This window comes from Melospiza georgiana, chromosome 13, assembly GCF_028018845.1.
Source record: "Melospiza georgiana isolate bMelGeo1 chromosome 13, bMelGeo1.pri, whole genome shotgun sequence".
Classification (NCBI taxonomy): domain Eukaryota; kingdom Metazoa; phylum Chordata; class Aves; order Passeriformes; family Passerellidae; genus Melospiza; species Melospiza georgiana.
The window spans coordinates 16737344-16881522 of NC_080442.1; the positions used below are offsets into that span (position 1 = coordinate 16737344).

The 144179-nt window shown below is 44.6% G+C and overlaps 1 protein-coding gene across 1 annotated transcript; it reads left to right on the plus strand.

Moving 5' to 3' along the window:
- Window positions 1–26451: 26451 nt before the first annotated feature.
- ARRDC4 (arrestin domain containing 4) lies at window positions 26452–69978 on the plus strand. Its single transcript, XM_058033647.1, has 11 exons — window positions 26452–26464; window positions 26768–26832; window positions 60751–60995; window positions 61043–61428; window positions 62513–62579; window positions 62854–63001; window positions 64789–64891; window positions 65590–65846; window positions 66506–66668; window positions 67128–67282; window positions 67397–69978. Exons 1-11 carry the CDS (start codon window positions 26452–26454, stop codon window positions 67451–67453), a joined length of 1659 nt encoding a protein of 552 aa, XP_057889630.1. The 3' UTR covers window positions 67454–69978.
- Window positions 69979–144179: the final 74201 nt, after the last annotated feature.

Here is a 144179-nt window from a genome sequence, read left to right on the forward strand (position 1 = left end):
GCCAGAATGATTTAAGACCTGGCATTTAAGAGTTCCTGTTGTAGTTGTTCTTTTGACATCTCCTAATTTGCTCCCATCTTGAAGACACTCGCTGCTTTAAGACTTAAACAATCTTCATCTGGGAAAGGAGCTCAGCAGCAGGAACAGGGGGGCCTTATCCAAGGGAAAGGTTGCACAAGGGCAGACGAACCTCCTGACGTGTGCGTCATCAGCAAACAGAGATGTGCCTGTAGGAATGCTGCTCTATTGGCTTGGCCTCTCACGAGGGAGGAGGAGGCAAAAAGCAATATGCATTATTGATCAGAATGTGCAGGTGAACTAAGATGGACAAGGATAGGTCACAACTTTATTAACTCCATGTAGGCAGCACTTGCACAGATCCAGGGCTGAGTTATGCTGCCTGATATCCTGGATCTCATGGAATATCTGTGATGCACAGACCCACCTCCTCCTCTGAATCTTTCACCATCACTGGCAGATGTGGTACCACAGGCACAGACCCCAGCAGCAGCATCCAGGGCTGTGCTGTGGGAGCTGCTCTCTCCATCCTCAGCCATAAAACAAGAGCCATGACTGAGCTGAAGGGCTGGAGGTGCAAGCTTGTCCCTCATGAGCACAGGGATGGAGCAGCCACCAGCTGTCCCTTATCCGTCCCACACACAGAAAAGCAGCAGAACCTGCTGTAACCCACCCTGTCCCATCACCATCTTTGGTTTACTCCTGTCCTGAACATCCTCTCTGTGCTCTCCTGTGACAGCCATTCACCATAGTAACAGGAAAGTCAAGAAACACAAAAGGTGAATACAACCAAGTTGGATGAGTGCTGTTTGGGCAGAGTGCGGCAGAGAAGTCACAAAAACCCCTCCCAGCACAGCTCTGGATTGGCAGAATAACCAAGCCTGTGAATCCCCTCCATGGGATTTGATTGCCTCTAAATAGATTGGAGCTTTCTGGGATTCATTTGCTCCTCACTGTGAATCACTGGAACATTTTCATGGTCACAAATGTTCACAGCAGAGCTGTTCAGGGAAGTGTGTGATGGGCAGGAATCCAAGGGAGTTGTTTGATTTTCATTCTGGTGAGATCCACTGGTCACAGGTTGCAAAAGGTTTTCTTCTCTATTGCAGGATGTTTCTCTCTCTCACATTAGCCTGACTTTATGACATTATCTGTGCTGTTCTCACAGGTTTTCTATTCAGATTGGTACCAGCAGCAACCTTGAAGGCTTGCACAGAAAATCAGACTTGGATACATGGTTAGAGTACAATATTACTTAAAATAGGTAAGTTACACCTCAGACTAATATTTAAATGTATTTATATGTATGTGTACACATCTTGGTGCATGACCTTTTGGACCTTTTGGACCTCAAGTACATGGCCTGTTTTCCAGAGTTATTTGTTCCAGTATATAATTTTTCATGGAATATTTCATGGTTAGGTGGGCAATAGGAGTCAATTTTTTGAGTGAGAATGCATATGCAATGGCATCTGCTTTACCATGAATTTCCTCCTGCATTTGCTCAGAATTTTGTTGAGCTTGTTTTTTGAGTATTCCCACGGTTGACTATGTTCAACACAGTAGATGTAGAAAGCAAATAAAAAGGGAATGGGAATGCTCTCATGGAAATTGTTGGGCTGTGTCTGCTCAGCTCTTCCCAGCACTCAGCATCTGAAAATTACTGCTAAATTTTGAGTAGATTTGATATGCCATCATTGCTAGCAAATAAATTTGGAGCACAGCACCCCAAAAATATGTAAATTGAAGTACTAGATTTAGAGCCTGTGTTTTCTCTTTCCAAGTAACACAACTTGAATGGATGTAGGGGGAAAAAGCATTGTCTGTTTGGATGTAAGGTAAAGGAGAATATATGGAGAAAAACCACAGCCTGGCCATGCCTGATGTGGCTCAGTGCTCTGGCTTCAAAGATCTCTGATAATGACTTTATAAAAGAGTGATCTGTGCTTTGGTGAAGTTTTTTCTTCCCAAGCCAGCCAGCAGTAACCTTGTCCTAGAAAATGTGAGGATATGCCACTGTTGTAAAGATCCACTCTTCCTTTTTGATGCATTTTTAAGTGAGGAAAGTGCTACTCAAATGCCCTTGAAAATCTTTAAAAGTGGCTCTTGGAACATTTTTTTTCTTACTTCATTCTTTCTTTCATTCCGTATCCATGCATATGATTCCATCTGTTGGTCCAAAAGGCTCAATATGACACTGACAACAGACCAAGTTTCTTTCAAAATTTCTCCTTTAATTGAAGCCATTTTTTCCTAGGAAAGCATGAAACCCAAGAAATCCTTTCTCCAAGCCCATTTGAAAGGTTAATAGAACTAATGGGGAAATGGTTTGTATTTACTTTTAAAACAACCCCCTGAGTATCAGATGCTGTCGAAGCTAAGTGAAACATTGCAAGTGTCAAGTTTGTGTCTGTACCCAGCCGTGATGGCTGAGCAGGTTTCAAGGTCTCAGCCTGCCAAACACTGACACACACACACTCACTCTTAACTTTCCCTGACTTTAATGCAGGATCAAGGCTGGGACTCATGCAGGCACGTCAGCTGTCCCTCGTGCATCTCTCTCACGTCAGCCAGGTCTGCTTCTGTTGTGCTGGTTTTTATTAATTGGCTACCAGGGAAGCACAGTGAGACTCTATCCATAAAGAGTATAGGAATAAATGAGATATGGAAGTGATGGGAGAGCAAAGAAAGAGAAAGGACAGATTCCATCTTGAGGTGGAGACTGAATCCATTTGCCTTAGAATCAGTGACAGGACAGCTCCACCAACACTCTCCTCTCTGGACAAAGCTGACTTGCTTCTCACCATGTGCCAGCAAATTCCTGCTACACATCACTTCTCTTCCTTTACCTGCCTCCTGATAGCCACATTACGTGTCACAAAAACACCCACAAACAAATACAAAAACACATCACCAAGCCAAAGCTCTTTCCGCGCAATAGGTTAATCCCAGGATGTATCAGTGTCAGCTCCAGAGCAGAAATTTACAGCCAGTTAGAGGTGCTATCAGCGTGCCAGGACTGAAAAGGGACCAAATGAGGCACGGTGTGAGGGAGAAGATGTCAGCCCAGACACAGCACACCATATTCCTGGGATAAAGGAACAATGCAGAAAGCAGCAGTGGGTAACAGATGAGGTATTAGGCCTAGCGGGGAGAAGACAAGAGCTTAAATCAAAAAGACATCCTGATGAGACTGGATGTAAGCTGAGCACACAGGCCTTCAAGGAGGGATATGAGAGGTGGTTAGACAAAACACTGCAGGAATTCATCCACAGTGAGCGGGGCAGGAGTTGGAGCAACAGGATGGGAGAGGTGGATGCAAAGGGAATTTTCAGCGCTGTCAAGGAAGTTGGCCAAACTCCCTCCCTGAGGCAGTGTCACCAGGGCAGCATATGGCAAAAGGGAAGGGAAAAAACCAAAAAGAAAAGGAAAGTAATGGAAAAAAGAGACAGGAATATTTTAAGAATCTCAGCTTTTGCTAAGTTGCAGAAAGAGTCTGTGGACAATCTGGGATTTCAAGCCTAATCTTTGGAGTTGGTGCAGGCCATAAGCTCATCTCCCACACTCATATATTTGCAATTTCTTCCAATGGTGTAATGTGGGAAGACTCTTATATTTAAAATATTTAATATATTTATCCTATTAACATGATGCAAAATAGTCAATAATTTACATATATTTACATCTAATGTTCATTTATAGGCAGACAAATATAAATTTACCAGTGTGTGTGCATATGGCTGTAACATATGATTAATACACTGTCAGCATAATCTAACAGCTCAGAACCATCAGTTGTGCAAATAGTCCTTTCTAGCCATGTTTTCTGCTGCTATTTAACCTTTCTCCTTCCCTTCCTCCCCCCTTTCACAGTCTGTCTCACTCACCCTTGCTTCACTAGCCTGCCTTAAAATAGCAGGCAAGGTCTGTGCAGTGGTGACTCTTTTTATACATATTTCACAATGCCTAAAACATTGTGGGATCTCTTCTCTGAAGCTTTTGGGTATGAGAGGAGTAGAAATTAACAAAAAAATATTCCTTTCTCCCAGAAATCTTAACTCATAAGTCAAACCTCCAGAGTAACGCTCTTGATTCACTGTCCAGCCTTAGGTAATGAATAGTTTAATGCCCCATTCCCGGCACACCAAAAGTCATTTTTGGTCTAGGGCAAAATTTTGGTCTAGGCTCTTGTTCTGTCACATATTCCTGCTGTCTGCCATGTGCTGATGACAGGCACAGCCCTGCCATGGCCAGAGCAGATTGAGCCATCACACGTGGGAGGACACATGGGAGCCTGGCCACAGCAGCTATCCCAAATAACCTCCCAGATCTCTCAGGTGGAAAGAAGCTAAGCTGTCCCAGCCCAGCCCCAAGTATCCTTCACAGGGGTTCTGTTTTCAATAATCTTCCCCAAGCATGGAAGATTTGTTTGTTCCTAGAGCAGGGATGTCCAGCACACACATGAGTAATGGCTGCATCATCGCTGCACTGACTTGCATTTCATGATACAATATATTTTGCATGCTTTATGGCCCAATCCTGAATTTTTTATTTGATGTGGGTGATTCCTCATCCTCAAAACAGTCCTGTTGACTTCACAGGACTCTTCAGACTCCCCATGAAAGTGAAGTTTATGGTCTCACTCATGTTTCTCCTTTATGGCCCAAAGCACCAGGCTGACCTTCCAGGAGGTTCTGGGAGCGGAGCAGTTGTTTTCCCTCTGCTTTTCTCCCAGGATAGCTGCTCCTATCCCAGCAGCTCTCTGAAGCACACGAGGCAACACTTATGGAACGCACTGAACACTTCCAGACCGCCTCGGTCAGGGACAGGCACCTGTCTTATTTCACACATCCTGCTTCCTGAAACCCCTGCTTGGATTTACGCCCTGGGAAATTGCTGGATGTGTGGAGGCTTAATTTCCCTGCCTTTTGGAGTGTTTTGTCCAGTGCATAGAACTGAAGTACTACAGCAGTGTTTCTGTCAGCCACTGAGGTGTTGGTGGCCAGGTAACAAAGCCACCACCAGCAAATGCCCAGACCATGCTTTGGTTCACTCCTGCTTAAGAATTCCTTCCACATCACCATACTGAGACCCCATGGACCTCTCTAGATCTGGCCTCTCTGTCTAAGGAATTCAAATATCAAACTAAGAATTTGTAAGGAACTTTCAGAGGGCTGCCAGCTTCCCATCCTCTCACTTCACTTCATGTTTCCATTTGTTGTCACTCTCAGTATGGCTTTGTCTTTTGAATCCATAGATAGTTTTGTTCCAGTGACATATCAAATGATTGGACTTATTTTCTTTCCTTCCTTCCTTCCTTCCTTCCTTCCTTCCTTCCTTCCTTCCTTCCTTCCTTCCTTCCTTCCTTCCTTCCTTCCTTCCTTCCTTCCTTCCTTCCTTCCTTCCTTCCTTCCTTCCTTCCTTCCTTCCTTCCTTCCTTCCTTCCTTCCTTCCTTCCTTCCTTCCTTCCTTCCTTCCTTCCTTCCTTCCTTCCTTCCTTCCTTCCTTCCTTCCTTCCTTCCTTCCTTCCTTCCTCCCTCCCTCCCTCCCTCCCTCCCTCCCTCCCTCCCTCCCTCCCTCCCTCTTTCCTTCTTTCCTCAAAAAACAATCCTGACTTTATATTAAAAAAAATCCTAAATAATTCAACATTTCAGCAGAAAAATATTTGATAAAAATAAGGTGTTGGGTTGTTGGTTTTTTTTTTTTTTTTTTTTTTTTTTTTCTGTGAAACACACTACTCACTAAACTTTTCTTTATTTGAAAAATCAGGTTTCCATCAGAAATGTTTCCATCAGAGGGTTTTTCTCCCGGGCTTTTATTCAGTGTGCAGCCCTGCTAACAGTTACTGAGGTGCAACATCTGTTGACTTCAGTCGAAGCTGCACCCCAGTAATTGAAAGCAGAATTGGGTCTGTTCTTTGTGAGGTGTGTTGAATGGACAGAATCCTGCATTGACTGAAGTGTTAGTCTTAGCAGTAAGTGATCCTCTAATTTAATCCTCCACTCTATTCACATCTCAGATTCAAAGTGTTTAATAAACTGCAGCTCAGTGGTAAGAGAGTGAGGTACCCATCAGTGCATTGCTCAGCCAAAATTGTAGAGTAAACTACTCTCAATAGTAGGTTTATGTTACCATTTACATTACTGGGTAAAACCTAAATTGGAGTTTTTATGTATTATGTGTTACTTATATAATGCACTATATAAGGAGGTTTATTTTCTCAGCTTCCTCAGATTTCACGTTGGATGTTACTTGATTGTACATTTTAGTGGTAAATTACCAGTGCAATTCTTTTCTTTTATACACTTCTTATATCCATGCAAACAGATTTTCCATCCAGTCTGTAGTTTCCTGGGATGTGAAAAAGAATCTCCCCAAACCTATAATTTGGGAGGGTTGGGGGTGAGATGACCTGGCACAGCTTCATTTAAATACCAGATACATTTTTTCATTCCCTGACCCAAACTTGCCTTTTTTACATATTGTACCACACAGAACAAGCCATACTTTTACATTTGTATGTTGTTCACACCAAAATGGGGGAAATGTATATTTTGTACACATGAGGACTTTTAAAAATATGTGTGTATACTGTTTAATGATACATTGAGATTTAAATTACTCTATTTTTGTGCTAATGACTTTATCTTTTCTTTGTGATTCTTTTAGTCTTAAATACTTTAATGCTTGGTACAGCAAATTGCTGATCACTAGAGTTGCAGCTCCTAATCTACCTTTTTTTCTACTGAGAAAATCCATATTTAAAATGTTCATCTTACTTGAAAGGTAAGTTTTATAAATTTATTTCCTCTGAGAAATACTTGGAAACAAATTTGATTAATCACCTGCACCACATTTGCATCCAGCACCTGATAGACCAAGTGTCTGCAAGTGAAGAAAACCCACTGAATTACTTTTGCAGAACAATTCATTACAATTTGAATAAAATAGAAAAATGCATCTATATACCCATTTCTTAAAAATATTCTGTGTTCTTGTTTTTTGAAACTTTTGGCATGAATAGAAAAGTTCTCGAAGATTTGCAAATTTATTAGATGTTTCAATAGCTTCTGTTTAAATCTAACTACTTTATTTGGAAGTTATAAAGATCTCCTGACTGTTAGAAACATTTAAATAAAAGCAAAGTTTTGGTCTCATTACACACCAAAAATATTTATGTGTAGTCATTAAGCCAAATTAGTGGTGTTATTGGGGAGAATTAAGTTTTATAAGCACCTGAAATGTGAAGCCTTTGTGTTTTGTATTTAGATTTTTGCCAACAGCAGTTTTGTGCTACTCCAATGAGAGACCTCACTCACCATTAATGACATTTGAAATAAAGCAAGCAAAATATTTATTATCTAAATAATTATAAATTTTAATAGCCATCTGTAATAGCATAGACATTCACAGGTGTTTTTAAACATCTTGACTTGTTTTAAATCAGTGATAAAAAATACTCCTGTCATTAGAAGGATCTTTGATTTTAATTCTTCCATCTACATAATGAGTTATTTCTATGAGCAGTTGATTTCCAAAATCTCTGTAAAATCTTCTGGACCCCAGTGTCTTAGCCCAAGAATGATTTGGTCTTTTAAAGTCTTGCATCACTAGGCAAACACAGAAGTCTAATAAGCAGAATTCATGTTGTGGTGTTAAATGAAAATATAAAACAATGTAGGTGGTACAGTAGCATGGAACAATTCTCTGAGTCATTTAAAGCTGATTAAATTGTGTTGATCAATCATTCTAAATAAGTGAGGAGGAACAAAACTGAGCATTGTGAGGAATGAGGATGGGGCATGATTTCTCAGCAAGAAAAGCTTTCCTGGCTTAGCATGAAAATATAATGTGTTAAGAGAGTCTTAAAATCAATATACCATGAATTAGCAGTCAGCAGAAAACAGCCAGATGACAGGGGGAATATGATTCATTTCTCAGAATGACTAAGATCTCAGGCAGCTCGTGGAGCAGAATATTTGGAGATTGTGAATAGAGTTAAAAGAAATTCCTTTAATTTGATCTGGAAGTGTGTTTATGACAGACATAAAGCACTTGAATTCTGCTGAGGATTTCCTCTGGTGCTGCAGTTGTCCTGACTCTGCTCTTTACAGCTGTTCTTTAAGTGCTGGCTGCTGAGCCAGACACGCCAGCCCTCTCACACCCCAGTGCATGGAAATGAAGTTTCCAGCTCTAGATGAGTAATTAGATAACCCAGCACTGAGGGTGTAATGATAATGAAGTGAAGAGGAAAGGATCCCTCAATAATCAGATCTTTTTCAGGAATTGAAAAGAAAATGCATTTTGATGTTTTTTTCAGAAGACACTCAGCTGCCTTATTCCACCTCTTTCCTTTCCTTCATTTCAGCTTAAAAATTACAGTTTTTTCATTAGAAAAACAACATCCATAGGTGCTCTAGATGCAAACGAATGTGGATTGCCTTAATATGGGAAGTGACAGCCCCTGGCATTTGTCTGAATATTAATGCTGAATCAGATGGAGAAATCATTATGGCTGATGGTTTTGGTTATTAAGTTTAAAATGTCAGAAGCCTGAGTTTAAGTTTTCGTGACAGCAACAAATGTTTTGTAATTTTTTTAATGCTTAAGTTTCAATTTAAATTCAAATTTCCACTTCTTTTTTTTTGTCTTGTCTTTTGGGCTTTCAGAGTCCAGGAACTTTTATTTTTGGTGGATTGGGAGAAGTCTGAAATCTAGTTTGAACTGGGAGAAAACTGCTATCTGTAGTTGCAGCACCTTTGCTTTTTGTGCCATTGGCCTCTCTCTTTTTCTCCTGGGATCATGTAGGACATTTTCATAGCAGAGGGCATTTCATAGCATTTTCAGAGAGGCTCATGGCCAGTTTTTTGAGCAGTCCCAGCCTGGGCCAGATTTCCAGAGCTGCCTCCTGCAGTTCTCACTGTTGTGTTTACAGACAGACGTTCAACAAAGCCCTCAAGCTGTTGAGTTCTTTAGAAAACCTGGCCACATTTTTCTGTGTTGGCTTTGGATAGAAACCCTGGGCACTGATGCTCTGTGCTTGAGCTCTTCTGCCATTTCTGACCTCACGGGACATGTCTGGATGTGCTGGTGATGCTTCTTGAGGACTGTGAGCTGGCAGAGAGGTCTGGAATCTCATCTGGAATGAAAGTTTGTCTTGGAAGACACTAAAAGACTTGGTCCTCATCAGTGAAAGGTGTGTTTGTGTCTCCCATGAAGTTCTGGCCACACAGCCAGCCCAAATGTGGGGTCTGTTAAGCTCTGGATCCAAAGAGCCTCTCCCTTTTTTCCAAGGGACGTATTGCTCTTCTTTATCAAAATCCACCTCTTAGTGACCTCCTGACTCTGCAAGTTCTGCAGAAAACCTCACTGAGCCCTGCAACAAAACAGGTGTGAATGTCAGATTTAAAGGGAGAAATGAACTCAGGCTCAGAGGGAAACCCTCCTGATGGAACAGAGAATGAACAACTCCCTTGCAGAGTCCTGGAGACGCCCATGCTCCGCAAGAGAAGGGAGCTCGGGGAGGAGAATCAATCTGCTGAGCAGGAGAGGGCAATTCTGCTCTCTGCCCAAGATTAATAGCTCAGCAACCTCTGTGGGAAGCCTGACAGGTACAACCACAGCAGCAGGAAACCCCAGCACAGGCACTGTGCTTTTGAGCATTATTCTCTCATCCCTCAGCCTTCCCGCCTTCCAAACTGGAGTTGCTGTGCTTGGAGTGAGATCCAGCTCTGGATCCAGCCCCAGCCACTCCCACACCAGCCCCTCCAGCCCCACAGCTTTTGCTGGGAGTGGTAGCAGGTCCTCAGCCTGCAAATCCCCCAAGGCAGAGTGCCAGATGTGCTTTTGGGTAACACACTCAGAAGCACCAGAGTGACTTAGAAGCTGAAGTCCCCAGCAATCCTGACTGCTGTGCATTCTCTAAATTGCTTTGACTTTTCAGAGAGACCGGGGCCATTCAGATGTTTATTTCCTTCTGAAAACATTCCTGCTGGTGTTTAACAAATACAGTATATTCCCTCTTTGGGATGTTGGAGTGAGTTAACAGCCCAGTTCCCTCGAGTAAGGCAGAGGAGAACTGAAGACTCATCTCTTGCCCACATCTTTTGTTTTGGCAGAAAATGTGAAACTTCTCTGTTCAGGTGCCTGTTTCCTATTTTAGTTTTGTTTTACTCCTCACCCTTCTAACACTTTTAATTTGGTTGTTGAAGAGAGGAGAATGTCTTTTACTTTCCCACTTATTGTGGTAGAAAATGGGGGAGGGAGAGCAGCTTTCTTGAACTCTTATATTCAAAATAGCTATAAATAATTAGTTACAGGGACCTAGCTTCCCCCTCCTTTTAAGGGCTAATTTAAGTTCTTTATCAAAATGATTTAAAATGCCTTTCCCAGTGGGAAACTATATTTCAGAGCTTTTATTTATTAGACTTCTCAAAAAGTGTGTTTTTAATGCACATCCTGACTTTGTGCCAAAACTCTCCACTGTAACATTGGGATTGGAGCAACCCTTTGTATAGGGAGTTATATTTATTGGATTTTTACATATTGATACAGAGCAATTAATCTAAATAAATCACACACAGAATTGGCACATAAATCTCCCAGTCTTCACTGCTCACAGTACTATATTACTGTCCTGACAACCTTCCCTCAAATACAGAAAAACTTTCCTCTTGGTGTACTTTTTTCTAGGCCTTCTAAAGTGTCAGTAATTTTCTGGGGCTGGTTGCTTGGTTGCTGTTGTTGTGAGCTGTAGAATTTGGGCTGTGGATTTGGTTTTAGGATGTAGGGACAGGACAACATCACTGTGTTTCAAAGGAGGGAAAAGCCTTGAAATTTGTAAGATGTGTGAGGAGCAGGTTTCATGGTAGATGGCTGAATATCTAATTTTAGCATTATGAGCCCCTTGTGGCGCTGAGAGGAGATTTCTTTCTGTTGGTTTAAAAAGGTACAATGTCTCTTGCGCTGTGTCACAGACACATTTTATGAAAAATCATTTCCTCAAGATTTTTTTCTCCTGAGAAGCTGAGAGGTCTCAGAAAAAAATGTAAACATTGATTATCTGCTGTTTTGGAATGCAACAGGTGAATCTGTGATTGGTCTCATGTGTTATTTCTAATTAATGGCCAATCACAGTCAGCTGTCCAGACTATCTCAGTCAGTCACAAGCCTTTGTTATGATTCCTTTTCTAGTCTTAGACAACCTTCTGATGAAATCCTTTCTTCTATTCTTTTAGTATAGTTTTAATATAGTATACATCATAAAATAATAAATCAATAAATAAATCTCTTCCCTCATCCTAAGGCCCCTGAGAACACCACCACAGTGCTGCATGGCTGCTTTGAGGAGTGCAGTTTGCTCCAGCGTTTCAGGGCTCCCAGGCTAAGTGTGTGAGTGTGTTTGTAGGTTGGACTACTCCTTTCTGGGACACCCTCTTCCCCCTCCCAAATTGTTTCCTGCTTTCTGAGCAGAAGCTGCACGTGAGACAGTCTGGGCATCATTATTTTAAGCAAATACAAAACCATAAGCCAGGTCAAGGCTGGGTACAATTCAGTGTGACCCTCAGGCAGTTCACACCAGGGAAGATCTGCCTGGCTCTCTTTTGAGTGCCTGCCATTACAAATCCCAGGGATGTGACAGCCTTCTCAAAAAACTCCACTTCAGGCTTTCCCAGGGAAGGGTTAAGAGCTGTGGCTTTCCAAAGGGATTCTGCAGTACTGGGCCCATCACTGCAGAAGGCTCTGGTCTTTCTGACAAAAGGGCTCTGACATCCAGGCAGTACTCCTGAAAGTTCAGAGTTGGGAAAGTCGGAGCTCTGTAAGGAATCATTACAATGAAAGGTAGAACAGATTCCAGCAAGTGTTCAATCACCCAGCGTGGTGCCACTTAGAGGCACAAGACCTTAAAACAGCCAGCAAGATGCCAGCAGAAGAGGCCTCTGTGCCAGCTCTGGCACTCTGTGCCTGTCATTCCACTCTGAGCCTGTCGTTCCATGCCTTTCATCCCAGGTAAGTTTGGTGGAGGGGCTGGGGACAGGTTGGGTCAGCTCAGCCTGGGCACTGCTGGTCATCATTTTATTCACTGGAAGAAAACACAAAGAATACAAGCTAAGATAATATTCCTGATTGAAAAATAAATATCTTATTTGAGGATGCTTCATGTAGCAATAGGGGAAAGGGCACAGAGGCACCTGCAGGAGGCCATCAGTGCCACTGCTGCCAGCATTCACCTCTGGCTGGGGTCCAGCTGTGGCCATCTCCAGGATCTGTCATTCCAAGCATGTCTGGAAAGAAAATAAACAGAGAGACACTCCTTTCTCAAAAATCATTCTTAAAATGCCCAGCTAGTACTGTTCCTATGTGAAAAGGGGTACTCCAGCCCTTCCCACTCTCACAGTGTCTGATGTCATACCAGCAGCCCATGGATTCATGGGTCAGGCCTTCCTCTGCCTACCCTGTTTGTAAAAGGGGGACAGAATTAGAGGTTTCAGCCAGAGACAGGGAGTAGGTTTAGATTACATATTGGGAAGAATTTATTCCCTGTGAGGGTGTGAGGCCCTGGCACAGGGTGCCCAGAGAAGCTGTGGCTGCTCTGGAAGTGTCCAAGGCCAGGTTGGATGGGGCTTGGAGCAAGCTGGGACAATCTGGAAGGGGTCCCTGCCCATGGCAGGAGGTTGGAAATAGATGATCTTTAAGGTTCCTTCCAACACAAACCATCCCATGATTCTTTCACCACTGGTAATTTTAATGAATGATGGTTCTGTCACTTTCTATATAACATTCAAGCATATTGTTTACAACCTACCTTAAAAAAATCATAAAAAAGCAGAATTTTTTAAATGCATGCAGATTTGCCTCAGAAGAACAAATTTGTTTGGATCGTAAACAAAAATTCTGGGTTTATTTCCCTTTTCTTTTTTTTTTACTTGAAATCTGTGTGCATGTCATAAAATATTCCTGTGTACTTTCAAGAATAATTGAAGCATATGTACCCAAAATGTAATACTTTTCATAATGGTTTCAGACTAAATTATCCATTATATGGGACTAACACATAAAAGCCTTCCTCTACATCAAGTGATAGATCAAAGGGAGGCACGATGGCTTGTCCACATGCACAAACCACACCTCTCAGATTCTGAGAACAAGGATATGCTGTCTGCATTTTAACTACATCTCCATGACATGAAACACTATTCCTGCGTCTCCTACTGCGGAAGAGTCAGGTACTCCTGGCTACAAAGATTTCCTTTTACATTTCTCCCCTCTTTTTTTTTTTTTTTTTTTTTTTTTTTTTTTTTTTTTTTCAGTTCCGTAATACAGATGAGATTTCAGTGACTAGTCCTGGGTGAGTCTAATTTGAAAATGAAACTCCTCACTGTTCCCCTCAGGGCAGTGTGGGAACCTCCTGGGAGGAAGTGTGGATCCCAGTCCTTGGGTGGGAAATCCGTGATCCCAAACCCCAGCCCTGCATCCTGGGGGTGGGTGCTGGTGGAGATGTGCTGCTGCACAAATCCCAGAGGGCACAGCATGAGGATTGATGTGTTCCTGTTCCCTGGGTCCCTGTCTTCCTGCTTTGGAGCACAGCATCGTGCCTCAGACCCTTCTCCTCTTTACTGCCTCGCTTGTTGAACTCAGATGTATTTAAAACTTTCTGTGCCTCATTTTTCTATCTGCACAATTAATTAATCTATTAATATTTCCACCCTTGTAAGGATCCTTAATTACTTTGTCTGCCTAAAATCCTTTCCTTCAAGTGGATGATGTGAGGGAGACAAATTCTGAGTGTTACTGCTGGTGAGCATTAATGGATCACTCTCAGATAGGGATCCAACTGTCCCAGCTTTTGGAGTGTTTTGCTGTGAGTTTTTCTCACTGTCTCATCATAAGTAATAAGAAATGCAAACTTACTGGCTTAGTGGCATGATTAAAGATGTTTGTGTTTGGAATTTGACTGCAGTAAGAGACTGAAGATGTATAGTTTAATTTAAGTGCATGTCTAGATCCAGTCTCCCAGCCAGCAGATTGGATGTAAGCCCAATTATTCCCATTAGCATCTGGTTTCTGAGCACTTATGTACTACCATGATCAGGGAATAAAATTCCTTAAAATAACCTCCCCTAGCTGAAATGTTGAGGTACCTTTTATTGTTGTCGTGGCTGCTAAAAATGTGGAGTGCACTGGGGAAGTGCTGAGTTGAGGCACCAGAAGAAGAGGCTGTGATCATGGAAAGGCTGAAACTTCTGCTCTGATCATTTCTGACAGCTCAGAGTGGTTCTTCCACAATTGGAACCACTTGTGCTGCTTATTAATATAATGAAACTTATCCTCCAGCAAAAACAGAACCAACGACTGACACAGGAGTGGAGGGAGAGGCTGAAACCTGATCTGCTTAGGGGTCTCTTAAAGATGATGGAAGACTAATAAAATCCAGCCTGCTTCCTACCTCCATTACAACTCCCACTCCCAGCCTGTCCTCACGAGCCCAAGTGGAATAATGGCTCCTTCCAGAGCCAAGACATCCATCCCCAGCACAGCTGAGTGGCCTCTAATGGTGTTTGGCACCAGGGCCTGCTTTGGTACCTTCCCCAATCTAGGAAATTCTTTACTTTGATTCCACTGGATGTTATGTGAAGCCTCTAAAATGTTTCTTAATTCTTATTCTTTCTTATTTCATCAGGAGTAGACTTCTTTGGTCATTTGTTTTAGGTTTTTTGGGGTTTTTTGGAGTTTTTTTATAATTATTTTTCAGGTTAAAAGATGTTTCCACAGTGCCTCAGGAAAGCTCAGTGTTTGGTACATCTTCATCGTGGGGATAACCATAAGAACAGAAAAACATTCATTTTTCCCATTGGCAGTGGATTAGAGAAACAGTCGTAACTCTGCATTAAATGGGATTTCTCAACACCAGGAGGGTGATCATGAGATGTGGAGTGAAAAAAAGTACTAAAATGATTAAAAAAAATCAAAAAAGTGCCAAACCTGAGGTCTTCTGGCTTTTCAAGAAGTGGATAGGAAAGCAGCTAAACAGAACTGTAAGGGTAAGCAGGGCAAGATGTCAGAGTTGATTTAACTCATTACATTTAAGTGGAAAATAAGGGATGAAAGTTTAGTTTAAGAAAAATTAAGGAAATACCCAAGAATGAGTTTACAAAGTGCAATATTTTCTCTCAAAGCTGTAGGGTTAGCAGGTTGGTATCCAGCATCTGTGACTGATTAGGGGCATTTGAGATGGCAGGTGGCTTTAGGAAATGGAAACCTTACAGAGCTTTACAAATACTTTCTGTAGTTAGGCAAAGTTATTTGATTTATTCTCGCTGGTTCTCATTGAATAGCCTGGTTTAAAATCTATCAACTTGTCTTAATCCATGTTAATATTTTCTTATAGACACAGTCCTGTGAAAATTCTCCAATTGGATTCAGTAGAGTTGCCCTGGAGAATAATAGAGTTACTCAGTTTACACCACCGAGGGCTGTGTTAAGGTGAAGAACATAAATCATGGCATTTAAAAATGCCAGCCAAATCTTTTAGACAGTAATGAGATCAAGAACCAGATCTGATCATATTTGCTCCTGACAATTTTAAAGAGGCCTGTAATTCCACGTGCTTCCCCTCTGTGTGGTCATGTTGAAATTGCCTGTCTGCATCAAGAAACCAAAGCCCCAAAAAAACCCTCAGCAGGGTAAAGGGTGGAATGGGGTGGATCTGCTGCTCACACTGTTGGAAAAGGAGCAGGAAAAGGCAACTCTGCATCTCTTCTTTGCTCTGGTCCCCAGGCCATGCAAGGGCAGGCCCATGGGAGAGCCTAAGGTTCTCCTCTCCAGGCTTGGATGGGAACCAAAACTCATTCTGAAGAAATATTTGGAAGAGACACTGAAAACAAAAAAGTAAACCCTGTGTCTGGAGCTACTCCACAAGTCACAGCAACACACAAAAACTGGCTCCTTAAAAAAAGGCAACAATAGGTAAAACAGGATTTGCAGCTGCAGGAAGTGCGGCCATAACGTGGCTCGGGGCAAGGGGAGTTAAAACTCTCAATTATCTTTCCCAAATAGCATTCCTGAGGAATAACTCAAGGAGAAAATACTGCAGAAGCCCCAGCACAGGTTTGTTATTACTAGAGAAGAAAAATCAGCATTTGGCCAAACCTTTCCATTTTCTGATATTGTAAAACCAGTCCTGCAGTGCTGTCTGGGATGTTCTAACCTCGGCACTGGTCCAGATCCATTTCCAGCTATGGATTGTGTGTCTCTCTCTGTTTGTGTGTTCTTCTGCAGATTTATTTTAAAACACCCTTCCTGAAGCTGACCAGCATCCTGATTTATAGGATTTTACTAAGCTTCCCATAGCCTTTTCTTTTCTTTACTAAGTATGTTTTATTACTTTGTATTTTTTTCCAAAAAAAATGAATTTTATTGGACAAGGGTTCAAACATAGCTGCATAATGTTTGTTTTACAGATCCTGTATTAAACCACTTTAACACATTTGTAGACCTGAGGAACTCAGCAAATACTGTGAAGGAAATGCCCTGAGCTTCATCTTGCTGCTTTGAACTGAGCAGGGTGAACTTTGCCTGGTTGCTGAGCTGACACGTGAACAACCCATTTGCAATTCATACAGAGAGACAGAGAGCAAGGGGGCCTGATCCTGCTTTTACCAAAGCCAAAGGAAATCCTACTGCTGACTGCAGCAAAACCAGCAGCAAAATCATAATGACTATTTAAGATGAAATTCCACAAGTACAGTAATGTGACAATCATGATAAAGTGCTGTTTTTTCCAGAGGCACCATCTGAATTAATAGGGTCTTTCCAACTAGCTCTCCTTGGAATGGGTTGCAAGAAGTAAAATACATTTTAAAAAATTTATTTTAAAAAGTCTCTAGGATACTTTGCCATTCACCAGATTTTTATTCATTTAATAAATAGCTGTTATATTTTGAAGCTGGTTTGGGGCTTTTTTTCCTCTATCATTGTCATCTCCTCCTTCTTTATTGTAGCATGAGTAATCTAATTTTTCTGCATAGCATGTTGCAGTTTGATAGACAGGTCTCTGAGGGAAGCCTTATGTGTCAGCATCAGTGAAAATGACTTCTGAGGTTGGCTCACACCCCCACGCGAGCTCGGAATCCAAATCACCCCAGAGTTCCGCATCCGCCTGCCCCACGCCTCGCTGCTGCCTAATGTATTCATTTGCCTCTGGCAAAAAAAATACAAGTGAGATCCTCCACTGCATACTGATGTCATGTGCAAGGAGCCATAATTGGGGCTGGTCACGTGTGGCAGGCACCGGGAGCTGCTGATTTTTGCCGTCTGTGGGGATAAAGTTCAGCTCTCTGCATCCATCGTGTGTTGGTGGACACCCAGCAGTTCAGGCACGTATTTTCCCCCCAAAAAAGGAAATGAAAATAGGATGCAGGCACCCAGGTCTGTGGTTTTTTTCCAGAATTCCACTGTAGTGGCAGGAGATTTTTGTTTGGCTCCATCACTACTTCAGTTTATCAGTAATAATTAATGACTTGTGCAATTGCATTTCCCACTTTAATCAAGGACAGATATTTCCAATTCAGAGTTGCAGCAAGAAAACATCCACAAATGGGCTGCCTTTTCTTTTTCCTTTTCACAGGCAGATGCTGACAGAGAAATAAAAAGACTTTTTGCTTCAGGTACGTATAAAGCTTTACAGCTTCACTTCCAAAAGGACTCTCCAGGACTGAGCTTCCCAAGTTACATGCCTCGTTCCCTCCTCCCAGCAGTGCACCCTAAATAATTTGGGTCTTGACTATTAGAAATCATCATGTGAAACCCTCTGAATGGACAGGAAGATTTCCAGTGATTCATCCGTTTTCAATTATGCCCCTAAGAGCACTCCTGCCCTTTCTTCCTGCTTGTAATAGCTGGAGAAGTTATTGGAGAAGTGGGGCTCTGGATGGTCTGCCGCTGGTTTCCGAGGAGTTGGATCAATGCTCTTTGACTCAGTTTCCCTGTCTGTAAACAAGACCTTTAATATGGGCAAGGAGTCTCCAGGGTATGGAAGTTTTTCACCTGAGATGGAAGCTGCTGCTCCCTGGTAACAGCACAACTGCTGGCAATGATGGTAGAGCTGAATTGTAGATGTGAAATACAGCTGTCATTGCTGATTTCCATGTCATCCCACCTCCAGGTAAGGAAATAGAGCTCATTTTGGGACAAACCCACCTCATTCAGTCTTCTTAACCTTCAGTCTGGATAACTGCAAAGATGAACAGAAGAATTTCATGCATAACATTTTAACTTGGCTTGATGAGCTTCCCAGTAGCATGTAAATAAACTGCCTGATTTGGAGCACTCTGTTCCTGACATATAACCCACTGCTCATTTAGCAGATTTAATTTTGCAGGCTTTGTGCATTTTTTATGTGACAATGATGATGTGAGGAGGCATGTCTTTATCACAGAAAGCCAACAGCACAGACTCTTTTTTTACAGAAGTCCCTTCTTGCTGCTTCTTTGGAGCAAGAGCCCGAGATAATTCTATCACAGGGTGTGCCATCTGTGACATGGGGCAGGTTTTTACTTGCAAACTTTATAACCCTTGATTGCTGCTGCATTTCAGTAATAATGTCAGTGGATATCAAACCTTGAGTACATAGGGCTCAATTATGATCTTGCAGAACACAGAGGCTGCTCAAATCCAGTCCAGACTGTGAACTCACAATCTGCTGTTTACTTAAAGTATAGAGAAAGCACTTGACCTCTTCTCAGTGGCATCCATGTGGAAACACTCGACAATAGAGGCCTTCCTTGGTTTTCTCAGGAATCATGTTTCGACATTTTCATCTCCCCTAATTAAGGTCAATGGTCACACACTCCCACTCCTCTCCCCACTCTTCCCAAACTGCCGGCACTTACCCAGCTCCAGTTACCCTGGGTGGAACAAACTGGGCCCAGTTTGTGCTCACACATTTCCGTGGGGAATGAAGGGAATCCTGGAGGTTTGAGGCTCTGCTGAACCAGGAGCTGTGCCTGAGCTCTGCTGTCCACGTGTCCATCACCACCACCACGAGCTGCAGCAGAGCCTGATAGCCAGAGGCGAGCAGGCGGCGGGGGGTAGGATTGCTGCGAATGTGATTCCACGATGAGAACGTTTCCTAACCCGCAGCACATGTTCCCACCCGGTGGGGAAGGTGTGAGCGAGCTCTGAGGGAGGACAGCGAGAGAATCTCATCTCCCTTTGCGGCGCTGCAAGTGCTAATTGCAGGCGGGAGGAAGGGTGGAGCTGGTAGACGGCTCTGAGAGCCTGGGCAGCACAGCCCAAGGGCTCCTGCTGGAACCCAGGGAGCCCAGGAGTGCTTCACAGCCCTGGCAAGATTCACTGGGGCACTGCTGTGCTCTGTCTGCCTCTCCTTGAAAACCCTCACTGTTCTCAGCAGGGCCCTTCCCAGGAATGGGAATGTGCCAGCCAAGGCCGCTGTGTCAGGATGCAAAGGATACCTGAACAAGCACATCCCACCGAATCAGGGGCTTGTGGGGACTGGATTTATCATCAGAAAACCTCTTCGGAGCAGTATACATCCTGCTTAGTAATTACCTTTTCTCTACTAAAAGGATATTTTCCTTTCATCATTTTTGTTGAGTAGGTGGCAGCCATGAATGGTTAACAATGGAAGGCAGAAGTTGGTGAAATAATAAAACTCCGTGCTTCCAGAAGTCATTTTACATAGGTAAAAACAAAAGTGGGCCAGCCAGCTGCAGACCCTGGCATTACTTAGGCTTGTGCCTGATGCATTGCACCCTTTCCCTTTAAACTGGCTTCCTCTCATTTCTCACACAGAGCAGAATATCACTTCCAGAAAAGAGCTAATGCTGTCCTTTTCCTTTTATATTAAAAAAAAAAAAAAAAAAAAAAAGAAAGAAAACGAGAACAAAACTAACAGAGTTGTGCCCTAAGTGAGATTGTCTTGACCCTTTGCAAAGCCAGATCCTCAGAGCCTCTGCCAGCACACGCTTCCAGCACAGCTCCTTTGCTCATGCTGAGCTCAGCCGTGGGTGCAGGATCAGGGCACCTGCTCTCTGGAGAGAATAACTACCCAAAAATATGATTTTTTTTTTTCTCCTTTCTATACTGTTTTTTTTTAAGCTGAAAAATGTGTGTTTGGCGCTAAGGGCAGGCTGTGGTGTTGAGCAGCGCCGTGGGTTCCTCACCCCAGTGGTGTGGGGACTGCATCCACAGTTTCCAGGTGTCAGGGAGATGTGTCAGAGCCATCTGACATCCCAGAGAGATGGATTTTTCATGTAAAAGTAGAAAGTTATTAGCTCCAAAAACGTTCTCTTGGCAGCAGCAGGGCAGCAAGTGCTGCTACAGGGAAGGCAGGTTCTGGGCCAGCATAGTCCTGCAAAAGGTTTTCTGTTGTCACATATTGCAGAATAATGTAATAAAAACCCAAGGACTTTTATTCCTGAAAGAGCTCAGTCACTCATGCCACAAGGAAGATTATGTTTAATTAAATATTGAACCCCTTTATATATCTGTACCAGGCTCTGAATCACACTCCCTCTCCTTACAGCCAGAGGACATTCCCACATCTTCAAAGATTTTACAAATGAAGGTAGTTGAGAGTTTCATTTCACCTGAAACTAAATTGAGCTACTTTGGAGATGGAAACAGCAACTCTTGAAAATCCCTCTTTCAGCAGAGCAGGCCAGGAAGAGAAAAAATATACAGTATTCCAAAAGTGAGCCACAGGATGACTTTTTAATAGCAGAAAAACTATAATACTAATTAGTATCCGTGCTTTGTTGTTGTGTTTGGGGGCAGGTTACACCTCTTCCACTGAGCTCAGTAATGGGCCCTTGCACTTCAGTTACTCCTTGTTTGATTCCTGCAACACTTTCCTGACTCCTTTTCAGGGAAATTTTCATATTCCTGCTAAAATTTAGTCACTGGGGACTGCTTATACATCCTCAGACCCCCCTCCTTGGATTTAAACTCCATCTTTTTTGCGAGTGTGCTGTGAGTTTTCTCCATTGCTGGGATATGTGTTATCTTGCTCGATTGCATTTAATTCGGTCTCCATTTGCATATTCGCGTCCTGGGCTGAATCCGTCAAGATTTTTCCCATGACACATTTTGCCTCTGCTGTTCCCATGACACATGTTCCTTCTGCTGTGGCAAGATCTACTCTGTGGATTCCTTCTGAGGAAAGTGAGGCTGTTTTCTTCCCCAAGTTCAGGTCAGGATTTTCCGTGCCTTCCCCGATGTGCAGCGGTGTCAGCTCACACACAATCTCCCCCACCTCAGCAGCAATGAAACTCTAAATCCTTCCTCACTTCAGTCTCTCAGCTGCCTTTTGAGCCAAAGGTTGTGGTTTGTGCCCTGTCATCTGGCTTGCTGTTGGGTGTTTGGGGCTTGCTTGAAGCCGTTTCTGCAATCAAAAGGCTCAGTTTTAAATACCAGCCAAAGACTGGGCACGTGTGTACAGCATCAGGGCTCCTTTTCAAAGAGCACCTTTGGGTGAATCACTTGACCTGGCTGTGCCTCAGTTCTCCATACAGAACAGAGGAAAATAATATTAATGCAAGTCTAACTTTCTTCAGATACTGCGAGGCTCAGTGCACGACCAGAGGTGATGTTCTCGGGTATTACAGTAATAGGGGTCACAGGAGCTAGATGGAAAAGTAAAGCAGAAGCTAGTTAAGACTTTCTCAGCTGCAAAGGATTAGTGTTCATTTTAAAATCTCTGGCTCTTGGCAAATTGGGACACTTACTAACCTGTAGCTCAGAAAAAAAAAAAAAAAAAAAAAAAAAAAAAAAAAAAAAAGAAAGGCAAAGCAGCTGAAACAAGGGTGTTAGCAAGTCTGGCAGCACAGCAGCGCTGTGCACCTTATCTCTATCCTGGTGGAAAATCAAAGGCACATTTCCAGCTGTGCCCGTGAGCACTGTTTGGTCACTGAACAAAGCAACTGGCACCTCGTATCCAACCCACAGAGTGATCACAGCCTGCTTCAGGTGCACAAACAAGTGCAGAAATGAGCTCCATGCACAGAACTCATTGTTATTCAATCAAGCCTTTAATTGTAAATGTTTTAAGCAAGGAATTCTCCGTTTTATGAAAGTGTGCTCAGCATTACTCCGCCGCAGACATCTGTCATTCAGCAGGCGCCACCCAATAAAAGTGCTTAAAATGTTCTGTTCCTCAATTAAAATATAAACCAGAGCTGTTTAAGGGCTTTTACGAGGTGATTTCTATTTACCTGACAGATTTCCACACTGGAGGAGCACAAAGCAGGATTTCAGTTTCTGATCAGAGTGATGGCTCTGCAAAATAGTAAAGTTGCAATTGTTTTAATTTATTTCTTTTTGGGGTTTGGGGGTTTTTTTGTTTGTTTGTTTAATTTCAGGAATAATAAAAATCTGTTAAGAAGAAAGGAATTCCTATGCCAGATAAAAATGAGGAAGAACTTGGAAGGGTGATCATTGCTGATCACACATGCTGGAGGAACTGGGATCCAGGATGAACTCCTGGAGCCTGTGCCAGCACCTGCTAACCCTTCCTTCCAAATGTCATCAAACAAAAGCCAGGGAAAAGTACTCTGCTCTGGTTAGAAGCAGCCTCTTATGAAGAGAAACAAGACTATGGCCAGACAAAATCTCCCATTTTCCCCAAAGAAACACTGCTTGAATGCTGTCATGGCTATTCCACTGCAGATGGATATTTCATCTCCCATCCTGCCTTACTATGACTCTCAAAAAAAAAAGAAACTTTCTTTTTACCTTCCTGCTACTCAAGCAGGAGTGGATGTTACATGGAAAACAAGCATTTTCACTAAAACCCCCTCTACTTTCTGTTCCAGAGCCTCAGGAACTCACCTTCAGTGGCATGAGAGGTGCAGAAAAGGCTTCGCCGTGTGCTGTTATGCTTTTACAACGTGCTGATCCCTGGTCTCCTGTGCCCCACCCTCTGGCAGCTCATCACTCCAGTGCACCTGGTCAGCATCAGGAGAAGATTGTACTCCTGCAAGACAAAGCTTTCAGCACCTTAAACCTTCTGGTTTTAGGTAACAATATTTTTGGACCAGTTTGCCCTGTCCTGCACGGCCATTAAGCCATTGACCACACCATGGTCACAGCTGATTTCTGTCAGCATGGGCAAGCCAAGGATGGGGCCTGTGGGGAGGGAAGGAGGGTGGGTTTGCCCCATCTCCTCCATGGCTGGGTGCCACCCTGCTGCTTTTGGGCACCTGCAGGCCCACAGAGCCTCCACAGCGAGGCAAACTGAGATTCCACATGGCACCAACCTAGCCCAGGCAAAGCAGGCATCTCCCAGGAGCTTCAGGGATCCAGTGTTCATCCTGCCAAAGCTGCCTGTGCCAGAGGTACCAATAACTGCTGAGGCTCAGCCCCAAGCTGGTGAGTCTCTGCTGGGCTGCCTCAATTGGATTCTTCCAGGGGAGATGTTAATTCCCTTTAAAATTAAAGAAAGGAAAAGCAAACAGCAACTAAACCAAATAACAGGTAGACAAGCAGCTCCTGGATTTTGCACCACAGGTATTCAGAGTGCCTTGAACCACACTGCTTGAAAAATGCCGAAAAATCTGATGTTAGCCCTTAACTCAATGTGGTATGTGTTTTTGTCCTCTGCAGCAGCAGCATGAGTTAAGGATGAGGCATTAGCCCTCACTGTGATCCCTGCAGTGTCAGTTCAAGTCAGATTCTTCCCGTTATTTATATGTTCCCTTTTGTGAGTGTATCGATTATACAAGTGAGATCTCAAGTGCCTGGGCACTCAACACAGCCACACAATGGAGGAGAGTGGCCAGGTTAGCCTGGAATTGCACATGAGCTGAGCATGCCAGGGGACAGGAGTAAATAGTGACATGTACAATTCAGAGCCACCTCTTCAGAGCTTTCTGTTTTGCTGCACACTGACTAAAAAAACCTGCATTTCAATTTCCAAGGTGTAGCAGCCAAAGATTGTCATAGTTATTCTTAGCCATGGTGGAATTGCCACCTTCAGGCCATTTCTGAACACACGAGATTATTCCATGATAATCCAAAATCCAGCACAAGCTCCTCCCTCCCCTCTATTTGTTTTACCCTCTGCATTATGAATGCTGTGGGTAAGGGCTGTCTGTTTCACAGGGGGCTTGGTATCACAGAAAGCTGGTTGTTGATCTCTGGATGCCTGCAGGCCAGCAATCTGTGCTACAAGTTACCCCTCTTAAATAAAAAAAAAAAAAAAAAAAAAAAAAAGAACCAAAAAAAAAAAAAGACAAGTGGATAAAACTGATACAAGCATCTGTAACAAGCTAATTGGACCCTTGTGGGCAACACAGCAGATACAAAATTAAAACAAACAAAACATCTCATTGTACAACTGCACTTCCAGGACCGCTATCACAAAGGGACCCGTCTGGATTTTTATTTTAGTTTCATTTTGTCTAAAAAGACCTAATTACGGCCAGAGCTGGAGTATCACAAGTCTGTTTTCATCTATAAAGAAAGGATATTTTGCCTCTGAACCTGAGAAATTGTTAGAAGTTGGTAATTAGTATGACTTGTTAATAGAGTTTGGCTGTGATTAAGCTGTGATTGAGTGTGAGTTTGGTTCTTGTCAATGTGAATGCCTGTAAGGTTGAGAGATGTTTAATGAGACACCTGTTGTCAGCAGCACCCCGTGGGCTTTGTTGCTCCTGATTGGAATTTGTACCACAGAGCAGGAGCAGCAGCACCAAAACACAGCAGCAGCAGCAGCAGGCACAGCTGGAGCATCACTGGCAACAGCAAAAGCTCCAAGAGAAATGGAGGCTTGGATCCTCTGCACTGGAAAGCTCCAGGGATGCTCCAAATCCCACAGGTCACAGTGCCTGGGGTGATCCATCATCCAAACCACGCAATTGCAGCTGACTTGGGCAGTGCAACAGGCAAAAACATTGACATTTTATCTGCTCACCAGGGAAGGGTGGCCTGGGCTGCTGTGGGATGCTGGGGAGATGGAAAGAGAGGGGATGCAACTGAGCAGGTTTAAACATCTCTGCCCCCCAAAATGTCCAGCCCTTGGGTAGCTGGTAATAGAGGGGCTCTTTAAAGTGTGACATTGATGGAGAAAGGTTCTGCCCAGCTCATCCCTTGATCATCCTTCCCCTGGGGTATTTTCATCAAGGGAAAATGTCCCACTGAGTGACTCAGTACCTCTTGGCCTTTGAGCAGAGATAGTTTCATTCATTTATGATATTTTTGTCTCAAAAATCAGCATCATTTTCCACATGACTCCATTTAATCACTCCCCACACCAAAACCTGGGCCTGATGACAAATTTGTGTACTTGGGGCTACATATGTAAAATATTATTTCCCCCTGAATGTCTATCAAACATTTTCGAGCCGCTGCAACTTAAAACATACCTGGGTTTTACACGCAGAAAGCCAAAGAAGCTGGAAGCAATCACGATGCAGCTGCAGCGTTTTCATGTGAAATGCCCGAGCTGGGAACCACGGGAGCAGAGGCATTCCTGCGGCGGGAATGTGCCCGGGGAAGGAGCCGCTGGCTCTGTGATGGATCGCAGCAGCCACTGGATGGCATCGCTCCACACGAATGGACCTGGAGCCGAGCTCGGCACGGATGCTGTGCCCGGGAGATCCATCCAGCCCCGAGAGGCTCCGGCCACCGTGACCTCACCAATCCTTTAAATAACATTCGGAGTTCTCCTGGCTGCCCGGCCGGGAGCTCCGGGCGCAGAGCTTGGTCAGAGCGAACAAAGCCGACACCCTGAAGCAAACCTGTTTCCAGGCTGAGCGTGTTTGTCTTTCATTTTAGGTGAGATCAAATATTCAGCCAGGTTTCCTTCTCATGAGATGGGAAAAAGAGTAGTTTGTAATTTGTGGCTGTATCAAACCAGCACAGGGCAGGGAGCAATGGCCTGACTGAAGCCCTGTTGCTGCCCAGGCAGCTCAGCTGCCCAGGGCTCAGGCAGCTTAGGCTGAGCTGAGCAGGTTATTGATGAAAAACCAAAGAAAAAGGAAAAGCAATTGTTGTCTGGCCTGTTGTGCCTTGCTGTGGGCTCCAGAGCACCGAGCTGCGTTGTCACCCGCGTGTGGCGCCGCCCCGAGCGGCAGCAGCATCCCAGCACGGGTTAATGCAGCTCTGCTTTCTGAAAGCCACATCACTGTTGATAAGGGATCAGCTGGGGGCCAAACAACCTGATGTTCATATTTTCCCTGGGGTTCTTTCATTACTTACACCCTGTGTTGGCCTTGCTCGTCCAGTGACTCCGTGTGGCCAAGCCAGCTTGAGAATGTCACTGGCCAAGTTCATGCTCAAAAGAAATCTGCTGGTGGCTTTGGTGCAGCAGGACATTTGGGACTGCAGCCCCACAGAAGGTGTATCTGAAGGGGAATACACTATTTGTGGGGTCAGCTGGCAGTCACAGCCAGCAGATTTATCTTCAGCTAGGACATGACACCATCAGGTGAGTGCTTGTACATGGGCCAGTAGGTACAGCTGTTCTGGGCACAGAACTTCCTGCTGGTACTGCCCCAGTTTTGGCCAGGTTAATAAATTTAATTATCATATTCAATTATATAATTCCAGTTACATTGGTATTAAAATCATATCATCAGTTTAAGTCCTGCAAAAGCCCCTTCACTCCCAGTTCTCAGTTCTGTACTCAAACCCCTTCTGCCTTTTTAATACTGGAAAGGTATGATGAAAAAATTGCAGCATAAAATAAACGCTACATTTGTTTTATGACCCCATTTGTCTCCTTTTTCAGGACTTACCTCCCAATCCAAACAGCAAGAGAACTGTATCCATCTTGATGTGCTCAGCAGTCCGCTGGTAAATGCTTTCAGCTGTCAGAAATACTCAGGCTTGGTGGGAAATTGAGGTTATATCAGCAGGAGGCTGCTCAGGTCCTTCTGGTGGCCACAGCTCTGCTGCAGTGGCTGTAAGAGATCAGAACAACTGGCAGTGATTTTCTGTTTCACATCTCCCGTTTGGTACCACTGCTTGAGGTCTTGTGTCACCCATGGGAAGGCTTCTATGAGGTGACACCAGAGAGCTCAGTGGGTTTGATCTCTTTCCATTGACTTTTGGGGAAATGGCAATTTCTCCCCAACTTCAGCACTTTCAGGGCTGTGTTTGAAAACAGGAAGGATAAATCTGAATATCTTCCTCTATTTAATAGTCAGGAGTGTAAAGACTAAAAGAAGGGTGTTTCATACAGCTCCTACACTGCATGGCAGGCTGTGTTTGGAAAAGATCCCCTTGGACCCAGCATTTATGGGATGGCAGAAATCCCAACCAGGGTACCCACTTCTGTGCTGGCTGTTTTAAGAGAGATTTGTTTTAATGCAATCACCTCAGCACACAAATGTGCCCAGGATCTTTCTAGACTCAGGGCAACACTCCAGATCTCCAAAAAGTCAAGGTGACCTTGGAAGCTGCAAGGCAGCCCATAAAGGGAATTCAGGAAAAAAAATCAAATTCTAGACTAATTCCAGACTATTAAAAAACTATCAGAAAAACTGAAGTGTCTTGTTGTGTTTGGTGGCACAATGTAGCAGGGGATCTGTCACTGTCAGCACTGCTCTTGTCTCACTGAAAGCTGTGGTGCCTTTCACCACCACGACATAAAAATTCAAGCCAGCTGTCCCACCTGCCTGAGCAGCTTCTATTCTGGGCTCCCATGTGCCATAGGTATTGTGCTTATTGATAAGCTGGGGCTCTTTGTCCCTTGACATTGTTAGGGAATATTCTGCTGGTTAAAATCACTGGAACTGATACAGAACATTCCCAGCCCTGGCCGTGCCCGGCCGTGGTTACACGTCCAGGTGAGACTGCGGTGGGATTGTACAAAATGAAAAAAAAAGCTTAAAAGAAGGGAGACTTCTCAAAAAAATCTAAGTCAGAAAAGACTGGGGGCCTCCATGACTCTGGCTGTCAATAAGGTGTTAGGTAGGGGAAGATTAACACCCTTTAGCAATGACACAGCTGTTCCATTGAAGGTGATAACATGCAATCAGGGGAGGGAAGAGTCTAGCACAGAATAATGAACAGAGCAAGCAAAGATCAGTAAAAGGGAAGGTTTTAGCCCAAAAAGCTGAAAAAGCCTCTTAAAGCTGATTATTTTAGTGGTTATAAATAAGTATAAAAAGACCCAGAGCCTCACTTTAGGTCTGCACAACGAGCTCAAATATTTACCCCATCTTTCTAAAATCAGTCTGGCTCCTAGGAAGAAGAAAAATAGTGATAATGTAGAGAATAAAGTCTCTTATCTGCCTTGGCAGTGAGCGTGCAGATAAACACAAAAATCCTTACCCCAAAGACAGCATGTAGCACTGAATCTCTTCCTCTGAAAGCACAGCAAATTGTGATAAGAGTAGGGTTGGGAAGACAATAGATTTAATAGTGGAAAGAACCTAGTATTTTGTCGACTCTTGTCTTCCTTGGAAAGGAATCAGGACAATGAAATTTCTCCCCCTACTGCTGATGGCTAAAGGTAGAAATTAGTGGTTTGATACACCCACAGCTTTGCTGCTCACCTGAGCTTCTCCACTGCATCAGGAACCACCAGGTCAGTAGATTTCCCCAGGGAATTAAACATCAGGATGTTTAATGCAGAGTTAGTGGTGATAATGCCAGTCAGGGGTGAGGCCACCCTCACAATCTCTGCTCCCCTGTGGAAGAACAGCAGGAACATGGCCTGTTCCATGATTAGATTTTGGCTGGGCTTGAGGAGGATAGGGGGGTTTAGCTGAGAGATGGAGCAGGAAAAGGATCACCCCTTTAAAATGCAGCTGGGGTTGAAGCTGCTCATGAGCCATGCTGTGAAGAAAGCTCAGCCTTCAGTGCTGGGGGGCTCAGCTAACATACACATGCAGAGAAAACCTAAATCCCATGGCTCTCACTGAGACACCACTACCAAATCCTTCAGAGCCCTTAATTCCTGCTGGGTAGGAGCTGAGAATTGCCTGTCCATTCCCACTGGTCCTTTCCCACCTCATTTTGCACTCCCATCTCATGGATCTCACACACACACTGAAGAGTGACTGCTCTCGGTTCCCAGCCCAAAGGTGGAAGGTTCTGTTCCCCCTGCTGGGCACAGACCAGTCCCCCACCTCTGCCAGACCTGCCCATGTCCCTCTCACCCCCAGCTGCCCCACAGCCATCCCACAAAGGCCGTTTGAAGGAATGAAGTGAGACAGGCCGTGCCACCAGGGATGCGGCAAGAGCCGCGTCTGCTCTCTCAGGAGCTGTGACATTGCTGTGGCACAGCCTGAAACAGAGCAGGCAGGAGCTCCAGGGAAGAGCAGAGGGTCTGCATGGGAACAGTGACAGCCACAGGGACACCACCAGCACCAGCAGGAGCAAAAACGTTGCTGTACCACTTGTGAGAGCAGCAGAGCATATGGCCAGTCTGGGACTGTTGTCAGCAGCCCAGAATGGGGTAGCTCTGTTCTGGCAAACTCCATTTTTTGTCTTTATGACCAAAGAATGGTTGCATGTTGGAAGCTCTGTAGTTGCTAGGGGAAGAGCCATTAATATGCTGGTGACTGAGAAGTCAGCCAAAGCGAGTGCTGAGATAAAATTACTTTTTCTCACTTGTGTTTCACCCTGAGTGTGTTATTCAGTGTGTTTTCTCTGCTCAGGGTACCTCACACACACTGTGCTGGGCTAACTTCTTTGTCCTTTCTGATTTTATTTTTCACCTTTCCTAACCATGATTCCAAAGAATAATACTAATCTGACAGACTAGAAAGAGTTTTTACATCATAAATCCCTACTTACTGGCAGAGTAAGACTGCAGACTGTTTCTCTCCCATAAAAAACCCCTTTTCTCTATTAGCCTGAAAATTAAGAATAGAAAATAAAATAATAGTGATGGAGGTGGTGCTAAATCAGTGCATGAGACTGGGGATACATCCAAAGGAGGGTGATCCTACAGAATAATGAATAATTTGGAGATGGGGCTCAAGGGTGCTACCTGGATCCCAGCACACAAGAAGTTAATGTGCTTCTCCCTGCCCAGCTCCTGGGGTGAATGTGCATAATGTCATTCCAGAATAACAATATTTTCTCCCCCTGTAGTTTGACTCTGCAGGGGCAAGCAGTGCCTTCCCAGGCAAGGCTCTCCCCTCCCACACTTGCAGCCTGTTTCTCCATACAGGTCAGTGCAGCCCTCAAATCTCATCTGCACAAGGTGTCAAGTCCAGCTCTGGAGACATTTATTCCAAACCAGAAATGAGTATTCTTATTCCAAAATAAATACATCTGTAAATCTCCTGATTTCATGATAATGTTCACACAGTGGTGGGGAGAATGCAAGGTGAGCACCCCCTGATCAGCCTCCCTCCCTCCAGCTCAGTCCCATCATGAATAACAGTGGAGCTGAACCATACAGAGAAGATGATTTTTTTTCCCCCAAAGCCTTCATTTTAAAGGAACTGTTCCCAATTCTCTCCAGTAATTCCCCAGACACGTCCCCTTTCCCCTGCTACACAGGAGTGTTGCTCCAAACCACCCTTGAATGAAGTCAGCTCTGCTTTGCCTCTTGTTTGCTCTAACCCACACCACTTACAGACATTTTCAAAACTGGGAAACAATACAAAGCCACACTTTGTGTGATCATGCAGTACCCTGCAAACACAACTATTCATTAAAAAAAAAATAGACTAGGCACTAGGACTGCCAGCTCCTGACTCTGCTGTGACACAGACACAATTTTTTTTCACCAGAGGATTTTTTTTTGCCACCAGACGCCGAACAAAAGTCACGAGCAGTTCCTGTGATCAAAAGAAATCCCTGTGAGAGTCTGTGGCAGCTTCACCCCGTCCCTTCATGCCAGCCACTGCTCATTTCCCTGAGCCCTCGCTCTGCTCTGCACTCCTGAGGAAGTCAGAGCAGATCCAGCACTGCACAGTAATGCACTGAGAACAAACGTCTTGTTTCTATCAGTGGAAAAGCAGTTTAACTATTCCTAGGCCACAGAAAGCTCAAATGCAATGCCAGGATTTGTTAATGCTTTGCCAATACCATCAGTGTGGATGTACCTGGCCTTGCTCTGGTGCTGATCAGTGGTGTAAATAAAAATGTTATTAATTTATAAAATGCCTTGCCTTTATTTAACAGATCAATTTAAGTCTGAATAAAATTAGAACCATTAAAATAACCCGTATGTCATAAACTGTATGGAAACCTTCTCAGTCTTAAGTTTGATTTTCTCTACAGGTCCTCATTTAATCACAGGGTCAGGGCAGGATTTCAGATGCAGAGCTGGGCCCCCTGTATCTGCTCCCTGGCACTGTCAGCACCTCCAAACACACCAAGTGTCTTCAGTCTGCTCCACATGCAGATACTGTGCAATAAATAATGAGCCACATAATTATAGTTTGAGTATTGAATCAGGCTGTGAAAGCTAGAAGTGTAGGAGGTGAGTCTTGTGAGGACAGGAACAGCATTTGCTGAATGTACTTGGGATAATTTCAGTCAAACCATGAACAAGAGGGCTTTGGGTAGAAAGATCTACAGAAAAATGCATTGCTGTTCTCTATGAGACTTGGCTATTTTTTCCACTAATTTGGGGCAAAACCACACTGACCTTTTCCATTAAAGAAAACAAAAGTGCATCTCCAAAGCAGTGGGAACCATGAAATCAGGAGCTGGAATACAACATTGTGGCTTCTTTTTAGAAAGCCAAAGAGCAGCTAGGAACCTCAAAGCCCCAGAAGAGCCAGGAGTCCTGGACCACCATCCATATAGCTTGCTGATTTCCAGTGTAGGGATGTGGAAGGAAAAAGCCCTGATGTGGCAATCCCTGATGAGTGTTCCCTGCTGTTGTAAGCGCCCAGCTGACCTGCACCAAAGCCATAATTCTTGTAACACCAACTGCCCACTTCAGCCTCTCCTCTGCAGGAAACAAAGAGGCAGCTTGGGATCCAGTGCTCCCAACTTCTGGCTTCTCCCTGCCCTGGCAGATGCATAGCAAAGGAGGCAGGAGCCAAGGAGACCAGTGGCTCCGAGAGCCTCCCCAGGCAGCTGTGATAAAATCAGATAATTGGTAGGGAAAGGCAGATTCTCTTGTAACTTGGACAGCATCTGATCCATCAGTTTTCTTTAATGGAAAACTGTCCCTTGAGGGATTTGCATTGGCTCCAGTCATGAAAGCCACAGGGGTAACCATGAGCTTTACATCATGTTTGGGCAAATACTCCATCTCCGTGTCTTTCACCAGAGAAGAAATAAATCATTATTCAAATTTCACACATGGTGAAACTGAGGCACCAGGAGGTGCAGCACCCTGACCAGTATTTACAAATGCACTGGTCCAGCTGGGGCTGGCTGCCAGCTCTGCTGACCTCTGCTCTTTTAGCACAGGCTTCCATGTCATCACTGCACACAGTGGCAAAAGATCACGGATTCATCTTTCTCACCTCTTGAATCTGCAGCATCACTGTTCAAATATGGCTTCTATGAATATATGTGGCTTCTGTTCATAGATAGGAATATTAAATATTCTGAACTTTTTATCTAAATGAAAGGATGCATTGCAAGGTGAGAGAAGAGTGAGCTTGATTCTTTGTCTGGAAAAGAATACAATTGTCTCAAGAAAATAGCCCTCATTGACTCACATGGAACAACTGGGAAGCCATTAATAGCTATTAGTTTGGTGATGAGAAGGCCCTGTTTAGTGAGGCTAAAGGATTAAAGAGGAAACAATTTGAATTCTGTCTCTCACAGCACACCCCCTCCAAAACCTCCTCCGCAGCCCGACCGCTGCCCGGCTGACTTTAAACTGCCAGCACTGACAAAAAGGGGATGTTGCATCTTTTACAAACAGCCTTTTGTTTGCCGCTCTGACACCTGCGAAAAGCAAAATTGTTATTTTCTTGCTGCTTGTTGCTGGTTTGATGCCCGCTCTGGGGCCCTACATCAGAGGCAGCGCTCAGAACAGGTTGCAGGGGTCCGCTTGCGCGCTGTCTGCCGATGGTGCTGCCTGGAGGAAAACCATGGAAACGGAGTTTGACAGGCTCGAGGGGACCCGAGCTGCCAGAGCCGCTGCCTTTGAGCGCCTGATGAAGACATCACAGAGCAAACACAACATTCAAACGCTGCCGGCTGCTTTGCATCACTTAGAATGCAAATCTCTTTGTTCTGCTCGGCCTTTGCGTTCGGTACGCCGAGGAATCTGCGCCGCGGCCGAAACACGGATTTGAGGACCTTTTTTTCCCCTCCCAGAAAAAATAATAAATCATTTGTTTTGCGGTAGGGAGGTTTGTGTGGAGATGTACGTGTGAAGCAGCCCTGGCTTTCTGCAGTTCCTGGGATTTCTGTGCACAAATTAAATGCCCACATTACAGAGGAGAGCAGGCTGGGCTGCTTTGTTGCTCCCTGTGCATGATTTGATTTGGATTCATTTACATGGCAACTCGCAGGGGTACGTTTTATGTCATCTTTATGTCATGGATCAAAAGGCAAAAGCGATCCTTGATTTGAGCAGCATGTCCCTTCCAACCCCTTCAAGCCACACAGATGGGGAAAACCCCAAACCCTCCCACCTCCTGAATTCCAGTCTTATAACTTTTAATGCTAAATTTGAGGAGCTGTGCGGTCAATAATTCCCCCTTCCCTTTACAAGCAGACTCTGTTTTAGCTGCAATTTCCGACTGCCTTGGTTAAGGTCAACATTTCTGCACAATCTTTGCCTTGGTGCTCGGATGTGCCACGGGGCAGCCTGGAAGCCTTTGGTGCTGATTGGAGAAACCCTGGCGAACATCTGCAGAAGGACATAGCTGGTAGGGGACAGCAGACAAACTGATCATCCCCTCAGAAGCAGTAATTTCTCATTTTGTTCTCCCTGTGCTGCCTAACTCACCCAACACTCACACTGAGAGGGGGGATCCTCACCCAGCTGGCAGAAATACCCAGCTGGAGGGTATTGAGCTCATGAGTGGGAAATTATTTAAGCACAACATACAAATCCGCCTCAACCAAGAGTCAGTAAGACTTAAATGGGGATTTGGGTTAAGATCTTTCTGAAAATACAGCTGGAGGCCTTTTCTGGGCAGCTTCTCAGTAAGTTTTAGGGAGCTGGCCCCAGAAAGGAGCTCATGACTGGTCCCTGCCCAGGCAGGACTTGCCATTTTCATGGCCATACCCTGGGGTAGCCCCAGAATGAAGCTACTGGTTCCTGCCCAGATGTTCCTAATAGAGCTGGTGGCCATTGGGAATAATCCATAGAAAAGCCACAGCTTTGGCACCCTCATTTTTAATGGGATCAGTTCTACAACTGGGAAGAGAGGATGGACACAAGGATAAAGACATTTCCAAGTCATGGCAAAGTTCCTTTTTCCTTCCTTGCCACTGCCACAGTGGATATTGGTCTATGTCACCTGCTGGTCCATCAAAGTTAGGATCTTTCTACAAAGCTGGAGAAGAATGATCTGCCTAGGCAAGGTTTTCCTGCTTCTAGTACTGCTCCCAAGCTGCTCTGAGCCTCTTTTCCAGCCACAGCCTGGGAAGGACCCACTTTACAGCACAGTCAGCTGTGCCTGCAGAAACTGTTATTTGTGGGTGAAATTAGTATGCAGTTATTGGAAAAATATGGCTTCAAATCTCCATAGCAATGTTGAGGAGATGTCACACTGTATTTTGGCAGTCACCAAGGAGATCCAGGTGCTCTCATTTCTCTCTGATTCCTATGCTCCTTTGGATTATGCAAGTCTTTCTCCTTCTACACTCTTTTCCAACCTTTTTATTTTTTTTTCAGGCTGACTCCTGGAAAGACCTTTCATTTTCCTATGGACTCATTGACTGAACTTTCCTGACTCAAATCCCTCTGCAGGACTTTGCAGAAATGACATCAAAATGTCCCCATTTTGAGGCCACATGCTTTTCCTGCCCACTGATGTCCTTTGAGTTTGAATTACAGTGTTCACTTTTGACTGTGAGGCAAAGCTGGTGGTTTCCTGACTAACCCAAAGTCAGAAAAGAAGAATGAAAACCAGAAAAGCACCCCAGAATGTCTGAGCAGAAGACAATCAAATTTCTGTGTCAAAAAGATAGCAAAACTAAGGATGTGGGACTTGCATGAAAAATCTTCTAGATAGTTTTTTTTTCTTCCTTTCCTTTCTCTCACAGTGGGACAAATTCCACTTTTATTTCAGTTCATCTGTAAAACATGAGGAACCAGCTGAGCATAGTGTTGGTTCAGAATGAGGGCAGCTGACAAGGGAAAGGTAAAAGGAACTTGTAACTGCTGCAGTTCTCTCCAAGAAATTATTGCAACATGAAAAAGAACCCCTCAAACTTCCAAAAGATAAAGAAAGGCATTAGGACATCATCTAACACTCCCTGACACAGAAGACTCCAAGGTATAATTATTAATGCATTAAGTCATTTAAATATAGGCCAGAACCTCCTGTTGTCTCAGGGTTTCTAGAGCTCATTGTCCTCTGGTGCTGGCTTAGGATGGGCTGCAAACAGGGAGGAGGCAGCTCCAAGAGTCAGGGAGCTGAGTTACTGATCAGAGCCTGGGTAAGGGTGGAAAAGGAGGACATGAAAGGGCAGAAAAAGGTTGAGACCAACTGCTTTAGCACACACATTAGATGTCTGGGGTATTCTGGGGTGAATTTTAAGTTCCATATCTCATGTTAGGGACCACTGTGTGTTATCTCAATTCAGGGACTGTAATACCAAAAGAATAAAGGCTGCATTTTGTACCCAAGGTACTTTCCAAACTCTCCTCCATCCTCAAAGGGCTTGGAAATTATTCACCGATGCAAGCTGTAAAACCTGGCTCGCCTACAGCACACTGTCACTTCCCCAGGAGCATGAGAGGTGTGATGGCACCAGGCACTTCCTAGGGAACTGTCCCCACTCTGTGACACTGCTCAGGTGGAGCCTGAGTCCCACCAGTGGGACAGAGCCCTCCCCTCAGACAGCAGCCCTGATCAGAGAGTTTGGGACTCCCAGTGTGTTACAATTTGCAAGTCCACAGCCATTAGGCAGAGAGGGAGATTCAGAAACAGCCTAATTAGTTGCGTTTTCTTTGCTAACCCCAGTCAAAAACCAGTCAGACTGTGCTTTAGATTTGACATCCTATTAAATGCAGAACACAGGCCAATAGCTTTCATTTTCCCTTGTGATGCCACAGACTGTTGTTTTTATAGCTTGACAGAGAGACGTAATTAGGCCTCAAAAAGGACAAGTCTAGACTATTAGTTCCCCACAGAGGCTCCCTGGAAAATCAGAACCCACAATTATTCTCCACTTTCCCACTGAGGCAAATTTGCGGATATCTGCTCTCCTGCCTCAGATTTTCTGCTCACAGCCTTTAAGCCTGGAACTTCACTGTCCTTTCACTTGAAGGGCACAAGGGAAGACACAGGAAAGGATGGTGCTGTGCTGGATTTTCCAAAGGGACAAGAACAAGTTAAGGACAATACATGGCCCTGCTAATGCTGTAGGTGTGGGTGCTTCTCAGTGCTGCAGCCAGAGTGGCAGAGAAATTTATTGCCATATTTCTCAACTTGCCTCACTGCCCAACAAGATTTGGCTTCAGAAAAATGCATTTTACAACTTTTTACTTCAATTACATGTCAAATGAACCAGACACAAAGCAGCAATCTGTCTGTGATTCCTTTCCTAGTGTCAGAGCAGCTGTCATCAGAGCAAGGCTTTTAGTGACACTTCCCACTGAGACCCTTGCTCATTCTCCTCTCTGCTTCTGAGTTACCTGCAGCTTCAGTTTATTTTCTCAACCACCAGGAAGCAGATTCAGGCTCTGGCTACCACAGTCTCTCCCTCACAAGCAATTCCTGAGTGCTTTGGCAAGTGGTACACACCAGTTCCCCCTTGTTTAGTTTCCAGGGGCTTGGATGGTCCCGTTGAGCTGCAACCTTGGACACACTTTGATTCAAAGGAGCTCTCAGCCTCAATGTGAGCATGGGACACTGGTCCTTTGTTTTGGCAACAGCATCATATTTCAGTTGTATCTTGAGTGTATAATCCCCAGTAATCCTCAGTTCCTGGTCTGCCTAGCCAGCAGTCCCTGATTCTGTGTAAACCATCCTACACTGTCTTTACTGTATCACATATTACTGTTTTCAAGCCATTTCCTCAATATATCAGCGTTGCGTTGAATTCTATCTTCCAAAGTCTTACTCAACACATTTTCTGGGAATTTGACTCACAAGGAGCATCCTGTTCCCTCTTGCCACCTGTTTCCCACTGCAAACCTTGGTGCACAAACTGTTCCTGCCCCAGGGAAGTGCAGTGCAGGTTCCTTTCTGTTGTGCATTGCAGCATTTCCCTTTCCTCTGTGAGCTGCCAAACTTACTTAAGACTACTTTGCTCTATGAATTCATGGAATCATAGGATCACAGAATTGTTTGGGTTGAAATAGACCTTAAAGATGACCTTGTTCCAACTGCCCTGCCATGGACACCTTCCACTAGACCAAGGCTGTTCCAAGCCCTGTCCAACCTGGCCTCCAGCACTTCCAGGAATGGGACATCCAAAGCTTCTCTGGGCAAATCCCATACCACAGAAATAAGCAGAAATTTTGGGCAAAGCTTTTCTGCCTCTCAACAAATGCAGGAAAAGGTTTTCCATTTCTAATAATGCAGGTTCATTCTTACTTTAGCCATAGGTTCTCACACCCTTACTAGGCAGCAACAGAAACCTCAGCACTCCAGGGGTGTGCAGCTGCCAAATGTCCCTATTTTGGTGACACTGGCACCTTTCCTGGGCTGAAAGGGTCACAGAGAGCTGTGCAGATGCCAACTGCAGACCAGGGCCCTGTAAGCACTCAATTAGCCTGGCTGTGTAGGCTCAGCCTCTCGAGCACTCGGTGGAAGTAAAATGCTTACACAATCCCTCTGCCTACAAGGCCTTGAAATCTTTAGGGGGCCTGGCTTTGCTGCCTGGTTTTCCATTGACAGGCTGATAGAGACATCACAAATCTCTCCAAAGGCCAGTCACTAGGCTTCTTTCAACATCAAAGGGTGTCAATGTTCACTCTGCCTCAGAGCCTGAGGCGATATAAATCACACATGGATATGTGAACTGAGTGTTTGAGGTTAAATTCTCTCTGTATACACAAAAATTTCACCTTGGGTAAACTGATACCCTGGTGTTGTCTCCCCATCAACATCAAATATTTTCTGTAAATCGTAATATCCCAATGGAAAACAAAGTTTATAGGTGAAAGAAAAAATGAGAAAAGGCAGGATGAACTAGGGTGTTGTGGGAAGAGATGATTGACTCATTTTAAACATACATTGTAATTATATTGGGAAAAAAGTCAGTAAACTGATGGGGTTTTGTTGGGCTCTTTCAATGCTCAGTGACATTCATTTTCCCTTGAACTGAGCCAAGCCTTTAGTCACAGGGATGCACAACCTTCCCTGGATCATCTCTGGGCTGTTCCTTCCTAAAAGCTCTTGACCAGCTCAGGACTTCCCGTGGAGCAGCAGCTCCTCCCTCTCTCACTGATAACCCGTGGCAGGAGCTGGACAAGGCAGAGCCCCCAGGAGGTGCCTTTGGGAGAGCAGATTCGCCCTGACTGGCACAGTTGTGCCACCTCTGTGGGGAGCTTGTGCTATTATTATCAAAGCCTAATGTCAGGCTAAAAATGATTTACTACTCAGATAAACATCAGCCTCAAAGGTTGTGAGATTTTACAGGAGTAAGAGGTCAGCCATAGCTCAAGGCAGTCACAAGTTTCTTCATTATGAGGCAATATATAACACTCTAATCCAATAGAAAGTTGCCACAAAGTTTACTTTGTTTTTCTGACCTTTACTTAATTCTGCTGCACTGCATATGCTTTTATCCAATGGGCTACTATTACACATATACACTTCTATTATCACATTTGGACTCTTAGCTTACTCTATACAATTATATTACTACACTATAAAACCCTTCACTATCTTACTCAAAAGTTTCTTAATTACTTAAGAGACATTCTCATTTACAACCATAGAATCATAAATTTGTATTTTTTTCTGCTTAATGTCTGTATACTTTTATTTTCACATCAATCCAAGCTTCTTCCAAGGCTGCAAATCAAACTCTCTAGTATCTGTGGAAGTTTCTATCTTCCCATTTCCTACACTCTGCCACTTGCAAACAGGGGACAGGACAGCTGGGGCTGTCAGTAAAGGACACTCTCAAGGAGAGCTCTGGTTTCTGTCTGGCTCCCTGGCAGAGCCCTGGCAGGAGCCTGGTGGCACTGCCACATCAGCACATTGGCACCGCTGCCACCTGGCCCTGCCTGCTCCCTGCAGCACCTGGAGGAGCCGCGCCAGCCTCTTGCAGAACGCCCAACAAATCCCCCTGTGCCACGTCCCCCAGGAAAGCAATGGCCATTAAACTCAGGCTGCTGGCTACTCCACAGCCTTGCTGGGCTCCCTGCAGCTCATCTGAGCTCTCCACAGCCGGTTCCATCCTGGCTGGGCAGGGCAGGAGCAGATGGAGCTCGGCAGCCTCTGCCTCTTCCTCCGCGCACCAGAGAGGGATTCCTCCCTTGGGCAGCCACCCAGGCAGCCCCCGAGGCTTTGCACTAAGCACAAACTACCTGCCTTAAACGGTGTGGGTTTAATGAGATTTTTTTATGACCTCTGCAGTAAATTGCCTGTGCAGGGTATTGTGCTGGAGCGAGCAACACCCGGCAGAATCCGCGGTAATTGCGGAGTGGCTGCCTCAGATCTCCGTGCCATCAGGCAGGGGTTTTCGTTTCATACATTAGCCACAATTTGCATATAATCATAGTCATAGTTGCATATAATCAGTACATCCCTTTGAATGTGAAGGGAAAAGGGGTGAGAGCTGCCCAGCACTGAGGAAATGCACGGAGTCGCTGTGGGTTTTATGGAGCTCCCCATCACTCCCAGCCTGCCAGGGGCTGCATTGCTACTCAAGTCACACACCCCTTAGCACAACCTCTGGATTAAGGCAGGGAAAATGTGTTTGCTTGTCCATTTCTGGAAGGTTTTAGTGAGCATTGGGTGGATTATACATCAGATTTTCCATTATTGCCATTGCCCAAGATGCAACAACAGCATATTCCCAGCCATCCTAAAATGAATCCTAAAATCTTTTTTTCTGGAAAGCCATTTCATAGAGATAATGACTCATCAAAGGGATGGGGGGAGCATCTCCCTGCTTTATCCACTGAAGCCCAAGCACATGCACCTCAGCATTACAGGTACCTCAGGAACAGTCATTTTTGCTCCTGGCTTCCTTCCTTCTCCCACCAAAACATCCTCCAGCTCCTCAGGACCATGTTTGTGTTCTGAGTGATGCCAAATGCACCCAGCAGTTTCCCTGTCTTCAGAAAGATTATACAGAAAGCATATCAAAAAGTCAGAGGTGATGGTCAGAAAAATATCCCTTTCACCTTATTTGAGGAGATACTCATCACCTCAACCCTCCAAAGCCAGCAACCACAGCCAGGGAAAAACTACATTCTGGCACACAGAATCCTTTTTTGGCACAACACTCTTAGAGGCAATATTTCAAGCTGTAGCTGGGTGGAATTGTGGTTCACCAGCAGCCTGAGTATTTACACCTCTGTGGTCTGTGCTCTTGGATGGTCACTCCACACCTCAGTCCTGCCTTCAGCTTCTCACCCAGCAGAAGAGCAAGGCTTTCCCTGGGATTTAAAAAAAGCCCTCAAAGACCATCATGGGAATTTTAACTCATTTCTGCCCGCTATTGTAAAATAATGACATGAAAAATCTTTACGTTTCAAATAGCATTTCTCTCTTTCTGGTTCTTTTTTTAGCTGCAGTCTGCTGGGCTGCAGTCAGGGGATGATTATCTTGCAGAAGTTGTACCTTGCCCATTGATTCACTGGGCCCATCTCATGTCTAGCTGAAAATCTGCATAATGAGAAGAAAGCCATTTTCCTTGCGATCCGCTCTCCTTTTCAAAGCCCCTCACGTGCCAGGTTGTTGTTTTTTAATCACACAAAATGGTATATATTAATGAGCTCTGAAGTTACATAAAGATAGATCTAAAGCATAAAAACACTAATATGCCCTGTAGCGTTCAGTGCTTTGAACACGGAATGGCATCTGTGTGAGAGTGTGATTGCAGGCAGCTATGGAAACCAGTGCCAAAAAATGAGGAAATGCTGAACAAGACGTGCAAGATTGGGAAAAAAAAACCTGGGAATGAAGATATTCAATTTGCATTAAAAGGCCTAGCTCGCTAGCAGCCCAAATTGTGCAACTTTCTGCCTTTAAATGATTATTTTCTGGCATTCTGCTGGCAATGTGGAGATTGTCTTTTCCCTGGAAGAAAATTTCCTTCCCCCTGCAGCCCCCAACAGAAACAAAGGCCAAGCCAGTCCCAGGTCAGTTGTGGCTATTCCAAATAGGACAAGTTTTGCAACTGTGGAAAAGTGCAAGGTCTTCCCTCATCTTTGCATTAATCCTGAGCAATTTCCTTCTCATTTCCAGATGGTGCCAATTAAGAGTAAGAACCCCTGCCCTGACGGTTGTTAGCAAAACAAGCACAATCTGAAACTTTAATGAGTAAAACTAGAGCCACATCTTAGGCCCAAGAGAAGCCAAAATGAAAAGAACGACCACAGTTGGCAAACACTTGGGTGGCTGCATCTGAAATTCTAAAATGCTGGAGGTTTTCTTACCACGTTTTAAAATCATAAAATGCTGGATTTTATTTTTCATACTCAGGACTGCCTTCTAGTGCTCGGTTCAGTGGGATTATTTTGAGTCTTAAAGATAATCATTTGGATAAACTATTCTAATCAGTGACTGGGGCAGGAACATTGGGGCATGGGTAATTCATATTAGAAGGCATATTTTTCTAATATATTTTTCTAATATATTTTTGAGATAATTTTATTAATCAGTAGGTAATTAGAATAGCATTCATGCTTTCAAAAAAAAAAAAAAACATATCAGAGAGTCCTGGTTAGAAGAGATCACCATTGAGACATGGCTAAAACTACCAGCTGGAAATGGAAGCTACCTGAACTGACTGCAAACCAGATTCACAGGGTTTATGTCACGGGGAGGAAATTAACAATTTTCACCAATTACCTGGGGATATAATTGATGATCTGTCACTTGAAAACCTCACCTTGAGTGTGAGCATCACCACAGAGCATCCTCTACCACAGCTGTGCCCAACTTTTCTCAATTCACAGATTTCTGTGCTCTGGGTGGTGGAACAGGGATGGGAGCTCCTACAGCAAATCAAGGGAGGTAAATGGGAAAGATCCTTTGGCTTAGGAGAAACCCTGGGTTTTTGTCCAGACACCAGGAAAGTCCCTGCCTTTCAGTTCAGAAAGCAGATTAACACCATACACAGGGATTTCTGAGCCAGCAAGCTGAGCTGTGCTTCATACTGCAATCAAAAAAATTAGAGGCAGCAAAAGGTTACATCATCCAGGTCTTAATCCAGAGATACACGTACTAAAAACGTGGCACACAGTTAAATGCTTTGCTAGGTCAGAGACCTAATTTGCTCCCTGTCAGCAGGGCTGCTCTCTATCAGGGAGCTCTATGGATGGTGTTTGGGCTAATTACACTCTGCTCCTGGCCACTGCAAGAGCAAAACCCAAGGCATGAATCCTCTGGCACTTCCAAGTGCTGTCAGCACTTTGCAGATAACAACAGATGATAATAGCCACGTTTGTGCTTGAGGTCTGTGCTCAGGGTGGCTTCAGGGGTGATCAGATGTGGCAGAGAGATATCCAAGCCAGTCAGGACAGAAAGATGCCCCAGATACAAATCTGGACACAGAGTTATTTTTGTGCACTTTCTTACTTTGCCTACATTTTCAATTCAAATGTTCAATTCAAACATTTCTGTGGACCATACCTCCTCAAACATTGCACTTTAGATGCTGAACTGTGCCATTGCTGGGTCTGATTTTAGGCTGGCAAAGTACCTTTGCCCTTGCACAATCAACTTGCATTAACAATTAGCTCATTTGCATGCGCCTACACAGTGAATGATGATCTTTTAGGTGCTGTCCTGCCCCTGGATTCACCCACTTCTTTCAGGTGACTTGTGAGAAGGTGACTGTCTTGCCCCTCTGTGTGCAGTGCCCAATTCCACTCCCCTCACAAATAACATCAATAATGACCCAATGCTCATTGCACCTGAAAACCTGACACATCCCTGGGCATATATTTTGGGCATGGAATACCCCAACTGGTTTCCTGACAGTACTGCCACTTTGTTTTCTGAGATTCAGGCTCATTTTTAAACTCAGTTGAAACATGCCCTATTCCACCATGCAAGGAAGAAACTTCACTCACCTAAGTTATTGTAATATCTTAAAGACCAGTAGCATCTGGTTGGGATCAATGACAGTTTGGTGGCTCATCTGCATTTCCTTCAGTCTCTCTGAGCTGTTCACAGCCTGTCACGGTGCTGCCTGGCTGGGCCAGGGCTGCAAACACTAGATGGCACTTTGCAGCAAGGAAGGTTAGGAGTTTATAGCAAGTAAATGCAGACCTCATTTACTGCCCTCATTCACAGGGCAAGGTATTTTGCTCAGTGTCCTCACCATCTCCTAGTTCCAATCCACTGAGAAAAAACTGATCAGTTCCCAGAGAAATTCTCAGTTTCATCAAAGGATCGCTCTTTGCTGGTGAGGTAATTTTTTAATGATGAGCTCTAGCTTATATTAATGTCAAACTTTGCATTTTGTCTCAAGTTGGAGCATGTGCAAGGAGCATCTCTATGATAATGGCCTGGCCAGATACTCCAAAAGTTCCAAATCTTCCTGCTGATGAAAAGACAAAACCAGCCCCAGTAATGACCTTGTTGCCATTTACCAAATGCATCAGTAGGAAATGAAGACACTGCTTCAGGTTTAGGAATTCCTCCTGCCTGTCATACCATGTCTGGCACCTCTTGGATCATTTCAAGGGTCGGATGTTACCCTTGGATTGTGCCTGGAATTTTCTGGCCCAAGGGGAGCTGAGTGACTCTGTGTTACAGCCACGCTGCAACAGAGCAGAGAGAAAATGCTCCAGCGTGGCAGAATGGGCTCCTCCTGGAACAGTGCCAGGGAGGCATGCAGGTACCTCAGCCTCTCCTCTGGGTTGCCTGAGGACAAGGAGCTGCCCTTTCCCTGCTGCCACCTGGGCCAGCATCCATGTCAGCGTGGCTCCTTTTATTTACCCCTGTGGCTACACTGGAATAGAAACCCAGAGCAGCCTCAGCCTGCCTTGCAGAGCAGGTACGTGAGCGTGCTCTGGGCCATCCTCCTCCTCTCCTGGAAGCTGAGGTTTCACCCCAGCCTCCCCCAAGCCTGGCCTCCAGGCTGTGCCCAGCCCAGCAGGGCAGCAAAGTGGGCAGAGGCCACAGTAAACAACTCACTGCTCATTCACTGCAAGGGTAAAGGGACACCCATTCCGTGGCAAACACGATGTGTGGAAGGTTTAAGGCTGCCCTCAAGACATATGAGGAGCTGTAAATGCCCACTCTGCCAGCTCTGCAGGGCCAGGCTGCAGTGCCACAGCAGTGGCAGGGCAGAGGTGGCAGCGCTGGCCCGGCAGCCAGAGGGCAGAGAGGCTCTGTGTGTCCATGTGCAGGGTACAAACAGCGCACCGTGGAGCCAGCGCTGCTCTTCACCTCCTCCAGACACCTCCCACTAGTGCCACTTCACCTGCTCTGGAAATCTTCTTGGTTCCTTTTATAGCTATTATTCCTTCATCCTTTTGACTGTCAACTGTTGCTACTCCCTTAGAGGAGCAGTGCTCCTGCCCAGCCTGATCTTTCCCAAGGTCTTTCTCAGCTACTTTCAAAACAGACAATGCACTTCCCACCTTTTGTAGCTTTATCCCTCTCTTTCAAATTAAAGATTTCTACACGTTTGAAGTCATCACCTGGATTATTTTTTTTTTTTTTGTCCTCTCATCCTTTACTATCTCCCCACCAAGGGCAGTGTTTCATTGCTTGGAAGTATTTCTTCCTCCTTTAGGTCACTCTACTAGATCCTCTTTTTTCCCCACAACCAGCCAGAAAAGCAACTTGCTTTTCCCCAAAGTCTCAGCTATGTGGTTCCTGAACTAACCAAGCTGCTGGAAGAGCTGATGATGCATCTGCATAGTTTCCCTTATTCCAAAAGGAACTGGATGATTCTCAAAACCAGTTCAAATTTCCCATGCTACCACAAATATTGTCTTTTCCTAACTCAGCTGAAGTCACATTACTCTCTCTCTTGCTTTGGCCTGCTTTGACATCAGTTTCCATCTCTGCAGACAAATTCCAGGCACATTCAATAGGATTTTTGTCTAAGGACTGAATAGACATCTTGAAGTTGTACCTCAGCCCCACAGCCATGGTTAAACAGCACCAGTAACTACCAACACTGCTGCTGGGTGGCTCCACCAGCAACAACAGCAGAGACAATGAAACAGAGAGAGAGAGCAACAGAAGGGCACTGGCCTGGAGCCCACTGGGGCCAGACAGCAGCAGGACCAGACCAGCACGGACCAGCCTGGACAATCAACTGGGACAGAGCAGAACTCCCACTCTTGGTCCCTCCTTGGGAGCGTGCCACAGAGCTGGAGGCTGCTCCAGGGCCTCCTGGCTCTTGCTGACACTTAATGCTCATCACCCCCATCCCACGCCGAGCCTCATCCTCCCCAGCCCCAGCTTAAAAAACCCTCCAAGCCAACCGATCAACCAGCCAAACAACAACATATCGTAGCATTCTCCTCCACTCTTTCTCATCAGACTACAAGCCCTACTAATCTAATAAAGATGCTTCAGTCTCCTTTCAGTTCAGGAGAATTCCCCCCATTGTTCCCACAGAAATCTCTCGGGATGTACTGCCAAGAGCGCGCGTTTGCTGTCGCGTTCCAAGTTGCTCGAAATAACAAAGAATTATCCTCACAATTAAGATCAGGCTGTACAGTTTAGATACGTGCCTTAAAAGAGTTATTATTCTCTGCCAGAGATGTATTGTTCTTCCCCATTTAATTTTATTTACTTTTATAGTGGATGCAACAGTTATGCTGTCATTTATCGGAGGAGAAGGAAGCAGCAGCTGCAGAGCTGTGTATGTAAAATAAACACAATGTGTATGAAACTATCAGAAGCTCAGACTTCAAGGAGGAGAGGGGGAGGATTGCTTTTAATAAGATCTCATGTCAGTAAAGTTGTGAGATGGAACGGCAGGGTCACACCCTATTAAAAATAAGAGTGGGAACAAATTCTCTTATTTAATGGAACAGCAGTGCGAGCTGCGTGCGTACAGACAGAGGCCTTAATTTAAAAAGTAAAAAGCAATTTGGTCATTCATGTTCAGACTTCGGGCACTCCGCAGAGCATGCTGAAAGCACTCCTTTCTTTTTAACCCTTTGGCTGCAAGACCTGTACAGCATGGGGGAGACAAAGCCAGGCTGTATTTATGCTTTGAACAGGACTTTTTTTCTCGCCATGGTGCTGTGCAGGCAGCTGGCTGAGCCCAGGAAAGGCAGGTGGGAGGCACGAGTCCTGCTCCCAGCTCTGATGCTGCTGGCTGTGCTAGCCTGGGTGAATCATTTCACCCCCCCCACCAGCACAAACACAGATGCTGATGCTATCAAAGGCTGCTACTTGTTTGTTTATTTGTCTGTATCAAGCCAGTGGCTGGGAAGCCCCAAGCATGAGAACACCAGGAGCAGAGTGAGCCAAGTGCAGTTGTATTCACCAACACGACGTTGCGACTCAAATCTGCCCCATTCCTCACACACAAGATGCCTGAAGTGCTCCAAGGAAATATTGGCACAGTGAGATAAAGGCCAATTCTAAGGCCAGCAGAGGCAAGCACAGACTGAGATTTGGTGGTCAGACTCCCACAGAAAAAGGAGGCAGTGGCTCATAAGTGCACAAGTGCACCTCACACCGTGCGTCAGAACCGGCAGCACCAGGACCACAAAATCAAGTTAGATCATCCTTAAATCTCAGGAGTTTTATAATAAAGCTGAACATATTTTTTAATAGAGCTAGATCACCCAGAGGTGATAACAGCAATCCCACAGTCACTCCTGTGGTGTAACAGTCTGCTCCAGCAGCACACAGAGCTGCACGAGCTCTGGATGACTCCAAAACAACCAGCCCTGGTGGTATTTCCCAAACATGCTTGCACACACACACAGCTCTATTGCAGGCATTATTTCAGTAATAGCATAATTGTGCAAAATATGTAAGTATTTTCTGTAATTGTATAATCAGTATGTAATTACATAGAGGAGAAAACATAAACATTTATTAAACAGGTGAATGCATTTATTATTCAAATATAAATTTCAGTGGTAACTGAAACTGAGCCAGTCTGTACCTGTGTGTGTAATTAATAGAGGATTGGAATTAAATACTTGGTGTTTGTATAAATACCTGATACACCTGAGGCCACCTTTGGAGAAAGGCTAAGGGATCACAGTGACAGCACATGATCATCAGAAGATGGCAGAGGTGCAGCTGCATGAGAAGCTTGGCTCGAGGGAGTTTGAGGGATCTCTCTCTCCTCTGCTGAGAAATGAGCAGCAGTAACAAAAGGAAATAGCTGGAGCTTCTGTGGTGCAGCTGCAGGCTGAGCCCTCCTGGTGCAAAGAGACCACAATGTCTGACTCTAGAGATTATGAAATCTCTGTCTGGACCTCTTAGACCCAACAACCTGACCTGATAAAAAGCAGTACAGAAATTCTGAAGGAAATGCTGTTAGATCTTTGACCTCCTTTCGCTCCTGCTTCTCCTGACGTCAGCTCCAGTTGGCCACTGGAGGCAGAATTAGGCCTCTAGGGTTTTCTGTCTCATCTAGAAGAGCCATATTCCACAAAAACAAACCCATCAGCCCAAGCACCTTCAAAAAGAAGTATTTTATTATATGGAACAGCTCAGGGATTCAGCCTTCACCGAGGACTGTGCTTCGATCACAGATGGGTTCTTGGGAACTGCACTAAATCACAGATGGTATATTTCTTCCTATAATTCACAAAATGGGCTATTTCCACTGCTTGCTGGGTTTTTTTTCCCTTCTCTGATTTTTATATTTTGCACATGGCAATTGCAAACATGGCTACAATTTTTTAAAAGGGCCCTTGAAAACATTTTATTTTAATGATGCCTGTAATCTTTTCCTGTTCAGTAAATTTAACACAAAAATATCAATCTTTTCAGAAATTAAAACATACTTAATTTTAATAGGATTGCATTTATGCTTTATATGCCTTGCTTATTTATCTTCTGTGTCATTTCAGTTTTCTTGGATAAGCTCAACATTCCCTTGTTATCTCCTGAAATACTGCACCAGGCACAAGTTACTGCCTAGACTGAGGCAGAGCAGCTCCTGCTGCTGCCCACTCTCGGGCCACAGGCAGCTGGGGATCCCACACTCCTACTCCTTACAGCCTGTGATATCTTCATGCTGATCCAGGGCCAGCTAAAGACAGCAGCACTGCCCAATTCCACCCCATCCCTTCTTGTGCTTGGCTGGGGTGATGGATTTCAGCAATTCCTAAAATCCCTGTGCAGTCAGGAAGGAGAAGAAGGGAGAAAGGAGCATCCCTGGCACATCACATTCTTTGGAGAAGCCTCCCCCTCTCTCTGTTGTCTATGCAGGGAGCCTAAGGCAGGCAGGTACTTCACCAAAGTTGGAAAAGGGAAAGGAATTTGGACATCCTCCAAACAACTTAGTCTTAAAAAACAACAGATGGAAACAGAGAGATATGGGGGTCCATGAGCAGTCAATGGCACTGTGATAGGAGTTTGCATAATACATGCCCAGCTCTGCACATCAGTGCATCTCCTCTTTCTAGATGCTAAGTGACAGCAAAAAAAGAGCCAAAATTACATCTAATACTTCCCTGAAATTGCTTCATTGCTTTTCCACGTAAACTGCTGCTATAGCTTTATTTGTTTGCTGGTAGGAGATGAGGACAGCTGATGCAATCTGAGCAAGAGAAAAGGCAGCTATGAGTAAACCTTTCTGTTCAGCCACTATCCAAAAAGATGTAGAGCTTCACATGTTAATATCAGTACAGTAACAACTGGGCTCCTACCAGCATCACATTGAGATCCAATCTCTGAGGATCCTCTTCTATACCCATTTAACTTCTCCACCTCATTTGCTATCACAAGATGCTCAAATGCTGTTGTCATTTTGTTTCTGGTTTGTATTTACTGATGTTATCAAATATTACACTTCAGTGGAGGGTAATCTAGAGAGCATTGAATGCCCTCTTCAATACTGAGCTGCTCAAACCCCTATGTGCCAGCCATGAAGCTGAACAGCAAATCAAACCAAGATTCCATGCAAGGCAAGCCCAAGCTTTCTGAATCAGCCTTTTCAGGAGTATTTTTAATTCACACTAAATTAGGATTTAATAATCTTTCAGCATTGGTAAGAGATCAGGATGGCAAGGACAGCTAATCACACTCTGGCTGAGGAGGTTTGTGAGCTCTAGAGTGCCTTGTGCCATCCTGCTGACCCTCAGGGAATGCCCCAACAATCCCCTGTGATCACAAATCCTGATTTTGACCCACACAGGAGCAGCTCCAAATCCCACTCCCAAATCAACAATTGCACCTCAGATATGATCACACTTACTGGTAAGATCTAATTGCGCAAAATTCACAAGCTCACTTCAAATCCCCCCCAACTCTCTCATTGCATCTCGGTGGGACTTCCCTACTGCATTTTTTAGGGGAAAATTCATGTCTAACACAAGACAGGAACGAGGCCATCTCAGATCCTGCAGCACCCACCCACACAAACAACAGACAAAAACCAACATGGTCCCCCCATAGAGGTTGGAGCAAAGACCCAGTGACCCATCTGTGATGGCTCCAGTGCTGCTGGCAGGAAAATCCACAGCCAGCTCCTGAGATGGTCTCCTGCTTTCTCTCTATCAGAATTAGAGACTTCTTGGAGTAGGAGCTGCTTCTGGAAAACCACGTTTTGTGGTTAGGAGGTCATCTTCTCTTCCCCCCCTTTGCTCCTCATTTAACATATTTCTGTTGTTTGCCTCAGAATTTTCTCACAGCCTTCCATGACTTATTCCACTGTTTAAATGCACATGGAATGAACTAACATTTATTTGTGAGAGGTTTTTTTGGATTTCATTGTATCCTGCTAAAGTGTCCACTTTTCCCAGCGTTCCTCAGGTAGAAGTGGTGCTGGATCTGGTTGCCTTTTGGCTAACAAGGTGAGGAAAAACAGGAAGGTGGCCAGGCATCTCTATATCCTACAGATCCAAGAGGATAAGTTGCTAGTGAAAAGTGGTGTGTGAAGGGTATTCTTGTGACTGAACTGAAATCTGCCCACAAGGGAGCTCCACAGCTGGAGTGGATGCTGCTCTCAGAATTTAATGCCCAAACCCTCTCCCATTCAGCCTTTATGAGGGTGAAGTGGTTATGAGCCTAAATGTTTTAGATGCAGTGAGTTTGTAGTCATGCCACACATGATTTAGTGAATAACTGATGCAAGGCAAAAAGACGGCAGAGCTCTGGGATCTAACAGCTGTGCAAACAGGCTAGAGAATTTAAAATTCAGGAAGCTGTATCTCCAGGAAAGCATTTAAAGAAAAAAAAATCCCTAGTGCCACATCTGGTGGCATCAAATTGTCATTATGACATGGTATTTAAGATGATTTAATGGGTTTATTGCTGAGTAAGAACCTTGGAGTTTGCTTAAACTACTGTGCATTAAAAGGATGTAACTCTTTAAATGATATTCTGACAAAGTACTGCCTAAAGAGTTCATTATGCTCGAGGAACTCACTTGTATGTCATCAGCACGTGTGTGTGTGGAAATGAGGAGATCAGTAGACAGAAATTTGATGGGGAGCTGCACATCTCCACACACATGTATTTCATTATGCTCTACACAGCCTCACGTGTTGTGAGAGATACCTTGAAAAATTCATTCACCTCTCTCTGCCTCTACCTCCTACACTCCATACATCCATACAGCAGGCAAGAATTCTGTCCACCTTAATTACTTCTCCACTTAGGGCACTGAATCAATGGGTGGTTTTGAAACAAAGGATTCAGCTACTAAAAACAGCCTGGGAAAGTGCCTGGGAAAGGTTACTGATTACAGACAGCTTCTAAGAAAAGGTGTCCAGAAAAAGAAAAGGTATCTCTGTTCTTGCTGAATATTTTTTTATGTGACTTAGTGTTTCTCTCACCTTTAGTTCCCAGAACAGTTCTCATTTCCTCTGAATGTTCTGACTTCTTATCTCAAACCCTTTCAGCTTGTTGATTTTAAATTCAATCTGATAATTCAAATTCAGGGCACGTTGCTCTTGAAGTCTTTCACCATTGCACAGAACGGGGCTGTTCATGCTGTGGGGTTTTGCCAGCCAGGAAGGGTGCAAACTTCCTTTTACACTTTTTTCTTTTATATTAGATTGCTACAACACGTCCTGGGCCAGTCAGGCAATCTTGTGTTGGGTGTCTCTCACTGGCGGTTCTCTCTCCACTCAGTCACAGAGCCATAGAATGGTTTGGGTTCAATCCTTAGGTAGATCTTGCTCCAACCCCCCTGCCATGGTCAGGGAACCGTCCACCATCCCAGGGTGCCCCAAGCTCTGTCCAGCCTGGCCTTGGGCCCTTCCAGGGATGAGGCAGCCACAGCTTCTCTGGGCACCCTGTTCAGATGCCTTAAGTGAACAATGAGCACCACCACCTGTGAAATTGTATGGTGGAGCACATTTGTCCAACCAGACAAATTCTTGACTAATTCCATCATGTCCACCACAACCTTTTCCATCATCTGGGGCAATTTTCCACCCTTCATGCCTTTGCCTCTTTGCACATGAGTAAACTGTCAAGGCACACTTCTGCCTCTGGTACTCAAGCACATGTGCATGGAACAGGGAGATAAAAATTGCTCTGTTCCAGGCTGAATTTGCTCTTTAGACAGAAGTGGCCCAACCACAGTGAGATTAGAGCTCTGCAGGGACCTGCCTATGCTGCTGAGGAAGAGATAGGTCTGCTCCAAGGGGGCTTCTGCTGCTGATCATCCCTGTGATCCCCCAACAGCTCAGGGCTCACTATTACCAACAATCTGCCTGTAACACTTGGCTACCTGTTCACAATCTGCCTCTAATTTTCATGTATCTATAACAACTTATATTTTTTTTTCTTTCTTTTTTTCCAAAATCCACCCCTTCCAAAGCAGGAGGGAAGCTGAAGTTTATTCCTTCTGAAAGAAAGTCAGCTTCAATTCAAAATCAGAAGGGGTCTTCAACGGTCAAAGGGACTTTTTTCTTTCCTTTTTTTTTTTTTTTAAGAAGGGTTTGATAGTGAATAATTGGAAGAGGGAAAAAAATCACCTCAGGTTGTATATTGCCACTTCCTCTTGCATCGTGGTTAATGCAAACCTTTGATTAGCCTGCTGAAGAGACCACACATTCAATAATTTGAAGCAAAAGGTTAATGGTGTTATTACAACTATTATCCCTTTTAAAATCATTATCCTCTTGTTTTTTATGTCTATATTACCTTCACCTTTCCATGAACCCACTTTACCAGCTGTTTCCCTCCGTCATAAAGTTTGCTGAACATCATCCTAGGAATAGGATAAATGCCATGTTTTATCAATCAAGCCTAAGGGAATTCTCAGCTTCTCATAACCCAAACTGTAAAGGGAGATTATTACAAAGTTTCTATTTTGATTTTTAAATTGGCCATGAGTGAAATACATGCTTAATGTCAAGGTGCACAATATTGCAGTTATGACATCATTTTTCTTGGGAAGTTTTACACATCAGCCAAGTATGACAGCTGAAGACTTAGAAGCAACTAATCAATTATCATTAATTTTAAATAGGTTCTTCACTTGAAGGACAAACAGTCTCTAGCAAAATACACAGAAAGACTAAAAGATAATGAAAACATGATGGAGGTGATAAGCATCCCCATTTCTAAAGCATCTTCCCAACTCAGCACCAAAATCCTACTGACTTTCAGGCAGAGTTTTATCCCTCAAAGTAGAAAATGTGAAATAACTTCCTAAAAATTTCAGAGAGAGATTGGTTTCTAAATCAATTGGTGTCTCAAATTTATCTAAAAATCCTCCTTTTTTCTCCAGAGACACTAAGAGGATCCAGATTGCCCAACGTCAGTCTCCTCAAGTCAGTTGCTCCCTCGGCATTTGAATTAGATCTTTGGTCTCAGTGATTAATTTCCTGGTGCAGCTGCTTTAAAGTTATCTCCTGTCATATCCATTTCCCCATTTTTTCAGATCCTGTGGACCCCAACAGTCAGCATCCCCATGAGTTACACATGGAGCCCAAGTTGGAACACTGGGCCTGGAAGAACTTGCAAAAACAGAAGAAATTTCCAGTGAACCTAATTAAGTTTAAAAAATGAAGTGTGGAGGGAAATTAAAGGCCTTAAAACAATCAAATTTTCTAAGTGCTCAGGCTTCATTATGCCAAATAAAATTATCACACTCTTCCTGGAATTTGAAAAGAATCTGTTAATGATAATGCCTCTACATGAAAATACATTCCTTGCAGAATGGCAACAGTGCAGCATTTACTGAGCTCTTAGTAAAATAAATGAAGAGCTCTGTGATTGTGTCCTTTGAACACGGGAAAATACAGGTAGTGCATACTAATGTTTTCCAACAATAGTGTCAATCAGAGAAAAGCTGTGATCTCTGCAGATATTTAAGCAGAACAAAATGTAGGCTCTGCCTATGCCATTTTTATAATCATGGAGGCACAGCAGAAGTTAATGCCTGCATAACTTAGAGCATCAGTGGCAGCACAAGTGAGACTTTTTTTTTAAATTTGGAACATTTTTGCTCCCAGCTTCTGAGTAGTAATTCGTGATGAAGAAAGAGGAAAATTTCCCACGTGAAAGATGTAATAAGAAGCAAATTCCTACTACAAAAGTGCTGTGATTGACATGGTCTTGTCATTATAGCACACCAGAAGATTATTTTCAATGATAATGACAAGAGGATGTGTAATGTTATTCTGATACAAGAAAAGCTTGTGTACATTCATTGATCCAAAGAATTCTAATTCACCCTGTAGAGGAAGATAAGAATCACAGCAGCAGGCAGTTAAAAGTCCATCTAGCCCCATATCCTGACTCTGACAATGCTAATATTTCATATTTCAGAAAAAGAAACTGTAGGAATAGCTGCTTCATTGTGTGCATATCTAAAAATGAACAGTATTAATGGTGCCTTCTTATCTCTCAGGCTTTTCACAGCCAGATGACCACTGGTGGCTTCCACAACAGTTACCATGGCAAGTGGGTTTGATGTGAGGTCCAGTATGTGAATGCATTTGTACAACTTCCCTAACATCACCCCTTTCCCTCTTAATATCCCACAATCTGACATCAGGCTGGAGCACCTGACAACACACAGATCGTAAGGACAGAATCACACCATGATTCTACATCTCAAATCAGGGTGAAATAGCAGCAAAAGCTGAATAACCCTGTTCCAAGTAAAAGCACTCATTCCCAATAGCAAAGCTCTGCTGTGATCCTAGGCTGCTCCCTGTCCTGCCCATCACTTGTGTTAGCTCAGGCTGCTGACTCCACTTTCCATCCATTGTAGCTCTTCCTCTACATTCCCTTTTGGCATAAAGCATCCCATTATCTCCATTTTCTGCTGAGGTAATTCCTTTCCTAAGCCTGGGCAACAACAGCAGCCCAGATTGTGAAAAAAATAAAAGGCTTCATGTGGAGCACCTCTGCATCTGCAATTGCTGTGCTGCTGAGCCATGTCACAAAGGTGATGGCTGCACCCACGTGCTTCCAGTAAATATCTCCCTTGGAGCAATCTCTACAGACATTCTGGCCATGCCACCTGGGTTTTCTCAGGGTTATGATCCACGTCAGTGCTTGGTGTGAACTCCTCAGGCTGAAGTGGCACCACAAGGCTCACATTCCTGCTTACAGGAATGCTCTGCCAAAAGGTGAGTTCAGATCCAGGCATGCATTTCCCTTCAGTGGGAGGTTTCCTGGTATGAGATTCAGGTTCATCATAAGTTCAGGTTTTTTCAGTTTAAATTTTTTTTCAAAAATGCACTTCACAAAGACCTCAAACCCTCAAATTACAGCCCATACAAGGAACCAGCTAAAGCAGCGCATAACTAAGAACCCAAACGAGTCTGTTAATTCCCCTTTCCTTCTCTGGCTTCATTCCCTTGAGCTGGAACACCAAACCACCATCCACACATGAATAATGCAGCTGCTGTTTAAGAGTTGATTCAACAACAGGAATTTGTATCCTCTCTCCATGTCAGATATTTATAGGAATTTTCCTGACCACCTTGCTTTGAAGTCACTGAAATGCAGAGGGGTACACGATACAATTGTAGGAAGCTCATCCTCCAGAGGGCCACTCTAATTGTGAGGGAGCCACAACCCCAATAAATCTTTCTGTCCCCAGGGAACAGCAGGATGAAGAGATGTTCTAACCACATCCATTATTTTTCTCTACTCACACTCCTTGCAAAACCTATAGCAGCTGTAAACATCCCAAACCACCCTGGAGCAGTCCTCTGCTGCCCAGCTGAGTGCTGGATTTAGATCACTTTTATATGCAGGAACGAGCTGTAACAGATCCTGCACTCTGAATCACTATATAAATATTTAAGTAAACAACAGGTCACTACTCAAGTGTTTTCTTTACCAGCTCGTGAAACAACACCACGGTCCATCACGTGCTGGGATGCAATCCTGGTGCACTGGCACATTTATCCTGTGGGCCTGCTTGGTGCTGCCAACTCATGAGGTGACAGAGAAGGTCCTGGCTCTGCAGAAAGGACCCTCTGCAGCTTGCCCCACCACCTTTCCCTCAGCCCAGCCCCCTGAGGGATGGGACACACCTATCTCACCCTTGGGAGGCAAGGGTGGGATGTGTGGCAGCTGTGTGAGCCCATGAGTCAGTGCACGAGCCTTGATGGTTTGGTTCTCTGTCATCAGCCTCGTGTAACCTACTCTGTCCTTCCCCTGCCTCAGATTTCTACATGGGCTCCCCTACTCCCATTTGTGATTTTCCATTTTCCAGACAGAACCTTGAACTCAGATTGATCTTCTGGCCTTCAAGGCAATTGTGTTTTGTTGGACTGGGCTGTGTGAACTAACACCTGCCCAGATAAAGCCTTCAGATTACTGAGCAAGTACCTCAGAATTTGCTTTTCTCAATGTAAATACAGTACAACCCTTAAAAGCATCCATCCTGCTGCTTTACACACTGGCTGTAGTGACATATCAGACTTGCTGGGCAGCATCCCTTAGAAAAGCATCTCTGGCAGCTCTCAATCTCCTCTCTGTAAATGTCACTTAATTGTCTAAGAAAAATTTGGCTGACCTTTCAATTCCTGATAATGGAATAAAAGCAATAAAAGACTGTCCACGACAGCAAGTGTCACCAGCACCCATTTGTCGCCTTCTGGTGCTGACTGGGAGGCCAGGAGAATCCATGCTCCTCTCAGGGCTGCAGTTCTGGCACAGCGCTGATAAAGGAACTCATTGGTAAAAGGCCAGGAACTAAGGAAAGAAAGGAATTGTCTCTCATGCCTCCCTGTCCTGACTCCATAAACAAGTCCAGAATGAGGATTTCTGGGTATCTGGGAACACAAAAGGCCTTGTATTCTGAGGGCTTTTGTGGAACTCCAGAACATGTAATATCTGCTTTCAGGGGTAAACATTGCTCTCAGCTAACTGCTTCCTAATATCTGCCACAGCCACTGAGATAGCTGAAATTCTTTGCAGATAAAGGATGAGGTAAATGGACAAATCCCCCCTCCCATGCAAAAAAAAAGTCAGGATTTGCATACTGCTCACCCACACACATCCTGGCTCGTGGCCCTTCCACTGAACTCAGCTGCAGCTCAGGCACTGGGGTTTTGCCCCTTGTGTTTGGTACTGGCTAAGAAAGATGCTTGAATGGATGCTAAAGCACAACAATCTCAAATAAGAACTGCAATTTGTAAATTAGCTGTTAGCAGCTCTCATAAACACTTCCCCAAGTCCTCTTCCAGTAGCAGAAATAGCTCTTCAGTCTCTAAACTGCCAGGCTACTAAGAACAGAAAGGCTTAGTTGGCAAACTCCTGGTGCCTGACTCACGACGCAGAGCTGTGCCTCAGCTCCCCTCAAGCAGGAAGAAGACACCAAATACTCATCAAATTTCTCACTTCCTTCCCAGCTACAGCTTGGATTCTTGGAAAACAGAAACCCTCTTGGCACAAGAAGCTGTTACTGAGACCATTCCTTATCTTATATCTTCCACCAAAAAAAAAAAAAAAAAAAAAGAAAAGTTTATTTACATATTGTGTATCCTTCCCGTTGTGGAAAGTTGGAATCAATTCCACACTTTCCAAAACTCTTCTGGCAGGTTCAAGCCCTGGTAGCCCTGTTTTCAACATGTGCACTGAAATGAGTTAAAATAAAATTACTGCATGTAGAAAATATCCATCCAAATTCAGTGACCTGACCACAGCAGCCATTTCTAAATTAACCAGCAGAGCCAGGACATCACCAGCTACTGTAGGAAGATGCTCTCCTACTTCCTTTCCCTTCATGATGAGTCTATGATTATTGCTAGGGCTGTTCACAGATTTGTGGATGCTCTCCAACGAGACCTTTCTTTGTGAATTCTTTACTCTTACAAGCTAATTTTTGCATTATCTAAGTTTTTCAGGCAGCTCTTTCCAACACAGTCCTGAATAAAGCAGCAAAATGAATGGAATGAAAATAAAATCAAGCATGTTAATATATCTCCTGCTCTGTCACACCTACTCCCACACTCAGATAACCAGGCACACACAAACACCCACACTGTGAGTGTTCATCTCCTCTTCCTTCCTTCTGGCTTGCCAGAGACTAAAATAGTCATGTGGTGGCTTCCACCATTCATGCCACAACATCACTGCATGGGTCAGCTAAAAGGCCTCAAACACCAGAGAGATGGGTAGATGAGAAAACCAATCACTCCACGGTAATTATGACAAGCACTGAGTTTTGATTCTTGGTGGGAAAAAAAATATGTATTAAAAGGCAAGCAAACATCTGGAACAAGTACCACCTGACTGTGACAGAATGTGCCTATTAACTGTGTCCTCTGCAGGCTAATTGCTGGAGTTACTGAAGCCTCCCAGCTCTCTCTAATTCTGGGTAATGTTTTGTTTCATAAGCAATTTGCCATGTTTATTCATTTCCCTATCTAGCTCATTTGCACTTGCAAAGAATGAAAGGGAGGCAATGTTTGAATGGTCGCATAAACCCATAAGAGAATTAATTACTTTTACACAGGATCTAATTCAGGCAGGGAAAAGGGAGTTGTGGGATTTTCTTTTTTTTTCCCCTCTGCATCATACTCTCAAAATCAGTCTGCACACACACATATTGTACCTAATGAAATTCATCAAATAAGCAAATATTCTGTCTGCACATCCGAGCATGGTCCCTTGGCTGACTACAAAAATAACCTGATACTTGTAAATGTGAAAATTGCATATAGGGAAAAGATTGATGCAAAGCTAGCCATGTCTGAGTTTAATTGAACTTAAAAAAACACCAAAATAGCACAATTTTATACACCACAATTCCCAAGTACAATGTAAGATTTGCAGTTTCTGTAAAGAATTATTTCACATGCACAATAGGATGCAATTCTTTAGATACTCAAACAACCATCATCACAACAGAGTCATTTTCTTTACATAACTTTCATCATGAGCTGGACAATGCATGGCAAAGGTTGAAATAATACCCATGAGTTCACCCCATAAGTAAGCACATTCCTTTTCCCCAGGTCACTATTGATTAACATGGATGTGTGCATGAACCTGTAGCCAAAAAAAACTGTTCCAAAGGCCTACCTGGCTCTTGGCAAGTTTTTCACAGAAGGAACTCTCAATACAAGGCTACATTTCACATGGTCCTGAGAAAACCCAGCTTTATCTCATTGGCTATTTATTTAAAAGCCAAGGGCCGGGGCCAAGTTTTGCTAATTTCAGTAATTAACTGAGTCAGCTGGGAAGCACCAGGCGGGTGTTTTGCAGCGCCCCAGAGGGATGGAGGAATGCAGGAAGATGCAGCTGTCAGGAGCTTCGAGCAGGCAGGTGACAGAGCAGGAAATGACTCCTCGGTCACCCGTGGAAAAGGCAGCACACCACCCACCCCACACATCCCCCGGGAGATGCTCTGCTGTCAGCCTGGGCCACCGTGAAACACCACGAGGCCAAGAACAGCTTTAATTGCAGTAAGTGTCCAGCGCAATCATAGCATTTTGGTTTTGTGAAAAAATGCACATTTTATGATTGGCTTTTTGCAAATTTTAAAATGAATATTGTATGTGTTATATTGGAAAGTGATGCTGTATTAATTCTCTTAAGTAGTGTGGTAAATATAGTTTTAGGTTATGACAAAATGTTAAAATAGAAACTATGCTAAGAAAGATACTTTTTTTAAAGAGAGGAATCACACCATGATAGCAGCCACAGGACACCTAAATCTTTCAGAGAAAGAAAATTTATTGCTCTCTTATCAGAAGAAACAAACTTCTTCCCACTTCGCTCAGTCAGGACGACGCCAGTTGGGATTAAGAGGAAGAAGTTGATGATGACCAGACAGAAACTTGAATGGAATTTATGCATCATGTGTGAGATGTATGAATATGCAACAGGCTGTAGTTTTTAAGGGTTAATCCTCTGTTAATGTGTGTCCTTTTTCAGGCTTATGTTGCCCAGAAAAAGGTACCCGGACATCTGTAACTCTTTGTTTCTATTGTCTCATATTGTCCTAATCCAAATTGTCCAAATTATTATTACTATAATTATATTGTATTTTTATAACCGTTTTATTATCATTAAACTTTTAAAATAAAAAAAAAAACAACAAAAACAAGTGATTGGTGTTTTTCACATGTTTTGCAGCATGTCTTGGGCTGGCTGGAGGTGGGCACAGATTCCCTCATCACTTTGGCAATGATGATTCTGGCCGTGCCCACCCAGCCACTCAGACATATTCACCACTCTTCCAGTTCGTTGGAGTTTCCTAAGCTTCTGCTTGTAAACATAACAGCAAAACTTTGCATTTATTCTTTATTCTATCTCCCAGGTGTTACCAATGGATGATGTGCTCAGTGGGACAGCACGCAGTGGGGTGCACCCATTTCACTGCCCGAGCGGGTTGCAAGAGAAAGTTCTTGAACCAGGGCGCTTCTTGCTTTACAAGATGCAGAAATGCATAATATTTGTGTGGACACGAGGTTTGCACGCTGTCCAGGACGGCTTTTTTATAGCTAAACGCCTTCACCTCCTGCCCTCCAGGGGGGTGAAAAAGGGCTTCACACAGGCAGGTAACCTCCAGGAAAGCAGTGGGGGGACAGCATCACCACAGCCTTTTTACATATTTAACAGCAGCACCACATCGTTTTTCCATATTTCCATATTTAACAGCAGCACCACATCGTTTTTCCATATTTAACAGTCCCAGCCAGTCCGGCTGTCAGCGGGAGAGGCTGAGACCGCCCCAGAGCGCCGCGGTGCCTCCCTCTCTCCCACGGCAGCACCCGGGGGACACCGAGAGACAAGGTTTCCCCTCAGCTCGGGGTCACCAAGGGCACACGGCTTTCCCACAGCGCCGGGCTGGCGGGCAGTGACCAGAGGAGGGGGCTTAGGAGGGACGGGACCCCCGAACCGCCTCTGCCGCCCGGGGCCCCGTCACGGCGGGGCGTGAGGGGTGAGGGCCCCGCCCCCGGCCCCGCCCCCGCCCCCTGTTTACCCACAGGCTGTGCACGTGGTGGCCGCGCCGCGCCATTGGCCCGCGTGCCGGGGCCCTGCCGCCGCCCCGCCAATCGCCGCGCTGTCCACGCGCACTCGCCCGCGCGCGATTGGCCCCGGCGCGGCGATCACGCAGCGTGACGCACTCCGGGCGTGCGCCCGCCGAGTACCAATGAGGCGGGGGCGCAGGGGCGGCCCGCGGCGAATGGCGGTGCGCGAGGCCGCGGGGCGGCCAATGGGCAGCGCGCGGGGGCGGGGCGTAGCTCCGCGGGCGCTGGCGGAGACGGGCGGGTTTAAAGCGCTCGGCGAGGGCGGGCGCGGTTCCCCCGCGGCCGGGGAGCGATGGCGGCGGCCGGGCCGGGCCCCGGGGCCGGCGGCGCGGTAAAGACGCTGGCCCTGGTGCTGGAGGACGAGGCCCGGCGCGGCGGAGGCGGCGGCGGCTACTGCAGCGGCGACACGGTGTCGGGGCAGGTGCTGCTGGAGCTGGCGGGGCCGCTGCCGCTCCGCGGGCTGCGCCTGGAGGCCGCGGGCCGGGCGCGCGTCGCTTGGAGCGAGAGCCCCGGCGCGGTGCCCGGGGCGGGCACGTGGGGGGTGGCGGTGCGAGCCCCGGGGCCGGGGCCGCGGCGGGAGGCGGAGGTGCGGTACCTGGACATCCGGCAGAGCCTCCTGCGGGACCCACCCGAAGGTGAGGGGGGGCGCGGGCCCGGCCGCTCCCGCAGCGGGGGTGGCACCGGGGGAGTGGCGCTGCGGGAGTGGGGAAGGGCTGCGGGAAGGCGGCCGGCGGTGGTGGGGGGAGGCGGAGGGTTGAACGCTCCGGGTGAAAACGGGCACCGGGACCCGACAGAACGGGTACAGGGACCGGACGGAACGGGCACAGGAACCCAGCAGAACGGGCAGCGGCCGCGGGGCTCCGTCAGGACAGCGCTGCCGCAGCGCTCGGCCCGGGGAGGATCACCGCCTCACCCGCGGCCTCCCGAATGATTCCCTGTGTGGGGGCTGAAAAGCGCCGAGCGGGACTGGAATAGAATAAAATAAAATAAAATAAACGCGCAGCTGGATTCCCTGCGCTGTGTGGGTGCGGAAGGTTTGGCCCTGCCGCGCTGCGTGTGCGGTAGCAGCAGCCCCGGGCAGGGAAGCTGCCGTGGAAGACCCTGGAAGCGGCCGGGCTCATCAGTGGATTAAGGCGGCAGGGGAGGCTCGCTGTGGCGGAGCTCTGTCACTCACACACTGCAGCACTACGGCAGCGTTGGAAAAAAAATTAAAGGCAGAACGACGACATTTCGTTCTGTAAGGGTGAAACGCATCTCGGGCTGAGCTGTAGGGAAAGTAGATTCAGGCCTTGTCAATTGTGTAACAGTAGGCCCTATGTGAATAAATTGGGAGCTCGTGTATTTATAGTGTTTCTTCATGCTGACCTTAAATGGTAGATTTTTCGGCACAGAAGTTAGTTTAATTGTTAATTGGAAAAATAGATTAATTCTTGTCTTGCTGAAAAGAAATTTACTTTATGCTTTGGAGAAGCCATTTTGGATTAGAAATTGGCCACAGTCCTGCACTGAATCTCAAGGTCTCCCATGTTTCCTTGATTTTTGTTTTTCATTGAAATCACATCGCAGCATAAATAAAATACGGGCCACAGTCCAGAACCCACTGGGATCAATAAAAACTTCTTGCATCTGGGTGTTTTCATACATAAATAATTTATAAAAGTGTCTGCTTTGTTCTATTTCTGGAATAACTAAAACATACTATTCATTCTTATCCTACAGGTGAGGAAAACTTAATTCTTCTAGATGGAAGACATGAATTTCCGTTCAGCTTTCAGCTCCCTCAAGAGTAAGTTCAATAATCCAACCTGAAGGGATTGTGCTGGATGCTGCTTGTAGTGGAACATTAACTTAATGTAGTTTGACTTGTGTTTTTTTTTAGTATCAGCTTTATATATTTGTCTTAATCAAGCACCATGCAGACAGGCCTTGTTTGCTTCAGCTTCCCCAAGGCCCTAAAAGTACAAGCTGTAAATTGGAAAATGTTTACATATGCAGGAAGTGTAAATGTTTGGAGCTGGAATATTAATTGAAGGTAATGGTTTTATGACTGCTCGTTTCAGACCTCTGGTGACCTCCTTTACTGGGAAGTATGGCAGTATCCAGTACTACGTGAAAGCAGTGCTGGAGAGGCCTGCTGTGCCTGACCAGAGCGTGCAGACAGAGCTGCAGGTCATCAGCCATATCGATGTCAGCTCGCCAGCTCTCCTGGTAAGAGGGTCCCCCACTTCTCCTCCCCCTGTAAAACCAGCTGCAAATAAATAAACCATTTCCAAGCAGCATTCACATCCAGCCATAACCCTTCCTGTGTTATTCCAGAGCATCATTTTCTGACTTCTGAAAGCATATAAGCTCCCTGAGCTTTTCTCTATAAATAGATTATCTTAGGTTGTGTGAATAGCAAACAGAGTGGCTTTTTTAATACCATTGATTACATCCCTGCTGGCAGAGATGCTCCTGCCAAAAAGTTAGGCAGGCTTCAGATGCATAAATAAGGCTTAATAATAGTAATGTGTGTGTGCAGAGTAGTTACTCTTACCAGAGCAACTACATTCACAGGGCTGCAGTGTCCTAAACTCTACAATAATAGTAGGTTGAGGAGCAGTAATTAGGGAAGAGTATTAATCATGCCCAGCCTGTCATTTAGGCTCTGGCCATTATGTTACATATCCCTGCATTTTGCATGTCGTTTTCTACCATGAAGTGTGTGCATGCAGCTGCTCCAGAGATCCTTTCAGTTATTTCCCTGTGACAGATTTGGCCACATTAAAGCATTGAGTTTTTAATAGTCACTGGAAATACTGTAGAGTAATAAGAAAGATCAGGCATTAAGTAATGAGTAAATAGGCAAGATGGAAGCTAATGAGCTGGATTCTTTTATCTCAACCCATATTATGAAAATAATATAAAATTATACCTTGCACTTTCATGATAGCAACTGGATCTAAATGGTTATTCATTTAAATATGAATGAGTCATTTCTATTTTATTTTAAATGGTAGGATAATTTTAACATCATGACGTGAACATAGAAAAGAGATGTTTTGAGCAGGCTTTTTTTCCCCCTCATTACATGCTTACATTTTAATCCATTCTAGGCAGAACTTGGGGTATTTTGGCAGTGACATCTGTAAGCAGAATAGTCTTTATATTCATTGGTGAGGAGTTTGAAGGCATCATACCCACATTCTGTAAGGACAAAGCAGACCATAGGTTATTGCACAGAAGACACATCAGGATGGCAGTGCCAATCTTAATGAATTCCAAGGCTACCGCCAAAAGTGCCAAACAACAGGGTTTTTTCATTATAATAAAGAAAATAAAAACCCAATTTTCATTACTGTATTGACTGAGTGTCACTGCCCAGCAAATCATTTTGAGCAGCTTTGATCCTGGCCTGGACACTTGACATGTGTGCTTGTGAGTTTATTCAAATGAAAACATTACAGGCAGTGTAAATGCCCTCCAGTGGGACAGTCCTTGAATAATTAGATGTTTTTTGTCATGCCTCTACATTTTTGGGGGGGTTTTGTGGCTTGCAAGCAATGAAGGTGCGTCCCCTTAGCCCAGTGCCTACATATATTTATCCTTCCTTAGAGATAGAAAAGTAAAAAAATTCCCTGCTTAACTGTTAGCTGTTTGCAGATAAAATGAATTTTGCATTCTTCTGCACTGAGAAACATGGAGATAAACACGACAGTATTCCATGAGACCTTTAAAAAGTTCATTTTGAAGACAAAGCACATGCAGAGACACACTGGTCTGTGTTACTTTCTACAGTCCAAACACAGACTGGGATTTCAAAAGAGAAACATTCAGATTGCCACACCTTGACTCCGTTTCACATGGTGGCAAAAACTACAGTTGCACTGAGCAGTTCAGGGATTCAGATCATGTGGATTTTAGAGCTGGGTTGCAATGACTGATATGCATAACACTAAACTGCAAGTGATTGAGAGCTTTATCCCATAAAATGAAAAATACTCTATATTTTATAGACACCTGTTCTAAGAAGTCAGGAGAAGATGGTTGGCTGTTGGTTTTTCACCTCTGGGCCAGTGTCTCTCAGTGCCAAAATTGAGAGGAAGGGATACTGTAATGGTAAGAGTAGTTACCTTAAAAATATAAATACTCAGCATCTAATAGGTTGTGGTTTTTTTTTTAATCTCAGTGAAGCCAACATTTTGTAGTTAAAAAAATAGTTCTGTTTAATAGGAGTAAATTAAGATCCATATGAATTCAGTTTTTTCAAAAATCATCTTACCTTTCCCCTTGGGAATATAAATTGAAAGGAAGTCCTGTTAATAATCGTATGGAAAATCAATGTACATTTCTGTGTAAAGAACAACAAAATGTTTTTATCTGGGATAAAATACTTAACTGGGATGTAATTAGATTTTTACATCCTATTTGTGTAGGTTTACACTTTGGTAAGAATGAGCTTTAGCAGCTTCTTCATCTTGATAAGATTAGATACATTGAGAAAATAAAACATCCTGAAATTCATTTAGTACTATATAAAAGGAAGATTGGGGCGTAATTTGCAAATAAAGCTTTTATAGCTTGTTCATATTATGCTTAATGTTTCAAAATGAATCATTGTTTATGTGTAAAACATAGTGGGTGGCTATAATTTTGCCTGGATACCACTTTGAAAAAAATAAACTGGCTTGAGGAAACTTACCAAGTATTGTTCTCATAACACTGCAGATGATGTACGTGCTATGTAACTTGCTTTGATACTCCCAGAGGAAAGTTGGTAAATACCAATTATTCATTGGACTTTTTCTGTCTCTAAGGGGAAGCCATCCCAATCTATGCAGAAATTGAGAACTGCTCTTCTCGTTTGATTGTTCCAAAAGCTGCCATTTTCCAAACACAAACTTACCTGGCCAGTGGGAAGACAAAAACCTTCCGTCAGATGGTTGCCAATGTCCGAGGAAACCACATTGCCTCTGGGAGTACAGATACCTGGAATGGGAAAACTCTGAAAATCCCACCTGTATCCCCATCTATACTTGACTGCTGCATTATTAGAGTAGAATATTCATTAGCTGTAAGTATTGGGTTTTCAAATGTACAAACTTTAGATACTGCATTCAATTGGGAACAGAAGAATTTACTGAGTAGCTGTTAGGTTTTAGCTTGGGAGCTACAATAAATACAAATCCAGAGAAAGGTGTCCCAGCCCCTGGTGGGGGGTTAGATCTAGATGATCTTAAAGATCACTTCTAACCCAAACCATTCTATGACTCTACAAAAAATTAATATCATAAACCACATACATGAGAGACTGAAGGTCATAAAGAGATTCTGAGATGGAAAGGTGGGAATAATGTGGAAAAGGGAAAACTGTTTCTGAGGAAGAAGCAGCTTAGTTTCAGACATGCAGGGATTGTTTTAGGAAAGCATTTCAAGCTGAATGGGGTCCTTAAGTGATTCTTTCCAGAAATGGGAAGATAAGACTGAAAGTCAAGTGTATAATTATGTTTGTCAAGATGGTTTGTATTTTTTAATGTCACTTAGAGACAAGTCACAGAAAGAATGAAACTGCTGTAAAATAAGGAAAGCTGCCAGGGTATTAGCTAAGCATATCTGGGATGACAAAGCTCTTAATTTTTAAATTTACAGTGTAGGGAGTAGGGCAGCTTTTAAGAGCAGCATTCAATGGGGTCTCATGATGTTTTTTTCTTCTGTTTGGGGGTTGTCACATAGGTGTATATCCATATTCCTGGTGCTAAGAAATTGATGATTGAAATGCCTGTGGTGATTGGCACTATTCCATGTATTGGATTTTCAAGCAGAAACTCCAGCATTACCAGCCAGTTTAGTATGGATATGAGTTGGCTGGCATTGACCATGCCTGAACAGCCTGAAGGTAATAAATACATATTGAACTGTCTCTACTCCAGCACAGCACTGTCTGCAGCAGATGGGTGCAGTGCCACTTTAAGGGCACTGCCTGGGATGTAGGCAATGGAAATCTGACTCACAAAGTTCTTAAACTGAGGTCCAAAATGATTGGTGAGGTTACCTCAACTCCAGCCTTCCTGAAGTCTCTGTGTACCCCATCTGACTGAAACAACAAACTTCTGATGGTGGGAATATTCTAATACAACACAAGTTTGCTGCTGGAGTTATCCTAAAAGCACAGCACTCTCTGTATTCCTGCTGAATCACCTGAGTTTAATGAAAACATGATTTTAGTTACAGTATTTATGTGTTCAGTGCACTTGCAACACAGTTTTTGTGGTCCTGGATATACTGTAATGCAGATGTTCTTGCTGTGAGTGAGTGAATAGTTTGAAATATGACAGAAGCATCTCTTGTGTTTCAGCACCACCAAATTATGCTGATGTAGTGTCTGAGGAAGAGTTTTCCAGACATGTTCCTGCTTATCCACCTCCCATTGACTGTGAGGAACAGTTGTGTTGTCCTGTCTTTGCTTACATACAAGAGTTCCGGTTTCAGCCTCCACCTCTTTATTCTGAGGTAAGAAAATAAATAGCAGGTGGTGTTTTTATTGTCAGATGGCAGAAAAAACCCAAACACATACCTAAATGCAGGAATTGCAGGCAGTAATTGTTGTCTTTCTTCTCTACTTAGATTGATCCACATCCAACTGATGTAGAAGAAGTTCAGCCCGTTTCATTCATGCTCTGAGGATTTGTAATGAGCATCATTGTGATGAATGTCTTAATCTTTCTGCTGCTTAAGCTGGTAGTGCAGCCAAAAAGGAAACAGTTTTCTTTTTCCAAACTTCAGTCTGTGTACGAGAAAGGCAAAGGAAAATGGAGAAGGAGGTGTGAGCACGTTTGGTGATAAAAGAGAACCTGCTGGATTAGTCTGCACAGAGGATAACAGGGGAGCAGCTGAGCTTGGGATACTTGAGAATTACCTGAAAATACTGAAAAGAAAATGCATCAATGAAATACTGAATGTTTTCCAAAAAGTGGATACACTACACAAAGTACGAGGAGGAGATGTGTGGATCTTCTGAAGAGAAAAGAATTTCTATTTTGTTTGCAACGCTCTGGAAGAATGTACATAGCAACGTCAAGAACTCCTGTAGTAGAACAGAATGTGGGGTAAGAAAACATTTCCAAAAGATTCCAGTGGTCAAGGGGCTTCAGCTTGGCACTGTCTGCATCCAGAAAAGGAACACTGCTGCATCACAGAGCGAAGTCTTAACGTCACATTGGCTGGGAAGCTGCCCTTCTCACGACTGCCAAGTGGTACTATTTCCTCATTCATGATGATCCTGAGGACACCGTGGATGACAGAATGGCTATTACACAACATTGCAAAGGCAACCATTTCCTGAGTGCAAGACACAAGTGTGGAACAAACAGTAAACTTTGAGATGAGCTTATGCACTATGCTTTCTTTCAAGGGATTTCTTAAGGGAATTATTCTAACCTCTTCTACTGTGAGTTCTTCTTCTGCATCTTAAGCCTATGGATAGCATGATAAGGGGAAGCATGGCAAGGGAGAAACCTTTTGCCAGCAGCAGGTATACTTAGCAAAAAGGACAATATTTATTTATTCAAAAGCCTTTATAAGCCTACCTCTGTTTTGGATATTTACTTATGGTCAGATTTGAGACCAAAAAAAGTCTTGTTAAAGCTCCAGTATACTTCAAGGTTCTAAAAGGGACCCTAAATGGTTTCTGTGGTTAGTGAATGAGATAAGAGGTGTAAATATACCCAGAATAGACATAGCTTATAACTGAAGTGAAAGCAGACATCAGGGGAATAAAGTTCTCTGGTAATGGCACAAAGCTTTTCATTACTCCTGCATTTTTGTCTAAAGATCTATTGTCAGGGGCTGCACTGGTCATTTGCTATCCATACTATATTTGTTGGTGTGTTTCATTGTTTGTTTTTGCTGTTTAATTTTGTTTTGGTGCAATATTTTAATGTTTTCTTCCTCAGGTCATTTAGAACAGTGAGAGTTTGTTGCTGCTAAGAGTGAAGGCACAGCATTTACTTGCCCTTCTGCTGCCTTCATTTAAAAGTAGAATGTTTGCTTCCTGCCAGCCATCAATTGGGAACAGTAAACAATCACCAACAGATCACTTACAGGAGCAGAAAACAGCATTGTCAACATGCACGTTTACAGTCCTGTCTGAAATACAGGGGATTTTGGACTACCAGAAACACTCCATATGTCTTACAGAAGGGTTTGGGGTTAAAACCCGGTGCTTCATGTGGTAAAACAGTGTACTTTCTGATGATTACAAAAATAGCAATTCAGCTTCCTTCATTCCATCAATAACTGCAGTTTAAACAAGGTCTGAATGGTTTTTTATGAGATCTGTCTTCACTTCAGCAGGGATTTTTCTACAGGCATACACAGATATATATTTTTAGTCTTCTTTTAGTTTAACTTCCTTACATTGTCTAATTTCTAGCACTTCACCTCAAATCCCTTTTGCATCAGTGTGAAAGACAGACTGGTGGAGATTGACATTTCCAAACTGCAGTTACTCCTTTCATTTGCAATATTTAGTATTGTTTTCTATAGCAAATGCAGCTTTAACCAAAATTTGAGTGCATGATTTAGGAAGGACATGCTAAAAATGATTATTTAAGTCTCAAGGTGTAGCTCTCATGCCTTTTTGTTTAAGTGAGGGCCTGCCCATACAATCAATGAAGGATTTTCATTCACATCATTTGGAAAGGGAACAGGCATCTTTTCCTTAAACAGATACCATTATAGTTACTTGAAAAGTAATTTGGTTGTGTAATAACTTGCATGGTAATAATTCAAAATATTAGCTTAAAGAACATTAGGTGCTTTTTGGACTGTACTACCTGATAGGTGATGTGTGCTACTTGGCATAATCATGGTCAAGCAAACAGCAGTATGAAGGGTAAAGGTGTGCTTTTTTTTTTTTTTTTTCTAAAATCTTTTGAGTTGTTTTCTATTCTTTGCAGATAAACTGTGGCCTTAGATTGTTTGCTGCAAAAAAAGTCAACTATTAAGTGTTTCTTAGGAAGCACACGTGGCCCTTCAAAGGAGGGGTGAAAACATGATTAAGTTCTGCTCTCTGGCACTTGGCTTAGTGCAGAAATTGATCCTTAAAAATAATTACTGTTTGCACAATAATAAGTTCAATATGCAGGGGCTTTGTTTTGATAACTGTGAAACAGTTTAAAAGAGACAAAATAAAAAAAGCTGTTTAACATACAGGAACATGATTGTATTTTGTACTAATGAATGAGCCCCATGGGTTCTTTGTTAATAAAAGTGTCAAATCTACATTGTGCTGTTCATCTCTGGTTTGGTGCTATGTCAAGAAATACCTGTATTCTACCCTACAGATCTCTAATTCTCCTCTGATCTGGGAATTATGCCTTCATCTGTCACTGTTTTAGTTCTCTGAACTATTCATAACCAAGAACTGGAACAAATTGATCAAACAGGGCCTCCTCCCACCCATAGTTATTGTGTAATAGGGGCTCTTACCCGTAAGGATTGAAGGATGTGAGCTCTAATTGGATCTCTCATCTCTCATATTAATCTTAGAGGATATTTCATTGTTTCCTGTCGACAAGATTAAAACAACAAACTAAAAATAAATACATCAGAACAGTCTTAGAACCAGAGAGCAGAGTGACTGAAGCAGAGACCCTGCTGCTGTGGGGAAGGAGGTGACAAACTGTGCCTGCCCCATGCTCACCTGAGCCAGGAGTGAGGTGATGAATCCCTCAGGGTCCTGCCTCCCAAGGGTTTGAGGAACAACAGCAAACAGTTGATTTCTTCTTCCTGTTTCCGTTTTTGAGGGAAGATGGCAGATTTCTTCCTGGAAAAGCATGGTGAGGATGCTGTTCAGGATTGTGGAATCACAGAATAGTTCAGATTGGAAAGGACCTTAAAGCTCATCCCATCCCACCTCTGTCATGGGCAGGGACACCTTCCACTACCCCAGATTGCTCCAAGCCTTTCCAGCCTGGCCTTGGGCACTGCCAGGGATCAACCACAGCTTCTGTGCCAGGGAGGAATTTCTTGGGCCTATTCAGGCACCAGAACCACCAGAGGAGTCATGATTCATGAAAAGGAAAATTCAAAACCTCAAATACTGGTCTTAGATTTTTTTCAAAAGCTCTGTCACTAAACGATAGTTAAATGTCTTACCATTAAGTTCACAGTAGCAATTCCACTTCAGCCACTGTTTGCTTTTATAGGGGAGTATTTCAGTTGACAAGCTGTAACTGTCTATTAAAATCTGTGTGGTGTTTAAACAGGTAGTAAAAAGCCAGGCAGAGATAGAGCAGCTCCTGCAGGCTCATGTTTGCAGCCCTGACCCTTCTGATGTTTGCATGGAAACGCACAGAGCACATACAGAGCAAGAGAGATCATTTAATCAGCTCCTGGGGCATGTTCCAAATTATCAAAATAGCATGTTCCATGACTTCACCACCCACTTTGGACAGCAAAAGGGAATATCTAACTCAGTTTGTAAAATCTCTGCTATATATATAGCAATAAAAACATGTTGGGAGAGCACAGTTTGCAAACAATGTTGATTTGGAGATAATCAGTTGTTCTGCAACTCCTTACAATACCCAGTCATTTGTATTCTATTTTCTAGTCAAATTCTGCTGATTTTCAGTGCTCTCCTCAGGGTATTGACTTAGCACAGGGACACAGAGCCCAGCCTTCAGACTGCTGCCTGTTCCAAAGCTGATTATATAATATGTTAACATCAATATGGACAGTCCAGGCTGCTGCACAAAGTAAATTCTCCAAAGAACTAATTAGGTTTAGGATGAACCCAGTCCACTTTTAGTATTAACATTTTATATATGGCATAGACAAGGTGACAGTCTCGTTCCAGATTATGTTGTCGTTATTTCTAAGCAATGAATAGGAAATGACAGTACAGAAAAGCTCTGCTAGAATATCACTGCATTATTGACATTTTAGGACAAATGACTAATAATAATTTTAAGTCAAAAAACTGTGAAAGGTGGTTTTATGTGGAATAGAAAATGATAACTCAGGTGAGAGTTCACTGGAGCGGCTGCTCATGCCAGCAACATGCTGTGGGCCTTCTTAGCTACACAGGGCAGATTCAGCTGTGCTGCTGATAGATCTCCAAACACCCATCCCTTCAAAAGAAAAGAGATCCTTCTTAGTTTTGGCTGACATTCAGCCACCTGGCTGCCTGTAAGGAGAGGAGAAAAATGAAAGCCAGGGTGAAAGTTGGAGCAAGTAGGCTAAACCCAGCCAATTTTTGGCAATGAAAAACTCTGGTTTTTACAGCACCTTGTAACAGCATCAGCCTCCCCATAAATGAGGCACTGGGCATTGATAGAGATGAGAACAGAAGCAAGATTTTGACTGCAAGGTCTTAAAGAGGATTGTTGCATACCCAGGAAGATTCCAGGTCTCTGTATAGGCCAGTCCTGTTTGATGTCGTGTCTAGAATCAGGTTGTGTTGGTCACAACATACCAGACCCCAGCTGGAGGAGAAAGTGATTCTTATTGCTGAACTAATTATACTAATCAATGCACAAAAGAGAGCACAAGTGACAAAAGTTACAATTTCATTTAAATCTATTAAGGCCTGAAGTGCTTTTCTCCCATGTCTTGATGTGATGGGACCAATTCAGTAGCCTTAAGAAATTAAAAAGATACTAAAGGAAATATTTTGCTATCCCGAGTGTAAAAGGAAAGCAGAAAGGGAAAAGCATTGACTGACCTGACAGATTCTCCTTCTGCAGTAGCCTGGAGGAGATGTGGCTGAGAGGGTTTGTGTCCACACGGTCTGATCAAGTTCTGCACTCTGTGCCCCAAAAGTGGCATTTTGGTGTGAGCACAACTCTCCCTCACCCAGATCCTGGAGCAGGTGGCCTCATCCATCAATCCAGTACCTGCCATGCACAGACACAAGGGACAGACAACAGCTTAGCACCAGGAGCAAGATCAGAAAGGCTGGAATTCAGGGAGCCCTCCCAAGCTGCAGCCAGACCTTCTCCCACATCCCGGGCTGGAGCAGCTGTGCTGTCACCTGCAAGGATGGCAGCGACACGAGGAGCTGCTCCAGCCCCACCTGGGAGCCTCACACTTCGGGGGCACAGAGCTGGAGATGTCTGCTAGCAGAGGTGTGAAATAAAGGTCCCCAGGAAGGGCACTTCGCAGGCTTTCCCTCATGTGGTCCCACCTGCCATCACTGCGAGAGGACTCTACACTCATCCAAACAAATTAACAATTCATTTCCAGCCCTGACACGAAGATTAACCCTGCCAATTAATTCCTTAATCTCTTGCTGCTGACAAGGCTCACAGTTGCCATGCGGATGCCTGTCCACTGGGGCCTGGAGCAGGGCCATTCTGTTTAATTAATGCTGCATCCAGGAGACGCTGGAGCTGATGCTCCAACAGATTTCAGCAACACAAACCAGAGCTGCAGCTCACACACCACCCTGTGCTCAGCACCTCCACAAGGGCACACCCCATCCCAGTGCCTGTGGCAGCTCCTACTGCATAAAGAGGGCACTTTAACCAATCCAGAGACATTTAGCTGTGGTTTACTTGTAGAAAAATTCTTCTTGATATCATCTCCACAACAGATGTGATCAGAATTTTGCATGTTTCCAGTAGCAGCAGGAAAAAACAGCCCACAGAAGTGTGTCATCTCCTTCCTCCTGCCTCAGCCAGCTGACAAATGTTGGGTTTGGGCTTGGGGCTGCAGGGAGGAGGAGCAGCCACGCTGAGGGAGAGGCTGGATGAGAACTGAGCTGACACGAGTTTGGAAATGTGTGAAGTACAGTAAAAAGGAAAAGCAATGCTCAGTCACCTCAGGGAACCTTTGTAAACCAGCTGTAACAAATTGGGTCAATTTTCCTTTGTTTCTATAGGTTTTGCCATATATAATTAAACAGACACTGCCCATTAAGGTGCTTTACAAAGTGAACTAATACTCAATAAAATCTATGAATAATATTAAATTAAAGACTAAAACCTCTGGACACATAAACCAGGAAACTGCAGGTGTATAAACTAAGCAAGCAACAAAACCTCCCATAATTTAGTGCCTGTTACAACTAGTCCAGTGGGTGGAACAAGTGAAGGGATCCCAGAACTGCAGGGAACACATGGATTGTATAAACCCACACGTAAATGGTGTTTACAGAGAAGGATGAGGAAGGAGGCAGGATGATACACTGGACAGGACACTCTGCTCCACACTGAAGTTGGGTAATGTCTGCCTTGGGGTTCTGTTGTTATTGTTGTTGTTTTTCACGGATTTGGGCTCAGTGCTCCATTATACATTAAACTCCCTTCATCCAGGAAGGGTCAAGGTCACCCCTTTGCAATGGCCAGACAGAGGCAAGAAAAGCCTGGATTGTCCTGCAGCCCACCTACTCCTGACAGGGCAGAATAAGCATCTGCTTTTGTAACTCTGGGGAGTTACAAAAGGGGAAACAACTTTCAATGCAAAAATTGCATCCACCTGATTGGAACAAGCTGTGCAGGTACCTGGCACTGGTCACACTGCAGAGGTGGTGCCTTCTTCAGAACATCCTTTTTTTAAGGTGTGCAGCAAAGCCAAGAGCAGCTTGAGGGCTGGAGAGATCAGTATTTCTGCAGTGCAGGTGATTTTGCAGACACCGTGTGTGCCGTGTCACTGGAGAGCCAGCTCATCGTGTCCTCAGGGTTTGTTTCCATGGGACTTGACAGAAGGACAAAAACCTCATGGGCTCATGGCATGGCATTTTGTGCAGGAATCTTAAGCTGTCCTTGTTGATTCTCTCAGCATTTCCCTCATGAGTACCTGGTACTAATCCTCAGCAGGCTTTGGGGCTCTGGGACCGCGTGGCTCCCACAGGTGTGTGCGGCCAGGGGTTCATTTGCTCCTCTCTGCAGGATGATTTGGCAATTCCTTCTTTTCTGGAGTTGTCACACTGTCTTCTAGGAGCTCCTGCTATAAATAGGTCTTGGGTGGATGCCAGGGATGTATTTTTTCCAGGCAGAAGCCCAAACCTAGCAGTGAAACACTTGACTATCAAACATGGCACACCAGGACAGGGACAGGGTTACAGAGAGGGGCTCTGCTGGTTGTGCATTGTGTGAGCTGGTAGGAAAGCCCAAGCAGTGCTTAGAGCAACACTTGCACTCAAGTAATTTATCTTTCTTAATTTATGAAATGCAACTTTCGGCCATCCACACCAAACACTCTGAGCAGTGCTCAAGCCATGCACAGATATTTTGCTGAGCCATTCTGTCACTCCCTTATGCACTTGGCACATCACAGGCTGAATCCTCCCTCAGCCCCACTCCAACCCCTGCCTCAGGCCAGTCCAAAGCAGAGAATTTCCATGAGGACTCAGCCTCCCCCTCCTGCTCAGATAGGCTTCACCCAGCAATCACAGCAATCACTTGCATCTCCTGTTGGATCCCAGCAAAACTGTCCTATGGGGATCTGGCACACACCTGGGATCCAGGCATGTTGGGAAAATGACTTCAAGGCTGTTTAGAGAGGTTCCCAACAGCTCACAGTTCAAGGGGATCTCCATCTCTGCCTGCAACACTCACTGTTAAACACATGCTGCCAGAAAATTTTCCTTTGGGGAGGGAAAAGCATGACAGAGAATGCCTGACATGGAGTTCAGCATCAGCCTTGGCATGTTTTAATGGAATGCAGGATGGAAATCCAGGATGGACCAGGCTTGGTTGTTTACCATCCCCTCTTTCTCTCCCCCACCCACGCTCTCCATCCATTACAGTGGTGCCACTTTTCCCAGGCCTCAGCCATCACCCACAGGCCTGAGCAGGCAGGGATTCCTCCCACTCCTTCAACTGCTGCCTCCTTCCCAGACAAGGGCACGCCAATCACTGTTATCTTGGCTGCATCACAGCTCCAACCCCTGAGCAAAGAGGAGCTGCTCTATCCCCAGACCTCCCTGTTCAACCCTTCCCTGCCCCTCACACCCAAAGCACAGGGATCCTCCAATGCCTGCCCAGGGCAGGGGGTGCCAGAGGAGGGCAGGGAGCAGGGCCTGCTGTGCTCTTGCTGTCACAGCTCTCTGTGCCAGCTGAGCTCCTGTGAACCGAGCAATGGAACCATCAATGCTGTGCCCCAGCCCTGCTGTGCCCATCCTGCCGTGCCTGGCACGTGCTCCTGGCTCTCTGGCTGGCAGGGCTCTGGGAGGCACTCTGCGATGCCAGGAGATGACCCTGCTTGGTGAGGCACCATTGCAGGAGCAGCAGGGCAGCCCTCCTGCCCGGGGTCTGGCACCAGGACCTGGCTCACACACCACAGGCCAGCTCCTGTGCCAGTGCTTGCTTGAATAATGGCATTATCATCCTGGCACCTGCAGAGATGTTTGCAATTTGCTCTCTTGCACCTCAGCGTTTTAATTGATCTCACAGCCTGAGATTTTCCTAAAATATTCAGTGGTTTCATGGCCTTGCTTTGCCTTCAATAGACTGCAGTGCACAGTGATGTGTCACTTGTTCTCTTGGTGATCTTGGCCTTTCCGGGCTCTGGAAATCCAGATGCCGGCTTTCCTGCCCTCATCCCTTGGCATCCTTTTCCCGCTCTCATCTCTTGGCAATGAAATGAAACCAATTTGCAAGAAAATCTACTGCAGACATTGCTGTCTTCAGCTGAGTGGAAACTCCCAGATGCTTCTGCTGCTGCTGGCTTAGGAACATTTGTGGTTTCTGGCATGTCCTTGACAGGTACGAAACCCGTACGACTGCTGAGTCATGAGCTGCACAGGGAGTGACACAACACACCCCACAGCCAGCTGCCAGAGGTGGCCTTTGGCTGAAAATTCCCTGGGAGGAGGCAGAGGTGAGCACCAGAAGCATCTGTGGGGACGGTGTGGGCTCCGGGCCAGCGGCAGCCGGGAAGAGGTGGCCCCAACCAGAAAGGGGTGTGTGGCTGCCACAGCCTCCTCGAGGATTAGGCAGAGCTCCTGGGCAGGACAGCTCACTTGGAATGCTGCTCCTTCCCCGGGTGATGGCTGTGACGGGGGTGAATGGTGTCACACCTGCCTGAGAGCCAGCAGCAGAGACAACTCTCACTCCTACCTACCCAAAAAAACACACGTGGCATCCTGTCCTCTCACCCCATGCACCCCAGGGCACTTCTGGCAGATTTTTAAGGAATGTAATTACCAACACTATGAAGAAAAAAGGGTGAGAAAACATTTAGTCTCCATCAAGGACGCACTTGGAAGGAATTTGTTTTTCTGCATCAATTCGCTGATAGCCAAAGGATTCGCTTTTTGGAAAGCATCCAAAATCCACAGCTGGAAGTCTGAGTTCCTTCCCTCTGTCTTTTAAAGCAGAAGGGAAGGAATGGCTCTGGAGAGACCCTGCCACTGCTGGGCAGCAAGGAAACACCCTGGGCAGCTCCTGTTTGGAGAGGCACATCTGAGACACTGCACTGAATGAGCCAGGCTGGAAAGGATGGAGGGGCAAACAAAACCATCAGCACCACACACAGACCTCATGGCCACAGAGATCTCTAGTGAGGGACCACAAGGACATGGTGCAGTCTGCTTTAGGATAAACAGACAGCCCAGTGCATTTATCCAGGGTTACTCATGCCAATAGCAGCCACAGCCTATTGTAACATTACCAGAATTCATTAGGTGCTTCCCTGCCATCCATATGAGTAATAATAATAACAACGATTAATACTTCACACATGAACAAGTTAATCCTGCTCTTTTAAAAGCAAAAATATTGCTGCCCTTATTTTATGGGTGGGAACCTGAGATAAGCAAGGAGGGTGACCTAATCATTGTTATTCTGTGGAGTACACGATCACTTACGGTGTTTCGGTGCCTGGTTCACTTAGGTAATTATTTTTGTGATCCACCCATAAGTAGAACAACAGCCACAAAGGTTTGGAAATGGAGAACAGACCATGCTGCTTCGGAGGACACTGTAAGCTCTTCTCATTACCTCTGACTGGAGGCAACAGATACAGGAGTTTTGGGGAAGAAAAGCAGGATATGATGGAGGAATCCTGCTTAGACCTTGGCTCCCCAGTGAGCACCACAAGATTCATGCACATTCACACCCTGCCCCAAAACTCTTGGTGTCAGGGACAGGCACAAAAAGGGGACAAAGATTTTAACCTCTGTCTGGAATTCAGCCATGGCTGGATTCAACATGATGTAGAAAGGACAGAGGGTCATCCATCTCTGAGCCCACAACCAGCATGAGAAAACATTTCCCACCAGGCAGAGTCAAAGCTGTAGTTGCCAATCACTCTGTACTTCCAATAAGCTTGTCCTGGAAAACTCTCCAAATGCTACTGACCCATCAGTCTTCAGTACATCCTGCTCTTTGTGCTGAATTCACCAAGCACACAAACCTGCTCCCACTTTACCTACCTCATAGCTGTTATTTCAGATAGCAGAAACTTCTGCTTTTCGCTCCAAACACTCTAACCCTTCATAAGAATAAAATATTTAAGCCTTTATACCAAAATCTCCAAACACTCCATAATCACTACAGTAATCCCCATAATACATACCCATCCTGCAGTCAGCCTCCAATCTGTACTCATCAGAGCAGTTTTCCTGGGGGATTCAGGAGTCAGTGTGGGGGATTCAGGAGTCAGTGTGGGGGATTCAGGAGTCAGTGGACTCCTAAATCCCTGCCTGCTCTCTAACACCAGAGGAGACAGGGGACAGGCCAGGAGCTGCAATGGTTTCTGTGCATTCAAGGAACCATTTCACCCTTGCCTACATCAGGCACATTTCAGGAACACTGGAAGCTGCCAAGCTGGAGGAAAGCTCAGTGGAGGAGGCACTCAGAAAGCTTGTGACTTAAACCAGCTTACTCCTGACCCTGCTGGAATGGCCCTCCTCAGCACACTGACCACCAGAGCAGCAGGATGCAGCTCACAGGGATATTTCTCTCAGCTGTAGTTTCACCCTCATTCTAAACTCAGTCCTCCTCAAAGGTGTCCTGTTTCCAGCTGGGATAGAGTTAATTTTCTTGTTATTAGCTGGTACAGTGCTGTGTTTTGGATTTAGCATGGGAAGAATGTAGATAACACCCTGATGTTTTGTTACTTACAAATGCTTACCCCAAATCAAGGACTTTCAGTTTCCCATGCTCTGCCAGTGAGCAGGTGCACAAGAAACTGGGGGGAAGAGAAGTGACCAAAGGGATATTCTATACTAGAGAATCTCAGAGAATCCATATAAACTAGAGGAAGTGGGTTGGGAGATGCTTGGGGACAGGCTGGGCATGGATCAGCACATGGTGCTCAATTGTGTTGGGTTCTATTCCTCTCTCTCTCCCCTTGTACTTACAAATTACTATTACTACAATTAGCAATTACTATTATTACAATCAGCATGAATATATTACATTTTATTTCAATTACTAAAATGTAATATCTCAACCCACAAGTTTCACTTTTCCTTTCTGATGCTCCTCCCCACCTGAGAGAGAGGATGAGCAAGGGAGTGTGCTGTACTTTGCTGCCAGCTGGGGCTAAACCATGGCAAAAGGTGACAGCAGAAACCTGTGATGGTGGTGCACGTCAGAGAGAGAGACATTGAACAGTTCCTGGGAACATCCAGCCTGTCCCAGAGTGCACCTTTTCCCACTGCCACCTCTGCCTGGGGGCAGAGCTGCTGCTCAGTTTATCTAAACTGGTGGCACAGGCAGCAGAACAACTGACTTGTGCACATGCTGCTCTGGGATTTGTGCAATCGTACCCAGCAGTTTCCAAAGCTTTGGGATTTTGCAAAAGAGTTTGCAAAGCAGCAAGAGGCCTTTGAGAATTGCAGCCCTTAAAAATCAGCTCAACCATGTTGCTGCTACTTGCTGGCAAAAAAATCAAAACGTCACCTCGGTCACATGCTGGACTGTGGAAAAAGGGGCTGTTTTCTTCATCCTGCCCTGCTAACCACAGTCTGAGAGATGTGAGGAGGATCATGTGCTCTCCTGCAGGTTGGGGCTGGTGGAGAGAGCTAGGGAGGATGGTGGAATTTCAGATTGGGTTTGGACACGCAGCCTCGCAATGCCAAGTCAAGAAATCTCATTGGGTTTGAGCAATGAACGTGTCTGACAGGGTGCCAGGAGAAAGGGAAACCCCAAAAGGCTGAGGAACATATTCAAACTCCTTAAGACTCATGGAGTCCTTTTCCAGAATCCAACAATCACTGGTCCCAGAGCTCTTTCCACCCTGACCCTCTCCTCATTACCCTGTCAGTGATTTGCCCATTGGGCTTTTCCTGAGCCAGGTGCTCTGGAGCAAAGGCATGAGGCCATAACTACATCTGACTGCAACAGACAGTGAGGGAGCCCACAAGCCTGGCATGTCCCCAGAGCATTCCCAACCCCACCCAATTCCCAGAAAGGATTTCCCAGTGGAATGGCAGCTGCAGCTTCTTTCTGCCACACTCAGGACCCTCAATTCAGGAGAAGACTGCTGTACCTCCCGCCTTTCTGTTTTCTCTCTTTCCAGTCCAGAATCCATCAGTAAGGGGTTGGACAGCAAGGAGCAGTGTGGCACCTCATGAAGGAGGGTGGAATGGCTTCCCATCCCAAAGCCCAATGCCAATCCCCACCCTGACACTCTGTTCACCTTGTGCACCCATGACTGATGAGTGGCTGAACTGCACCTTCCACCAGGCACATTAAACCAATGCTTTGAGGAGCATTTCTATTTCCAGTTACACTCCAAAAAAGTCCATTATTTGCAGAACTGAGGCAACAAAGGGGGTCAAATGAACCTTTCCAGCATCCAGACAACAAAGTATTCATTTGATACATTAAGTTATCATTGCATTGCCTCACACACCCTGTTGACAGGCTGCAGAGGCTCCTTTTCTCCTCAGCAGCTCTGGTCAACACCAGACCTCTGTGCTCAGCCCCTGCCCTGGTTTTGGCACAGGGGAGGCTGATAATCCTCTCTGCTCCACACACACATGACCTGCTTGGCTCTGTGTTGGACACCAGCTGCATCAAGCTGTGGTTTTGCCACCTACGTGATATAAAAGAGCAACCCTGTACAGCAGAGGACTCTGATGGATCAGATTGAAATAGCAAACTAATGCTGGTCTATCCAGGCCACTAAGAATCAGAAATCAGATTAGGGAGAAGTCACTTACTGCACTGTCCTCCACACAGGAATTATTCAGAGGATATAATGGAAGTGGAAAGAGTATTAGAAATGAAATTAAATGACCAAACAATGCTCCAACACAGGGTGAAGTCTCCATCCACTGAGGCACATTGAGCAAAGGGTACATTGCTGGCTGAGGACTGACAGCAGCAGCTTTTAAATACCCCCACACATGGCACTCCATTGTTCTCTTCAAGGGTGGACACTGGGCTGCCCAAGGGTTCAGGAAATATTAATTTTAAATAGTTGGGAACATAATAGTAAGGACCTTGCAATTCTGCACGTCATGATCACATTCCCACATGTTCAACCCACAGCTAACATGACTCTGCTCCCAGTCCTGCTGGCCAGGAGATTCCTCATCTCAGAGGGGTGAGGATCACCCATGGCTCTCTGTTGGAACAGAAACTTCGCCCTGCAGAAGAGCTGTGCTTTGCCCTCATATCAAATTATCAGAGAACCCAGATATTCACTGGCTGTGTGTTGTTCTGCACCCGGGGAGCTGGGGTGTCACAGACCATGTCCCAGAGGATCACTGTATATAAACAGCTGAACTCCAAAATAATCCAAAACCAGATGAACCCTCAGAGCTCTCCTCCCTTTGCCATCAGCTACGCTTCATCTTAGTGCCTGGGACACCACAAAGCTGATGACTGGAGGGAATAAAACAAGAGCTCTTCATCAAAATCCAATCCTATTATTTTCCAGCTTGTGGAACAGAGACAAAACAGCATTTAAGTGTCTGTCATTTGCCAGTGACCTTTGAGCAGAAATGCCCTGACAGCTTGTTTGCGTTTCCATCGCCAGGAGCTGCTCCATGGCTCTGTGCTGCAGCGTGGGGCAGCCCATGGGGGTTTCACTGCTGCACCACCTGAACCCTCAGGTGGCTTAAACATCCTTTAACTGCCCTGTTAACGCTTGCAGAGCCACACAGGCTGGCTGAGAAGCCACAAAGATTTCACAGTGGAAATTCCACGGCTCTGCACAAAGCAAAGAGGTCCAGGAGGTCCCGTTTGGGCTCACAGAGTTTAGAGCATGATCCCAGCTGGATTAATCCCCCCCAAGTGCCAAAAACACCTTTGGAAAACAAGAAACACTTCCCCAGTCATTAACTCTGAATATTATCATTATTAAATGCAGTCAGCTGAAAACAGAAGGACCTGGCAGAGCAGAGTGAGGGACTGCAAATCTCCCAGATTTGACAGGGTCTGATGTGAAGCCTTTTCTGACTAGCTGAAAATACTGAGATGAAATTTTTTTGAAAAGATGTGAATTGTTGAAATAGCATTGCTTGGTCCAAAAGTTGTTTGGGATTTAGATACAACTGAGCAGCATAATCTTTTTAGAACACTTCTGAATAGTATAAAATTCATCAAATATAATCCTAAAGAAATCCTTAAGTTTTCCTTAGCAGTTTTAGTTACCTGTTAAAAAAAACCCCAAAACTCACAAAAATTTCCATATTAAATAAAGTGTCAAAATAAAAATAAGCTTCTGATTTTGAGTAATTTTAAGAGATTCTCCTGGAAGCAAATTTGAACCCCTGATCCTGTGTCACTTGCTGCTGCTCTCAAATAATTCTCCTTAATAATTTCATTTGTGAGGCTACAGTGACTCAAGACTTTGGGAGGAAAAAAAAAACCTTTTAAAAAAGGGAAGAAAAATTGCACCAAACCCCACAGTGAGACTCAGAGATGCAGAAAGCCACAAGTGTCTACACCAACCTCACATGTTGAGGTTGCTCATTCACTCACACCGTGCCTGTGTGGCTGATCCTGGCCATGCTCTTGGACACGTGGCTGGAACCTCTGGTGGCCACCAGCACTCGTGGCCATGTGGCTCCTGCCAGCCTGGGGACATCAAAAATCTCACACAAGCTCAGACAGTGCCCACAGCAGGCACAGCAAAACGGGAACCAGCGATGATGACTGGGAAAAAAGCATTTCCTTCTCACAAGGCACATCTGTGAGGTCACTGCCCAGAAGAGGTTTCCTGGGCAGTATCTTGGCCAGCCCCAGCAAGACAAATACCTTAGTCATTGCAAGTAAGAGCCTGAATTCTGGAAAGTCCAATGTTTTCACTCCTGGAAAGAGCTAGGACAAATAAACCATCCACAGCAGCACAGTGAGAATCCCCTCCTTCCCAAGCCAAGGCCACGTGGAGATACAGCATCCCAGAAACACCAACACTGGCTCTTTCTCTTCTCAAATAAAGCAGCCCAAAGACACAGGACAGACTGTCCCTGGGACACCTGAGGGTCCAATCCCACCAGCTGCACCCAGCTCTTCCTGGGGATTCTGCTTCCAGCAGGGACGGCAACAGCAGCACCCCTGCACAGGCTGCACATCCTCCTCCTGACACAGCCTGTGAGGCCACAGCCCCTGTCCCTTCTCTCAGAGCCCTCAGGGTTCCCCAGGGAGCACAGTGGAGATGAGGTTTCTGCTTCCAAAGCAGAACTTTCTGCTGTGCCAGGGTGTGTGCCCAGGTTACTCCAGCTCTAACCTCACCAAAACAGCTGTGAAGGCTGTCCCTGGACTATTTTTTCAAAGCCCTGTCAGTGGTACTTAACGGGGTATTTTCTACCTTTATCTTCCTTCCCTCTCCCCCATCTCTAAAGTGTTTTCCTCAAAACCCCAAGACACTTGCCCAGCGTGTCACAGAATGAATTATGTCCTGGTGGATGATGGGTCATTTTTCATCATGTCCACTGTGGCAATGCAGGGCAGATGCCCAGAGCTCTGCTTACAGCTCAGACACACTAATCAGCGGGATCTGTGAAGAAACTTATGGTCTTTCAAAACACACACATGATTTCCAGCAACAGATTATATTGCAACAAGACTCTGTGGTTTTGTTTCTTCATGCTATGACACTGCTGGAATAAAAACATTTCATGACCTCAGGATAAAGGGGGGAAGATCTCACAAAAACTGCAGCAAACAAATGACACAACCCCTCCCCTAAGCTGTGGGATCCTCCTTCCCCTGCTCTTTTTTCCACTTTCAGTTTTGCACTTGGATGTTCTCAGGTCTCTGGCGAGCTCAGGCATTGCAGCTTGGTAAAGCCTCATTTACAGTCTCAATACTGATCCAGCTCTGAGTTGACATGAGGGCCACTGCCCAGGATGGCCACTGACCCCGGTAATGAGCTGCTTTACACATGCTGAATTAGAAAAAGAGACTGGCTGTTCTGCCACAGGGCATCCACAAAGCCAGAAGCAATCTTCCTGCCTTCTGGCACCACAAAAGACAGAGGCATATTCAAATGGAACTTGTTTTCTGAGAGGGGATGCTGCTTAGCAGAAGCTTCTCAGCAGAGCAGCTCTCTGGGGCTCCCATCCAGGCTGTGACCACATTTTGCCAGCACTGCTGAGAAGCCCTGAGCCAGTGCTGGAAGGTTGCAGCACATTTTGTGCCTTGCCTGACTTTTGAGCAGCAGGGCACAAGCCCACCCAGCTCCAGGTTTAACTCAGGAGCTCTCATGAGCCACAGCCCCAAAAACCTGCAGAGTTACAAACCTCCATCTCTGCTCCTGGGAATCCTACAACCATGGGTTTGTAACGTGGAATAGAGCAGCATTCCACCTTCTTTATGGCTTCACAGGCAAAGAGCAGACCCAGAGACAGGACAGAAGAAGGATGGCAGGTCCTGAGGGATGCACATGTGCTGACCTGGAGCTACAGACTCTTACCCATCCCATAGCACAGCACAGTGGCAAGGCAGCCTCACTTTGAATATTTCAGGTGGCATTTAAGACACACTTTCACTGCAGGATAAACGGGATTTTGTGTTCCAAAAATGTGTTAGTGAAATATTTCTGCCAGTTCATCTCCTATTCTCAGAGTAGGGAGATGTGGGCTGATTTCCTGACAACTCACACTGAAACAGAGCAGGAAACCAACAGATTTCTCCTTCTGGTTCTACCTGTAGGGAAGGAATTTCTTTGCTGCCATCACTGTGTTTTCCAGTGCCACTATTTTAGAAACCTGAGCATCTCACTCCTGTAGCCACTGTCACAGGTGAACACCAAAAGAGGACAGAGAGTGACTGACTGACTGCTTCAGAATCCCTGCACATTTGCAAGTTCCTGAGTCTCTCCTGGTGAGTTTCCCCAGCCCTTGCTGGAAGCACATCTCGACCTGGACACTGGGACTAAACTGAACTGGCAGGAAAAGAAGGGAAGGGAACAATTGCTTTGGGCACAGGGAGCACTGGGGACAGGAATGGGACTCAGCAGGCAGCTATGGTGGGTGCAGGAAAAGCAGAGGGGATGAGGAGAGAAAACACAGCCCTGAACACTCTTAGTCACAAATACAATCCTTACTTGCCTGAGAAAATGATTCAATCTTGCAAACCATATGAGGATTAGAAGGAGCTTCCAGGCTTTCCTTTACACAGAGACACTTACATGTAGCATCATTCTCCATATTGCACTATCATGCATTTCCCCAAAAGATTCAGGACTATCAATAAAACTGAGGATTCAAAAGCACAAAACCAATCCACTTGGTCTGTCCTTTCTGTAGATGCCCCAATCCTGGCAAATGACCTAGATTCCTTGGAGGAGAAATTTAATCACTCCCAGGAGCGGATGCTGAAAAGATCACAATATTTGTTCTCTGATCCAGTCACAAAGACGTCATCAGGCTCACAGCACTCCAACTCCTCGTGAATAATCTGCACAGAAATATCATCCAGGAAGCTCTTCACAGAGAGCAGGGAATGTGCAAATACTGTGCCGAGCTTTTCAGCTCCACGGGCATATGACACTGTTTTAATTTTATGTTCAGTGTCCCAGCCAGAAATCTCATGTGGCAGCTGGTCTCCAGAATTCTGTAATATGATAATTAAATGTCTGCCTATAAACAAGTGTTTGTATTACAAGTGCTTTCCCATGGTATTTATCTGTGCAGCAGGAATCTGAGGCAGGCACAGAGGCAGCAGCAGTTTTTCTTGGGTCTGAGCAAGTCTCCTATCCCAAGAGAAATAGAACAGCACAGTCCAAGCAATGAAAATAATTAGTTCTATTACATTTATATGGTATATGTATCTTTTATTCTCAGAGCTATTTACTACCTGCATATATATCTCAGCATATGAAATTGCTGCTCCATCTTGGGCCAGTTGCAACCACAGAGTCTCATGGAGAGTTTGCAGTCTCTGGCTCTTCTTTGGGAAGGAATGCAATGGTTGGTACCAAAATTTCTTGAAGGAGGGTAAAAAAAATCCCATGCCATTAAATCCAGCCACTTCTGAAAGCCAGCTGTGCACAGAAACTCAGGAGCCCAGGACACACCATGAGAAAAAGCACCCCAGGCAGCTGGAAGCACTTGCTGAATGTAGGTGGCTGGGAAAGCATCTCCTCCAGGCAGAATCCACACCAGAGACTGACCCAAGAAATGACCCCACTGTCCTGTTCACACCAGCCACGGGCTGGCACAGGAACCTGTCACAGGCCCCTTTTCATCAAAATCCTTTCCTTAGGATTTTTTCCTGCTGAGAGGCTTCAAGAACAAAATGTAAACATTGATTATCTGCTGCTGTGGGATGCAACAGGTGCATCTGTGATTGGCCCATCTTGGATGTTTACAATTAATGGCCAACCACAGCCCAGTTAGCTTGGACCCTCTGTCTGAGACACAAACCTTTATTATTCATTCCTTTCTATTCTTAGCTTAGCTAGCCTTCTGAGATGAAACTTTTCCTTCTATTCTTTTTAGTATAGTTTTCATGTAATGTATATCATAAAATATGCATTACATTATATTATATATATAATGTAATATATATATAATGTATATATATACACACATATTATATATATATACACACATAATGTAGTATACATATATTATATAATATTATATATAATATTATATATATTATATATAATATTATATATAATATTATATGTAATATATAATATTATATTTATATTATATTATATTATATTATATATATTATATTATATATATTATATTACATTACATTACATTATATTCTACAACTCAAAGAATCAATCCCTGACTCTGAGCTATGGACACCAGCTCCATCCCAGCCACTGATTCCTGCTGAAATCCTGCCAAGGTCAGACCAGTTCAGAAAAGTCCAGGTGTAATTTTGCCTGCTGAAGGCAGGACTGCATTTTAAGCGAGAACAGATTTAATTAGTGTTATTTGAACATGATGAGTTAAAGAATTAGGAAAGGGGGAAATAAAAGCAGTCAGAGGTCTAACAGGTATAAATATTAATCTCCCCACTGCGAGCTTAAAAAATATGGGAGAGTTGAGGAAAAGAAGAGAAACTGCCAAAGGGAAATAATGTTTCTCCTAACAAGATGTCCTGGATTAAACCACAACACAAGATAATGCAGGGTTTGGGAAATAAAACCAGATAGAAAACGCCTGGAGTTAGGAACCCTGCTGCTTAAAAGCAGCCCTGAATTCCCATCACTGCAGGTTACACTGGAGTGGTTCTGCTCTGCTTTGTATTTAACACTCCACATTTCACTCCTGCTCCCGTGCAAAGCCAAGTTTGGCTGTAGGATTACAGCACAGTGGCTGATGACCACATTAGCCATCTGCTCCCCTGCAGGTCCGAGCGCAAGCCCAGGCTCTCTCTCAGCCAAGAGTGGCTGGCTGAATGAGGTGACACTGGTGACTGGCTGCCAGGCTGTCCCCACCGCTGCGCTCCAGGCTGCAGGGAGGCAGCTCCAGCCCAGCCCAGCCCTAATGGCTCACCTGGCACAGGTGCCAAGGCTGCCCCTGCCAAGCCCAGCACGGCTTGTGATGAATGGAGAACACATGCAACAAGTTCTGGCCACAGCCAAACAGCCTCAGCCCCCTGGGTGGGAGCAGCAGATGCAGCACACGGGGACAGAGAGCACGGCCCTGCATCCCAGCAACAGGCTCAGCATCTCTCCTCCCTTATTTATGGGACACCTCTTCTGCCCAAGGTTTGTGCTCCAAAGAGCTAAATATCCACTGACATAACCCCCAGGGATGCCTGCAGTCAGACTGAAACAGGTCCTAGTAATTTGCAGCAGGGCAGGAACTTTTATCTGCCGTAAATCGGAGCAAAAGGGAATGAAGCAGTTCCATGCAGATCTGCTTTGTAGAGGAAATGCCTTAAATGCCCAGAGGAGCACAGAATAAAAATGGAAGCAGCCTGATATAAAACCCCTGATGTCAGAGGGGCTGTGTCCTCCAGCCTCATCCAGCTCCAATAAAAATCCACTGAGAAGTTCCAGAAGCAGCATTTACTTTGGAGTCCAAAAGACTTATTCAGAAACTGCTATAAAAATAATTTTGAGAATTTATTTATGAGAGCTGGTGGTCACCTTGGTGTGCTTCCCTGTGCCCCCTGCTGCTGCAGACAGACCCACAAACCCAAAAGACCCACAGACAGGCCAGCCCATGGTACCCAGCCATCAGCTGTTGCTGGCTCTCAGTCCCCTGCTCATGGGGAGAAAAGCAGCAAAATGAATTAATCAAGGCATTTCCTGGAAGCTGCAGTAATAATTTCTTCCCCTCAGAGCTGCAGTAGGTAAATCCCTCATACAAGGGTTGTTTCTGTCTTATCACATCACCCTGCAGAGAGTCACAGTCCCCTTCCATGTGTCCTTTGTGCATGCCCCCAGGCAGATTCGGTGACACAAGGGCTGTTCCATCTCACAGCTCACCCTGCTAGTCACAATCCCGGCTGCTTTCCTCATCTTTACATCCCCAGCCCTTCTCTGAAAGGCTCAGCTTGCTTACATCCAGCCCAGCGCTGAACATTTTCCTCTCCACCTCAGGGGAGGACACCCACTGGGGGACAGATGAGCTGTGTAATGGCCTCCTGACATTTTTGTGAGGCAACTGGAAAGGTGAAAAAGCAAATAAAGCCCTGGTGCCTGGGGATGTTTCTCTCTGTGGTGGTTTGCTCTGCCTGGCTGGCTGGGGAGGAGCTCCCTGCAGAGCACACGTGTGCTCACACACACACACACACCCAGTGCCCACAGCCCTCCACAAGAAACCAGGCCAGCTCCCAGAGTATTTATAGAGCTTGAAAAAGAGCCAGAACCCTCTCTGCGAGAGGATGCACAATTTAACATTGTGCAAAGTCATTAAGCCTCACAGCACCGACTGCGCAGCCCTGATCTGGTAATGGGGATGGCAGCTCCTCACCAGACCTCATTAGATTAGCTCACATAATTGCAGGCACCCTAAAATACCTGTGAAATCCCACTGATCCCAAACACAGAGCAAAACAATTGCTGGCAATGAGACACATACAAATGTACCTTTAAACTTGAGCACAGGCCTCTGCTGATGGCAAAGAATCCAACATGAATTTACATTTTCCTCACACAAGAGTTCTCGCCCCCCCCCCCCCCTTTATCAGAAGAAAATATTTTACAGTTTTTCATTTTAATTTTAACTCCACTTTGAAGGAGTTCCAGCCCTCTGACACATGCTATCCCATGTACAGAAGGCCTTTGCAGACAGCCCCAGGAGTTAATGGGGATGAGGTTGATGGTCTAAATTAGAATGGTTCCCTTTTACCCTTGGACTTTCTTTAGCCCGTCTGACGGAGGAGATTAAGGAAGTAAAAGTTCACAAACGGATGATTTGTCAAGGGATTGCCACAGGTTACCTTTTATTTAAAGCTTTCTCAAGCATCTTATCTTGCTGGGCTTTAAAGCTGAACAGTCACCTTGGCATCCAGCTCTGTTTGCTCAAGTGTAGTTATAGAAATGGCTGGGGAGGCCACCAGGACACTGCTAGCCTGTGACACTGCTGTGCTAATGAGGGCAGATCATCAGCAGGCAGTGAGGCAGCTGAAATGTAAGGTCAGTGTCCTACAGTCCTGCTTCCAAGAGCCACTGGATCCAACAGATCCCCAATTTTCAGATACTTAAATGTGTTTTCTCCAATCTCTAGACTGTAATATAACCTTGAAATATGAAGGAAATATATCAGGAAGTATCTTCTTGGCTCTGCCAAGAGCCTGAGTTAGAAGCTTCACATCCTGAATTCTTTAAGCCCCTTCTCAGCAGCACTGCATCCTGTCCCGTGGGACTGTGTGCAACACCACAGGGATCTTTAAAATTTGACCAAGGATGTCTGTGCCCACTGTTTGCACTCTCTTTCCCCACTCCATTTCCATGCATGTGTTGCAAAAGTTTCTGGATGAAGAGTATTATTTCAGTTCCAAGGATTATTACTGCTGCTTAGGTTAGATAGTGTCACTGAACTCACTGAAGCTCTGCCAGAGGAAAAAAAATCTCACCTGAAATCACCCATCTGGGCTTCTGAGCAAAGTCACCAATTCAGCCAGACCATGGGCATCTAACTCCAGGCCCTCTATTGCACCCTGAAGGCTTGAGGGAGTGACAAAAAGCCAGTGAAGGAGTGACAAAAAGCCATGCCAAAACCTGCCAGCACGAGAAGGGAACAGCTCCTAAGCAGACCATGTTAGCTCTGTAACAAATGTTGTTTGTTCTTTCTTTTAACACCTTCACTGCTGCCTTAGCAGACTGCATTTCCTCACTGCCCACTACAGCTGTAAAAAAAAAAAACAAACCAAGTTATTTTAATTAAAATAAGTGGCTACAAAGCCTGAAACCCTAAGTGATGGACAGACAGACAGACATTCTGACTGAAGGGTCCCCAGGTTCATTGCTCTGCCATTTTCTGACTCTGTAGCAAAGATCTGTGTGGCAAGAGGTGAGATCCATTTGATGCCTGTGGTTTTCTGCCACTCACATTCAAGTCATTCCCAATGATTCCCAGCTCCACACTCTGGAGCTGTGTCCCTGCCACCAGGGGCTGTGTGCATCCCATCTCCAGACATTTACAGTGTGTAACTGGAGCTGTCTGGTAATGCTCCACATATGGGCTCGAGAGAACATTATTGACAGCATATTGCTTAAACTGGGTGAGCAGCTACTTCTCAACCTGCTTTCAACCTCATAATTCAGCAGTGTCCAAATTAATTTTATGATAATCTCATGCATCAATAAATTCAACTCACAGGTGGCTGACAGAACCCAAGATTTTGAAAATTATGTGCATTCCTCTTCAGGGAACAGACTCAGGCAGAAGCAAAGGCTTGATTGCAGCCTGTGTATTTTTAGACACGTTAATTAAATCTGCCACATCATTTTAGATAGATGGCTCTGCAACTTTAATCCCAAGGTGCTGCCTTTCAGAGGGATTCCTGCGGGAGTCAATTATATTTTGTTTGCACAGTGTTAACAGGTGGTACCTGCAACTCTAAACTCTGGGCATGGAAATGAAAATCCAAAGAGCAAACTCTAGTCACTTTGCTAAAACAACTGTAATTGCAAGTGAGCATCCAAAAGCCTCCTTGGGATAAATTATCTTTCCCAAACTCTTCAGAAATATTGTTTTCCCATCTATCCAACTGCTGGTCAAGCCTGGCTCAAAGAAAAATAGGATTGGTTCCCCATTTTCTCCCCAGACCTCACTGCTTTTGGTTTCTTATAGAATCATAGGCTGTTTTGGGTTGGGAGGGACCTTACAGACCATCTTGTTCCACCCCATGCCACGGGCAGGGACACCTTCCACTGTCCCAGGGTGCTCCAAGCCCTGTCCAGCCTGGCCTTGGGCACTGCCAGGGATGGGGCAGCCACAGCTCCTCCAGGCAATCTCTCTGCCAACACCCAAGCCTTCCCTCAGAGCCCTGGGAAACTGCTGAATTATCTCTGAATTTCACCAAAACTTCAATGAGGCTGAGGAACCTTTAAAATAGAGATTGACATCTCAGACATTATATTTTTCAGCTCTGGAATGTAGGCCTGGCAACAAAAACTACAACTGAAAGAGGTATTTGTGCATTGGTTGGGATTTTTGTCTTCTCCCTCCACAGAAGTCCACCAAAGGGCACAGTGCCTTTGCAATACCCACAGTATCCATATTGCATTTAAGCAATATGACCTGCCCCAGGTACCACACAGCCCCTTTGTGGATATTGCATTACAAAGTCTCCACCTTGCTCTCCCACTGCCACAGAAAGAGAGGTGACAGGGTGTAGGTGACAGGATCACTGCCCAGAGATGCTTCTTGCTCTCCAGAGCTCTTCTTACCATCCAGAGGTTTTTATCATATCAGGTCTATCAGAAAGCTGGCCAGGGCTCACCCTTATCAGCAAGTCATCTAGACTGATTTATAAATGATGAAAAACAACCCTTTCAGACCCAGAAGCCAAATACCCCAAGAAGGGTATTCCTGTTTGAGGAAGGGAAAGGAGATTTGGAGCACAGGCATCATTATCTTATCAGCTCTGCTGTAATTCTGCTAAGCTTCCTTTCTTAGGGTTTACAACCAAGGTTTCTCCATACTTAGGCCTCAGTTCTGCATCATTTTGGTTGCATATCAAAGGGTGAGTCAAAAGCTGCATGGAGAAGGGAGGTGCATACGTGCAAAAACAAATGTCAAGTCCTCTGTACTACATTGACTTTGGGATCTGAGTGGCATGAAAAAGCAGAGCAAAACCATGGGAGTAAAGCACCCAGCCAGATCACATCTGTCTTCACACTAAGATACCCACAGGGGTACATGAAAACCCCAGGAAAAATATCATCCCAAACTAAATCTTAAAAAGAAGAATGAGAGTGAAACTGCAAGTCTGTTTCACCCATTGTGTGACTCCAGGCAAGTTCCTGCCTCTCATTTATTATCAACACTGGAGAGTGAGGCCCACACCACTGGGATCACTCCACTGAATGGATTTTTATTCCCATTTCACACAGCACCTGGAGCTGGGTTTGATCCATTAGAGACACAAGACCTGGCTTAGATTTTAGGACTGATCCACTTCTCTGTTCTGCACCTTATCTGAAACAGGAATATCATCTGGAAGATGCTCCTTTGAATTGCTTTCTCTGTCTCTGGTGGAAGGGCACTCACTGTACTGACAGATGGAGCTTATTTAATTTAATAATGGCTGATTTTAATCAGACTTAGAGTTCACAGCAATTAGCAATTAAGGCCTCAGTTTCTGCAGAGGTTGTCAGTGGTGTCTCTCACAGACAGCTGGGTGAGATGTGGGGGTTCAGGGAGGTGGCAGCAACCCAGGCTGGCCTGTGTGCCTGCATCAGGGAGCACCACACACTCCCTGCACCCTGTGTGAGGGCAGCAAGCCTCAGAAATGGTCAATTCAGTGAAAAGTGTTACCCTCACCCAAAAACACCCTGTGCTGGGGTGGTTTCCTGAGCACACACTCCTGACCACCCACACAGGGAACTGATGCAGAGAATCTCTGCAGTGAAAAGGAAACTTCCCAAGTGCTTGTGAGCTTTAGCTGAGTTTGTGTGTTTATACACAACATCCTGCACCCAGGTTTGTGCTGCAGAGTCGGTGCACACCTGAGGCCACACTTAACCTGCTCAATGTGCCACAGACAGCACAGCTGGGGACAGAATCAAGAAAAGAAAGCATGAGAGTCACACTTCTGCACTGAAAAATCCCAGCAGGCTCTATGGAACTGCTAAAAAAAAAACAAAAAAACACCACCACAAGCTACAGGTGTTTTCAGAAGCTGAGCATCTCAAACCCAGAGGTCAATTTCTTAGATGCCTTAGCTGCAGTGGCAGAGTGACCTGCCTAAATCATCACATCAGTTACTGTCCTGCCTGGTCCCCTGACATTCACTTCTGTCTGGTTTGAATAGCTTCCCAACACTTCTGCTGTTCCAGTCAATGAAAAAATGAAAAACCAACAAAATTCAAGGAGGGAGCTTTTGAAACAACAAATGACAGAAATTACTGTCCCAAAGAGAATATGACAAAAACCAACAGTGAAGACTGTAAATACCATAAATTTGCTCCCTGTTTTCCTGCTACATCAGTAATATTAAGATTAATGTCCACAAATCTGAGTATTTCAAATGCCTGAGGATGAGAGGAGTAGTAAAGCTGATCTGTATCTTTGCCAGGTCTTTGATTCCTGCATTATGCTTCCAACAGCTTATGAAAGATGTACTACAAAGCTCTAGATGGCAAACTGCATTCTATTTTTCCAGCACTCAACACAATTCAAAGCATAAAAACCAAGCACAAGGTGGATTTTTCCCCTAAAACAACAGCCAAACGAAATGTTATTTCTGCTGCCTTGCTCCCCTTCTGGGAAGACAAGGAGGTGCTGTTGTCCCATTAAGCTGCATGTCCACCTTCTCAGATAAGGCCAGCTCCCCTCTTGAATTTGCATGTGAAAATTACCCTGCTCAGCCCTGGGAGTGATGCTGGGAGGTGTAAAGAGAGGAGCTTTGCTGCTTTGAAGTTTGCAAGGCAGCGAGGATGAAGGCAGGAATTAACTCAATACCAATTACAGCTCCTGCTCTCCTCCACGTCAGACTTTTGAAGGTGGCACAGAAACACACTGAACAGCCAGGTTACACTTCTTTTTGCCATCCAAAGCCCTCAAAGGCAGGAGAGAAAAGCTCTGTTTGTTCCTGGAGCCCAGCCTTTCCTCTGAGCTGTCTGTTACTGACTCAGGCTTGTGCTGGAAGAACACATCTTCAGAGAAGTGCCAACATCAAACACACCAGAGATTTTGCAGGTACACACATTGAGGCCTCTCTGTGATGTTTCCCAAAGAAAGCACAACCAGGGAAAGCACTGCAATATTTTAATAGTAAGAGGGGCACTCACATTCTTCTCTGGGCTGCTGTGAAATGATGGCAAACCTTTCTCTTTTTAATTTTCTGTTGCTAATGGCTTCTTAATTACCATCACCAAGTGGTAACTTGGATCCTCCACCAGGAAATCACTTAAGCATGCACTTAACTCCTTCTTCATTTAAACAAGCAAACAAACAAAAAGGCTTTGCTTCACGCCATTACTGAAATAAATGCCCTTCCCCAAAGAGGGGATCCAGCGCCAAAACCAGCCCTGAAATTCACCATCTCTGGAGCAAAAGGCACCAGTGGAGGCACAACAGCTCTGGGCAGCAGAGAGGAGAGGGAAGCACACCCCAGGCTGTGGGTTGGATTCACTCTCATGGTGAGCAGCTGTCAGATGGACCTTGTTGGTCCCCCAGCCCAACCCACACTCCTCTGCAGGCCTCAGAAATTTAATATAAAGAGCCCTGGCCAGGATGCACCTCACTTTCTGAATTTGCTGTCCCATTTTCCTGGGACCTCTGCATTGCCCCAGAATGGATATCAATCTTCTGGTGCTCTCTCTACTTGATAAATGCCATTCAAATAAGGCCACCTAAAAACAGCTCAGAAATGTTTTGGCATTTTTCTCTCCTAGACCCTGAGTGCTCAGTGCATCTTCAGCCGTGACTTATTAACACACAAACAATTATGTCTTAAGCAGATAAGAAAATGAAACCATACAGACAGGAAAAAAAATTATTCCTCAGTATTTTACTAATGATCAAAGGAAAAAGGTGCTGAAACACTGCCCAAAATCAGGAATTATCTGCCAGAAACTGACCCCTTGCTGCCTTCTACCTTGCTCAGTATTTGCTCTAACCCATCCCAAGGTCCTCTCTGAAGGCTCTTTGGGGATATCATTCCTGGAGGATTAGATGGCTTCTTGCTGGCAGCCCATCCTTCTTCTTGGCCATTATTTGCTTATTTGTTCTCATTGTTTGTTTATCTTTGATGTGCTCCTGACAACAGCCAGAGTCAGGCCCAAATGTTGATGAGCTGAAGGAGATGAGCTCTTTTGATCTTCCCATGCAATTGCCTGGCAATTCCTGCCTGATAAGGACTTTGAAGGTCACATCAGGACTGATGTGAAGCCTTGCCTCACCCAGATGTGTGTCTCTTACAGCCCCCAACTACTCCAGCAGGATATTTGGGTTTGTGGAGGGTTATGACAACTCACCTCTGAGTCCTGGCTGTTATCTCAGTTAGTGATCACCTATCAGCAGCAATCTTGAATCAGGCTGTGGAAACAGCAGGTTAAACTGAACTAAAGGCTGGTAACAGAACAGGACCATGGTAAATTCACAAAGAAAGGGACTTAAATAGGCTGAGCATCCAGCTTAAAATCCACACTGACACCTACTGAAACTTTGACAGCAGACAGCCTTTTCCCTTTGCTAGCAGAATGGCACATGTTCAGAGAGCTCTCAAGGCTGAAATTCACTTTTTCAGATTGGCTAATTCAACTTGGCCCATTAAGTATTCCTGAAACAGTCTTAGATAGTCAACTGTAATCTAGAAATATTCTGTAGATAGGGCTCCAGCAGGAATCCTTGAAATAAACCACAGTAAAAAGAGAAAATGGTCGTCCATAATAGAATCACTCCATTCAACGTAATAGAAAATAAAGCATCATCAGTGATGTGCAGAGTGACTCACTGTACCAAGCACCAGGCATTGCTCATTCTCTTCAAGTGATCAAAATTGCCAGGATTCTCCCATGTCTAGAGACCATAAAGAAACTGCTGAATATCAAGAGGGAGACTTTTCTCTACCAAGAAAAACACCTTGGTGGCATTAGAATCTTGCAGCCTGAATCTTAAAGGAACAATTTTCAATTTGATGGCCACAAGTGAGGCCCATTACACCTCTGAGGCAGCTTCCCAGCCACCAGGCCCCACCAGAGGAGCATTTCCAGAACGTAAGAGAGTGAGGAACATTAAGGTCAGAGTGAGAGTAAACCTACCTGAAGTATTGTTAAATTGTCAAACCCTTGTGAGGAATCCCCAGCACCCGATGCCAGAGAGCAGCTCTGGTGGCAGAGTTTGCTCTCCCTGCCTTCAGCACAGTGCACACATAAACTTTGTGAGTGAACTAAGCATAACTAATGTTCTGTGTAAGCACTTGGGTGGAAGATTTGAGTATTTAGGAATTCAAGCCCCCAGAACAAACTGACTTTCAAGTGGACCCGTGGTAGTTACTTATTCAAGGCAGCAGTTGCTGAGCAAAGTTGGGATGTCAGGTTTTAAAAGTCCTGATGTCATGAAGAGACCCTGAGTAAGAAAATACAAAAAGAGGTCTCATTATTCCTAAATACTTCCCACTCCAAGCTCTGCAGGTTTGCAGTTGTCCCAGACAGTCAGACCCTGAGGTGTTCACCTGTGAGGAAGCACACAGAGGGCTGGCGTGAAGCTGTTTAAAGCTGGATGTGAAAGAAGCAGCAAGGAAAAACCCCCCTCTTCCTTCTCCTCCTGAGAACAAATCAAACATCTAAATGAGAGAGCATCCCAGAGCAACTGGGTCCCCTCAGTGCTGAGCAAGAGCTTATTCCAGCATCAAAGTGACTGTGTATGAGCCAGCCTTTGGTGTTCCTGCTCCTTAAAGAACTGTAAGCAGAAAGCAACAGGGGATATAAGAAATTCTAGAGAACCTCTGATATAAGCTGTGAGAATCTGCAGGATTTACTGTCAGAGATAACTTGGGGCCTGATTTTCCCACTGTATGGATGCCTTGAGGAGCTTAAGCCATCATCACAGCCCCACAGTTTCTTCACAGCAGAATAAATATTTCCTCAGCACATGTGAAAACTTGCACTGGAAAGACTTTGTTATGTTGTTAGAGCAAAGCTTGAAAGGCTTAAAGGTCCTGCCAAAACTGAGGAGAACTGACAGATTTTCAAGCCAAATATTAATTTCTCCCAGAGCTTTGGTAAGAGTGGCAGCAAAGACACAAGGGTTATTGATGTGCTAGAAACCACAGACCTGCCTGAGAATGGTCACAGAGGAATTAAACATTTCTCCCCCTAAAAAGGTGATGATATCAATAGCCTAGGTAAAGATGAGGAGATAAATCTGAGCAGAAAACAGGAGGAGCTGGAGATTGTTACTAACTTAGCAGATACCTGAAAATACAGCACAGCAGAGAGGAAACAATCCTGTGGCTCAGTTTCGGGGCCCTCATTGCAAGAAAGGCTGGAGGATGTCCAGAGAAGAGAAACAGAGATGGGCAAGGGTTTGTTTAGACTTGAGAAAAAGAGGCTCAGGGGAGACCTTTCCACCCTCTACAATTCCCTGAAAGAAGATTGCAGCCGGATGGGGACTTGCCTTTTCTCCCAGGTGAAGAGGGAAGGACAAAGTGGCCTCAAGTTCTGTTGGAATGATCATTCCTTGAGGGATTTGAAAGGTCCAAGTCACCTCTATGAATTACTCCCAAACCTGAGCCTCTCACAGTCTTCAATGCATGAACTGTCAAACATTCCTGTGAGGCAGGGAAATGATGGTTTGCTAACAAGAAAAGGAGGCACAGAGATGATCTTTGCAAGACTTTCATCAAAATCAAAATTTAGCAACGCAAGTCTGCCAAAAAGACAGGGAGAAGCAAAATTCTGTTAGTTGCCTCAGCTAGTCCTCACACAGGGGACTGTTACTGCTCCCATCTGGAAAATAAGACGGATTATTTATGCAGAGTTGCATTTATTCGTTGTGAGGTCAGAAGCTGACAACAAAATAAGATGACAAAACCCAAAGCTGTTCCTGTGCTGCTCTTCCACCCCCTCAGCACCACGGAGTCCCCTGCTCTGCCTGTGCAGAGACACCTGACGGGCCCAGAACCCCTCTGTGTGATTCAGCTCGAGGAGGGGATGCTCACGTTTTACATCAGGCTGCTGAAATGAATCCCTGCTTTCTCCCCCTGTAATGCACCCCGGGGCTCTCGGATCGATTGGCTCAGGAGCGGGAACGCGCTCCCAGTTCCGCTTGGCTGTGCCCCGCTCTGCAGAGAAACAGGGCTCCTCTGTCACCCTCTTGTCATGGCAGGAGAATAACATCATTTAATCTTCCCAGGCAGTTTAAATGAAGCTGCTCTAGCCTGAAATAGATACATGGGTGCACAACATGCAAAAGACAGATCCTTCAATAAACACGTTGCCCGTGTCTGTCACACTGGGGTGCTGGAGGTGGCCGGGGCTGTGTTCCCCCAGCTCAGAAAGCTGCCACCACATAGGAAAGGGACCAAAATGCTGCTTGTTTGTGCCACTTTGGGAGGTCATGCTGATCTGCAGATTTCCATTTCAAAGCCTTTCCTTTGGCAGAGGCCACCAAACACGACTCTCCATCGCTTCCTCACAGAGGACAGATTATTCCCCTTCTCTCCATGCCCTCAATAAGAGATTTTCCACCCTCCAGCTTCCTCCTGTACATAATGCCATCCATAATGCCTCCTGCCAGCCATCCCAAACTCTTTCCATTGGAGTACTTCCACTTATTTAAACACAGGAGAAATTCTCTGGTCTGCTCTCATCACATGGCTACTCCTCATCCAAATCCTATCTGATCATCCTTGTCTTCCCTTGCTGCTTTGCTGTGCTGGGAAGTGGGAGCAAGAACTCTCACACAGTGAGAAATCATTTCTAGTAGAGAAATAAATCGCATAAAATATTAGTTCACAAGACTCTGGAGTTCAGAAGGATTTGATTTGTACTCAGTACATGACTTCACACAGATAAAATAAACTGAGCACTCCACCTTTTGCTACCCTGCACCTGCTATGCAAACTTAATTTCTGTAATTAAAAGTACCCACACCTATCACAGAAAAACCAGCTGATGTGCACAGCCCCTGGCCTGTCCCCCATGCCAGACAGTGGGCTGAGGTTCCCAGGGGGAAAGCAGGATTTTGGAGATCTAGTGAGCCCTGACCATCACTTGCAAGGACATACTTGCCACCAGTCTGGGGACTTTCTAAAGATATAATTCAAATGCCATCAAAAATCTGTCACTGCAATTTCCTTCAACTTCAGCTTAGAGCCAGAAAACACACTTGTCCTCTCCAGAAGACGAAACAGAGCTGCAATCAGTTTGAAAAACACTACATATTTCTGAGTGGGAAAGTGTAATCCCCCTTTAAACCAATACCTATTTTCCACTATTCTAACATACGCCTGGTGACAACATTTAGATTTGGAAACAAACTGCCCTTGCCACCTGAGAGATGCCATTTGTGAATTTGGTTCCAACAGGCCAACAAATGGTGGGGTTTCAATACCAGAGAGACCCTTGGAGCAATCAGTGCCTTGTAAGAGAGTGTTTCTACCTGGTGCTTAGTGGTTTGGGGGCTTTTATACATTTGTAAGTGATTCTTGCCTTTGTGGTCTTGTGGGACAAATAACACTGCTGGAACCAAGCAGCATGACTAAGTGCAACACAAACTTCTTTGCAAGTCTCTTCTGGCACAGCTGAAAATTCACCTCCAACAAGGGAGGCAGCTGCTACACAGAGCCCTTGGGCAGCTCTGGAATGAGGGCCAGGCTCAGGCTCAGCTGCAAGAGCTGAAGTATGAGAGTAAATAATCTCTCTGGGGATTAAAACAGATTGCTAACTGCAGAGAGCCTCCCAGGCAGTTTTAGGGACAAGTGACCAGGGCAATTGCCCAGAGCTGTAGGCAGTGAGACAGCGTGACAAAGTGCTGGTCACTCAGCAGTGGTACCTGCCTTCCCCACAGCCCAGCATCCATTCAAGCCTATAGGCAATTCCACCTAAATAAAACCCATTTTCCTCTAATGAATGTTTCCTGATCATGGGCAGGACAAAACCCCCACCAAAGGGTGACAAAAGCCCCTGCTAGAAGGGTGTCACTTGCACTGCTTCTCTCCCTTGAAGAGTTCAAGCATTGAAGCTCACAGCAGATCATTACAGCATTTACTCTGGCATCCTGTGCATCATCACCTCCTGAAAAATCTTGCAAATCTTGTATGGGAGCCAAAGCCTGCACATGGGAAAGCTCCTCTGCACGAGCAGCCCCAAATATCACAACTGCCATTGACACTGCTGACATTTGACAGGCCTGAAGTGACCCATGGAGGTGGCTGTGCAGAGAGAAGGGTCTGCTGAGGTGGGTCCTGATCTCACTCCTTTAAAGAATGAACAGTCACAGCAGCACTAAATAAACAGCTTAGCAAGTGTCTGAGGTTCTGCCCTGCACAGCCTGGGAACTGCAGGTGGGGAGCACGTCCAGCCCTGGGACACACAGCCCCAAATGGAGGTGCAGAAACCTGAGCACACATCTCTGCCCACACAGTGAGAGACAGCTGGAGAGGAAGAACAGCAAAGAACAAAATTAAAAGTGCTGCTCTGAGCTGCCAGTCCTTTGGGGGCTGCAAGAGGTTGGAGCAAATGTTTCAGGTGGGAGATTCACAACCTCAGTGGCTGGGGCACAGCCCTGGGATGCTGCTGCATGAGCTGTGCAACAGCCATGGCCATGCTCAAACACGATTTCTGCTCAACTATCAGAGTGTTTACAAGCAACAGAGCAGGAATTCAGGCCATGGCCCAGCTGAAGGGGACTGTGAGCCAGCACAGGGCTCAAGAGAGAATTGTGGAGTCAAGGATGAATGAACTGCAGCAGCTCTCCATCTTTCTGTGCCTCTCCATCCATCAGTGGAAGGCCTCAGCTGAGCTGTGGGCTCTCAGCCTGCCCTGGTCACACAGGGAGCTCTGTCAGCTAAACCTCAATAAAGAGATTCTCAGAAAACACAGCAAAGGCTGTTCCAACTCCAGAGCATGATGAGGACAGTCAGCTCCCATCCCAACACAGAAGATGCTTCATCACTTTCTGGTATTCACTGAATTGTCACCCAAAGCAATTGGTCAGAAATTTTCAGGCAACACACCATGTCAGTGGAAGATCCTCCTTGGCTGAAATTTCCTGTAAACTTCCAGCACATCACAGTGGGTCCATGGGCATGGGATTTCAACAGCACTTCTGTATGGGAATCCTGTTCTCCTGTTCTCTCAGGCTTTGCTAGCAAAGCTGGGCTTCCAGGACCCCTGTGGGAAGGCTGAAAAAGCAGGAGCACACAGGAGCTGAGAGCCTCCAGGTGTGACCATGTGGTCCACACCATCCTTGGGCATCCCATGGCCTTTTATCTCAGAGATATTTTGTTCCAGAAGTTCTGGTTGTTTTTCCCCTCAATCCCAACATTTTTGGGTTTGAGACATTTCTAAACTTTTGGCTTCACTTTGTGATAAAAATGACCTTCCAGAAGAAGCAGGTGAATGCATCACCAAGAAAAACATTTCAAAGACTCTGACATTTTTCATGGCAGGACATTTGTAAGGTTTCAACTGGACTTAGGGGCAAGCATTGGTGCTGGACTTCTCAAAGGAGAAGGAATTCTATATTTCACATAGTCAAAGGCAGAGGACTCAACCCCAAAACTCTTTGTAGGTATTAAAGAAAAAAATAAACAGAGTTAAAGACTGATAGACCTGATGAGATATTGATTTTCAGAAGCAAAAATATTTCCAATTCTCTAGCCTGATCCTGCTGACATACAAGAAGCTGTATTAATTCTCAATAAAATTAAGAAAAGAATGAGGTGCCTTTTATATGAAAAAGCCTGTAACTACAATAGATACTGACCATGAATATAAACGGGACCATATACAAAATTAGGCCAGGCAAATTAGCCAGTGCTAAAAGCCTGGATATAGCCTGCACATGCCAAATATGACTCTAGAGAAATCTGTAATTGCTTTAAGGACGGGCTTAAGATACTGTAAGTGAAAGGCATTGAATATGCCAGCAAGGCACGAGCAGGCAGCTGCAGGAATATCACAGTGCAGAAAATGCTTCTTTCCATCTCCATCTAGTGGGTCTGATGAGCCATTGCTTTATCCACAATGCTCTTACAGCACCACACAGAGATTTAACCTCCTTATGTAACAAGCCTCTTGCTCCCCTAATTCTCTCCCCGTAGATTTCTGCTGTTCCCCCAGCAGCATCTCTGTCCCTGTCTCTCTTTTCATCACAAAAGAGTGATTCTCTAAGTTTCTCCACCTTGCCTAATAGAATTCATTGCACAATTAGGACCATTTTGCAGTGAGATTTACAGCAATGTCACCAATAGAGAAAATTGTTGTAAAATAATGGTGGACAGCGTTATAAAGTAGCAATAAAATCAGCAGTAATGCACAGCTGTGTATTTATGTCTGCCACCTGTTCACTTCACTTTCCTTTTTTAAGCCACCTCTAATCAGATCAACCAGTTCAGCAAAGGAATGATCTGGTAATGAAGCAGAGCTCCAAATTTCACAGAGACAGGCACAAAGAGAGAGCACTCACTGTGCCCACTGTGCAGGCACAGACACACAGATCATCATCACCACATTATTCAGGAGCCACATATAGCAAATAACCACCTCAACATGCACTATGTGCACAAAAACACACATCCCCACGGAGACAGGCACTGTGGACATGTCTGAGCACACACTGCATGCACATATATCCATCTGGGCTGGCATTCACAGTCCTAATCCCCAGTTCCCAGACTGCAACCTGTAGAGCCCATGTGGAACAAGTATTTCTTGTGGCTGTGGTCTGCAGAAAGCTGGCTGCTCATTGGGATAATTCCACAGTGTAAGAGGAAAAAGAAGATGCCAGCTCAATATCCAAGCCCTAAACCATCAGACAGTGACAGGGGCTCAGCATATCCCCACCACTGAATGGTGACCAGTGGCCAGAGGGGCTCCAGCCCAGCAGCCCCTGTGTTGGCTGCCAAAGGCTGGTGAATGTGCAAACAGCAAGGCTGGAAGAGATTCTTTTGTCCTTTAGTCCAATTTGGACCATCCATGATGGGCTGCACTCAGTATTCCAGCTCCACACATGTCTTCTGCTTAGTGCTGGATGCCTTGCCAAGAGCATCCTGCTCCTTGAGCAAGTGAGAGCAGACTGAGACAGCCACTCCTTGCAGAGAGCAGATTTTGTACAATTCTCTTTCCACCTCTGGCAAACATTTCCACATGCAACACTCCAGAATAATTGCTGTGGGATCTGTGAACAGCCTGGTGCATTTAGATATCCCAATTTGCTTTATGGATAATTTTGTGATGAACAAGGGCAGAACAGCCGCCTTGGGTACCATCCAGCCAGCAGTGATGAAAGGCAGCCCTGCGTGCTGTGCCACCTAGGAGGGATGTGTGAAAGGGTCTGTCAAAAAACATTTGGATAAACCATCAATAACCCTTCTTGTGCAGCCCACAAAACTCTCTGGAATGGGAAGTGCATGGGCTGAATTTTAGATTCAGTCCCCTCCTGACAGAGCCAGTGCTGTGGCAAGGCACTGATGGTGGCACTGGGGGCAGTTTTGTTTGGGCTCTGCTGTCAGTGAAGCTGTTGGGCGAACACTCAGCTTTAATGATCACCTCACAATTGGGAGGCACTTCTCACTGCAGTGTGTTATGGCAGCATTCCCCACAGGGAAGGGAATGGGAGAACCCTGTGCTAGGATTGCAGCTCTTCTGATTCTTCTTTAAGAATCCCAACATTTTGGTTTCCTTTTAAATATTTGGTGTATTTTCATTTTTATCAGAAAAATCCCAATTGTCCAAGTTCAGCTAAACCCAACCTCTTCCAGCCAAGAGGCACAGAACAATTCTTAGTGAAACAAAAACAGTATCATCACATAGCAGAACACTGCACAAAGAACTGCTTGAAGCCATATTACCCCTGATTTTATTCATCACTGAGTCACTCACTGAGTGAGAATTAGCAAACACTTTCCTTTCTCCGCTCCTCAATTCTCCCACCCCTGCCCTAGGCATAATGAAGTTTTCTCTAACTACGAAGCTTCAAGGCTAAGTACATTAAGAGTTGTAAAACACTCTTCCCTCAGCAGCTAGATGAAAAGGATATAGAAATTAAAACAATGTATACAAGATTATTACAATGGGGATGATATAAATCCCCTAGTGGAAGTGCTGAAAAGCCACTGGATAAAGTCATTCAGTGATGACCCTAAAGCTATAATGAGCTTCTCATCTCACACAGCTTCTGCAAGGAATATAATGTGATGGGGGAAAAAAGGAATACCAGGCTTTTGTGGACCAAAGCCTGAAGGCAAATCTTTCCTTATCACAAGTTCTGCAGGTCAAAATGGGATCAAGAATCTTCGTCACTCACAAGCAAATAATTACCCCAAAGGTGAAAGACAAGTAACTGAGGACTCACCCAAATTACACAGAGCTTGCACAGCACAAAGCAAGAGATTTCTAATGTGGTGATCTTCCTCGTGGTTATTTGTCACAAGTAGCCCTTTATCTGATGGTTTCTGAGGAAAAGAGAAGGATCAATTCTGGCAAAGAAATCTCTGCCCTGCAGTTGAATTTTCAAAGCTGTGATGGATCGCATGGACACCGTACAGAAATGAAAAGGAGGTCAGGAAACACATGCAGCCAAGCAGTTTATGTTGCATTTGAGATGCACCAAGGATCAAGCAAGGATAAGCTGGATACTGCATAGAAGTTAACAGGAAAGTGCACAAAGCAGTAATGAAGCACACACTTCAAAAGCACAATGTCATTCCTGTCCACAGAGGCGCTCAGATTCAAACTGAAGTTTGCATAAAGCTTGTGAGGAGTGTATGGGGGCAAGAAGGGGGATATGGAAATTAAAACCAACCAATTTCTACTATTTAAACGTCATCACTCAAAAATCTGTAGGAGAAAAAAAATAATCCACCTCACTGCTCCTAACAAGAACTTCCTTAACGCAAAAACCTTGATTTTTTAAATTTTGTTTTTAAATTTGAAATTATTATAGCCACTTTAGGTTTATCCATCTCTATTCTGCACAAAGTTAGCTCACCAGTGCTGGACGTGTTCAAAGGTACATTAAAAAAAAAATCAATTAAATTAATTTTTTCCATAATCCCTAATCTTTAAACACCATTCCTTAGACAGACAGCAAGTGACCTGACCAATTTCAACCACATAATGTACTGGACTCCTGCTCTTGGGGCTGCCTCTTGTGCACATTAGGCCCCATTAAATACACAGCACTGGGGATGAGCAGGATGTCAGAAGGATGGCCAAACCATCCACAAAGCATAAGATAAAAGGAGTAAATGCTGAGTTCCACAGCTGCCAGCACCTGTGACACAGCACACCTTGTGAGACGATGCTGCTCCAAGTTAGCGAGTCACAGCATTGCCACTATTTTATTTGGCTGCTGCAGAGGCAGCCCTTCAAGGCTGAGGTCAACACCAACCATTTTTAGAAGCAGCATCACAGTGAAGAAGAGCAGCTTCAGCCTCGGAGTCAGGCCATGAACACTCTGCTCCAGCCACACACCCAAAAGTGGAGGCGCAGCTACAGCTGGCAGTGGGGCCCAGGTGTTCATTTCCCCCAGGTCTCCCAAATTATTTACTGACACTAGAAGGTGGACTGGCCAAAAACAGATGGGTAAATGTTGCACCCTGGGCGTTTTGTCACTCCAACCATGTTCTGCATGAGTGTGACATCATTCCTTGGCATCAGAAGAGACCCTGAGGGAAGGACAGAGCCAACAGCCCACACATGCCAAGGACCTGATTCACCCCTGCTCTGCACCAGCTTTCTGTGCCACTGCACTTCAGTCAGAACCTGTGTGAATCACGCCTGGGGTTTTTATCAGAGATCTAGCTGGCTGGTTATGTCCCAAATAAAATGAAACATGGAGTTTATAATGGTGCTCCTGCCATCATGGATGAAAATTGAGAGGTGTCTTCAGATGGGTCTGAAAGGGACAGAACTCTCCCTGACGCAAAGTCACCACACTGCTGAAGGCAATGGGGTCTGGATCTGCCTTAAGGACTCCAGAGATCACTTAACCCAGTCACCTTCATCCCTCTGTTTAGGTCCCTCTCCATTATGTTTTTCCCTAGCTTGTCAAAAGCTACAGGTTTTGTCTTGCCATCACAAGCCAAGGGTCACCACTACCTGCGCGGATTCAGCTACTGCAAAAACGTGCCAGGGTTTCCTTTTATCCCCTCTGGTAACTTCTCAGCACACACTGGGCTGTCTCCAAGCCCCTCTCCTGTCCTGCAGGGCTCACTATCCTTTGAGCCCTGTCAGAAACACAAGAAATGCCTGAAACCACCCTGAGGCAGCAAGGAGGAACCCAACAGATTCCAGTGAACCTGATGAATCCCCATTACCAGGCTTGCAGTAGGAACACAAAAGCCCCCAAAAAATAAAACTTAAAGACACTTAAAAAAAAACAAAGAAAAAGAGCAAGGGACAGGACCACCAAGCAAAGAGAAGGGAACATTTATATAGGAACTGCCACACACACCCTGAAACACACCACATGCACCAAGATGTCACCCAACAGCATGGGCTTGCTGTCATTCCCCTCCCAGATGTAACTGGAGCTCTGACTCTCAGAATTTCCTCTCTTCCTTTCCCCATTCATTGGGAATCTCAGCCACATGGAGATCTTGGCCTGATTTGCAGCATTTAGCAAAGATCTGTCTGTCTGCAAGTGCTATGTCAGGGTATTTGCTGTAGGTATGAGGCAGTTAGTCATCCCTGCTGCTGAGCCTGCAGCAATATTTCTACAACTTCAAAGCCCTTACAAAGAATAATATCTTTTGGCTAATTAAATCAGGATATAATGTAACAAAGGGTTTTTATTTTTCCTTCTCTTCCTTGAGTTTCTGCTTTCATAACCTAATCAGGCATTTTACTGGGTGAAACATCTCTATTAAGTCTCATTTCTCAGCCACATGATACAAAAACAGGATGATAATTGAGGCTGCATAATTGATGTGCGCAATGACAGAATATAGAAAAGGGCTCCATTAGCCAGGTCACATCATTAGCATACATTACGTTCAACAAGATTGCTCTCTTCACCTCCTATTTATTAATGGGTTAATCCAGTCCCATCAGCCTGAATACATCATTGTTTAGGTCCTTTCCTGTAAGATACAGCAGCTCAGTTTGACATTAGGGAAGAATTGCTACCGAGGGCAGTAAAATCCCAGAAGTGTCAGGGGTGCAGTGGTGCTGTTTGCAGGAGCCCAAGGATGGCATCAAATCTGCAGCCCCAACATGTCCTTGGCAGCTCAGGCCTAAGCACAGAGGGAGCTCCTGCAAGGACACACGAGCTGTTGCCAGAGCAGACCACACAAGGACTCCTGAACCTTCCCACTCTCTATTCTGTCCTCAATTTCCTGTTTGGATTACCACATTTCTCAAGAGTTCACTTCCTCTCCCGCTGTCATTGACATAGAGAGATATTAGCTGCTCAAAGCCAAAATAATGTTTAAATCTCATGTGAGTTCTGCCTCCCTGCAGTGGTGAGGATGCCTGGTTACTTCACTGCCTGCCTCACGAGGTGAACCTGCCCAAAAATTTGCCACAGGGTCACCACAGCTACCCATCATCCCAAAACCTCTGAGGAGTTCACATCTGCTAGCACTGATGCAGAGGTAAAAGCCTGGTCTCCCACAGTGCTCTGACAGCCAGTGGAGGGAAATGCTGTTCCTGAAGACAAATAAGAACAGCCTGGTGCAGTGGGAGGGTTTTCTACTTCAGTTATATCATGATGCTAAAGAAACTGGCCTTTCAAATTTGGCATTTATTTAGGTGCCTTAGATTAACCTGTATGAACAGCCATGATTCATTTCCTGAGCATGAGTGTCCAGAGAACTGATGGCCTCAGTGGCATATTTCAACTGTCACAAACAAAAAATGAAATTGGATCCCTGCTCTAGGGCACTCCATGCCAATTCCTGCCCTGTGCCTGGTTACAGAGTCCCTTGGGACTTCAAACCTGCCAGTTCAGAGCCAAGCCCTCTGACATTTCCATGGAATTGATGCCAAACCCCTGGAAGAGTTCAAGGCTCTGAGCACCCTGATCCAATGGGTGGCATCATGCCCATGGTGGGGAGGTGAACCAGGTGATCCCTACAGTCCTTCCTTACCCAAACCATTCTGTGATTCTATAAAGTCTTGGCCAACTGCAATGTTCATTCCTGAGGTATCTTTTTGGCAATAACCTGTGCAGGAGGCCCCAAAGTGCTGCCATTTTTGTACCTATCCAGGCCACTGTTTCAGCACTTGCAGAGGTCAGTTGTGCTCAGAGCTCCCTCGTGCTAGACACAACATGGGTAGATAAAGAACAGCAGAAAGCAAACACTGTTATTCTCATTTTACACCTTGGTTCAAATAAAAAGCTTACCTTACTTGTCTGGTCACATAGGAAGTCTATAAAAGAATCAAACAGGTATTTTTGATTGTAGCCATGCTCCTCACCATGGCAATAATTACCCACTTTCCTCTCCAGCAGGAACAGAGCAGGACCAGTGAAGCCAGGTTAGGCTCAATTCACTCACTGCTCCTTCAGGAAGAGCACAGTCCTCATAAATTGACATTTTCTAATTCTGGGGATCTGCAGATGAACCTATTGTGCTCTTTGTCTGAGTGACACCTCCACAACACAGACACTTCTGAGAGCCCACAGTTAAACATCATGCCAGGTGCTCTTGTGCCAAACACTGCAGCCTGCTCGACTTTGCTGCTTGAGGAGAGGCACAAACCCTTCTCATTCTCCTGCCTCATTCAGGAAATGTCACAGCCACACTCTGTGCTGGAAGCTGCTGATGCATTGATATATTTACCAGCATATCATCATCAGTGCTGAGGCTGAGACATGAACATAATCAATCTGCTGTGCTGGATCTCTCAGACATGTTAGAGTTATGTTAATAAGACAGCAGGTTGTCAGCTTTTCCAGTGAAGTACCAGAGTATTTTCTTTTAACACCTAATAGTAGCAATTCGGAGTTCAGAAGCTCTGGAATAAAAATAAATGCTTGTACCTCTTAAATAGCCTTTCACTCACACTCCTTTTCTCTGAGCTGGTGTGGGATACAGCACAAAATAATTACTCTGGAGACCACTAGAGCAAAGCTCTCATAACAACAAGCAAATGGAGCTTTCCACCTACCCAAGATGCTAAATTAAACCATATAGAGTCCAAAGAAGTCCTCGAGTGCCATTGTAAAGTAAAAAGGAATTTTTATAGTCCTGCTTTAAATGAAGCGGGCATTGTCATTCCAGCTGGTGTAAACAGGGAAAGGAGGATCAAAAATCCTCTTTGTTGCTGGACCCTCTCCCCAAGTCCTAGGTCACAAAATTGATAAAGCTGTTTTTCTACAAAAAATATTATCCTACATTCAGCTGCAATAAAATGTTGATTAATTTTACATTCATTTTTTACATGTATCATTTAAATAATTTTCATTCTCATTTTCCTCAAAAATAGTTCTTATCCAAAGCCAAATAAATCCTCACCGGAAATATTTTCCCTGTCAAAACTCTCTAATTATCAGACCTGAAATGACAATCAGCATAAAATATCACTGTCTGATTTCACTGCTCACCCTTTGTGTCTTGGTTCAGATCCTGGCCAGGGAGCTGCCCCAGGGATGCCCACGCCACCCATGGAGCCCCCAGCACTCCATTAGCACCCAAACCATGAGCCCTGCTCTGGCTCACGACAGGATTACTCAGCAAATTCTGGCTGATTTGCATGGCAGGAGGCCCAGGGCCTGACTGTGAAAAAATTCATTATCTGGAGATTTGGCTCGTCCCAGGAAGGGCAGATTGGGGTGTAAGTGCCAGTCCTGTAAATAACCACAACCCTGACAGCAGAGCCTGCAGCAGGGAACCAGGGAGGCTGGATCACAGCTCCATCTGCCCTCTCCCCTCTCTGAAAAGCACCAGCAAACAGGAGTGTTTATTTTCCCAAGTGCACAAGATCCCATAGACTCCCAGCCTGGAGATGGCTGTAAGGGTTCCACACTGAGTCAGGTTTCAGCCCTAGGAGAGGGGTTTTAATCTCTGGTAAGGTCAGCACAGCTTACTGAGGAAAAAAAAAGAGAAAGGAAAGAGCTCTTTTAATTGCATTAATTATGATACATTCTCTTTTGTTTCTGATGACTGTTGCATTTTAGGATCCAGGAATGGTATCACTGAATTTTAATCAGAGATCTGAACAAGCTACTGAAATATGATTAGTTCTTCTATCTGACACTGTGATTACTGCTTAGGAGACATCTGCTGCTGCATAAAATCAAATCTTCCCTTTCTGTCTTCCATTGTGACAATGCCAGAGCTTTTCTCTTTTTTTTTCCAGGGAGGTGGAGATGATCTCAAGGAACACACCAGCACAGCCTTCGGCTGAGAAGCACTGGACACACCCCACGATGGTTTTTGCCCTCTGCAGAGCCCTGTGCTGACAGATTGCCCATTTTCACAGCAGGGGCACAGCTTTATATCTCTGTGCATTTGCATGCACAGGATGTGGCCCTTCCCTGCGCTGCAGTGGGGCTGCCAACCCTTGCCATTGTCCTTGTGACACCTGGCCACAGGAACGGCTGGAGCAGCCTCCAGCTGGGTCCCCACTCCTTCAGAACAAAACCTGTCCCTCCCGTCTGTGCAGGTGAAAAGGCATTTTCCAGAATGGCTTAATCAGAGAGCGGGTGGGGCTTTAGGCTGCCCCTCAAAAGGCTGATGGAGTGAGGTGCTGGGTGAGAGCAGCACTCAGCACCTTGCAGAGACACAATCCTGAAAATGAAGGCAGCAGCAGAGGGGGGAAGAGAGAGGGAGAGAAAAAAAAAGTAAAAGAAAAAAATTTTAAAAAACCAAACCAGGAAAGAAATAATAATTTTTTTTAAAAAGTCATATTTTTCACATCTGACCTCAAAGCTGCTGGGACTGCTGTGAGGTATTTTTCCCACTCAGGTTAGTCTGCTCTAAAAGGCTGTGGGCATCAAAGAGAAAACATTATAAAATATCTGTCTTCCACTCGCCTGCATTTTGCCTGTAATAGGTCTCCCACTTACACTGTTATTTTTTTCCCCCCTCATCTCAGCATAGAACAGAGGATGGCTGCTCACCAGGCTCATTAATATGCATAAAGTGCAGTATAATTAGTTGCCACAGGTAACCCTTCTATAACTGTGTGAATTGAGCTAATGTGCAAATATACCAAGCACTGCAAGTGGGACGGTGTAAGTAAAAGTCCCCCATTTCATAAAAGGAAATATTTGAATAATATGCAAATGCACTGGATGTTATTAACAGGATGTCAAGGTTTGACAGTCCATGTTATTGTGGAAATAAATGAGTTTTGACACAAATAACTTAGATATGCATTGATTTTTTGAGCAAACGTTGTAATGAGATGTTATGTATTGTAGTGCAGGTTTATACAGATTTTGATGACTATTAGGGGAAAACATAACAGTGGATCAATTATTAATGTATTCATTAATATGCTCCAATGTGTAACAATAATTATTTTCTTTCTTTTCTCAACCTCCCCTTTAAAATGCAGTTCCTCTTGCATTTTTAATATACCTGCTTGAAAGTATATGGAGCAGAGTCAATACAGCATTCAAATCACAGGCGTCAGGGAAGATGAACTGTACCTAACCACTGCTGACAAACACTACCCAAATGCTCCTCATAGTCTGCATTTCTTCATTAGAACTCCCCAGAGGAGGCATTAGCTTCTGTTCTTTCAAGGAACCCAGGTTACATGCTGAAGCTCATCAGCAGGTCAACAGTTCCTAATGCTGGTCAGTGAGCTCATGTGAATTTCCATTGTGCTGGCATTTGCTCCTGAGAGGCAGAGGGAAGAAGCATCCAGAAAGCATTCAACGCCTAAGGACAAACATCTGCTGAAATGGCTTGCTGGCCAAGTTCACCAACAGGGGAATCTGCAGTTGATCCATTCCGCTGAACCTGCCAGATGTCCCTGTTTTATGCCATCTCTCCTGATTTCTAAAAGGATTGTCACTGAGTCCCTGTAGGTGCCGTGGAGCCCTGCATGGGAGGACGGTCAGAGCCCTGCTCACTGCTCCCAAGGAGAGCTCCAGAGGGCATTGCTGCCTGGAGGGGGTCAGGAACATCAGCATGGGCAGCCCAGCAGCAACAAACACGGAGCTGAAGTGGCACAGACTCAGCTCAGCTTGCTTTGGCTTTGCTGCAGTGCTGGACCTGCACAGTCATTTACACTGCTACAGAGATGGGGCAGGAGGTGTGGAATTCTCCTTCACCACAGTGGCTGCAGGAAGGTGTCCCAAAAGGCCAACCTCCTTTTAAGAAGGATGATAAATACATGAGTTTTCACTTCATTAGGATATTAATTGCTCTGTCACTTGGAAAAAAACAAAAACTAATTTATCTGTGCGATAGATCCTCATAATTTGTGGGATCTTGTCTAATATCTCAGGTTAAGATGTTCTGGACTTAAAAGGTTACCCATAAGTTGATCACAGAAGGGAAGCCATATTTCTGGACCAACTTTTTCCCAATCATTTCATAAACTGCAAAACAAAGCAGCAGCAGTTCTGAAAAGTGGCCATCTGAAGAAACTCAGCCAAGCCCCTGAGTCCTCTCCTTGGAAATTGTCTCAAGAGAAATTAGATTATTTGGGGGGTGGTCAAGAAACGTTCTTTAATCAGGGTAATCTGGCAAGCACTGCAGAGAGGGTTTGGATTCTTATAAAATACGAGCACAATCCACATGTCGTTCTGCCTGAAAATGTACTTTTCATAACTCCCTGACTTTGCAGGAATACAGGACACAGAAAGCTTGGCCCCTCCAGGAACCTTTCCTGTCACACAGGAGAGACACTCCTTGTTGCTCAGTATTTTGTTAAAAGATGCTGAGAGATGCATTCTGCCCTGAAGAGAGGGGAGGCAAGAGAACATACCCTCCTGACTTTTCTCCACAACAAATGGGATTCCTCTGACTAGCTCAGCTAACAGCCTGTCCATGGTGATTCATCCCAAATAACCAAACTTGCCTCCAGACAGCCCTGTCCCATTCCACTGGCAATAAGTTAAGCCTGGATGAATGGCTCCAACTTTCTTTCAAGTTTCTGGTATGGCAGCTGAACTCAATGACCCAACAACTGCCCAGACCCCTGGGAGATATGGCAGGGAAAGATCTCTAAGCTTATCACCTGTGGTTAAAAACTATTGCACAAGGACCAAAGAAAAACTGATTAGCTCATCAGGACCTTTATATTTTTTGCACTTTCTCAGAGTAACAGAGACAGAAGTTACCTTGGAAAGCCAAATGTTTCCCCATGGTGCTACAGGAGCAGCCACACTGTCTATTTACTGCTGCCCCATGGACCACCATGACTGGGTCTAACTACTTTTAAACTGTGACATGAACAAGTAAATGCTGGAGGCAAGAAGGGAAAATAGCCACAGAGAGCAACCTAAGCCTGGATACCCCAAGTTGTGAAAGCACAAGAAGAAATACAAGACCAGATTTAAAACTGTGGCTAGCATCACCAGAAGGATGAAGAAGCACATTTGCTAATTGTGTGCATGTCATAAATACTGGGATTGCTGGAGACTCACTGCTTAAAACACTCATTTTATGCAGCCAATTAGCATGCTGCCTAGACCATTATCTAGCATTACTGTGGGTTTCAGGGCACACAATGAAGAGGTTCATGTAATTATAACATGATCCAGGTGACCTCCTGTACCACAGGTAATACATTGTGCCTCTTGCACTGCCTAATTCTGGCCAACAGACCCGAGACAACCCTGAGTTGTTAAGCTACAGACAAGATTTCAAAAGTGTTTCCAGCCTTCAGGCATCCAAAATAATAAGTCATTTGAGGTCTTGTGTTTTCGAGAACAGGTACTGATTTTCAGGGGCAGATTAGATGCCTGAACATTTGAGGCTTTTGCTTTGGAGATAATAACTCTCTGATGGATTTTGCTCACAGTCATCATTGCTGGGTAAGTGAATCTGAAAGCAGCATGAGTGTATAATTGACTGCACACCGAGGTCTGGCTCAGCTCAGTGACGTAACCAAGGAACAGGGAAAAGCTTCAGCTGCCAAGGAAAGGGAATATTCTCCTTAGCCCATAAAAAATACAGCGCCCCAAAACAACAGGTTTGAAACTCAAGGCCAAATTTCCACACATGACTGATAAAAGTAACAAATTCCCTGAAAATCATTCCCCTTTTCTCTTAGATACTTTAAAAAATTCAGTGTCACTCATATACAGGTGAAAATAAAGCCAGCAATTCCTACTAATAGCAATGCCTCTGCAAGCACAGCTTTAGTGCTGCAGAACATCTCTTGTCTCTATCATTTGCATTTATTTATAAGGCTACTGTCTCCCATCACTGGGTAACATCACATGTTGCATAATTGTGTAATGCAGCAGAAGAGAATAACTGGGATTCCTGCTAGAAAACCCAGAGAAATCATTTCGTGTTGGTTTTTTCCAAGCCAATAATAATCCCATACAAAAACAATACTTTCCCTGCAGCAATATTGTGAAGTCTGCAAAAGACCATCTCCCAAGGAAGAGACTGACAGCTCACAATTAACCCAGGCAGTGCCACCAAGAATCAGAAAACACTTTTGTGTAACTCTTTGTAGGATAACCAAATTACTAATATTCTACTTATTACTTCACAGTTTTTTGCAGGAGATTATCAAGTATTTTCTAAAAGGAGGGAAAAATCCTTGCCTGCTCTTTAGAGGTGGGGAAATCATAGCAAGGGGAGATGCAGTGAACTGCCTGTGATCATCCACCTGCAAAACAGGGAGAGAACAAGGGGTTCTGGTGATCTCCCAAGTGAGCAGTGAGCATCCTTCAGCTCAGCCACTGAGGGCTCCTGGCAGGATGTGTTACAGCTATAACACTCATGCACCCACATTTCCTCCGTTCAGTGGAAGGCAAAGTGCAGGCAGGGACAGAAACCCCAGGAGTGATGTGTGGCTCCTCTTGGCCCCTGTATCCAGCCTGGGAGCTCAGACAGGTCTGGTAGCCCAGAGCTGCTCCCATCTCTGCACACTGGTGATGCCTCTCCATGATCCTCTAACAAAACCTCCCCTGAGCTGCCTTCTCTGATTTGAAGAGACATCTGACTCACTGTTTGCTTTACCTGAGGCATCTCTCTTCCTACTTGTCACAGTGATATGAAAACCTGGGCTGTTTCCAGCTGGTGATATCACCATCATCTCAGCTCCCTCATGCAGTGAAATAACATTCCTTCATCTTAGCAAGGACTGGTCCATATGTTTTTCCCTCTGCTGAATCACTCCAATTTGCTTTGACTGAATGAAGAGGAATGTGATCACTGCATTTTCAACACTCCAGTCCACCCAGGGGCTCCTCAACTATTTCAGATCTCAGGCCAAAGGAGTTCGTTTCTATGAGCTGACCCTCAGCTGTGGCTTCTGCCAAGGTACACCAAGGCAGTTCAGTGCTCTCCACAAAAGGTGACAAAGCTGGCAATGGGATCCTTCTAAGGAGGATTTTCCAGAAGGGAACAGATTAATTCAGAGCATGAGGAAAGTTTACAAAACTCTCCATCATCGCCTTGTCCTTATGTAGCTGCACTAAGTAGTTACAATACACAGAGCCTTGTTCCACAGAATGTTCCACAGAAATAATTTTCCTCCTTTTACTCTCTCTTTCCTTAGTTCAGAGTCAAAACAGCAGGAAAAAAAAGTGAAAACAAAATGGGGACCCAGTGTACAGGAAGAAAAAACAGGAACTGAAAATCAAGCCAGAAAGCTATCTTTTATATTCAACATTTCTTTTTTTTTTTTTTAAGTATGCAGTGAATAACTTCTGAGAATTCTTGAATGTTTTTTCCCCCCTCCACAAAACCGATTTACCTTTTTTACCTGATCCACCAGACAAGCAGGCAAATAGCTGCAATCCTCTCCTGAGAACCTTTGCTCAGGTTCTTGCCCTCTCTAATGTGATTGCCAACACAGACTGACAGCTGGTACCATCTGCAGTGCTGGGTTTTCTGATCTGAATAATTTCTCACTCTTCCAATGAGACAAACAGGTCATTTCAGATCAGACATCAAACCTCACCAGGTTTTGGTCACTTCTGGCCTGGGTCACAATTGACTAGAACCTGTCACTCGCAAGTCATCTATCATCAGGTTGTTCCTCCCTCCAAAACCACCAGGTTCAATCATTCAGGTTGTAAACCACAGTCTTAGCCCCTGTAGGCTTTAAAATACATAATTAAATGAAGGAGGATATTTAAGGAAATGTTTTAGGGCCTTTTTAATTAGTCTACTACCTCACAAGAAACTTGTTTGTTTTACTTGTGAAGAGGGGCGGATTTGGGGAAAAATAAAGAATATAAACAAAAGGCAACTATATTAAAATGCTAAAATTCAGTGTCAGGCAAAACAACACATGGGAAAGAAATGCTGAAGTGTAGCTCAGACAACTTTTCCCCTTTGTCCATGAGATGGAGGGTACATGGCTCTCCATCACATCTGCACACACAGACCCCCAAGGTCTTGCTTTCAGTCTGAGCAAATGGGGAAACCAAGAACACCAGAGCATCAAAGGTGGGGTTTGCAAAGATGTAATGACTGCCCATGCAATTAAATACCTGCACTATGCACAATGAGCCTTCCCAGACTTGAGAGCACCACAAAATTTATGGGTTTATGCAGTTAAAGAATGTTTAGAAGCTGATAAAGACAAAAAACATTGACAATACAGAAGCAGGATTCCTGCAATTCCTAGCTTCTCAGCACTCATTCATTTCCATGTTAATAAGGCCCCAAAGTGTGATGATGCTGGAACAGAAGGGCCTTGTTTTCATGGCTGTGCCCACCAGATCTCTCCTCTTCTGCATCTGACATCACACATCAATTTCAACATCACATTTGTCTTGATGGTTTCACCCTGCTATTCTAACAACTTACAGACCATTTTCCCTTCATTTCTGAAATTAAAACTCAGCCACCCCAAGGCACTTCATATCACACTGTGTCCTTAATAATTTTAAAGGACTTTAATTGCTTGGGCTAAAGTCTACAAATTTGTTTCAGTACTTTCAACATCAAATTCCACATTCTTTTGTGAACTCAGGTTTAACTCACTTGAAAGGCTGGACTACAAAAGAAGAGAAAGGAGAATGACTGCTTAGGTTTGTATAATGCACAGGGCCCTTCTCTCCCATCCCTAAGAGGAAAACACCAAAGAATAAGTGTGCTTTTCAGAAAAGCTTTTTGTCTTGATATGGAGACAAGAGGAAAAACATCACTATTACCATTAACTTGTCACTGCTTATTTACCCTTGTTGAGATAAACACATGCCTGAGTCATTTCACTTCAGCATCCTAACACTGGTTCTTGTTATAACTTCACAGATAGATTAAAGAACCTCTTACAAGTAGTGTTTTCCTGCTGTGGAGGCACTTAACACTGAAGACAAGTCATCTCTCAATCTTCTTTCTGATGAGTTAAAAAGATTGAGAGTATCTCATGGCAAAGCATTTTCCCCAGCACCTCTTTTCTGCCTCCTCTCCAATTTACCAGTATATTTTTCAGAATGGGAGCATGAAAAGAATCAAGATAAAACAGAGCACCACTGGCTTCCTAAAGACAGGGGTGAAGTTGTCTTCCCACTTCACTGCCTTGTGGATTAACTATCCTGTAGTCCTTCAGGATTAGGAACTCTGCAGACACATCCACAGGGAAGGAAAGGGAAGCTAGAAAAGCCACATATCCTCATGTTAGGTTATCAAAATCTATTTATTCTTGTGGACAGGATGTACTTTGGCCCAATAACCAACTGCAGCTCCAAGGAGGAGTTTGCTTCATGACTCCCTTTACTCTGGATGGAAATACTCACTGACTTTTTGCACTGACATTGCTGCAATCCCATTTTTAGCACTGGACTGACAAACATGTATCTCAATCATGTTTCCATGGCTGCTTTTACAGTTTAATGGTGTGTTATAGTTTAAATGGTCACCAATTGAATGGGCCTTGTTGGTTTATGAAATAGCTGTTAATATTAGATTGCACAGTTGGGAATATTGCAACGTGCACTTGTGCATTAAATATTAATTTGTCTGGTGAGAGCTGAGACTATTTGAAGTGTAAGAATTGAAACTTGGGCAGGGCTTCAGTGTGTTTTTGCCAGTGGCTTAATGATGTATGCAGTGTGTTCTAGCCTGAGTCTTTGGGGTACCACAGCCTTCAGTTCAGGCCCTTGGCCTGCGTTTTCCATTTTGCCCTTGTCATGATGAATACTGAAATAAAGACATACAGATTTCTATTGCACATTCCCTCTTTCAGCCATTCCAGGGCTTTTTCCAGATGATCAGTCTATCCCTGCTCAAAGTGGGTCTCACAACACTGTTGCAAATATCATTTTTGCTGCCAGAAGCCTCTTCATAGTGAACTCTGCATCCCCCAAGAATACTCTATTGCCAGCTCTCTCCTCTTTTGTATAATTCTTATTAGAACAGTCAACACAAGGCCAAAGTGATCTTCCAAACACCATCAGAGACTCAGGAAAAGCCAAAATCAATCACAGAAATAGTCACATTGAAAAGGGTTGCTGTGCACGTCAGTTAAGCAGAAATTGAATGGGTGCATGTGAATAACTCATGAAGCAGCAATTTTTAGCTTTGGTGATTCCAGGTATTGCATATTAGCACAGGAGTTGCCAATATGTAACACCTGGGCACCTGCAGAGATACTGAAAGTGCCCAGAGACCTTCAGATGTGCACACTGTAAACTGAATATAGAGATTGAACCCATGACACAGCTAAAAATACTCTATTCCATAAACCCAGAACCTTGGTTTTATTAAGAGGGCTGAGTGAAGTTGCTCAGAGTTCAGACAGCTTAGCTAATGTGAGTTGAAAATGGATTTGGTGCCTTGGCTTCTCCATGAGTTATTTCTGCAGCTGTACCTGGTGTTTACCCACTCACGTGTTCATGAATGATCTGAAACCTGTCCATGTAAAACCCACAACCTACCAAATTGTCTGTTAGACTGTAGAACACCTCCCTGTACCACAGCAACATCCTGCCTGACAGCCAAAGCTGTTTCAGGGTGGGTTTAGTATCAGTATTTCTTATTTACTTACTTTGCTTGTTAGGGAACTGGGACAGCAGAGTCAATGCTAATCAGTCCTTCCAGAAAAAGTCAGACAATTCCTCAAGTATCAAATATGAACCTTAGTAACTTTACACACAGCTCCTACATCCTACCTGCATGGTTTGTATTACAAAGAATCCACACTGGGGGAATCAGGTGGTGTTACCCTGGGGATCGCAGAGCATGGGATATTTCTTTGACTCAAACTACTATAAATTCAAAAGCCAGGCAGTATTTTACTCCAAAGACCTTCAGTGCAGCCTCTCAGTAGAGTGTGCAATGCACCTTGGGCCACTCTGCTCAAAAACAGTTTGCAAAGCTGGCATTGAACTTGTGGAATTGCTGCCACAGGAGGCTGTGGAGGCAGAGGGCATCTGCAGTGTTTAAAGGGATTAGAGACACCCATGGACACCAGGTCCGGCAGAGGCAGGAATGCACCCTCTAACATCCCTAATCCAATTATTACAGATAGTGGAGGCACACAAAGGGAAAAGGCTGCAGAGGGTGGCTGGAGTCACACACTCCTTCTGGACAACAACTTTTGGGGGCAGTTTAAGACACCCAGGCTGGATGAGTGATTGCTCTGACCCAACCTGTGTTTCCTAAGCCAGTTGTTTATCTCAAAGGGTTTTTTTTTTTCTGTTTTGCTTTGTTAGTTTGGTTTGGTTTTTGTTTTTACCTTGCAGTTGAAGCCAGACCTGAGTGTATTTGACAGGAGCAGTGAGCTCCTGCCAGAACTGGAGGGAGCCTGATGGTGAATGGTCCCAGCATGGCTGCAGGTGGCTTAAACACCAAAACCATAACAGCATTAACAACAGCAGCATTGCCCACTTCATCCAGTTTCATGTCACTGCTGGGGTTCCTGACAGAGTTCAGGACACACGTGGAACATGCAGGGACCTCATCCAGCTGCTCTGAGATCTGTCTCTGTCTGGGGAGTCAAAGTCCCTCACAGAGGAGCTCTCTCAAGGACTCTTTCTCTGATATTTCCTGATTAGCATTTCCAGGAGAAATTTTGTTTTATAAGGAAATCAAATGAATAGAGTAACTGATAAGCCTGAAACTTGCTTCCCATGATTCCAAAAGTGACTGATGGCTTTGGACATTTTAAGATGCTTTAAAGACCGCCAGTTTTAGATGTCAGAAGTCATATAGAGGGGAAAACTTCTGCCCTCTTTCCACACCTCAGATTGTGCAAAGAAAAGAAACCAAAGTCAACAGCCTTTGGAAAAACCTAAAACTCTGATTTTAAGATGAAGCACAGGAATTAAAAGGGTAATGACAGCTGCCAAGAGAGGAAAGACTTCAGTACATGCCTTCAGGTGAGCAGATACTTCAGCACTGATGAAACATATGGCTTTATCTCAAACACACCTCTGACATTTCTAGTGTATGTGTCTGGGTGGAAATGGGTGTAAAACAGAGCACAGCTCCTGTAAAAAAATGGAAGCAGACTTCAGAGCCAATTGGGAAACACATGGCGACACCAGATAAAAGAGACAGACAGAAAATAAAAAGAGCAAAAATTCTGCCAAAGGGGAAAATCACAACTCACATCCTCTGCTTTGGAGATGGCTCTGTATGATTACAACCACGCTGTGAATATGGCTGTTCTGATAAAAACAGTCTGCACCGTTCACACAGGAAAGCTCTTCTTTGGGAGATAAATGCTCTTAGCTTCTGGTTTTTCTCTTTTCCTCCAGAAAAGCAGCCTTTGGGTCCACCCAGGGATGCCACGTGCAAAGCCCAGCCTATGAGCAAACACCCAAACACACACCCCAACGCCTAAGTGCATATTCATTTGAACCACAGTGACAGCCTCATTTGGAAACAAATTAGGGGTTAACTAAGAAGTCCATGACAGAGGCAGAATCGAGTTTCCCTTTTCCCCTCACTGTCTGTTAGAATTAGAAAGTGTCTATGAGCAGTGTGTGTCAAGAATATGAACATGAGATGTCATTTCTCCTGCCTCTAATTGAAGCCAAGATAAATGAAGTGGAAAGGCGGCGTCCAATCCAATCAAAACATGAAAAAGGTATTTTGACATGTAAATTACAAACTTCCTGTGTATTTTGTCTCCCCAATTACACCCTCCCCTGTCATGTTTTTTTAAATTATATCTTAATCTCCCAGTCTCCTAATAATTATGTCATCATTCTTGGGCCTTGAACACTGTGTAATGGTATTTTATAGGATGTGCCATTCATTATTAACTAAACTTACTCTCTGTCCCCGGTGATGCTATTTCTCATGGTGTTCAAATATGCATTGTGTCAGTTCTCCCTTTGTAAATGTTAGGCCAGTTCCACTCACTGCCTCCTGATTAAATGGTGTGGAGTAGTAGAGATACCTTCAGACAGTTTATTCTGCCCATCATTATTTCATGGGGATGCACACTCCCTGGTATTTTTTTAATGGAATGGGTGAATGGTTTCCCAGTCAGTCTGGATTACTGAAGGAGCTCCGTGGCTTTCATGGTGTAATTGACTGTGTTTTCTCTCCACCTCTTGAAAGGGGAGGCAGCATTGGCTCAAATTAAAATGCACAGTAAGGGATGGGGAGCAAGATCAATGCAGTGCCTAACTACACCTCCATGAGAGGATTTCCATCAGCTGCTCCAGCCCTTACATCAGATCTAACAGGGAGACACCAAGGATCAAATTCATCACATCTATGTTTAGATGTCGTGAATGCTACATCTAAGGGAGTCAGCAGGACCAAAACAAGCACTCCTAGACTGCAATTCATCCATATCCTTTAAATGGCTATTTTTGGAGGAGATTAATAACACCTTAGAAGTGCCTTTTTCTCTCAGAAGACTGGAGCAGGATTCCTCAGGGCTTGTTGAAGCTGTGGAAGTCCACCAGAGGAGGAATCCCACCCCAGATGGAAAGGATCCTGTCCCTGGAGTTGGGGACTGCAGGGAGGAGGAGGATTTGGGTAAGTCTTGTGATGCTTGATCTTGTTATTAATGCAATCAGTTGTTATTGATGAACAGCACTCACAGAGCAGTTGCTCAGGTTTCTAAGCTAAAACACCACCCACAACGTCAAATATTCAAGAATGATAGCAAATCAGAGCCATATCAGACTTTGCATAAACATGCCACACTTTCATGTTCTAGTGGTTATCAGACAGAAAATATTTATCCCTTATGATATAAATGAAAATACTTCCTTATGTAAAGCTAGTTCAGCAATATAACTTAACTCCTGATTTTGAGAGCACAGAAAGTGCTCTCCAGATATGACTTACACATAAAACAGCTGGGAGAATTGCAGAGAAAATTACTAATACAACTGTATTTAAATGTGATGTTAAACAACTTCTGTCTACACATAGAGTTTTATGTTCTCAGTCAAGCCTTCAGTGAGACAGGAAAGCCTGTGAAACACTTTCATCCCAGGCTTTCTGTTACTGAAGGCAGCTGGCACACAAGCCAGTCCTGTTTTTCAGCACCCACCTGCATGACAGGAATTTTGCCCTGGGTTTGAACTGCTCCTCAGCTTTGCCTACGCTCTGTGTCAGTGAATAATGATCCCAGTATCAAAGATGCCATATCAGAGTTTGGGTTTGGATGCACCTGGGCAATCTCTTTGCATTACTGTAGTCAGTGAGTGCAGCAGAGCAGCTGCAAAAACTCCTTCAGTTTGAGTGGGACAAGCTCAGGAGTGAAGGAAATGGAAATTCCTATGGAGTTTCAGCACCCCTTCTCTTTGCAAGGAGATTCATACCTCTGGAAAAGCTCTCCACCTGCACAAATAAAAACCAGGAGCCCTCTCACTTTCTCTCTTCCCCATGGCAAACATCCTGCCGGAGCCCCACCTCATCACACCTGGGAACTGCCTCTTCCCAGGGCCTCCTGACATGGACATCTCCTCCTTCCTCCAAAAAGGATCCAGCTCAACACATGCTATTGGTCACCTCAGATTATTTCTTCTGGTGTGTTTCCTCCTGTGATTTCCCCCAGACCTGCGGAGTAACACCTGAGCTGAGGGGAGATGCTGTGAGCAGGGCAGTGTCCTCTGCTTCACACAGGCTGTGGAGGGTCCCTGTGTTACTCACAGCCTCTCCCTCCTCTGCAGTGTCCCGTTTTATCAGCTCTATCTTTGCTGACCTCTGTGCTGTAAAAGCCTGCACTTGTGCTCACCTGCCCACGAAGCGCGCCAGCAGCAACTTCTGTTAAATTAACCAGCAAAGCCAGGCTAAGGCTGAAATATCTCAGCACAGAGCCCCCTGCTGAGGGGATCCCACTGCTCTCGACCTGGCCCATTCACACCACAAGCATCCACCCCTGCTGGGAACTGCATTTTTATCTATTCCCAGCACAGCGTTGCTGCCCTGCTCATGCCCTGGCACCTTGTGCACGAAACCCAGCTTCCCTGGAGATGACCAAGCTCTCACATGCAATTACAAAACACTTTCGCCAGCCTCAGACACAAAGTTGGGTTGCTCTCCTGTCAGGAATATCCAGAAGCACATGCACCTTTCATCCAGTTTCTCTGGGGGAAGTTCATCTCTCATAGGACTGGACGGCTGGATTTAGGATTGAGACATCAGAACTGAATTGTTTTAGGCATCCTGTCATCTGAAGGTTCCCTGCCGGAACAGGAAGAAGGATTTATTGCACCTCCTTCACCTGAGCCCCTGCAAGGGCCATCAGGCTGTGGTTTCCCAGCACAGGTGTGCCAGGCTGTGCTTGTCAGTCCCAGATGTGCACACACACCCCCAGATGTGCATACACCCACATGTTCACTCTTTGGAAAGGAACAGGGAGGCTCCTGCCAAGCTGGATTTAATCCTGGGAACAAGACACTCCATGTTCCTGCAGTTTGCCTTCTAGCACCAGACACAAACAGGAGTGAGGAGTTGTAGCATCAGTCTCACCCTTATTAAAGCCACTGGAAATTACTGAGAATCTTTCTCTTTAGCTGCACCTTTCCTTCTGCTCAGGGTTCATGGCTTCATCCAGAGACACAAACCATCCCTCAGAGACAGAAACCTCATCCATCTCCTGAGGTTCTCACTGTGAGTGCATCACGCATCTCGACCCAGATGAGGCTGGGGTATCAATAACACAAATTACCATCCAGTCAACTGTAAACTGGGACATTGGGCTATGACCAGCAAGTTTGGTGTGCTTTTGTTTTGTCTGGATAGTTTTTAACTATTTTTTTTGTTTGAAATACAAAGACCATAAAGCAAATTATTAACATCATACTTGCCAGAGCACATGTTTACATATTGCAGCAAATCCTTGACCTGTGTGTTGTGCCTTTAGGTGGAAATACATGAAGAGAAAGTTTCCTGTCACAGCTCTTTGTGTGGATGCATTTGCAGATGGATTGTGCTGTTACTGTACCTCTTATACTGCCTGAGTGTCCCCATAAAGTACAGAATGCACCACACAATGACACTTTTTGTGCACTCCAGTATTCTGAAATGCCTTCCTGTGTCCTTCTCACGTGTTCTGGATGGATCTGCGCTTTGATGGATTCTGTCACATGCAGCCCAAAGTGCCAAACTCTCTCAGGCACAGTTTCCCAGCACAGCTCTGCAGGATTTGTTCCTGAGCCCCAGCACTGTGTGAAACCCTAAACAGCTCCTCTTGGGCACAGAGAAAGATGCTGCTGGTGGAAGACCTGCCCTGTCTCCCCCTCCAGAGCTCCTGCTCTACAAACCCTTGGCACAGGCCTGGGAAAGGCAGAGTGAGAGAGGGGAGAGCACAGAGGAAACATGGGAAAATAAATGCAATGTGAGCCTGTACAGAGCTTTCCTCACAGGGTGTCTTTCAGTGGCACTGAATACATAAATATGGGAGATATATATATATATATATATATATATATATATATATATATATATATATATGCAAATATTTACACACACTTCATGCATACTCAATAACCTCAGCCCACAAAGTAACCAAGGATAAAAAACCATTTCTTGTTGCATTCCAACCCCTCACAGCAGAATTAGCCACGTCTCAGGTATGTTCACTAAATCTCTAAGGTTCCTTCCAACCCAAACTGTTCTGTAACACAAAACAAAGTAAAATCCTGCTGTGATAGTGAAAGGACACCCCTGTGGCTGCAATTCCAGGTTCACCACAAAGAGCCACCCTCTCACTGGACAACCATCAAGACCTCCCCATTCTTCTTTTGGTCACAGAATCCCAGCCCTGGACACTTTGGAAAGAAGCTCCTGGTCTGAAATTACAGGCCCCACTGCATAAACTTTTAAAAAGTGCAGTTTTAATCAAATGACAAATCCTCAGCCCTGCACAGAAGGTTACACTCCACCTCCCAGAGTATTCATACATTTGCACTGTAGTATTGCTTTTAATTCACAGGTCTGTTTATTAGAGTGGATTTAAGAATAGATAACATTTCTAATGTGTTTTTAGCAGTGAAAAAATTAAGAGAGAAAGAGAAGAAAAAATAATAGGTGGTGAAGAAAAAGAGCATCGCTCTTCAATGAGCTACAGAACCACTGAGAATGTGCTTGGAATCTAAAATTCTCACAGATTCTATTCCCCCCTCAGAACTGTCATTTGTCAACCATTAGCACATACACAGATTAGGGCTTGGATTAGAACCCAGTTGTAACCAAAAAGCCCTTTATCTTCATCAACATCACCCCTACCACAGCGCTTTTGCTAATCAGACTACATGGAGAGTGAAATCAGTGGATGCCACATCTCTACAAATCCCTCCTCTTCTCTTTTTTTTTTTTTTTTTTCTATCAAATCCTTGATTTAAATTCCAAAGCACAGAATTCAACACATATAAATTCAATACTACCTCGAAAAGCAGAGTTTGCTCCTGCTGGGCCAGATCCTCTGCTGGTACAAATCAATATGGATCTCTTTAGCCTAAGTGCATTTACATTGTGAATCTGGCCCCTGGGATCCCCAAGCTCACATGCAGGAAAAGTCTGCTTTTAATTTAAAAAAAAAAACAAAACTAAAAGGCTCTGCAAATGTGAGCTTACAGAGAGAGAAAGCCCCTCTGCAGGTTTATTCTGGTTTATTTGTATTTTCACAGCAAACAATTCATGGCCAAACCAAGAGCCTGGATGGTGACTGCCTTGGTTGAAACATCTTCATGAAAATTTCACTTTTGGCAGCACCATCTTCTGGGAAGCTTGTCCCAGTTTCACCAAATTCTTTGCATTATAGATAGGGAAGGAAGTAATGTTTAAAAACAGTTATTTTGACATGTACAAGCCAGAACTAAACTACAACTGTTTCACTTGGCAATTTCCTTTATGTTAAACGATTCAAACCATCGTTCAAAGCAAAGCATTTTATAGAACAGTTGTTTTGAAGAAAAATAAAATACTTTTTTTGACACAAAAGCCTGCTCTCCTTCCCTTTTACTATTTGATTTCCTAACTATTTTTAAAATTTTGCTTTAAAAAAAGATTTATTTTATTTTTTTTGCACTGCCAGAGAACAAGAATAATCAATTATTCGCACTGCTCTAGATAAACCATGCATAAATCATGAATGAAAACATACATGCTGTAAACTACTATTTGGTGAAAAGTAGAACATAACAGGAGCCTGAACTTATCCTCTGCCTCTCTTTGTCTTGTTTTTCACTTAAGATTCGAGTATAGCAGCTTGGAACTTGGGACAACCTCAGGGCAGCTGCACTCCTTCCACGTTGTTATACTACCATCTACTGATAAAAGGATGCTACTTCTCTGGGATTTTGCCTCCTGTCCTCATCACCTTGGTGCAACAAGCAGTATTTCAACTCCATCAGAGCTGGAGAATGAGCATTTAACTGCTGCTCCAAGCCTCAGCATCTGAACACTCTTTTCTGCAGCACAAACACGCTGACAGAGGCATCAGCTGCACTCCAGACCCTTTGTAGGAAAGAAGGTTTTGGGGATTTGTATTTGTTACTCCCTTTGTTTCTTTCAAGGGAAGAAAGCTAAAGGATGGGAAACAGTCATCAAAACCCCTTTGTCGACTTGAAGAAAGGAGGCTGGTTTGGTCTTATACTAAAGTGAGGAAATATTAAATTGCTACTTTAAAGAAGCTTGAAAGTGTACTACATTAAAAAAAAAAAAAAAAAAAAAGAGAAAAAGAAAAGCGAACAATAACAAGTTTAGTTCTATGAAATATTAATTCCCCCCATTACTAATAGCAGGAAAGGCAGCAGTTTGGCTTTTTGCAGCATCCTCACACCCCTCTTGGGGTTTCTTTGTGCTTCCAGGGAGCTGTCCCCAATCAGCATCCAGCACTCACCTGGGATTACAGCTCTATTTGACCAAGGAATGGAGAACACAGAGAAAAGCTGAGGGCTCTTTGCAGGGTCTCCAGATGAAACAATTGGAAGTACCAGTTAATTTCACATCCTTCACCCTCCTCAGCTATACCCAAAATAGGAAGAGTGGCAGGCACCTTTTAGTGTAATCAGTGCACCACAGTGATTTGGGGCTAATTAGATGTTAGTAATTAAGAAAAGACTGCTGTGATGGATGCTTTCACAGGTTGCATTGTTGATTCAAGGAATAAGCCTGTTCACCTTTAAGTATTGTCAGTCACATTTCTTTAGCTGGGAAGAATGAAATGTCAATTTTATCTTGCTTCATCACTGCTCTTTAATCAATGCCAATGCATCACTTCCCACTATCATTCCTCCATCAAACACTGACCTGGAAATCTGACACTGAGCTTTTCAACACCAGCTCAGCTAATTAAGAACTTTGTTATTCCACCTTCCATCTTTTAAAGGAAAGTAAGAAAAGTGCCAAAGAACCTTTTGCTTTCATGTGGAAAAGCATCAGCAGGGGGTTAATAATTATTATTAAAATGACTGACAGCTGGGGCTATGCTGTGATTTGGCCCAGCCCCGTGGTCCTGCAGACACAGAAAGGTAAAAGCTAAGAATAGTCAGGCCCTGAATTACTACAGTGAATAAATGGGGTTTTAGGAAAGAAAATAGCTTCCTACCCTGGGACTACGGGAGCGAGAAAGGTGCTGATATTTATTTTTGCATCTGACCCTTTCAGCAGGGCAGCCAAACCCTCTCCACATCACTGGGAAGCAGGAGGAGCACTCAGAGCCTTGCCACAGCAGCCCATCACAGACACTGTGGGCCACCAGCAAGGAATTAAAAAGCAGGGCTGAGCTGCATCCAGATGGGTTTACTGGATTTTCCTGCACGCAAGCAGAGGAGACTGTTTAATACACGAACTGCACACATTGTGGGAGCCCTAAGCACAGATTAAGATCTCAGTGTTCCGGGGCCTGCACAACATGTCAGCCCCAGCCCCACAGATCTCACAGCATGAACATGAGAAATAGAAAAAAAAAGCTGGGACAACAGAAAAAGAAATTCAGACATTTTGATCGGTACCATGTCACTGTCACTGTCTTTTACAGTTTAAATATTACAAAAACAGCTCCTTTTGAAGATACTTCCCACCTTTCCCTGAGCCCAGGGGGCACTCATAAGGCCAGATATTGCAAAAGTGTTGCTAGAAAACTTGGCTGGTAGAAAATCAATTAGTTGTGGCCTGTCAGAAATGGGCATAGATTTGTCAATACTGAGTGAGAGTGATAAGCAGGATGGATATGGACTGTGAAGGCTCTTCAATAAAGAGCTGGTCAGGACTAGCAATGAGGACTTGGGAAGAAGAAACAGGACAAAGCTCCTTGGACATGGAACCCAGCAACAAGGCAAATCTGGGCAAGAATTCTGTTTGTTCCTGCTTCTAAAAGAGAAATATTAGGTGCATTTTCTGAGCATAAGCAAGAAGAACAACCAAGGCATGTACTTGGCTGATATCTGTGTTTTCTTAATCAACTGCAAACAGTATCAGGAAGTTCAAATTTGGCTGATCTGACTCCTTAGAGGTGGGGGAACAAAAACACTTGGCACAAACCATTGCTTACATTATCTCACCCAGAAGACCTGCAGACCTAACAACTCAAGCAGACTCTAAAGGCCTTCACAGGATTACTTGTGTGAGAAGACCTTCTTTTTGCACAAAAAATAAAGATTCAGAACTCCAAATATATTTTGAGGGCCAGATTTCTGGTAAAAGATGGAGAAAAGGCACTAGTGGCAATGTTTATCACTCTTTTCCAGGCTAATATTTTCTTTGGTAATTTTTTTAGGGGAAAAAGGATTTATAGGGAGCAAGCCATGCCTCTTAATAAGCTCACCACCCCTCTCAGTGTCCTCTCCTAGCTCCAAAGCAGGTGTGTGCAGCAGCTCCATCCTGACCCAGGCCTCATCCTAAATCTTCAATTCAAGTGGGACTCTAGGCAATTCTGGCTCTGGACGCCCTCAGTTCCCAAAACCAATGGTGTGCCCCCTCCCATCTCTACCTAAAATCCACCAAATTACTCTGCACCTGCAGGAAGTGCAGTTCCCTCAAGTTTTGAAGCTCTTAATTTTTTCCAGTCCATGAGGAGGACATCTCAGAGACAACACACCCAGAGTGGGCACTGAGAGCGCACAATCAGGCCTTGGCACTGCCACACACATTTTTTCTGCTGGTAAATCACAACCTCGCAGAGCTCAGCCTCTCATGTGGCAAAGGGAGGTTTCCTCAATGTACAGATTTTGTGAAGATCTGTTCTCCAGCCTGTGAAAAGCAGCATTAAGGCATCTACAGAGGCACCTCAGTAGCACTGAGATGGTGTCTCCAGTCCCACCTCATGGATCGCGCCTTTCCTCGCAACCTCAACTCTGCAGAGTGTGAGAGCACAAACTGACGTTGGGCTGGCTTCTCCATGGTTTGCAGAATCGGGGCTGCTACATCCATCAGAGACACATCCAAACACACAGCTGACAAAATAAATATCTTCTTAGTGCTCCTATTATCATCCAGTGTTTTGGGGCCGGCTCATAAAGGCGCTTATGTGCAACAATGCCTAAGCAAACTGGGCTGATTTAAGAGGGCTGAGGGAACACTTAGCTGAGAATTTCCTGCCTTCAGTTAGATGCAGTCAGAGCGTTAAGATTATATTTCAGTGTCAGTATGCTGTTTTTATTTGCTTTATTAAATTTGCTTTAACTTGCATTGACATTTTCTTCCCCTTGTTACTCAATCTCTCAGCTGGAAAGATTCGATTCTGTTTTGCTGGGCTGTTTTGTCATTTGTAACAAAAATAAACGTTAATGTAATGGGAATTCTTAATTTTTTTTATCACCAAGAAGTGAAATCAAGCCCCAAATTATGATGTTGCTTGACTTCCAGTCCCAGCCTGGCCAGACCAGTCAGGAGATTTTTGATTGAGGCAGCTGTACCACCAAAACACAGAATTTGTTCTCTCAGGCCATGCAGTTACTCCATTTGGGCACCGAAGTCCAGTTTAAATTCCCCATTCCCTCTGTCACAGATGGAGCAGCAGCACTGCTAGAAACAGCACTGCTGTTACTGATTGCAACCATGGAAAAGCTTCATAAAGCCAAGTTTCTTAAAGGAAACTTCAATTTCAGTACATGCAGCATTGCACCTGTAAGTGACAATGGGATGGGATTTCCTTACTGGAGGCTCACTTGGAAAATCAGTGCACATTTAAGTCACACACTGGTATAGAGTGGTACATCTCTGCTTTGTGCATGACACAGAATTTGGTTCTGCAAGAAAACATTATTTTCAGCTTTTTTAAGGCCAACTGATTAAAGTTTCAAATTTGATTGTAAGCAAATATCCAATGGAGAGAATGTCCACATAAAACAGAGCTTTCTATCAAGCAAGCAATTGTTCTAAAGTGCCAAGATTTTGTGTAAGTTAAACCAGTCCACTGACCTTGAACTCTGAGACACTGGGTGAGGCTTTGCAGAGCCACAGAAACTGAGCCTATACCACAGGAGGGGTTTGGCCAGGCCTGTAGCCAGGTTTACTGCACTCTTATTGAGGATCTGAGGACAAGATTTAGGTTTTGGCCTGCCTGTCCCTCCAAGGTTCAGGGAAGGGCATGGCTCCCTGGCTGAGGAGGTGAGCGATAAATCTTACACTGACTGGCTGGAATCACCTTGTCTGTGCAAGAGGAGAGGAGACATTGATCTCAGGCCCCTGGCTCTGCCAAGACCATCTGCAGGTCTCACCAGGATACTCCACTCACTCCTAAATCCTCCTCAGTGACAGAGTCCAACAATCGGGCAACGCCACTGCTCACCCAGGTGACCTTACCTGAAACACCAAACTCCAGAGGCCTGTGCAGAATAACTTCTCTCCAGGGAGAGGATCCCAAATGGTTCTTACTTAATACGGAAGGAATAGCAAACCACAGATCCAAGCAAAAAAGCCCCCAGTAAAACTGCCAATACTCTTCTCCCTGCTTTGTGTGCTGGGGCTGCTGAAGTCCCAGAGAGCTGCTCATCTCCTGCACTGTCAGTGTAGCCCAAGACGGAGATGAGCAAGGAACAAGCCACAGCCTCCAGGTCTGTGCAGATATTGGGCAAACTGGACCTATAGTTTTATTTCCAGTGTGCAGAGATTACACGCTGTGCCTGGCCAGTTTGAGGGATTCTTCAGTTCAACCCCACTCCATCAGCAGTAAATCCCATGGCATTCAACACCAAGACACTACAGTGGGAGTGATCTAAAGACAGAGTGATGAAAGTTAACTTTATGGATATTTTCTATGAGAGGGAAGGGATATAACTAAAGCATGGCCAGGATTTTTATTGCCTGCTAAAGAATCAAGCCCATGACTGGGCACCAGGACTGTGGTGCACCAAGCTGTGTGAGAATTAAGTGCTTCATCAACACTGTGCCTTTAATCCACAGTGCAAACATTTGATTTGCTTCAGGCAGAGCTCTTTACTGTCACATTTGCCTGGGATCCTGCCCAGATAAGTGAACCACAGCACCAGCCTCTGCTCTTTGCTCTGTGAACACTGGCACCAGCTCCAAGGATGCAAAAGTCCTGACACCAGTGTCAGGGAGCCACATGAAAAGGTGAAACATCAAGTGATCCTTCTAAAAGAAATCACTGCAGGTGCCTTTCATTCACCTTCAGCTTCCTGAACCTTGAGGGCACACTTGCTTTATGCTGCTCAGCTTTCCTTCTCTGCTCCAGAAACTTGTGCCTTTTGAAGGGAGAGCTGCAACTCTAGTTCCTTCTCTTGCAGCCAGCAGCTGCAGCTTCCAGAGAGCAACCAAACCCTGCAGTGAAGTTTCCAGGGCTGGCAGAGGTTTGTCCCTGGCTGTGACCTGGAGCCAGCTGTCAGCAGCTGCCCCCAGAGCCACACATGCAGGCACAGCAGCTCCCCTGGCTCTGCACTGCCTCAAGGATGGAGTTTTCTTTTGGGTTTATTTATAAAATGGGTTTTTGCTAGCAAAGCCTGCCACGAGGAACTGCTGGTCTTTTTATGTCATGGTCCAAAGGGCTGATCAGATTGTCACAGACCCAAGGCAGCAGCCCCTTTGGAAAAGGATTCATGCCACGATGTGCAGCAATAAAAACCCTCCAGTGCTGCAGGAGAGCAGTGTCACGTTTGTTAGGAGGCAAAAGCTGTCAACATGCCTGCCAGGCTGCTCCTGCATGTCCCCTGCACTGAGGATCATTTCCAACCCATTAAAGGCTTTTTAAGGCCTGGATTCAGACCCAGCATGACCCTGTGTAACGTGGCCATTCCCAACACCCACCAGCCCTGGGCAGAGCTGGGAGGATGGCAGCCAAAACTGGGATTGATTTTCCTGCTTGGAGGGAGGGCTGATGCCTCTGCACTGAGACATCTCTTTCCAAAGGCCAGAAAATCCCTCCTGGCCACTGCAGGACTGAGCCCAGTAACATTCACTCACAGCCCTCAGACTCACACAGCCAGGTGTAGCCCAACCATGGTAGAATTTGGCTTTGTCTTCTTCTTTTAAAGGTATCAGTGGGAAAAAAATATTTTTTAAAAATCTAGTTATCAGACAGCAAGAGCAAATTAGTTCATGTCCTCTCCCCATGCTTCTAAAGCATCCCAAAATGGGATAGCCTGACCCTCACAGCCTGTGTTATCCCATATCCTGGAGGGCTGGTGAGGAATTTGGGGATGGACACAACCTCCAGCTACCAAATTAAATGTAACATTGACATACCCAGAGCTCCCCAGCACCACATGATAGACAATTGGTTCAGACCAAGCCTCCTGCCTGGTCTACCCCAGCAGTCTAGACATTGCAAGTACAACATGGCACTTTTTCTACACTAATAAACCCATAAGGGCAGGGAAGGCTGCAGGAAAAATGAGAACTACCAGAGCAGAACAGCCCCTGAGTTTTTTTGTTTATCACAAACTAATTAAAACAAAAAGCATACCATAACTCAGCCCTTAATAATAGGTAACCAGATGTGTCATTACTTGACCATGCTATGTTGCAGCACATATATAAAGGTTATAAGATTATTTTTCAAAGCAATGTGCCACTGCTAAGGGTTTCCTAGCACTTTTATAACACACTTAGCACCTGAAGGAATTTTACCTACCAAGGCTGAAGCAAAACATGGCTAAATCTAAAGCACACAGTCCCTCAACCCAAAAATGAAAATGTCAGCATACAACACTGCACAGTACACCATAAGACACCATTCCTATTAATAGGAGATATTTCCTCAAGGACATGTTTTCTGTTGATTATAAAAAATGCCCTGAATAAGGAAAATAGTGCCAAAGTGACAGCAGTGGGCAGTTTTTTTTTTATGCACAGAGTTTACCCAGCCCTGGCCAAGCACAGAAAAAAACCCCCAATGTTTACAAAGGTAATAAAATATCACAGTGTGAACAATTTACCTGATTGCCAAAAGGATCAGGGACAAAAATAAAAGGACAGCACTAGAAAAAGTCCCAGGCCCAAATCAAACAGGCTTCTAACACCCCACAGAAATCATTGTTCATTACATATTTCTCAATGAGGGTACATTGCTCATGTCTACAACCACATGGCCTAATGGCCAAACAACTCCGGATCTGTATGTTATTAATTTCATCCCACTGTCAGTCACTTTTCAGTCACCTGACTGGGGTTTTCCACCTTCATCTCCCATCTCTTCCCTGTGGGTTGAATGCTCAAACATCCAGCATTGGATCCAAACCCTCTCCCCATTAAAGCCACGGTGGGCAGCAAGAGGATCCATGCTGAATGCTCTGGGAATGGCAGGCAGGAGCCACCAGAGGCTGCAGGTGGGCAAAGTGCTTTGCAGCAGGGCAGGAGCAGGAAAAGAGCTGGGAAAAAGCCACTTTCTGCAGGGGCCTTGTCCCTGCTCTGCAGTGACCCAGAAAGCAGCACTGCAGCTGGGCAGAGAGAAGCTGTGGGCACTGGAATGGCTCCAGAGCTGCAAACGGGAGATCTGCTGGGTCTGCCCTGTGCAGCATGGAAAGAGATCCCTGCAGATAAACTTATTTTTGGCTTGGTGGTTTATTTAGGCTAAGTAAACAAACCAAAGATTATATATAGGCTTGGCTTAGAAACAAATGAAAAACCACAACAGTGCCTTGAACACAAAAACTGTTCTGACTGCTGTGCCCTGCCCAGAAGGTCCTGCAGACTGAAATGCAGGCTTTTCTTTCTGAACCATAATTAATGTTTTTGCAATATTGCCTCAGAGTTCGCCCGGGCCATCTGATGAATCTGACTAATAGGGGAAGATGCTTTTAACCTGTGGGCTGCCAGACAGCTGGGTACCTCCTCAGCCACATACATTTGGCTGTCAGGTTGAAAGAAAGGCAGCAGATTCAGGGTTAAGCACTATTCCTGTCATGATTGCCCTGAACTTGCCCAGTTAAATTGCAACAGCATGGGTCTCCATAATTATCTAATTGTTAGTGTTGTGCCTTTACGTAATTTATGATGTAGCATTAAAGCCTGACCTCTGGTTTGAGATGAAGTGCAGTACTGCTGACATCCAAGCTCAAATTAGTAGGTAAGTAAGCACCCAATTAACGATTATGCCACTGAGCTTTCATTTCAATCTGACCACACTGCTACACTAATCAGTTTTCTAAGCCTTTCACCTTCCCCATAACTAATAAGCATTTCTCCTGCTTTTTATGTCTGCAAAAGCCTTGTTATCCTCATAAAAAGCACTCCAAGATTGCTGCTTCCAGTAATTCCTGCATTAAGCCACTGGCCCAGTGGCATATTACCAGCTCTCCAGCCAGCTGATCAGTACAATCCAAGGCATAAAGCACAGGCACATGAGCAGGGATCAAATCCTTGCAGTGTAGAGGAGCTGTCTTAGACCCAAAGCAGTGCAATTGAGGTGAGAATTTGGCCCTGCCAAGGATCACAGCTCCACAGGATTTTAAGGATGTAGGACAAAGGCACTGAACATCAAACCATATATTGCAGCGGGCTAAATTCTGTCATCTTAACAGAACCAGTGAACAAGACCTGGAGCATCAAATATCTGAGTTTTAGTCTTAGATGAGTGAATTGCCTTACCTAGGAGCTGATGTGAGCCCGAGTGATTTTGCCTACCCAGCTCAATCCACATGTTTGACGCTGCCTCACCTCTTGCATCCCTGCACCACTGAGAACACCCCAGTCCTTGAAAACCCAAGTTGTGGAGCTGAAGATCTGTTCCTCTTGGAATGAGATCCCCAATTTTATCCAGATATAATAAAAATACAATAAGAACTCAGGGCCTGGGCAATAATACCTGCATGATGGCTGAAGTCAGTGCTGGAATGTGAGCCTACAGGGGGAAACAAATCCCCACTTCCCTGCAACCCCATCTCCTTCATTCTCTCTTCTCTTGCAGTATTCCAGAGCTCCTCTAATCCCTAAAATGTCTCTTTTCAAGGCACTTGTAACTTTTTTCTTAGTAGCCAACTCTTTAAAAACATGATCTCAACAGTAAAAGGTACAGCTTTGAGAAATCCACTTTTTTTTCAAAGGAGGGAAGATTCAGTCAAGCACTGCCACTGGGCCAGACAAGCACTGCAAAGCTGCAATTAAATGTAGAAGTGTGCTGCAAAACACAATTGCCAAACCAAGTGCAAAGAACCAGCATGTTTTGGATGGAATCACATGCAGTTAGAGACACTAAGGCATAAACAGGTGCAGTCAGCAATGCCAGGAGAAAACTTTAAAGAATAAAAAACAATAACACATAATTAGTGTCAGCTCAAGATTTGAATACCACATTGGGGAATGCAATATCAAAATAATATTACTCACAGCAGGGAAAGAAACGGTAGGAAAAAGCTGCACATTGTAGGAAATGAGTTGTGTGAAATGCGTAAAAAAGCTGACAGAGTCACATAGCTATAGAGGCTAATTTCCTGTTCCACTGTGGAGACAGCCCTGATCAGCTGGACTTAATATAGCCTTCTCCATGGCAGCTGGGTCAAATCGTGGCCTAAGCACTAGAAAATTGCCTGCCATGTGGATGAGTTTAGTGCACAATAAGCTGTGTGGTAAATAAACACGTTTAGCCTGGTCAGATAGGACATTCAGGAGTTTTATGACACATCCAGATAGATACAGCCACAGAGCTGCTGCAAATTGGCTGATTCAGGGCAATTCCTTCACATGGCCCAGTTTTAGGGCCCCACAAGCAATTTTCTGCGTGACACCAAAAAAGTTCTAACAGGACCCACCCTTGTGTGCAACGACAAAACCCCATCACTCCCTCAAAACTCCACATAGATGGAACAATCAATCCTTACAAGTTTAGCAGGCATCACTGCCAACTCTCCTTGGCTGGCAATGCCCACCATTCAGGCCATGGTTGCCAGCAGGTTTTCAAAGCTGCCCCCTATTTCTGGGTCTGGCTCATGCACAATATGGTGCTGACTCCCCAGCCCATCTTCTGTCAGCAGCCTCACCCCCCAAGTTCCCTGCCTGCCCCAGTGCTTTTCCCTGGCACTAATGAGCACCCCGGTGGATCAGGGACTGCACTGCCCACTCATCTCCTGCAAATTACCACAGATTTAAAGGAGAAAAAACTATTAAGGAATCTATAAGGACGTGAGGCTGGGGTTTATAGCTACCCTTGCCCTGGCTGAGTCAACAGGAAAGCACTCTACCTGACTAATTGGGAGTCACTCTGCCTTCTGACATCCCTGCCTTCAGCTCTCATTCCGAGCCACGCAGAGGAGACTTGGGAATGTTTTAAATTATTGATGAGCATAGGAAACCTATCTCTGAAACGCCTTTGGCAAACTCTTAATATTCTGGGATTTGGCATCAGGAAAGACAATGCCTCTGTCTCGCTCATGCTGTTGATGCCTCTCATTTACTTGCACTGTAAAATTACAGTTTCTGATCATTTCCATACAGGATGGAGAGGCAAATGCAAAGTGCATTGTTTATTGCTCTGAAAGCTTCCAGGTAATCCATCTTTGGCACTGGAGTCTGCAAACCCTTCCATTTGCAAAATTTTCATTGATGACAGGAGCCCTCAGAGAAGCTGACCCAAAGCAGTCAGTTGCCATAAACACATTGGATAATTATCTTAATTATTTATAATAGCACCAGTAAGCAAGCCAGCACTGAACACACGGGTCCTGCCCTGGACAGCTCACGTTTTAATCAGATGTGAGCACAGTGTTCAAGAGGCAAAGCAGGGATGACATACAGGCTGCCAGGTGAGTTTATTAATATTTTAGAGAAGGGTTCATCAGTAAAGGAGTATTAGTGTTGTCTGACCCTTTGGCATGCAAGTGTTAAACCTCAGCAAGCATCACATAGCAGAGATATTTTTTTTCCCCACACATATATATTCAAAAATGACAAAGCCCCACAAAAAATATTCTAATTATTTTCTTTTGACTCACATAGTTTCAGATTGATGGCTTTGTCTCAGGCTGTGCTAACTGTCTTGAGAGTTAGAAAAGCTGAGCAAAATCTCCTTTGGTGCCTTGAGACTGGGACCAAATCACCAAATCCAGGGACCCTGCTCAATTTCACCTTTGATGGCTCAACTCATCACTCCTCACAAATGGCATCAAGGTTGATACAAATGGAATTAATTGCACCATCGTCTCAAAAAGTACAATCTATATCTGTCATTATCTAAAAGGAGGAAAGCAGCTTGTAACCACTAACAGGAGATGTTTCAGCCCCTTCTCTGAACAGGGAAGAGAAAAGGCTCAAGAAGGGAACAAGATCCCAACTGAAGTCATATGGCAACCAGTGGATGTGCCTTGGGACTGATCTCTCTGAGGTCCCAGAGTTTCTCCCTTGTTGCCAGACACTTTTTTGCTACTCAATCAAGTTTCTCCAGGTAATACATGTAAACACAGTGTCCCCAAACCTGCCCAAAGGCACAGCTGGCAATTTGTGTGTATCTACACCCACAGAGTCTGCCTTTCTTCATGAGAACACTCCTCCCTGGTAAGGGCACCTGACCACTGTGAGAGCAGTGACAGAGGTTGAATTTGTCTTTAACCTATGGATTTTGCAAGTGCTGACTGCCAAAATGTGTTTTTTCAGCTGGTTGGTGTGCCGGTTGTTCATTAATCAACAATTTTTATTATCCATTAGTGTGCATTAAGCTAAAAAAAATTAATTTGGAGCAGGGATCCCATTCTTTTTTTCTTATCTAATTTTCTGTTCTCAGAGGAAGTTTATATTTTTCCATTTGAAAGAGATAGAATTACTGTAAAAGGGTCTGTCTGCACTGACAGATCTAGCCTTCATTTCCTCCTCAACAGCTGGGTTATTATTAGAACTGGCAGAATAATTCATAATGAATAATTTGACACTTATTCTTCCATACATATATCACAAGTTGCCCACATTTATTTGTTACTCCAAATTGTTAACCATAGACTGTGCCAACAACTCCCAAAGGGGCATTACTGATACAATATATTCCTTGTGTTTCCCCCTTGCCTCCATCAGGAAATCCTTTCATTAAAGCCAGAATGGAAAGCATTAATTACCCCTTATTTAAAGGTAATAACTCATCATCTGTAATCATTCCTCAGAGACAGATGCTCATATGATGACCCAAACTACTGCAGAGTTTGCATTCAGTGTTGGATGCAGAGGAACATGCACTGAGAACCAAGGACCAACAGTTTTAGCTTTCAGGGTCACATCCTTGCAGAGAGAAATTCCTGATGGATTATGGCCTTTCCAGGACTTCTTGTGTCCATAAGAGATCACTTCTGTCTTGTCTAAATGGCTCAGGAGTCAGAGTCTTTAAGGCACTGAGTGAGATGATTGCACTGTGTAGGTTGCATTTTCAAAGGTTAAGTGGGATTTTAGCAGTGAATGAACCTCATCTTGGTGCCAGAGCAAGGAGAGCACTGGTGAATATGATCGTTGGTAGTAAATCATGTGCAATCCCTTTTGTTACTTTTAATTTGTAACAGCACAAGTCCAATACAGCTCCAGGGACACATTTCTGCTAAGCCCTGAGGTAAATCAACACACAACAATAGGAAAAAGAAGCCCATGGCCACTGAGCCTCCAACCTTGTGCCTCCTCAGCAGAAGGACAAAATAGCATTTCCCATTTTTCTAAAGGACAGAGAGAACAACACCATCTCTCTCCAACTCCACCTTAGTGGTGCATATGAAAAAGAACCAGTCAAGACAATCTCTGCCTAGAATGGGTACATTGCTCTTGACAGCTCTGGACAGCCTCAGGTACCCACTGGCATTAATATCCATTGAAACCACTCACAAAACACCCCAGCAGCCTTGTAACAGAGACAAATACCAGCAAATGCAAAGGAACTGCCAGGTGCAAACCAAGGCAGCCTATGGCACATGGGTACAAATACAAAAACCAAGGGACCAGCCCAGAGCCTTGGAAACTACAAGAGCTCACTGTTGTCTGGCCCAGACTACACAAAGGCTTTTAGTTATTTCAAGTTCAACAGGTGAGTTTAAACAACCTGCTTAACACAAAACATAAGGCTAAAAACCAGAAGTAAGCTAAACATATTGGCATTCTGGCACCTTATGCTGAATAATTCATACATAAGGTACTGCAGAAAAGAAACATATGGTTTTGGTCCTCAGTGACTTTTTAAGCAGAACACTTAAGAACCAATCTCAAATGTACAAGTCCAGCAAAAGACTTCTTGTGCAGAATGAAAAGGATCATTACAACCACAGTCTGTCTCTTCAACATTTCCCATGGAGATTTAAAAATCTTTATTTGATTTTGTCCCAAAGCAAAAGAGAAACACAAAAATCTCACCTTAGACAAGATTTAGGGTGTTATCCCTGTTTCCCTACAACTGACCTTATCTCATTTTGACACAATAATGGCAGATGCAAATTTGATGTATTAAATTTGATGTATTAACAGATACAAAGACCCTCCTTCCAAAAGTGAGCATCAGTAGAGGTCCAAACTGTCTCCAGAGTTGTCGTAGTGCAGCCATCAGAGCATCAATTCTCTCCTTGCTTGCTCTGAGTACGGGCTCCTGCTGAGCACCATATGCATGTCTGATAGCTGCCATTAAAAATCATCATTGCACACACCAGTCCCTCAAACACAGGCAGTGGAAAATAAACTCAGGAACCCAGCATGGGAACTGCTGGCAAATGAAGACTTTTAGCATTTTACTCAGCCAAAGTACACAGCTACTTTACTCTTGGCTAATGCCTCCTCCTTTCTGAGACACCTAAACCTACGTGCAAAGTGACAGCACTGCTGCAGTTACATCTTTAATCACAGCAGTGGTTAAAAGCCAAAAGTAAGCTAAACATATTGGCATTCTGGCACCTTATGCTGAATAATTCATACGTAAAGTGCTGCAGAAAAGAAACATATGTTCTTGGTCCATAGTGTCTTTACTGTAAAATATTTAAGAATTAGCATAGGATGTATATAGTCAATAGCAGCCCACCAGTGTGGTGGCAGAGTCTATCTGTACCTTTATACACTCCTTCCCTGTGTTGATAGGGCACATATATATTTATATCAAAGATTCAAATCCATTTAGCAAACTCAAAGCATTTTGAACACTTCTTTACAGTGGACATGGATGATAACCCTGACTTCCTTATGAGCAATGTGCAAAGCAAACATGCAACAGGGATGTCAAAATTCACAGCCCTTTGCAGCATCCCGTGTAACTGATATTGCTTCACATTCACGCACAGAGGCTTTGAATCCCAGCTCATCACAGCACCGAGCTCAGAATCGGGTCCTGCAGATCTGGAAAGGCACCCAGACACATGCACACACACAGAAGAAACCTTTTGGCACATCGATGAAGAATAGACCTTCCAAAAAAACATCCAGTATACAGATGAGCCCTCAAATTAGTAGAGAAAGCATGACGACTTCAGCAGAGGTGGCTGATGAAGAGACACACACATACACACCTCTGCCACCAATCGTGCTGCCGGGGCATTCATCAAATTAAGTACCAAGAGGAACAACACCTCTGATATCTCTTCATTTGGGGCTCCAGTAAATGAAGCACTAGATTAGGCCTGACAGAGGCCTAATGCAGCTTGAGCTTTTCCTGGTGTAATTAATTGGAACTTCGCCAGCTTGACAAATTGGAATGATGAATCTATCTTGTATGAATAGAAAAAAAATGCATAATCAGTCAAAGATTTAGTTAAGACAGCTTCTCTCTGACTCCCTGCCATAGCTAAATCCATTAAGGCGAGGAAACATCACTTTAAGAAAAGGCACTGCTCTCCCTATGCTCAATTTATAACTTTTTGTTCTTGAATTTAATGGAGCAGTCAACCTGGACAGATTTGACTTTGGAGGGGAGAGGAAGGGGGAGGTGGGAAAGGTTGTTTTATTTTTAGCATTCTAATCTTCCCTGTGCCTGGGTAGTCTGGGAAAGAAAATAGTCTCTTTGGTCTGAACGTGCATTCTTGGGGCTGGATTTTAAATCTTTGGGGTTACACAGGGGAATCTAATAAGAGCACCCACATACTTTGCCACCAAGATGATTCGGTGATAAAACTTGCTTGTCAAGCTTTTCCCCTACTAACTTGTTTAATTGCTGGTAACATTTAGGCAGTAGAGGATGTGATAGATTGACTGCTCTGACAGCATTGCTTTTTCCTCTCTAATTACCACCTAGTTGTAAAGGCCCTTTCCTGACACATTTAATGGAGAGGCAGAGGGAAAACAGGTTTGCTTACTTTTAAAATATATTTTTATCATTTGGCAGTTTTTCTCCATGTATTTAATTTAAACCATGTGCTTCCCCTCTCCCTCCATCTCACCTGCTCAGTCATAAGACCCAAATTTCGAAGAATCAATTAAGCAGCTAATATCCCCATTTGCACTGGATGCTTAGAAAAAACTTTACATTTCCTCTTCGAGGCTGCGGGCTGCAAAATAAGTTACTTACACATGACGGAAGAAACGCTTGTTGGTTAAGTGAGACTTGACAATGATGGTTCTCATTTCAAACAACCCAGAATTCCTCCTTGGCTCGCAGACGCGAAAGTGCCAGGCAAATGTTTAGCTGACATAATGCAAGCCACTGGCCATAGATTTATTTGACAAACAGTTGAGCAGACAGCCCTATATTGCACTCACTTGTACCCCACACAACCCCACCGGAGCCAGGAGGATTGTGCTGGCAGGAGCAGAGCAGGATTAAACCCAAACACTGCGGTTCAGCATCGAGCCATTTGCTTCTGGCCACTGGCCAAGCTGACAGCCACATTTAAATAAGCCACCTGCTGAGTAGGGAGTTTAGAGAGCTAAGTGCTGGGGAGAGCCTTAGCCCAAAAGTATATTGAACTTATGCAATAAGGCGTGAAGTGAAAGGATTTCAGTGACAAGGAGTACTAGAGGCCATATTATGGTCCTGACCTCTTGTTCTAGGTCAGATATAGAATTGCTGTTAGATCCTCCCTTCCTTGCCTGTGCTACCTAAAATATATCACCCAGAAGCCCCATCCAGAGGACACCATTCTATGCATGTCACAAAGAGTGAGCTAAAACCGGCGGATGCTCAAATTCCTTTTTGTTATCTCTATCAGTGCTATCAAACAGGATATGCTATTTCCCTCTAGATATTGTTGTGATTTTATTCTTCAGAAGAACTGGGCTGTGTGTGTCAGAGGCAGGAGCTCTTTCCCAGGATAGCCATGAGATCCCTCTTTTCCCATGCTCTCCCTTAGCACTAGGCTTTGTCAAGGTCACCTTGTCATCTCTTTCCATTCCCTTCTCACTCTCTTTGTCAATTTTAACAAAGATCTCTGTAAGCACCTGGGGCTGAAACAGGACCGTGCACTTTCTGCTGCTGATTACGTGTGAAAAAATAACAACTTCCTGATATTACCAATCCAGTGACAAAAATCTCTCCAAAGAGAAAGGCTGAACAGTGACAGCAAAGTGAACACTTCTGCTGTTCCAGCCTGGAACAGCAGCAGATTGCAGAAGTGTTATTTGGCTTTCTTAGCCCTAGATCAGTCAAATCAAACCTAACCAAGTTCTAGCTGCAAAGAGCCCTTAGAGGAAGCCTGCTCAGCATCAGACAGGACAGCCCTCCCAGCACTCAGACCCTTTAACCACATTGCTTTTCCTTTGAACTTCAGAGGGGCACACCTGGAGTACTTGAATTTTCTAAAGTTGTGTAGATATTCACCTATAACTGTGGGTGCAATTTATATTCTCGTTTTCCTCATTTGCACTGTTGCTGCTGCTTACTTTTCCCCCTTGTCAGTCTTTGTTCAGAGGCCCAGGATATGGCCTTCTACCAGTGGAAACTACCAGCT

What these genes read in the sequence shown, in the direction of transcription:
- ARRDC4 (XM_058033647.1), top strand. An exon ending in CCAATGGGCAGCGCGCGGGG is followed by an intron (nt 60,996 to 61,042) that starts GCGGGGCGTAGC and finishes GCGGGTTTAAAG; the next exon opens with CGCTCGGCGAGGGCGGGCGC. An exon ending in CTCCACCTCTTTATTCTGAG is followed by an intron (nt 67,283 to 67,396) that starts GTAAGAAAATAA and finishes TTCTCTACTTAG; the next exon opens with ATTGATCCACATCCAACTGA.